The following is a 109,901-nucleotide window of genomic DNA, read 5'->3' as shown; positions in this document are numbered from 1 at the left end:
GATGCGGGCGGGTGACGCAAATAGAACAATTTTTTGATGGCTGCCATATCACTTCATATCATTTGAAGGGTGCATGATGATAAAAAGGGGATTTAGTGTATTCATATAATAAACTTGAAGCAAATAGTGATGTAAGTGAATGTAGCTAGGCTTGGGTCACCAATAAGTTGTGTTCGCATCATTTCCAGCCCCAAAATGTGAAAAATGCGCTCTGAATATAACCTGCGTAGCGTTTTTTAACGCAAAAAGTCTTTGAAAAATTGCGGATAAAAATCTTAAAAACACTCGCTGAAATACGCTACGCTGAATCTACAAAATTCTTTGAATAATATCGCTAATAAATCCAACAAATTTTTGACTTTTCAACTAGAAAAGGGTCGGATTTTTAAGAGAGAAAGTGAGTCGGTCAGAGGACGCGAACACAACTTATTTGTGACTGCGGCCCTATTGAAAAATAATTCTGACATCTTATCAAATGGGATGACAGACCTGTCAATTTGAGATGTTTAATTTTTGCTTGAAATTAGACCAATTTTTTTATAAATTAGAAATTGGGGAAACCTTTTCCAAAAATCAGGAAATCTGAAAAACTTTTCAGGGAAGATTGGGGAAATTTTTCCCAAAAATAAAATATATTAAGAATTTCATGCATTCGAAAAGCTGCGCAAGACAATGTGGAAATACGTGAGTCTCGCGCTCAATGCTTGAGAATTAGTACCTTTGATCTGACTGAAAGAACATCCTATCTAAGCTCAGAAAACCAAAATCCTGGGACCCAAAAATCCATAACGGCAGCTTCAGGAGTAGCTGAGGTTATGACTTTTTTGATAGTGTAAAAGTTAGTATAAGTCTGTCTTTGAGAAAACAATTTTCAAGTTCAAACTAAGATCACATGGGTTTCTTTTAATTTTCTGAAATTAATCACTGTAAAGTGTCAAAAATCCAAAAAACACATGTGAACTTGATTGGACTTTTCATAATGACAAATTTAAAAGGTCTCAATGATTCAGCCTTGGAGTATTTTAGGAATGTTATTTTTGTTGAAAGGTGTTTCATCTTCTAACAAAGATCAAATGTTAAAAATTTAGAGTCTTTTACTCAACCTAGTTGGGCTCTTGGGTCCTAAAAGAAGGCACTAAACTCAAAAAGGGGCTTCAATCATTCATGAGTTGCGACTAAATGGGGAGAAACTGTTACTTGTTTCTGGTAGAGACAGTTTCCTGGTTTCAGGAATAAAAATGATAAACAAACAGTCCTTACAATCTAAGATCCAGCTATATGAGAACAAGATTGCTTCAAGTTTTAGGCCTGGATAAATATCTTTCAAGGCCAAAATGAGGCCATTCAAAAAGTACGTAAAAATCAGCTAATTTGAAGGTTTGAGCCACAGAAACCTGGTTGCTTAGGAAAATGTGTATTTTTTGATAGTATATTTTGTGACGCTGTATTATTATTATTATTATTATTTTATTTTAGTTTTTTGAAACCATAAAAACAACCTATTCCTACAAAAGAAACTCAACCCACTAAACAAACACACATACATGTTTAGTATTTCTGCTTAGAAAAGAAAAAAAATCAAGCCTGTAACAAAAATCTAAAAAATGTAAAAAATATATTTTGGAGTTTTTTTGTCACTCGCATTTCCGGAAACAAGACTTTTTTATTGGCCCAGCATACACATTTTGTGGAAAGTTCAATATGTTCATATACTGCATAATGAATTATGCCGGTTCCAGGAGAAAATTTGGGTCAACCATTGTCCGATGATAATCTTTTTTAGCCCTGGGACCAGAGAAATTCAGTGCAGTGCAATGACTGACTTATTATTTTTTGGCTGAAAAATGAATCTTTATCTATAAGAATCACTATTTATAAGCATAGTCATAGATCAATATTCTTAGCTAAATTATTACTATTTTATTATTATTTTTTCTGAAAGAAGAAACATAGAATGCACCCACCTGAGCTTAGGGGGCTAAACCATTTTTGCTTGATTGGGGGCTGTATTTTTCAGAAAATACTGGGGGCTAGCCTACTAGGGGGGGGGGGCTGAGTGTTGTGTTATAAAACTGGGGCAGAGCTGATAGGTTGAAGATATTTTAAATTATGTTAAAAATCTATGCTGTTGGGAAGGTTTTATCCCTCTTGAAAAACATTTTTGCCTGCAGCGCAATAAATCTGTTGAGAATTTGCATGCAAAATTTCTTTGATATTTTGCTTTGTGAAGGTGGGGGCTATGTTTCTAAAATTTAGCTGGGGCTATTTTCCTTAGCCCCCCCCCCTGAAAAATGCTGGGGGCTGGACCCCTTTGCACACTATGAGAAAATGTCACGGTAGAGCGGGATGGTTTGAGTTTTCTGGAAACCTTCCTTATTTATTAAAGCTGTGCATTTTTCTGATAGTGGATTGTTTTTATAAAGAAAAGCGTTTAATAGTTTTTTTATTTCTTTCTCAAAAGTCTTTTTCAATAGTGTTGATAGTTTCTCCCAATATGTATGCTTTCATTATATATTTTTGTATTTTGACCAGTTATGTCTTATGTGTTTCATTGTTTCAATGTTCATTGATTAGTTTGATAACCAGGTAGGTCCATAAAAGTATCACTTGTTTTCCTAGAAACAATCATTTCTGCAGTACCTCTAGGTTAGCTTTGGATATGAAAGATACCTTCAACCCTAGAAACAAAATGCCTAGATTTGTTTTGCTTGATGTATATTACCTTTTTTCATTTTTCAGGATGACAATTTTTCAAATATAAAAAGGAAGGAATTTTAAAGGAATTGTAAAGATAATAATGGCTTTGAGGAGGCAAGTGAAAAATGTTGTTAAGAATTTCTCTGACATTGAAGTGAAGGTTAGAGAAGCAACCAGTAATGATCCATGGGGTCCATCCAGCTCAATTACAAGTGAAATTGCTGATGCCACATACAATGTGCAAGCATTCACAGAAATAATGACCTTACTATGGAAGCGAATTAATGACCATGGTAAAAATTGGAGACATGTTTATAAATCCCTTGTAGTATTAGAGTACATTGTTAAAACTGGAAGTGAAAGAGTTGCACAACAATGCAAGGAGAATATTTTTGCTATTAAAACACTGAAAGATTTTCAATTCATAGATAAAGATGGCAAAGATCAAGGAGTGAATGTGCGTGAAAAATCAAAAGCTCTTGTTGGTTTATTAAAAGATGAAGAGCGCCTAAAAGCAGAACGACAGCGTGCCTTAAAAGCTAAAGAAAGATTTTCACAGTCTCAAGGTGGTATTGGTAACACAAATTATCCCAAAAATCGAAAATATCAAGCAAGCACAAAATACCCTGAAGCTAAGGGAAGTTTAGATGACTCCAATATATCAAGTAGACCTGCTACATTGAATGCTGAGCGTGATGCTGATTCTCGTTCTACAGACGGTCGTATTGATTCTGATATTGAAAAAGTAAGACCTTCCAATGAAGTCGAGGAGGAAATGCAACTTCAAATTGCACTTGCAATGAGTCGTGAAGAAGCCGAAAAAGATAAAAAAACACAAGATATTGAAGCAAAGCTCTTCAGCAATTTAGGTGGTGCCCATCAGCCACAAGCTCCTCAACAGTCTTCTACACTTTTGAATCTGACTGACTCGTCAAGTTCAACCAACCAACCGAGTGATCCTTGGGGAATAGCACCACCACCGTCAACAAACACTGATCCTTGGGGATCAGCTCCTACAAACCCTCCACAGCCAACTGTACCCTCTGCAAATGTATCTAGTGACCCATGGGGATCTGCCGCTCCCGTAAGTCAACCAGCTGCAGATCCTTGGGGATCACAACCTCCTGCACCAGCTCCAGAGCCTGCTATTGACCCTTGGGGTTCAGCACCAGTGAGTCAACCAGAAGTTGATCCTTTTGCTCCTCAGAGTTCTACACTACCTGCCATGTCAAGTTATCCTTCACAAAGCTTGAGTGCAATTCAAGCATCAACATTACCACCAATGTCAACTTACAGTACTACACCTTTGCAGCCTGTTGGAGGAACTGACGTAGATCCTTTTGGTTCCCTGGTGACAACTACATCAGCACCTGAAGCAAACAGTAATTTATTTTTATCAAATGGAAGCCATCTGGTGGACGTTGATAATATAATGGCAACACCTAATGCAGCACCACCAGCAGCTAATCCTTTCATGACATCAGCAACCAATACCAATCCTTTCCAACAAGATAAACCAAAACCTAAATCAATAAATGAGTTGAGAAGTGATAAAAACAGTACCTTTGTACAGCCTGGTTCTGGCAACTCCTCAGTTTTATTACCACAGCCTATGCAACCATCACAAAATAACCCTTTCTTATGAGATTATTCAAGTTGTTAGATCTATAAATTGCAAGGTAATGCAATGGTTTTGAAAGATAACCTTTGGTTACGGTTGAGCAATGATATTGCTGAGTGTGGATTCAACAAAGACACTGGACAATATAGTGGTGAAAGGTCCTTGGAACCAAAATATTGATTAACAATGAAAAGAGACTGAATATTTCCCTCAATATGATTGTATGAAACTGAAAGTTTTTCGTAGTTTATTTTAATTTTTATATGTGTTATTGTTATAATTATTGTTTATTAAGAATATTCAAATTCGGGACCTTTTTCTTTCTATTTTTACTGCTAGCTGCCATGATTAGCAGTTCGAGATTCATTTCAGAATTTCAGATTTGTATAAATTTTAAATGAAACCTTCTCTAGAGCTATAAAAACTTTATATAGCTGTTCTATCTAATTCAAGGAGACAAAAAAGCACAAAAGAGTGAACTTTTTTAATCAATTTTGTCGTAAAATTTTAAAACAAATTTTTGTAATTTTTGTTTCATATTTATTATGCCTATTTTTCTGTTTGATGGGGCTATTACTGACAACCCCTTCTTTCTTGATAGCAGCAATTAATTTTTCTCTATATATTATAATACTATATCGTTTCAAGAAATAATGTATTCCATGCAAAACTATTATATTGAAATTATTTGCATAATTATTTTTCTTCTCACTTTTAGTAGGGGGAAATTTGTTCGTTTTTTTGAGGTCGCTCGATTATTTTGGTCAAAGGACTTGTTATACATTTTTGGAAAGATAAGGGGTAGGGGAATCAAAATTTCAATATTTCCAATTTTTTTTCGGACACTTTGGTGTGATTTTTGGACAAATATGACGGTCTCAGGCAAAAATCATAGGGTCAAAAATTAATGAAAATTTTAGCTTGTTGTATATTTTTGGAAAGCTCTCAAAAAATTAAGATTAGAGATATATTGCAAGTATAAGTGATTTCTGTACCTAAATCGAGATATTTAAACCCTTGAAAACCGTGTTTTTCAGCCAGAAACAGCTGTTTTGTCCAGTTTTGGCGCTTTTTGAAGCTATATCTCAAGATTAGAGATATATTGCAAGTATAGGTGATTTCTGTACCTAAATCGAGATATTAACCCTTGAAAACCGTGTTTTTCAGCCAGAAACAGCTATTTTGTCCACTTTTTGCGCTTTTTGAAGCTCAATATCTCGAGTTAGGTACTGAAATCACCTATACTTGCGATATATCTCTAATCCTAATTTTTTGAGAGCTTACCAAAAATATACAACATGTCTCCGTTTTCTCAAGCTAAAATTTTCATTAATTTTTAACCCTATGATTTTTGCCTGAGACCGTCATATTTGTCCGAAAATCACACCAAAGTGTCCGAAAAAAAATCGGAAACATTGAAATTCGAACTCCTCTATAGTTTTACTTTCCAAAAATGTATAACAAGTGCTTTGACTAAAAAAATCGAGCGGTTTTACAAATTTCCCCCTACTACTTATTGAAAACAAAAAATTACTTGGTTGTAATATTGAGCTTGATCACTGTTCTCATTTGGAGGTATAAGGATTTTAATAAGTTGGGGTATAGCTTTTGCCTGATTTTTGCAAGTTTTTCAAAAATATTGTTTTATTTTTTCATTTTTGTTGCAAGTTCATTGTTTTCTAATTTTTTTTTTCGTTTTTTTTTTTGGCAGAATTCTTGCTACACAATTTTAAACTGGTGAATCTAGGTGAATTTTGGAGAACTCTTATCTTTATCTTTATATTTTTCCTAATAAACTGGCCCTATTTTACGTAGCTGGACCTGTAAAACATAAAATTAATTTGTCCTCACCTAAACCAAAATTTTAAGGGCGTATTTTTTGGATTAGTTTCTACTACAAATTCCTTGTTCTCAAATACTCACGAAAAAAATATTTTTAATCTCTTTTAAAGAGCCTTCTTAAGAAGAGTTTTCCTCTCATCCCGTTAATTGCATAATAAAAAAGTTTCCTCAATCTGATTACATCGCTTTACTATTTAAATAGTATGTGGTCAGATTTTACATTCCTTTTGGCTATTGTTCAGTATGTTGAAGAGAGAGGATTTTTGATATTAAGACTATTATTGATTGATAGTTTCAATTTCATTGGAATTCATTTCTGAGAACTCAAGAAAAAAAGTGCAAATAAACCTAATATTTATCTAGTGTATACAAAGCTATTGTTTAGCAACCCTAGCAAAGCCTTTACACGTTTTTTTTTTTTTAAGAAACACACTTTTAAGAAACATGAGGCTCAGAATGCCTAAAAACTAAGAAACATCTAAGAAACATGCTGAGGCTGAAAATGAAAAAATGACATTTTTAATTCGTTTTTTTAAGAACCTTCCAATCAAAACATGAAAAATAGGCTGATTATGTCAAAAAGTTTAGAAACATGTAAGAAACATTTAAGGCTCAAAAGGCTGATTTCTTAAGAAACATTGAGGCTGCTTGGTAAAACTAGTTTCTTAAAAAAAAAAAAACGTGTAATAAGGGAATTTGAAAAGAAGTTCTTACTCAAGTTTATCTTGTTATCAAAGGAAGAAGTTCTTTCGTTTTTTCTTCTATTTTTTAGGCAAAAAATACAAACAGAACAAAACAACCCATCTAGAAACTACTGGAAATGGTTTAATAGCTTGATGATCCTTTAAAATTACATCTGGTATATATTGAATCTAAAAAAACATGGCTTCTGAAACTCAATCAATCAGAAAAGAAGCTATCATTGACTTTACAGCTGGTGCCATTGGTGGTACTTGCTGTGCATATGTCGGTCAACCTTTAGATACAATCAAGGTCAAAATGCAAACTTACCCAGATTTATATAGAAGTTCATGGAGATGTGCTGCTGATATTGTTAAAAAACAAGGATTCATGAGATTTTATGCTGGCGCTGTACCGGCAGCTGCCGCAAACATAGCCGAAACATCGGTGCTGTTCTTGTGTTACGGGCAATGTCGGAAAGTTGTTGCATGGTGTTCAGGGACACCACTGGAAAATATGGGAACAGTTCATAATGCGCTCTCTGGTTCTTTTGCTGCTTTCTTTGCCGCTTTTTCGCTCTGTCCACTAGAACTGATCAAATGTCGAATGCAAACATTAATGGAGAACCAAGGGACTTTCAAAAACATGTAAGTTTTTAAGAAAACTCTGATTCAGTTATTTCTGTCGATTTCTCAATTGTTACTTTTTTAGTTTTCTTTTTTTAGACAGATAGACAACCTAAATCAACTGATCTGAGTTTAGGATCCAAAAAAGGGAGGTTTCCTTTCCTAACTTAATGCTTCTGCAATGATATTTAGCCATGCTATCAAGATATATATCAAGCTATATATAAAATGGCATTAAAAAAGAGCATAAACAATTTATACTATAGATGATAAGAGACAATTCTTTCATTGTTTTTCATGGAATGATTACATTAGCAGGCAAAAAATATTATGACCTAACAAAAATCTAATCTCTTCTCATATTCGTTTTCTATTTTTTTTTCAAAGCACGCCGTTCACTATCATCAAGGACGTATTACGTACTGACGGTTTCTTTGGTTTTTACCGTGGAATTACGTCTACTGTTTTGAGAGAAGTACCTGGATACTTTTTCTTCTTTGGTGGGTATGAAGGAACAAAGTACTTACTTTCTCAAGGCAATGAAGATCAAGAGTTAGGTATGTGAATACATCATCTCTAGAAAAAGGTAGATTCTTTTCTTGGTGATAGTGTCTCTGTTTAATCAGTTCCCTCTGGTATTAATCGTTATCATACTGTCTTTTGTTCAGTCCTAAAATAGTTCCATGGGTGCAATGTACTGAAATTATTCTAGTTTTATCTTCATTTCGCTATATTGCCTGTTACAAATGAGTGTCATCTAGACCCTCTTACACAGGTGGTTGATTTCCAGAACCATTTGGTCTAGAAAAGTAATATATACTTACATTCTTATTGGACCTGCCCCGGTGGGGTGGAGGTCCTATAAATTAACCTTTGTCCGTTAGTTCGTCCGTTCGTTCGTTATTAGCTTTCCTCGTGATTGTCTCATTAGTTTTTTCTGATTTTTTGCACAAAGATGTGGAACTATAAAACCTGACGGAGCCCGATTTTCCAAAAAAAAATTTTTTGCATGAAAGTAGGGTACCATCATAGGTAAAAGATGGCTCAAGCAGATTTTTTCAAAAAAATTTTGTTGGCTCAAAAAACGCATGTTTATCTATAAGAATCACTATTAATAAGCATACATCAATGTTCTTAGTTAAATTACTCAATTTTTTTATGAGCCAAATTACTATTATTAGATAGATGTTTTTTTGCTCACAAAGTCTTGAATATGAAAGAATACTTCAAGAGCATGAAATTTTGACGTTTCTAAAACGTTTTTTTTAATAAGAAACAAACGACTAATTTTAAAAGATCGTCACTATTTGTGTTCTGAATGATTGTTTAATGGTCACGCTGACGTAGATATCAATTATATATGTGTTGAATGCATAACCAGGTAGGTCCACTTGTTATTTTACGATCCAGGTCTTGGAAAAACCATCATTGCTGGTGGAGTGGGTGGTGTTTCCATATGGGCTGCCATTTATCCATTCGATATAATCAAATCAAGAATGCAGGTATAGTTTTCTACGATTTTTTTTTAAGTTTCGAGTAATTCGATTGTCTGGTTATTTAGTAATTCACTCACTCTTTTACTCACTCTCAAACAATTACAGTGGAGTCATCGTAACTCGAATCTCTCTTTAACTCGAACAAGTTTTCTAGTTCCTTCAGTTAACAACGCCCTTAATAACCTTTCTCCATAACTCGAAATTAATCTAACTAAGAACAAATTTGTGTTCCCCGTACGTCTCAAGTTATGGAAATTAATTACGCTGTATTTTCACTTGAAATATTTGGGACGACATTGGAAACAATGAAACAATTTTGAAGACGAATCTGCCATTTGACCTACTTATCAAGTATAACAATATCTTACCTCGAAATTTCATCTTTGGGGAAAAAAGACTCGACCTGCCCTTCCCCTCGCTAGAATTAGTTTACGTCAGAATAATTGCACACACTGTTAAAATTTGCCGAAAAAGATTGTTCCCCCAGGCAGGGGTTAAAATGTTGTTCTTTTTATTAACGATAAGATGTCCTACAATTAGTTTTTCTCATTCCCAGGTTTATTCAAGCGGTGGAGGAGCCGGTATTAGTTTAATGGAGACATCTCGTCTGTTGATGAAAGAAGGTGGTGTGCGGGCATTCTACAGTGGCGTTGGACCAACGTTGTGTCGAGCGTTCCCTGCATGCGCTGCTCTGTTTGTAGGTTACGAATATTCCAAATCATTTCTTACAAAAGTGACTAGTTAGGCTTATATCACAATTTAGAAGTTTTTTTTAATTGCACGCACTTAAGATTTCTGTTAAATGCTAGGCTTAGGTAAATATTATTGGCATTATTACAGTAGGGTATCACTATGATCTATTTATTTCAAAGGATTTTTTAGAGTTTTTTAATGAGCAAAGGAAATTTGTATCTTGTTATTGTAAATAATACCAGGGTGAATACTTTTTACGTTAGCTATCTAATATATATTTGTAACAGAATATTTAAAGATAAAAATGAATGTCCTCTTTTTTGCTCTGCTTTTTTGTCATTGTTTCTTGACAGCCCTCATTCTAAGTTTTTTTGGGTTGAGGTTTTCTCGTTTATTATCGACCCAGGATTTGTACTTTAATGGGATTACTTTTCGTGGGGACTTAATTTCGCGGAAGACTCTATTGCGAGATAATATTTTCACTTGTTTCTATTGCTTTTTTACTGCCAAACTATGTGTGTTTGTTGTGAAATACGCATTATTAGCGCTTCTTTGATGGCAGTAAACATGTTAAAAGTTGTCCTTTAACATTTTTTGGAATTTAATTCAAAAAAATTCTGTGGATAAGACCTTTTCAAATTTCCATTGGGACTTATTTCGTGGGTAACAGAAAATTCCGCAAAATCCTCGAAATTTAATCCCCGTGAAAATTAATCCCCCTTAAAGTAGTAGATCTCTTCTGCACAAAATTTAATTGAAAGAAATTAGTACCGACACCTATCCGGACTGGATGTTTTAAGTAAAGTATTTTATGTTCTGAGTTAGATATAATGTGTCTTTCTTCGAAGTGACTTTTTTTATTTCGATTTCCGTCTTTATTTTTAGATTAATAAATCCAACTCTTTCTTAAGTTGGAGATTGCAACATAAAACTAATTAATCACTAATTGGATCTCGTTAACTTTTTTTGTCAAACGAAAAAAAATTGAGGAAATTGGACCGCGCTGAAAGTTGACTGATGTGATGAACTTTGTACTGTAAGACATTTGGAGTAAATAGTTAACAGTTGCTCGAAGAAACTTAAAACTTGAAGATAACAATGACAGCCACCAAGCAAGGAATTATTGACTTTATATCTGGTTCAAATGGAGGAATCGCATGTGTTATGGTTGGTCAACCTTTAGATACAGTTAAAATCAAAATGCAGACTTATTCGTCTGTTTACAAAAACAGTTTTTCATGTTTTTGGAATATAATGAAAAGTGAAGGACCACGTGGTTTATACGCTGGAACCATGCCAGCCATCGCTTCCAATATTATTGAACATTCTGCCTTGTTCTTTTTCTATGGACAATGTCAAAACTTTGTTGCTTCGCTGGTGAAAGTTGATAATATTGACCATTTATCGACTGTTCAAAAAGGTTATGCTGGCTCGCTATGTTCTTTTTTCTTGGGATTTGTTTTATGTCCACCAGAATTGTTGAAGTGTCGTTTACAAACAGCCAGAGAATTACACGGCTCCACCACAAGTATGTAAGTAGAAGGTATATCGGTTTTTTGTAATTTTCGGCAGTGCACGAGGTTCCTTAGCGGCCACCCCGGGGAGTCATATTGTCCGACCCACGGCATGTGTTTTTCGAGAACCTTCTAAATGCAATGTAAGGGTGTACTTTTGAAAGAATGCACAGCAAGGGTCTTCTTTTAGCTGGATACACTGTAAGGGTGTGTTTGGGGACTGCTGAATTGAATCTGGTGTATCTTTAGTAGTAGTGTTGACCAGCTGCCATATTGATTTGTTTTGCACATTGTGTCGACATCTCAGGCTCATTTTCAGGTGGTTTCAGCAAAACAAGATATGAAATCAAACTACACTGTAAGGGTCAGAAACAATCGATAAAATACACCGATTTTGAAAACTTTTTTTTGGTGGCACATGCCGTCTTTCAGAAATCGAGTGTATAATACACTCTTTCATTTTATAAGAAAAATGGGGCTCAAAAATGCTAAATAAGGAACAATTGAAGAACTGATTGGGCTGGATTTGCTAGTTTTTATGTAAACGAGGGTCAAATTAGTAAAATTAGGTTATTAAACCTAAAATACATCAATTTTTCGCTAGCAGTAAGAACAGGCTAAGAACAATTTTAGGCTCAAAGTGCCAAAAAATATGGGCAGCTGATCTTCATAAAGAATTACTAGCTCTTATAAAAAAAGAATAAGCTGGTCAAAAGCATTTTCGCCTGAATTTTGTGTTAACTCCTTTGAGAGATTATACATTTCAAAGAAACAATAAGACCATGGAGGTACAAAGAAAAGCAGGATAAGTATGTTATTATCATTGAGTTTAAAGCCTGAAGGGCTAGAGTTCAATCTCTAACCTTTCTCAGGCAAGAAAAAGTGAAGCCTTAAAAAATGCGCCGCATTTTTGACGACAGATTGAATCTAGCAATTCCTTTGTTTACGATTGATGTTTTTTTTCGAAATGTAGCGGTAAATTTTAGTTTCAATCTGTCATTTGTGTAAAAACCAGGCAAGCCGCTCAAGGCCGCGCAACTTTGGTAGGATTTGTTGGCTTCAAATCCTACCAAGGAGATTGACTTCTAGCCCTTCGGGCTTATACTTCATTGGTTATTATAACCAAGCTCGCCCTACGATTAAAAAAGTTACCAAGGTTTGCATGATCATAATCTCATATATCGTGCATTTTTAATAAGCTCTTTTATCCATAGGTGAAATCTTATTGGCTTATTTCAGTTTTAGAAATTAGATGAGACGAGATCCATTGTCTCTGACATCGGTGTAAAAAAATATTTGGACTAAAAAAGGCCTGTAAACTTGGCAATCCTTCATCAAATGACAAGATTTTTCAATTAATTAAATTAATTTTCTTCAATGTGAACTCAATTGCTTGATAAAATTGAAATTAAATAGATTGATTAAAAATTGATTCTGAAATATGATATGTTATATCGCAATCAAGATAGTATTCACTAGACGGTTCCCGTCGTCGCAAACGCCGATTTAGCTTGCGCATCAGAAGCCCGTAGGATGATAAAGATGGTATTGTTGATGCTCTCTAAGGGGAATTTAAATTAGTTTTCGGAGTACATCGATTAGTTGGGAGATTTCTCGTAAATACCTTTTTATACTTCAAATTGAATGTGAGAATATGACTTTAAATCTTCACAATAAAATTAGCTCAGTAAACATTAAACTAGCAATCATTAGAGTTTCTTCAGGAAGTTTGAAGGCGATTTCAATTTAATCGAAAACGGGAACTATTTGAAGCTTATTGAGTAGTAAAACGCCAAATTGAGAGTGTCAAATGTATCATCAGTAGTATTGGCGAATAAAAGAGCTAAACGATACACCATCGGTATTGAGCGAGCACTCTCGGCTGATAGAAGAAAATGGACTTGTATCATCAGTGTATAAGAATGGAAAAGATTTAAAAAATGTTGCTGTATTTACGAATTTGAGGTCGAAATGACGCGCCTTAAAAGACCATATAATAAATACTTTGATCCTCCCGAGGGTGGGGGGAGGCACTCGATTTCTAAACTACGGCATGTGCCGCTAAAAAAATAGCTTTCAAAATCGGACCCTTACAGTGCAGCCTTTGAGCAGTGAAAGGTACCCCTACAGTGCATTATAGCTATTATACCGAAATTTTTTTACCCTTACAGTGTAGGTTTGATTGCATATCTAATTTTGCTGAAGCCACCTGAAAATGAGCCTGAGATGTCAACACAGTGCGAGTCAAGACTATAAAGATACATCAGATTTTTACTGTCAGTCTTGCAATTCAGCAGTCCCCAAACACACCCTTACAGTGTATCCAGCTAAAAGAAGACCCTTGTACTCTATCAAAAGTACAACCTTACAGTGCATTTCAAGGGTCTCGAAAACCCTACCCTTAAGGGTGGCCGTGGGTCGGAGCATATGAATCCCCCCCCCTCGGGTTGATCCTTCACAACAATCATGGACATATCCGAACTTACGGGCCAACAACTTATATCCACTTCTCGCGCGGAAAACCTCCGTTTTTTACCTATACGCATTGACTATTTAAAAACTCAATTTTTACTAACTTTTTTGTAGAAAGTGTCACGCCTTCTAAAATTCGAAAATTTACGTCACATGATGTTTAGAATAACTGACGTCAGTTTTGATTTCGTTAAAAAGTCACTGTAGGGGCTTCTTCGATTGGAACGCCAAATCTTTTTTTGGAGGAGGGTTTTATCTGAACTCCGAAAAATAATTCAAATTCCCCTTAAAAATAAAGTTAGAAAGCTACATATGTACCCTTACAATATTGGTACCGGATTTATCATTTTATTGAATTTGTCTTTTAATGTGTATGTCGGATGGAAATGGTTATCTAGGTCGATGGATGTATACTAAGTGGCAGTTTTTACACTAGGCTTGGATAGTGGTAGTTTTCGAATGTTTGTTTTGAACTATTTTTATCAATGATCTTTATTATTGATTTTGTTGTATATATTTTTTCTTTGGATTAATTAGAAATTAAAATTAGAAATATCTCAGTTTTTTCCTAGAAATAAGAACAGGCTAAGAACAATTTTAGGCTCAAAGTGCCAAAAAAATCATAACAAATTTCTAGCTCTTATAAAAAAAGAGTAAGCTGGTCAAAAGCATTTTGCGCCTGAATTTTGTGTTAACTCCTTTGAGAGATTATACATTTCAAAGAAACAATAAAGCTAAGGCTACACTGATAGTTTTTTTCAGGCGGCTGCAATGCAATTGTTGCATTGCAGCCGCCTGAAAATTGTTGCTGTTTAGCCATCTTAATAAAAGGAACCAGGAAAAACGTCAAAAAAACAGAGCCCGGCGATTTTCGAGTTAGGAATTTTCGAGTTAGCTAAATTATGACGTCATAAAAGTGCAAATTATGACGTCACTCGAGTCTAACTCGATTTTTTTATTTTCAAAAAAGGATTTTCGAGTTAGGATTAACTCGAATTTTATTTTTCGAAAAAACCTTTTCGAGTTAGCTAACTCGAAATTCTTTTTCACTAAACCTTTTTTCGAGTTAGCTAACTCGGAATTTATTTTTCGTTCACAAGTTTTCGAGTTAGCTAACTTGGATTTTTTTGTATGGTAGTAGAAAAATCCAAAGAAAATCTAGGCTGCTGGCATCCACTAACGGATTCGTGCTCCTTATACTACCAGGGGTTTTGTAGAGGTCTGCGATTCAGACTAAAGAAAATCGAAAAAGAAGTAGACGGAAGGCCCGGGGGGGGGGTACTAGGGCAAGATGGGTTACGGGGATGCTCCGCTGGTCAGGTTAACCTCCACGAGTCCCAGGTAGGGTCGCAAAAACACCAAAATAGAAAAATCAGTCCCTCGTTGGGTGCCTTTTTTGGAAAATTTGGGGAAAAAGTAGAAAATTTGAGAAAATTTTGGAATTTCAGTCCCATTCAGGGTCACTTTTTTCGCAAATTTCGAGTCCCACGTAGGGTCCATTTTTCGAACCTCAGCGGAGCAACCCCGTCGGTCGACAAGGGTAGTACCCCCCCCCAAGTTTGCTTGTTTTTCTTCCTCCTTTCTTCCTGTTTAATGTGGTGGAGTGGAGATTTTATAAAAGATGACAAATTAGATTTATTGAATATAAGTGCCCTGATGGGGCCCTTGTAGTACCCACTTAGTCGAAGTGCTTGGGGGGTCAACAAACAGGGAGTGACACAAATAATTGACAAGGTAAAGTTCAGTTCTTACAACTATTTCTTCTTCTTCATGAAAGACGTCTGCACTCTCTGCCAAGCTTGCAACTAAGAGGCTTTTGCCTCGCTCAACATAAACCTATCAAGGTAGGTCACTACACCTCTCCTTTCCTTCGGGTATTTACATATGTACAGTGCCTTCGCTATTGGCGGTTCTCAGTCCAAGGCATAGATTTTATATACATTAATGACTACTTTATAACTCGTAGTCATCAAGATAACGTGGCGCTTTTCGTCGTCTTTTCAGTCCTGAATTTTTACGGTCAACGTCCTCAACGTCTTCCATCTCACTCTCTCCTTCTCGATACGGAATCGTGTCACTTTCGCTCCCCGAAGATGTGTCGTCAACGGGGCTGTCGTCGGGCAATGGTGGATTAATATCGTTATCATAGCGACGATGACGAAACGGAAAATCATCATCCGAGTCTGGGTCGACGTAATTTCGTGTTGGTGCGCGTCTGAAAAACGGATCGCGCTCATGGACTTTCTTGAACTTGTTTGCTGCACGGGTAACAAATTTGCCTTTCGATGTTTCGGCGGTGAGCATATAACCTTTCTTTTTCACCACAGTCAATGGTGATGGGTCGAAAGGAGTCTTGACGGTAGACTTCTTTTGAGGGCGAAGGACTTTGTCCCCTAGGTCGATGTCAATGGGCTTCGCGTGTCGTCGTTGGTCATGGTATTTGGCCATGGCGGCCTTGTAACTTGTATCTTTCTCGAGAACGGATCGATCTTGTTCCTTCTTTTTCATCATTGGAACAGAGGTTGCAATTTGTCGATTGAACAACATCTCCGCTGGTGACTTTCCAGTGGCTGAATGAGGAGTCGCCCGGTACGAAAGAAGATATCTGTGAACCGCTTCTTTTGGGTCCTTGTGTTCGACATAGGCGGTGTGGGCTACCTTCTGAAGCATCTTCATGAAGTTTTCTGCCAGCCCATTCGACGAAGGTTGTTCTGGTTTAATCGGCTGGTGTTTAAAACCTCGCTTCTTTGCGTAATTTGTAAAGTCGTGCGAGTTAAAAGGCGGACCATTGTCCGTCTTGACCTTCTCTGGAATGCCATGAGTTGCCAAAATTCGGTCGAAATGAGGTACCACCGTGTCGGCGGCGGTAGAATCTAGCACAGCCACTTCTGGAAATCGAGAGTATTCGTCAATGAGAAGCAGGAAATAGTAATCTTTGGCGATTGGGCCCTTGAAGTCCGAGGCAATGTGTCTCCAAGGTCCTTCTGGCAATTTCGTCGTGATGAGTGGCTGATGCTTTTGTTGAGGTGTAGCGGCTAAGCATGCATGGCAAGATTGTACAAAGTTCTCCACAAGCTTGTCCATGTTGGGAAACCAAACTTTCGATCGGAGATAACGCTTCATTTTCGATGCGCCTTGATGCCCTTCATGAGCGAGAGCTATCACGTCAGGCTGCAAACTTTCCGGAATAATGAGTCGTTCTCCTCGTAAAACGACTTGTCGTGCAACTGAAAGTTCGTCGAATACGTGTCGGAACGGCTGTAAGTCGTTTGCATTCTTCGGAATGTATCCTTTCTCAAGGATGCAAAATTTCAAGCGGGCGAGCTGGTCATCGGCGTTCGTTGCTTTTCGAACCATGTCGAAGGTCATAGCGTCGGGAATATCGTCGTCGATGATAGCATTGATGTGGAAGGTTTCCTCACTGGCTTGCATCTTCTGCTGTTCAGTGATGGGCAATGGATGTCGACTGTTGTAATCTGTCGGATTGGTGCTTCCCCTTTCATACTTTACGGTCATACGGTACTGTTGTAACTTCAATCGGTGATTCTCGATGCGAGCTGGAGCTTGTCTTCGTTGATTATTGTACAATGAGACCAGCGGCTCATGATCAGTTATTGTGTCGAATTTCATTCCGTGGAGATACATTCGGTTGGTCGTGACGCCGAAAAGGATAGCTAAGCTTTCACCCTCGATCGGAGCATAGCGTTGTTCTGTCTCTGTTAGCGATCTACTCGAGTAGTTGATTGTTTTGTAATGTCCAGTGTCGGGTTCCTTTTGAAACAATGTGGCGCCAATACCCTTCGGTCCTCGGTCAACTACAAGCTTCGTCTTTCGATCGGGTGCCCAGGGTGCTATTACTCGGTTGCTACATAAACCCTCTTTCAGTTTGTCGAATGCGTCCTGACAAGCTTGATCCCAGTGGAATGGAACTTTCTTACGCGTTAGATTTCTTAACGGTGCTGTAATGTCACTGTAAGTCTCTGGCTCTTTGTAAGTTTGTAAGTTCTTTCGATTTCTCACCGAGTGGCATTTGGTGAAATGAATGTTTCATGTCCAACTTTGTGAATACTTTGGCGCCGTTAAGCTTGTGACGCAAAGAATGAACAGTCGGTACGGGAATATGGCTTTCTTTGATGGCAATATTTGCGTGACGCATGTCTAAATTCATGCGTATCTGCCCGGATGGTTTCTTTGTAATGACAACGTTCGAGATCCAGTCGAGGTTAACACTTGGGTCTAACGGGCCTTCGATGATGTCATTGTCTCTAAGTTCTTTGAGATGGCTCGTGACTTGTTTTCTGAAAGCGAACGGTATCGGCCGCTCCTTCTGTATCATTGGTTTGATCGATCCGTCTATATCAAAGTTTATTTCTGATTTATTGAACTTGCCGATTCCCTCAAAGATAGGTTGATGCTTGTCGATGATTTCAGTCACTGAAGTTGGGACTTTCTCTGGTTCGTTGATGTGGTATACTGGCGTTTCCGGATCATTGGCGTCTCTGCGGCCTTCTGGGTGAATCTCCAAGACACCGAGCTCTAACGATGCTTCTAAACCTAAGAGCGGTTCCGTGTGGTTTCCTTCTATCACGTAAACGAGTTGCTCGGCTGTTGCTCCATTGCTAGTGGTCAGTTCGATCTTTGCCCTACCCTTCACTCGCAGCAGGTCTTTAGTACCATACGGACGGAGCTTCACTTTCGATTTATACAGTCTGGTCGTGTTGGCAAACTTGCGAAAGACTTTTTCTGGGATCAGAGTCTTTCTGCATCCGGAGTCGACTCTCATTTTCAAACACGTACCATTGGCTTCCACATCGATCATTTCAATTTCATTTTGGTCATTCACCAGAGGGATGAAGTTCACGGTCAAAATGCGACCCATCAGTTGTTCATCGTCCGAATCACTCGATTCGTCCAGGGCATTAACATCTGTTTCTGGTGCACCAGGACATACTGGCGATTTTGCAAAATGGTGCTTCTTCTTGCAATCATTGCAACGTTTCCCTTTTGCTGGACACTTTCCTTTTGAGTGGGCTTTCCGACGTTCATATCCGCAAAAGTCACAAATTTTTGGGGAACTTTCGGTTTGCTTTCCCCTACCGATCGAATCTCTCGTGATGTTCGGTTTCGGTGGGTCTGGTCTTCTTGGTCCTCTTCTACTGCCGATCCAGTTAACATTCTCCTGTTTCTCAATGTTTTGCGCTTGTGTCGATGATGATTCTAGCGCTATTCCGTATTTAACGAAATCATCGAAATTTGCACCCTCCGCGAGGGCATGTTTCCTGAGCTTATTGTTATTCGTCTGCATCGTCATGGCGTCGCGAGCGGCTTTCTTTGCAGTGTAGGTGGCGAAATTGCAGAGCTTTGCTTGATCCAAAACTTTTGTGTACCATTCGGTGAACGGCATCTGCCCTTGTGGCATCTCTTTAAAAAGTTTAAATACCGGGTAAACTTCGTTTATCTGTCCCTTTAAGGAATTTCTGATTTTGTCAATTGCGGCTGCGTATGTATCTTCTGTCGTCACCTTTCCTTCGTGCTCGAAAAACGTAATCATTTCGTCTCCACCCCAGAGTTGCAAAAGAGCTTTCTTTTTCTTATCTTCGTCAATGTCCTCCGTATCAAAAATCATGTTTGCTCTCTTGATATATTTATCGAACGAATCGAGGGCGGCACCCGCGTCTTTTGGGCGTTTGAAGGTTGGGAGGGCGGAATAGAGAGCGCCTCTGGCGGCCATATTGGATTTGACTTATCGAGACAAAATGTGGCTGGTTCGATCGGAAGCAAGCGTAACTTGGAATTTTTCTCTGGAAACTCTGGAAACTACAAGAGTCTATTTTAGGTTGTTGATCATCTGGAACTGGGTAACATAAGTCTATTCGTCGCCAATGTAGTACCCACTTAGTCGAAGTGCTTGGGGGGTCAACAAACAGGGAGTGACACAAATAATTGACAAGGTAAAGTTCAGTTCTTACAACTATTTCTTCTTCTTCATGAAAGACGTCTGCACTCTCTGCCAAGCTTGCAACTAAGAGGCTTTTGCCTCGCTCAACATAAACCTATCAAGGTAGGTCACTACAGCCCTGATGTATCATGTGTGCACCAACAAAATTTTGCTTCGTAAAACGACATTTTGATGCTTGAATTTCGACTTGCATGAGTGAATAATTTTTTACCGCACGTTCTTTGCTCACTTTGGCTCCAGATAATTGCTTTGTCAGTTCTACAGATATGTTGTAGATTATTTCAAGGTATGTTAGTTATGTATATACAATACATGAGAGTTGTAAATTGCATATTTCTAACATTACTTCTTTATGATTCTACAAATTCAAAATGGAGTGCTGGCATTTATCTTTTTCAGGTACTGAGCTCCAATTCTTTTGAAGAGATTGGAGATTTTGTTTTCTTTCCTTTTGTTCATCTTTTGCCAAGAATTCGAATTTCCAAACACTCGAATTATGAATAAAAACATTCGAATTACGAATAAAAACATTCGAATTGCGAATAAAAATATTCGAATAATGAATAATTTGCACTTTTATGACGTCATAATTTAGCTAACTCGAAAACTCATAACTCGAAGTTTCCTAACTCGAAGATTCCGGGCCTCAAAAAACATTCGAATTACAAAAAATTCGAATTACAAAACATTCGATCTACAAAAATTCGAATTACAAAACATTCGATTTTATCAAAAACATTCGATTTTCGAAGGTCCGACGTTGGAATGACGTAATAAGATTGGAATGTCAGATACATTGTCAAAAAATAACAGATTCTTCTGCGACAAAATCAGTTCAGACACTTGCAATTTGTTCTGCAATATTTTTATTGCGTTGCAGAGCAATTGCAGAAAACATTGACGTGCTACATTTTGCAATTTCTTGCGCGCTTGCAACGCAACGCTAATTGCATCGCAGCCGCCTGAAAAACTATCAGTGTAGCCTTTAGTCTAAATGGAAGACCTTTACAAAACCCCAGGTAGTATAAGAAGCACGAATCCGTTAGTGGATGCCAGCATCCTATGTAGCCTTAAGGCCGGTGTCCACTTTTGTGCGAAGCGCGCGAAAGATTTTTTCTTAACCATTTTTGCCTGAAGAAAAGATTACGTCATAAAAAAGTTTCGCGCGAACAAAAAACAAGTTGAAGGAAGTTCAACTTTTTTCAACAGCTACGTCAATTTTGACCAATGGAATTGCTTCTTTTTTTAGTCAACCAATGACGTTACAAATAACGTGAAAAGTTTCGCGCGCTTCGCGCGAAAGTGGACACCGGACGTTAGACTAGCAAGCGTCTGTCTTTCTTTGGACACAAGAACGCAGGAATAGTGCTTATAATAAAGAGTTCTTATAAAAATAGAAATTGCCGCAGGAGAGTGGATTGGAAAGACATTCAGTGAACATATAAAAAAATAGATCCCATTGAAAGTATATTCTGCAGCGAAATACAACGACGTGGTTTACTAGTCTAGTGTAGCCTTAACTTAAGACTGAGTTACATAAAATTACATGATATGTTATATCGCAATCGATACTATTCATTAGAACATTTCTTATCACGTTTTGTCAGTGTAACAAGACAATTTAATTCGGCTGTCTAACGCGAAATTGTCCAAAAAAGGTTTTAGCTGAATGAACCAAGGTATTCATTAAAAAATCGACGTCAAATTTTATTTCTTATAGAAAGGATGTTGATGGCAGAAAAGCCATCTTTAATGAACTTTATAATTTAGTTTTAATTATGTTTAATTTGTAATCCCGGGTGTATATAAGTTCTTTTGTTTAGTGTCTTTTCATTCCATTGCGTCTCATGAGGCTTCTTTGTTTTGCATTGCGTCACATTCCCTTGCGTCTAGATAATTGCCCCTCATGGGAAATTAGATTGGGTTTATATTTTGTAACTATTTTGTTTGTAAACTAGTTCGACAGAGAGAGAGAGTAAGAGAGCGGTTTTGTGTGTTGTGCTAGTAGAAGCAAAATTATTTTTATTGTCGTTTTTACAAGAACTTGAGAACTCGACTTAACATTTTTCGTTGTCTATTTTCTGTTTGGATTTCTAGTTTTCTACTTAAGTTCTTAATATTTCGACCAGTCATTAATAAAACCTTTTCACAGCCACAAAGGTAAAAATAATTGCTGAATTTTTTTTTGAGACTTTTGTTCATTTTTGATTTTGATTTTTGATTTTTTATAATCTCTCTCGTGTGTGTGTCGAACTCCTCTTGCGAGTGCTTGAGTGAATAACGGTAGGGTTTAGAACCCTCGTTGGATTTTATTTGCGCGCAACTTGTTCAGGTAACAAGAATTTTTTATCTTCAGAGAGCGAGATAATGCCCAAAAGTTGGGCCGTCCTGTTTTGAATTTTTGAACAGCGAGATTTTTGAACTTTTGAATTTTTTTTTGAAAGTATTTTTTTGTTTTACGTTTTGCTGCAAGCTTGATGCGATTTTCAATTTTGCAAGTTTGATTTTGATTTTTTGATGATGCGCTAGTGCAATAGTGCGCAGTTTGGAAAAAAGTTTTTTAACTTAGGAATTTTATGAAAATTGTTTGAACCATCCTCACCCAGAGGAAATCTGATCCGTCAGTTCTTTTCGGAGTCGTTTGTTGCTTTGATTTGTGATTCATCTATGAAAATATTTTGTCATCTCGTAATATTATATTATAACATCTTACAATTACATATATAATAATAAAGAAAATATTGGATGTTAATCACTTCAGTGCTGAAAATCCAATCTAGATTTTGACTAGCTGCTTGATAATAACGTGATTTGATAAAATATTGGATGTTAATCACTTCAGTGCTGAAAATCCAATCTAGATTTTGACTAGCTGCTTGATAATATCGTAAAATTTGATAAAATATTGGATGTTAATCACTTCAGTGCTGAAAATCCAATCTAGATTTTGACTAGCTGCTTGATAATATCGTAAATTTGATAAAATTTTTTTGAAACTCATTTTGGAGTTATGTCTGAACCATCGGAGAATGAAGCGGCTCGTCAGTCTGATTGGGATAGAAATGTGACTAAGCGGAAGACCAGAAGATCTGATAAAAATTATGATTTTGAGCTTTTTGAGAGACAGAGGTGTAGGCTTGATGCTGAAATTATGAAAAGATGTGATCATGTTAATGAAATGTTGTTGAAGTCTTTGCCATCTAGTTCTGTTAATGATGAAATCATGGGTCTAGATAAGGCTTTTGCCGAATTGCTCTTTGTATGTGAAAAGTTGAAACCACTGATTAATGAACCACGTGAATTAGATTCGTTTTTGGCCAGTGTAGATACCGATATTTTCTTGACTAAAAATTCTGCCATACGTTATGCTAAGGAATCTGAAGCTAAATCTATCACGAAATCAACAAGGTCGTCGGGGAAGAAATCTTCGTTAGGGGCAACTAGTTGTTCGTCAAAGAGGACTTCTCCAGAAGAAAAAATGCTCGAGAATGCTACTCAACTGGCTAGTCTAGAAGTTGAACTTGCCTTTGCTGAGAGGGAGGGTGTTAGTGAAAAGGATCGTTTGCTCCTTGAAAAAGAAGTTGCAAAGAAAAGGGCCATTTCTGACATTTTTGAAAATTGGACTTTTGGAAATTCCAACTTCGAGATTAAGGCTGAGTCTACAAGAAAAAGTATTCATCCTATTTCTTCTGAGCAAATTTCTAGGCCAGAGTCTGTATCTAGCCGTGGTAGTGTCAATTTTTTGCCAGCTCCACCTTCTAAACCTAGAACACGAAGTGTGAGAAGAGTTTCTAAGTTTCAAACGACCGTTGATACTGCTGATATTTCGAATGCTCTTTTTGATCTTGTTAAAATGCAAGGTGCTCCTGCGGTTAAACTTGAGGTTTTCAAGGGTGATCCATTGGAATATAGATCATTCATAACAAATTTTGAAGAACTAGTTGAAAAGAGGATCTCTGACAGTGAAGGACGTCTAGCTCGCTTAATGAATTTTACTGAGGGAGAGGCTAATGACTTAATTCAGTGTTGTCTGTACTTAAGTGATGGTTATAATCATGCTAAGTCTCTATTGAAGAAAAAATACGGTGATCCCCACCGAATTATGACTTTTTTCAAAAAGGAACTAGATCGTTGGGAAGCTATTAAACCAGGAGACTCCTCTGCCTTTGGTAAATTTTATTCATTTCTACTTAAATGTGGCTCTGTCATTGAGAATAAACTTTGGAATAGTTTTGATACGGCTGATAATCTTTGCATAATAACCAGTAAACTTCCACTGCATTGTCGTGATAAATGGAATAGAAAGGTGATAAACATTCGAACTGAGTCTGATCGTGAGCCCTGTTTTAAGGATGTGCTTTTGTTCGTGGAAAATGAAATGATAGTTGCAAGTGATCCACTTTTCTCAAGGGAAGCTTTTAAAGATCGGTTTTATGATGATTCTAGGGTTGGTCGTAGTGATTTCAAACCAAAAAGATTACACGATAGAAAGGATGGTACAAAGGTTATAAGACGTTTCTTTGTTCGGCTTGTGACGTAGACCATGATATTGAAGTTTGTCCAATCTTTAAAGGGAAAACAATGGAGGAAAAGTTTCGATTTATATTGAAGGAAAAGCTTTGTTTCGGATGTCTTGAGAAAGGTCATCTTGCTTCAAGTTGTAAAAATCGAAGAACTTGTCTGGTTTGTAATAAAAAGCATCCGACTATTACTCATGGAATGAGATTTCGTCATCATCCACGTCTACCTCCTAAAGACTCGAAGAAAGACAGCTCTGAATCTAAAGAACCTGATGTCAGACCTTGTCCTAAAAAGCCTGAAGTTTCAAATCCACCTGTTAGTTGTATTTTGAATAAGGATTCTGAAAGAAACATTAGTATGTGTGTTGTTCCAGTTATATTACGTCATGAATTGTCTAAATCTGACATTGTTACATTTGCTGTGCTTGACAATTGTTCACAAGCTTCCTTCATTTCTGAAGATATTTTATCAATGTTGTCGATACCAACTGAACGTACTGATTTGACTGTTGACACAATCACTTCCTGACAGACTGAAGCCTGCCATGTTGTATATGGACTGAAAGTGAAAGGATTACATGCTGGTGATGGAAGTTGGACATCTCTACCAAAACTTTTTAGTAAATCTTACATTCCAGTTGATCAAAGTGAGATTCCTACATCTAAGTCTATTCAAGCTTGGCCCTATTTGAAATCTATAGAGTCTGAACTTCCAAACACTGCTTCTTTGAAAATAGGAATTTTGGTTGGAGGAAATTGTCCTAAAGCTATTGAGCCTGTGAAAACAATTGCTAGCCAAGATGATGGTCCCTTTGCTTACAAGACAAAGTTAGGCTGGTGTGTCGTAGGACCAATTTGTTCTCCTAGATCTAAGTCTGTAGCATGTTGTAAAATTTCGGTGAATTCAAATGGTAGATCCAATCATCTGTTGGTTGAAGAGCCAAGAGTTAAGGATTCTGGAATTGAGACTATGCTTAAGAACCTATTTTCTATTGAAACTGTGCCTGAAACTCGCATGTCTGATTTTGAGGTATTTTCACAAGATGATCTGCATTTCCTTGAAATAGTTGAGTCTTCAGAGTTCATTGATGGTCATTATCATGTTCCACTACCATTTAGAAATAAGAATCAGTCCTTCCCTGACAATTTTCCACAAGCTTTGAAAAGAATGGATTCGTTGAAAAGAAAATTTCAATCTTCTGCTCAGTTTCACTCTGATTATGTTGGTTTCATGAAGAATATCATCGAGAAAGGTTATGCTCAACATGTAACGTCATCATATCCTGAGGGTCAGAAATGGTACATTCCACATCATGGTGTATACCACCCTACGAAGAACAAAATCAGAGTTGTTTTTGATTGTAGTTCGTCGTACAAACGTTTCTGTATGAACAAAGAGCTTATGCAAGGTCCTGATCTAGCTAACCACTTGATTGGAGTTTTGATGAGATTTCGCCAGGAACATGTTGCTTTCACAGCTGATATTGAATCTATGTTTTTCCAAATCAAAATTCCTGAAAGTCAACGTCGGTTTCATCAATTTTTGTGGTGGAGGGATGGTGACTATTCCAAGCCACCTGTCACTTATGAGATGAATGCTCATTTGCAAGGAAGTACTTCGTCACCAAGTTGTAGTAACTTTGCCTTGAAAAGAACAGCTTCTGCTGGTGAGATTAAATTTGGTTCTAAGGCTACTGATACACTTAGAAAAAATTTCTATGTAGATGATTTACTCAAGTCTACTGATTCTGTTGAGTCTGCTAAGTCGCTTATATCTGACTTGTCAAGATTGTGTGATTCTGGAGGTTTCCATTTGACAAAGTTTTCATCAAATTGTCCAGAAGCATTGGAGCCTGTTCCGGTGATTAAAAGAAAAGATGAGAAGTGTTCCTCAGTTCAACGTGTTTTAGGTGTTTTATGGTCTTTGAAAAAAGACATCTTTCAGTTTGAAGCACCTGATAAAGTCTTTGCAAAAACACGTCGTGGTATGCTTTCTGCTTTGAATTCGTTTTATGACCCATTAGGTCTTATCTCTCCGTTTATCTTGAAAGGTAGATTGATATTTCAAAGTGTTTGTCAACTTCCAATCGGTTGGGATGACCCTGTACCGAAGGAATATCTTGTTCAATGGGAGAAATGGATTGAATCTTTATCTGATTTGAAATCTTTGAAAATTGATCGTTGTTTCAAACCTAAAGAATTTCGCGAGGTTGTAGAAATTAGTCTCCATCATTTTTCAGACGCTTGTGATTATGGCTACGGTGGTTGCCATTATCTTAGATTCGTAAATTCTGATAATTCTGTTCATTGTTGTTTGATCATGGGTAAATCACGTGTTGTACCTGCAAAGAGTAATTATACTACTCCTCGTCTTGAATTAATTGCTGCTACTCTCTCGTCTCAGATTGCTAAATTCATTTCAAAAGAATTAGATTTCGAAATTGCTTACGAATTGTTTTGGTGTGATAATACTTGTACATTGGGTTACATTCGAAATTCTAGTAAAAGGTTTAAGAAGTTTGTATCGAATAGAGTGTCGCTTATCACTAAATCATCTGATTCGTCTCAGTGGAAATATGTTGATTCTGTTGATAATCCAGCAGATCATGCATCTAGAGGCTTGAAAGTTAAAGGAGATGATAAAAAGCTGTCTGAGTGGTTCAATGGTCCAAGTTTCTTATGGAAAAATCCTTTGAGAACTGAAGATTTTTCGTCTGATATTGTATCTGAAAATGATCCTGAATTAGTCAGTCCAAAAGCAACAAAGGTTTTGCTCGTAAAAAATGATTTTGTTGACATAATATGTTACTTTGAGAAACATTTGTCTTGTTTTTTGAGGATGAAAAAAGTTATGTCCTTTATTCTTCTGTTCATTGAAAAGTGTCGAAAAAAGAATCGTAAACCTTATAGAAAAACAAGATCTACACCTGAATTTAAGTTTGATAGTCTTCTGTCAGTTGACGTTTTATCCAGAGCAACAACATGGATTTTTAAACTTCTTCAAGAAAAATATTTCTAAACTTGTTTCGTTGAATGCCTTTTGTGATAGAGTTGGTTTACTTCGTGTAGGTGGTCGTTTGAAGAGGTCTGTACTTCATGATTCTATCAAATATCCTGTAATCATCCCTCAAGATTCAGAAGTTGCAAAGTCAATTGTTAGATTCTATCATGAGAAAGTTTTCCATTCTGGAAGGAATGCAACAATGAACGAGATAAGGGACAATGGTATATGGATTAGTAGTCTGTGCTCTCTTGTCAAGTCTGTAATCTGGAAATGTTTTCTATGTCGTAAGCTAAGAGGTAAATTTGGTACTCAGATTATGGCAGATCTACCTATTGAACGAACTCTTGAAGCACCTCCATTCAGTTTTTGTGGTGTTGATTTGTTTGGTCCCTTCCTTGTAAAGGAACGTCGAGCGATGGTTAAGCGTTGGGGTGTGATGTATACGTGTTTGTCGAGTCGAAGTGTTCATCTTGAGTCTGTCTTTTCTATGGATACTGATTCATTTATTCTGTGTTTGAGACGTTTTATTTGTAGAAGAGGTTCTATCAGGATGATAAGAAGTGATAATGGTACGAATTTTGTTGGTTGTCAAAGTGAGTTTGAAAGAATTGTTTCGGAGTCTTGATCATAGTAAAATCAAATCGTTTTTGAGAGATGAGTTCAATGCTGATTACATCGTTTGGGAAAGGAATCCCCCATATTCGAGCCATTTTGGTGGTGTTTGGGAGCGTCAAATTCGTAGTGCTCGTAATGTTTTGAACGGTATTCTGTTGACACATAGCCAATCGTACAATGATGAGTCTTTCAGGACATTGCTGTGTGAGGTTGAATGTATTTTGAATTCTCGACCTTTGACTGTGGAGAATATCTCCGATCCTTTGAGTTTGAAGCCAATAACTCCAATGATGCTGCTGACTGGAAAGTCCAAGATTGTGTTACCACCACCTGGTGCCTTCAGTGATTCATCAGCTGGATATTCACGAAGACAATGGAAACGTGTTCAACATGCTGTCAACGAATTTTGGACTCGTTGGCAAAAGGAATTTTTAACAAAACTTCAAGAACGAACGAAATGGACGAGCAAGAGACGAAGTTTTCAAATTGGTGATATTGTGCTGCTAAAGACGGACGGCAAGCGAAATCAATGGCCGCTCGGGCGCATAATCGTTGCCAATACGGACGAACACGGTGACTGTAGAAAGGTGACAGTTAAAACATTGTACGGTGAATTCGAACGACCTATTTCGAATATTGTGCTGTTGGAAGAATGCGATTCCCCACCGAGGAGTTTTCAAGATTGAGAATCTTGAAGGGGAGCCAGATGTTGATGGCAGAAAAGCCATCTTTAATGAACTTTATAATTTAGTTTTAATTATGTTTAATTTGTAATCCCGGGTGTATATAAGTTCTTTTGTTTAGTGTCTTTTCATTCCATTGCGTCTCATGAGGCTTCTTTGTTTTGCATTGCGTCACATTCCCTTGCGTCTAGATAATTGCCCCTCATGGGAAATTAGATTGGGTTTATATTTTGTAACTATTTTGTTTGTAAACTAGTTCGACACAGAGAGAGAGAGTAAGAGAGCGGTTTTGTGTGTTGTGCTAGTAGAAGCAAAATTATTTTTATTGTCGTTTTTACAAGAACTTGAGAACTCGACTTAACATTTTTCGTTGTCTATTTTCTGTTTGGATTTCTAGTTTTCTACTTAAGTTCTTAATATTTCGACCAGTCATTAATAAAACCTTTTCACAGCCACAAAGTAAATGAGTTTTTCAATCTCTATTGAGTTTTTTTGTATTCTTATAAAAAAGAAAACAATTCTATAACACAGTCTGTTTTATATTGCATAACATAACATATTACATAACATATTAAATGTTATGTTTTTGAATGAAGTTATGTTATGCAATATAACACGATTATAACACGAGAGTTGGTAGAGGAAAGTCGATGTTTTCTGAATCTGTAAATTATTGGAAGTTATTTGATACTATATTTCTGGTGATTCTATCGCTCGAAACGTTGTATTGGTTTTCAACCTCTTTGTAATGCAATACTTTTTGGTGGAACCGAACTTCTGATTTAAAGCTTTACTGATCATTGTATGATTACTGATATTTGGCTTGGAAGGTTTTTATCCTCTCTTCGAGTGCTCGATAATTATTTTCATAACCAAAGATGGCATCGAAACAAGGGGTTGTAGACTTTATATCTGGTTCCAATGGAGGAATTGCATGTGTTATGGTTGGTCAACCTTTAGATACAGTTAAAATCAAAATGCAGACTTATTCGTCTGTTTATAAAAACAGTTTTTCATGTTTTTGTAAAGTTTTACAAAGCGATGGAGCTCGTGGTTTATATGCTGGCTCCTTGCCAGCTATTGTGTCAGATGTTTTCGGACAAGCTGCGTTATTTTTATTCTATGGACAATGTCAAAATGTTGTTGCTTCTTTGGCGAACGTTGATAATATAGACAATTTAACGATAGCACAACGAGGTTATGCTGGCTCTCTTTGTTCTTTCTTTTATGGTGCGGTTTTTTGTCCGCCAGATTTAGTGAAATGTCGTATGCAAATTGCAAGAGAAATACATGGCTCTGCTAATAAAATGTAAGTGACGAATGAAGACTGCTAGAAAGTCTAACTGACCCAGCTATCTATTTTTCTTCTGATGTCATGTCATGGTAAAGAAATGAAATAGAAAATGGAGAATATTTCGCAATCTGATTGCCGGGGCTGAGTAAAGTTTTTTAACACTAGCCATACCGAAAAGAAAGAGCTATGGTAAAAATATTGATAGTCATGGGTTAAAATATGTCCAAGATGGAATAAAAAAACAAGGCTGTGCTCATTACATATTGAGATTATTATAGAAGTGAATAAAAAAAGCAGTTTCATACCCTGATTAAATTTTTGATAAAATACCGAATCGGGGAAATCGAGAAAACTTCAAAGGAACCTTAAGTTGAAGGGACAATCAATAATGAAACTTATCTTTATTTTTCTCTCAGAACGATGCGAAGTACCATCATGGACGTGTTTCGAAAAGAAGGTGTACTCGGTTTCTATCAAGGTCTATCGGCGCTCTTATTACGAGAAGTTCCTGCTAATTTCTTTTACTTTGCTGGATACGAAGGGGTGAAGAAGTTGTTACAAACTCCTGAAGAACAAGAAGCAGGCGCCAAGACGGCCGCTTGGAAATTGATCGTTTCAGGAGGTGTCGGTGGTATGACGTATTGGACTTCCATTTATCCAGTGGATGTCATGAAAACCAAACTACAGGTAAATACACTATTTTTGGAAGGGGGTCTTATAAACCCTTATGCTATGAGCTTTTCTCGGGATTAGCTCATTTGTTTTTTTGCAACGACAATTATGCAACTTAGTGACTCTCAAAATATAACAGAGGCCAATTTTTGAAAATAAACTTTTTGTGCGGTTTCCAGATCCGGCTATGTCCCAGAAGAAAGTGTTTTCGGGATTTCCTCATTTGTTTTTCCTGATTTCTTTTTTTTCGAGTTAAATATTTTCTGAAGATTAGGTCAAAAGTATCACTTTTTATCTCACAGGCTTTTGTATCATTTGTACCGCTCTAGAGTAATGGGAATCTTAGAGTGATACTTGCTCGGTTTTTTATGTATGCCAGAATACTCATTATAACTCTTTTTTTTGTTGCAAATCCTACAGATTTGGAACGGCGAAGGAAAGAAACCGACTCTAACTCAAATGGCACGCCAAACGTTTCAACAAGAAGGTATTTATCTCGTTTTTTGTTTTTCACGACGAATGTAAAATAATTTTAAAATCAGCATTTCAAGCAAAATAGACCTACAGTAAAACCCTTAACGTTAAAACCTGTTAAAACCTAAAAAAGAGATCGTCTAGTGAAATTCCAGTTCTCTCTAAATACGAAAGACTAAGACCTACAGTAAACTCTCGCTTATTCAAATCTCTCTGTAATGCGAACAAATAAGATTTTAGTTCGAATTAGCGAGATTCAACTATATAGTCAAAGACCGCCTTTGAATTACACATTTACTTGGATAACATTTTCATCACTTTTCAGGTATTGGTTCATTTTATCGAGGCATTGGGCCAACACTTCTTCGATCTTTCCCTGCAAACGCTGCCATCTTCTTAACTTACGAGTATACTAAAGACTTCTTATGGAAAGTGACTTAACATTCGCCGGCGTGTGCTGTGATCTTTTTGTTTAAATTCTAAAATAAATATTTATCAGGAAATGTTCCAATTTTTAATTACCTTATCGGCCAAAACTTAATCTGCCCTTAGTGACTAAATTTCGACGATGTGACTAAAATTAGGGCCGACTAATCGACTAAGTTTTGGCTAATAAGATAGCAAACGAATACGATATTTTATAAAAACACTTTTGTACAGAATTTTAAAATAATATTACGCAGATCAAAAAAATGAAATTTGATAATTTTCGACCAATTGAACTTATACCTAGGGAGGGTCCAAACTTCGCCTTTTCAAACACTTTTCAACTATTCCATTTAACTTATTATGTTAGCCAATAGGATTGTCCTTTTTATGTACTGCTACATAAAACTTTCTACCACGGTCCAGGGATATTTAAGGTCAGTGAGTCTGTTAAGATGACGAAACATGACAAAATGAATGTGGTTGGAATTTTAGTTTTGAAAAGGTTTTCCAAAACCTTTGGCCATCTTCTAATTTAGATGTATAATGATGGTGGGTGACATCTATCTTCCTACGAATGGGCTTCCAGAAAAAATTTGAATATGGAGGTAAAGGATTTTACAACATTTTTTAGAAATTTACTCCCCGGACATTGTAAATAGTCGAACGTGCGCAACGCAATGGGCCAACTTCAGTGGCTTCAAATTATTCATAGGCCCAATTGTAGACCCCCAGATATTCACCCAATGAACAAGTGTGCCAAATCCAACAGTTTTTGAAGTCTCCAGGTCTCCCTAAATCTTTAGCCTCGTTTTAGCGAAAAACTCGTCCGCAGGCCCCAAAAAACAAAATTTTTGAAAAATGAAAAAACACCCCCAGATATTCACCCAAGGAACAAGTGTGCCAAACTTCAGCCAAATCGAACAATTTTTGAAGTCTCCAGGCCAATGAAGTATAACCCAGAAGCGCTAGAAGTCAATCTCCTTGGTAGGATTTGAAGCCAACAAATTCTACCAAAGTTGCACGGCCAAGCGCGTCCCGCCTGGTTTTTACACAAATGCCAGATTGAAATTTTTCAGACAGATTTTTCGAAAAAATATCAATCGTAAACAAAGGAATTGCTAGATTCAATCTGTCGTCAAAAATGCGACGTATTTTTTAAGGCTTCGCTTTTTCTTGCCTGAGAAAGGTTAGAGATTGAACTCTAGCCCTTCGGGCTTTAAACTCAATGCTCCAGGCTGCCCCAAAGTTTTAGCCTCGTTTTGGCGACAGACAGACAGACACGCACACAGACATTCTCAGATTCTAGCTCAACTGAAGTTGAGAATTATGACCGCCCGGAAAAGCATTAGTTGACCCCCTGGTCATTCAAAATATTCAAATCGAGCAAATTAACCCCAGACAGAGCAAGTTTACCCTCCGGGCAGGACAAATTTTATAGATTTTTCACTACCCCCCGGAAAATATATCCTCCATCTCCCATGTACGGACATTTTTTGGAAGAGCCCAATACTGTATAGTAGAAAGAAACGAATCAAGTAATTTATACTTTCAAGGTAAACAAAATTGTCAACTGCCACAGGCAATGATCTTGAAAGTTTTTCCAACCGCATCTGTCGCTGCTTAAGATCTGTTTTTGAGACTTGACAGGGTGAATATCTGCTAGGATAAAATTTTAGGAAAATATCAGGCAGAGTTTTGTCCCGCCACTAGCCTGAACAGGAAGAATCCTTCCGATTTGTTAATACAATTTCACTAAAAAGTGATTCTTTCTGTTTCTTGATAATATTTTAAATTCCAAAACTATTTACAAATACGGTAAAAAAAGTACAAATCAAAACAAAAAGGAAATAATTAGATATTCTACCATGTCACAGTGTGTCACAAAAACGCGGACAAATTTCTATGTAAAGTTAACACCGTATAATTTATGCGGAATTTTATGTCTTGTATACTCTCAGAAACCTATTCAATCATCTTGGGAATTGAAAATCTATTAACTGAAAAAGGAAATTTTAATATTTTTTCAATCATTCTAAACTTAGTTATTAGTTAAGATGATGATTTTTGGAATTTTACGTTGAATAAAAATTTGTCCTCTTCTTTGGGACACACTGTATAATTAAATCTTACAATTAATTTAATCTCATATCTTATTTCCAATGTCTACAACGTGTACAGGTGGGAAAATTCACTGACAGATTGAAGGATACCCCACAAAAGTAGTAAAAGAGATGGATATGAAAAGAGATGTTGATCGAAGGGTTGAGTACTAAGCTCTATTTAAAAAAGGTCTTTTGGAAATCTACACCTCAACCTTGATCCTACTTTATTGCATGAAAATTTCTATTTATGTAAAATGAAATACACAGAAGCCAGCCATTAATTATCCGGTTCTATTATTGTTTTTATGCCAAAAAGCGGGATTTCTTATCTATTTCGGGGACAAAACCGGATTTTTTTATGCATTTTAATTTCGCGGTTGACCGAAAAATTTGTTTTTCGCGGCATTTTAATTTCGCGGTCGAGCTCTAAAATCGTTTTTCGCGGCATTTTAATTTCGCGGTTTTTCGGCCTTGACCGCGAAACCGCGAAATTTTCATGCAATAAAGTAACCCCAGTGAGCTCCTGTTTACATAAATGTTTGTGGGAATAATACAATATAATTTAACTTTGACTTAACGCCCGGGCTATTCGAGGCTTTGATCCTTTGCACAGGTGCCTTTACTGCTCTCTTATTTGAACATTCATTATGGAATCCCATGTCTATTCAAAGAAGGTAAGTCTAACTATGTAAAGAATTACTTTTATCAAGATTCGTCGTAATTTTCTCGATTGCTGTTCTATCCCCTTCAATCAAAGTGATATCATATTCTCCTAGACATTCTCATCCTTTCATCCACGCTAACCTTTCTCTGTGTTGTTCGGTTCTCCATTGCTCTCGTAAATATCATTAAAATCGTCGTTTGAAACGTTCGGTTTGTTATCAACAAGATCATGTGACTTTGTTTTTGTCGTTGGTAGCGTGCTCTCTTTGCGATTCTTCCCAAGTACCTGGAAAAAAGGTAACAATCAATTAAACCAATTTCTCTCCTCAGACAATTGATGGAATAAAGATCAAAAGCAGGTGTCCGTGAAAAAGGGTTGTGCTTTGATATGGAAAATCGTGCAACTAGCTAAGTATGCTCAGAAGTCATGAACCATGAACATGAACACGAGCAAAAATAGAGAAATGGGTCGAAAAATATGAAATCGAACTCTATATGATGCCAATAAAATGAAAAGAAACCAACATTTCGACTTCAAAATTGACAGCATGCATCAAGGAAATAATACCTTGATATAATTGGCAGGAACAAGACCTTGGTTTTCACCATCAGATGCCAGTAGCCATCCCTTAATATTTGGTTGCCGCGCTTTTGGTGCAAGTCGAACGATGGTGTTCTTCGATAAGTTCATTTCATCTCGGCTCCGAGCGACGAATGGGAATTTAACTTCGGCCACGAAATGCTCTCCTGAACCTAATGAGCAATGGGAACAAAAGTATTTGTTTGTAATTATTCGTAAGGGAAGTATCAAACTTTAAAATAAAATTGTCTCGAGCAACTGAAATGAAACTTTTCTTCAGAAAAAAATTGAAAAGAACAGATTCATTCACCGTAGCAAAATGGTAAAATGGCTGTTTAACAGCAGCAGTAAAAAAAAATGGCGTATTTGAATTTTTTTTGAAAAAGTCCCTTATTCAAGCTGGAAGTCACAAAGGTGAATGAAAACACCTATAAGAAACAATGCGAAAAAATATAGACCCCTGGCTCAAAAATCCAAATGGAAAAACGCTCAAGCAACACTTTATTGACAAAAATTGAGTAAGCAGCTCTGATTACCAAGCTGGCGCTTTGAAACAGCTCTGAAACTCTTTACTGTGATTGATTGTCACAAGGGTAAGAAAAAAGCTCATAATTCCCAGGAGCAGAACTTTTTAGGATATTAATTAACAGCTCAGTAATTTCAAGCCAGGGTAGGCCTTGCAAAACAGCTGGTTCAAAAAAAGTTCCGCGGCGGATGCTTTCAAAATACATGATTTTCCTATTCTCAGATTCATGTAAAAAAGTCACGAAAAAGCGTCGAGTAAAATTGCACACCAAAGCATATTTTTGTCAAAATGTGCAGAGTATGATGTAATCTTTGCATGTTTCAGCCAATCAGAGTTTTTTCATGACTTTTTTTTACATGAATCTGCTAATAGGAAAAACATTTAGAAATTTACGTCTGTTTTTACCTTCGAACCACTTTTCTTCTTGTTTTTGTTGATAGTTGATGGATTTCAAAAGTTTCCAAACGAACCATGGAGTTGCAATCACCAACGAGAAGAAGAGCAAAGAAGCGTAAAGTCTACTCTCCTCCGTCCCTGATCTTCCTGACATTGCATCTTCTAGAAATCAATGCAATGAGATCTTAAACCCATATCCTTTATTAAAGGTCGTATCTTGACGTACTTTCTACCATTTGCTTCCAGAGTTTCTCCTGTTAAAACCCTTTCTTTTCAACTACAAAAAACATTGTCAAAATAGTCTTATTGAAAATTCAACAAAAAAAACACATAAAATATCAGCTAAGCACACTTACGCCAAAACCTTTCATCTTGAGTGTCTGGTTGTTTCAGTCTGAGCACACAAAGTATTTTCTTGTAATAACAATTGACAAGGCGGTAGAAAGATGCAGCAGATGACAGAAGGTAATGTCTCAAATGACCAAATTGGTCTGCGACACCTAATAGACAGAAAATAATTTCTAATAACAATAAAATTCACCAAAACGACATCAGTAATACCGATGTATCGCTTAAGAAAGAGACCTTCCTTTTTTGGCCTAATGCAGCGCTGAACGTGAATGCCAGCAGTTTTACACTCAAAAAATACCGGGTGCGCCACAAAAAAGTTTCTCTCTTTGAAACTAAAGATTTTAAAAGAACCATTTCTATTTCATTGGAAAGAAGAAAGATTGACTTAAATTTTGATGGATCATTTATTAAATTCGATTCATTAAATCAAAAGTTATGCTCAATTGAATAGAAAAGTTACTTTCAAAAAGTGCTGAAAAACGTTCAAAATCGACCTAAATTTTTAGATTTCGAGAAAATTAGTTTCAAAGAGAGAAACTTTTTTGTGGGGCACCCGGTAGAATATTCATTGCTTTTACAATTTGGGTCCAAAGTTGATAAAAGTTTGATCAAAGCGTTCAAAAAGAAAAAGAAATGAAATGCATACCTGCAATAGCTCTGACAGAATTTTGCACGGCGAAGAGAGTTGATTCAAGCATCATACTAATCGAGCTAAATGCACCAATGAATGACTGTGCTGATTGAAATGCATTTTGTGAGACATTCTCCAAACCATTTGTTATACGATTGTTCTGATACATGGGTGATCCAAAGTTTTGGAACATACCTGCAAAATCAAAACGATTACAAGTACCTTAATGGAACTTATTTCGGCGGGAACTAATTTTGGCAAATTTGGCGAATTTAGACAAGATTCGCCAAAATTAGTTCCCGCTTAAATTAAATATTTTGCTCACTCGTCAAAATAAGTTCCCGCCAAAATTTAAGTTTTTGTTTTCTTGCTTGAATAACCCCTGAAATTCATCAAAATTGCTCAAAATAAGACAAAATAGAACAAACTTACGCCGTCATTCGCCAAAATTAGTTCCCACCAAAATTAAAAAATTTTATCATTCGCCAAAATAAGTTCCCGTCAAAATTAAAAGTCTTTAAGATTTTTGCTGAACGCCAAAATTAGTTCCCGCCAAAATAAGTTCCCTTAAGGTATAAGAATTTTTCGACTTAAAAGAAGTAATAAATCATAATATGGCCCTCATAATAAGTGGCACCCCCTAAACCCACAGAAATAATCTAAATCACGTACTCACGCTAAAAAAAATGGAATTACGCCATCACAAAACGCACTGGGGAGGGGGCTCTTTAATATCATATAGTCCAGTAATCTTCCATAAACTGACGATCAGCTTCTCAAGAACCACACTGAAAGAACTAATCTCAGATAAAATTCAAAAGAACAAAAAATATCGTACCTCCTGTATTGCCATGTAGATAATTCTGATATGGGTTTCCTCCACCATAGTAACTATTGTAACCTCCTCCTTTATAAGAATACCGGTAAAAATTTAGTGTCTAAACAAATTTCTTTGTGGCACTTTCAAGAGTGAAATGAAAAATCTATAGAAATTAAAAGTCTAATATATTGATCCACTTCCTCGAAATAATACCTGTCCTTTTATTTTAAGTTTTCAACTGTTATTAAAATATAGAACAAGCAAGCATCTTAATAAAAGTATATGTATGAAATTAAAACAAACAGGAATGGCACATACCGTATGGTGCAAAATTTGTATATGGTGGCTGAGTGTTTCTTTGAGGAAGAGGTGGGGGATTTTCAGGCCCTTTCTCTTCTGGATTGAAGACAGGACTAAACAAGAAAAAAAATTAATACAGATATACCTTTAAAAAAGTTGTAATAGAGACTAAACTTTGCACTAGTTAAAGTTTCAAGTCAATGGATATTTTCAAAACTGAGAAATTGAATAATTTAGGCATAAATATTTCTGAACATTTCAAGGAAAACTGTATTTTTATATTTGTGTCTGAAAAAAAATTTTTGTTTCTCTTTTATTTTTCAAGAAAATTGAGTTTCCACCTATGAACTTGATCCTAGATATATAAAGTTAGATAAAGTTTGACCAGTAAACTTTGAATGGTTGTAAAAACTTAAAATTTGATAAAATATATTTTGTTATTTTGGCCCAACAAAAGTAATTTTTCAAACGAGATTTCCTTTTTATAATACATTTTTAATTACCTTTCATAGACACTAAATATTTAGAAAATAAGAAATCATTAAAGTATCCATATTTTCGAATACAATCGATTTAAAATTCAACTAGGAAATTCAACCTTATCCACTCTGAACAAACTATTAAAAAATACCTTATTCGTGGTTGACTGGATCCTAATGGTGTTATGAATTGATGCTGATCAAAATCATTTGGAAATCCTGAACCGGGATAGTTTATTGCCATCTTTTAATTAATTTCTCTAAAGGAATAAAATAATATTTTAATTAATTTATTGCCCTATTCTACAATAGCCCTATAAATAATGGCGGTTCTTTTGGTCTGTGGTAGAATTAAGGCATGTTTTCAAAGATAATATAAGGACTTTTGAAAAGGTCCTACAGGCTTAAAATTGTTCTAAAAAGCCTAATTAGTGTGAACCTGTTCACCAGGTTTTTGGGTAATCTGAAGAACTATTGGGATTGAAGAACTCTTTATTTTGAGCATCACTGTTTATTCCAACCCCTCATTAATTAATACCAGGAGAGTATCACCAGACAAACCACTCAAGACTTGAAATAACGATTTTAAGTGGGTCGGACAAAATGTCCGATCAGGGTTACTTTAGCTTGAAAAATATCATTATTCAATCGGACATGAAGTTATTTGGGTCGGACAATGTCCGATGTCCAACCCTTATTTTGAGCCCTGCCACTGCAGCTAACTTTAACATTCTTAAGGGTCAGATGATAGAACAAAAGCTGCAAAGAGGTACAGAGAAGCTTTCCACAGATTGTTGATTTTCTAGTTAATGTAATCTAGTTTAATGGAATCAACACTACACTTTAAGTCTTTCAAAACCTGCAAAGGTTTGCATGTTAATATACTTCAGTTGGTCTAGATTGGCCCCAACAAATATTATTTTTAAGGCTGGACTTTAAAAAATGTTGGTTTGCCGACCCAAAAAAATTTATTGCCATTTTAAATAAAAAATTTCCAATGAAATCAAAACTTGTATCTTGTCTGTCTCAAGCATAAGAATCGTGAATTCCCTGCTAGAACTCTTTCCATTCAAAATTACCTAAATGTAAACAGACTGTTGATTTTCATTTTCATATTCCGTCCGGGTGACCCACGAAAAAGTTCAGACGTTTCCCGACGTCCCAAAGTGCTTGGAGTTTTGATATTTAGAAAGTAGATATCCTAACTTAAAATTTTTTTACAGCATCTAATAACATGAAAACCAGAATATGATTCTTCAATAGGAATCAAAACTATAAAGTGCACTTACAAACATCAATATATCAGATCTAACAAAATTAATAACGGCACTGTCATCATTGACAATAAAACAAAAGATTTTCTGTCAAGAGTCTTGTAAACATTTCAACAACTTCCATCGAAATGATCTGTCTCACGGTCCGAGGATTGAGCCGAGAATGCTTGCAGACCGCTCGCAGACTGCTCGCAGAACGCCTACAAACTCCCGCGCGGATGAAAAATTTAATCTGTTGATCATTTTCTCAAGTGAAGAGTACGCGAAGCGATTCTAGCTTTATGATGGCGCCTCGGATCATCAGTGGATAGTATTCAATTATCATTATCCTTTTATTTTCATTCCTGGAACTTTTGCAAAAAAAAGGTAAAATAGAAAAGTTGTATTTTTTACTGCTCTATTCACATACTGAAATTGAAAGATCTTCTATGGCGTTTTTTTGCAAACTACAAAAAAATGATTTTCATCCTGCTTTTCCGGGACTTCAGCTTAAGTGCTGGCGTGCAGCATAGGGTACAAAGTCCAAATATGTGTTTCCCGTAATTTTTGTATGAAGAGTTAGGTCTACACTGCCAGGGGGTTCTTTCCTCATAAGCTTGCATCAATACTTGTTTTCCAGCAAGAAGAAGCATAGCCAGCCAGGAAAATCCCTCAATCGTGGTAGTAGTTTTTTATTGCAATTACAGTATTTTCAAGAAACAGAATTCAAGATTCAAGGAGAAAACAGGCAATTTTTGTACACTATTGACCAAATGTTATCTTTTTAACGCACAGACAAAATATTTTTTCCATAGATAAGATTCTTTTAATAAAGATTTAAGCTTTCTTCTCGTACAATTTTTTACAACTTATGTTTGTTTATTTTTGTCGACCATCATATATGTACCGTGAGTGGTCCTAAATTCGACAGCCCTGCCTAAATCCGACCCCCCAAATAACTGCTATGAACAAAAATTCTATGTTTACAAACATTACCTCTCCAAGTTGAACAATAAACTATTGCAAGAACTCTCAAAACAACATATCTAACAAGATGACTATAATTTCAAGATGTCAATTAATGTGATCAAAAAAGTGTGAGTTGTAAAAATAACTACCTCTATTATTCTGAATCCGTTGCTGATTTCCCAAACATGGAGGCGTTCACTTTCACAACATTTTATGTAATTGCAATTTCGGTCAGTCTACAGTTCAACATATACGCGTGTTTTTATTTACGTGACCAAAGTGCCTACTACTAAAACAATTGGGGGTAAGTGGCGAAGCAACACAGCAAATTATTCGCAAAGTAAAGAAACATCTTTTGGCATTGACAATCAAATATAATATATTACATTATGTTTCCTTAATTTAAAAATCAAAAATTTATTCTTCATTTGCGAAAAATACAAATAGAAAAAAGGATTACTAATTACATACTAAAACGCCCCCGTCTTTTACTCTCGTCTGATTTTCGATCTCAATTTTTACGTTGCACAGACTTTCTCGGCCGCTTGTAATAATTATACATTGCCAAATTTGGTTCTCCACTGTCAAGTCAGGGTTGATGGTGACGTCACCTAAATATAAAAAAGAAAGGATTTTGTCAGTTTTATGCATATATTAATTTGCGAGATATTCTATTCGCTGCGCGACCGTGAGCGCACTTTTCGTAGACAAGTCGGAATACCTTCTTTTACTCTCGAGATTGATGGTAACTTTTCATCTTCGTCATTTTTAAAATGAAGTACAACCGAAAAAATGCAACTTCAGAAAGTTGTGTATTTCCAGTGAGTAACGATTCTGACAATTATAAACAAAATTAATTGATGATGAAGATTTTTTTTCCCATACGGTGTCAATCGAACGAATCGAACACTGAATCAATCGAACGCAATTGAACACAATCGAATAATTGCAATTCGATTGATGAACGCAATGGGCTCTACCAGAAAAAATTTGATATAGGGGGTGGATGACGGGAATTTTCAGATAAAAAAAGCACTCGGAAATCCAGTCAATTTTTCAAAGTGCTTCGGAAATTCTGCTCAATTTTTTATTTCAACCCTTGGAAATTCCACATAATTTGTCAAAGTTTTGAAAAAGGTATCGGAAATTCCAGATTTTTCCACCAAAAAATTGATTTTGTATCGGAAATCCAGGAGTTTCAATTGCTTTTGTATTGGAAATCCAGGAATTTCAAAAAAACATTTTGCCTCGGAATTCAGCTCTTGTCCACCCCTCTATAACAGACTTTAACTGGAAGAGCCCAATCGAATCACAATCGAATATTACCCAGGATTTGCCGTTCGATTGCTTTGATTACGCTTGATTGTATTCGATTATGTTTGATTACGTTCAATTGATTTAGATTTTATTCGCTTTCGTACGATACTTAAGCGCTTGGCCGCCCACGCTAAAAAGCTCTAACGGAGTGATCCAATTTGTTTCAATCACAATCAAACTCATCGAACACAATCGTAATCGAACCAATCTAACTCGAAAAAAGCTGGTGTTTTGAAGCGCTTCCGTGCGATCGAAATATCGCTCTTTGTGACACACTGCTATTATGCCTAGCTAGCTAAGCACTAAGGGGACCCGTCCATATTCATTTGACAACGCAAAACGTCAAATTGACGTTATCCCCTGAACACCCCCCACCCCCCACAGATAACGTCAAGCAATGTACTGATGTATACCAAAAGTTGTAGCCATTTTTCATCAAAGTTTTCCCGTTCCGTCGCAAATTCTGTGTACACTCGGTTGTACCCGTGCGTGTATGTGTTCTTTTAACTAATGACGAATATGTTTTGCGAAAGCTTATAAAGTATACCGTAACTTGGTCTAATGTCGACATCCCTCCTCTAATTTCGACACCCTTTTTATCAGCTGAAATTGATAGAAAGGTTGAAACTGTTTTTCTTTGCTTAATAGACCTTTTTTCAAAGAGGCCACCACCCTGTTGAATAATTATGTAGTCCAGCAGAAAAACAATGATAAAACCATGCATAATTATTACAATATGCATGATACAGTAATAATTATGCATGGCTCTATCATTGTTTTTGTACTACATAATTATTCAACAGGACGTCCTCTTTGAAAAAATGTCTATGGTCAGAGAGGAATTAATCTTTTTCAATCACTGATTCAAGCTTTCATATTATTCCTGTCTCTAAAAAAAGGTGTCGGAATTAGACGAGGGATGTCGATATTAGACCAACTTACGGTTAGTATGGTTGGTGGTTACAAGTATCCGCGATTTTCACAAAAAGGTACACCTTTGATTTCTTATAACGTCAAACCTAACTTTTGAAAACCCCCCACCCCCTCATAACGTCAAAGAGGAACGAAGAAGTATGATTGATAAACTTGGTGGAGTTATCAAGACAAATTTGTTGTCAAAGAGATTTAATAATAAGTGTAAATACAGGCCATATATTAACCAGTCCCATGTTTCGACCAATCGTCCCACAAGTTAGAGCATTTATCGACTTCACAACACAGTAATATGGTCATATGGCGCACGAAAGCGCTATAAAATACTATCGTTTTTATAATACTATCTTTTCTAGTGTAATACTATCTTTTCTAATATAATACTATCTTCTTCTAATAAATAATACTATCTTTTCAAATATATAATACTCGTAAAAGTCGAGTTAATAAGTTTGAGTTGAAAAACTTGAGTGCGAGTTATAAGCTGCATACCATTTTAACGTCATCTTACAATTTCCCAACTCGAAAATGTAAGTTAAAGAAAAATTGACGGGTTAAAAAGGAGGTCTGACTGCCGTGTCAAAAATGTATTTTGACGTTGCAAAACGTTTGCAGTGTTTTATATCATTAAACAAAAGAATAAAACGCGCGTAACGTCAGTTGATTGTCGGGGCGATTTTGAAAATTGGAGCCTCTAGATGGTCTAAAAACGCATCAAAATAGCTTAATAGTTGTGATATAGGAAGAAAAAATATTATTAAATTCGGTTTTTCCAGAAAACCACTTTTGAAAAAATTATTGGGGGGACATTGCCCCCCCCCCTTGCCCCCCGGTTGCTACGGCACTGCTCTCAACTTGACTTTTTCGTAACTCTACTTTTTTAACTCGACTTTTCTGAGCCCTCGAAAAGATAGCAATAAGTTAAAGAAAAGAAAGTAATAAATTTCAAAAAAAGATAGTATTAATATTATACCGGGTGACCCACGAAAAAGTTCAGACGTTTCCCGACACCTTGAGGCCGAACAAATGTCCCAAAGTGCTTGGAGTTTTGATATTTAAAAAGTAGATATCCTAACTTAAAATTTGAGCTATCACTTTTTAAATTTGACCAACTTGTTCTCTACTTATGAGCTTTTAAAGTCAAAATTCACTTTTCGGAAAGTGTAAAAAACAAGTAAAAAAGAGGTATTAAATTTATGGAAAATCAATCAATTAGAATTAATCACTTACAAATTGACTTATTTAACAAGTTTTATGACATTAATAATTAATAAAAACACCTTTAAAAGTAATTTTTGTTTACCACACGACTAGTTTTTATAAAAATTTGCGCTTTTGTAGATTTTTCAGATTTTTTTCAAAAACTGTGTATCAAAAACGTCTAAAAATACCAAATTTGATACCCCTTTCGCTACACCGGACGCAATAAGTCCGGTGTCAGTCCGGTGTTGCATACAGGGAATTTTGGACGCCGGACATTTATGAAACAAAAAATTAAGAAACACCGGACGCCACCGGACTGGTCATGTCCGGTGTTTTGATTGTCCGGCGGGAAAATATATCCTTCTCCGACACCGGACATCCGACTTCCTTAAGTCCGGTGTAGAAATTGTCAGGTGGTAAAAAAAAATTCTCATTTTACACCGGACTTTTGTGTGTCCGGTGTTCGTTAAGTCCGGTGCGTCGGCAGGGTCCTGCGCCATATGGTCATATGGTTTTCTTGCAGTTAGTCACACTAGGAAATTAAAGCCTTCAGAAAAAACAACATCAGTCATCTACAGGATACATTTCAACAACAAGGATGTGAGTTACCTGAATCAAGTTTGCAAGACAATATTAATTAAAACTTGAAAGTTGGAAACAAAATAAAACGTGCAGCAGCCAAAATCAACCAACCAAAATTTGTCATTCAATTCCCGAGACAGCGCTTTGATTTTTAAGGCCTTGTTTATACGCTAAAGTAAAAACAATTCTGCACATGTAAATGGGTCATTGTTTGAGGTCCGGCAAAATTTCCGGGAGATAGCCTATCCGGCGGTGCGCGGATTTAGGTGGGTTCCGCCTCCCCCGTAGATCTTTTTCTTGGGAAGTTGATCTTCAAATTAGTTTTCAAGGTTGGCTTGGCTCAAATTTTTTCATCCATGGCTCAAATTTTAGGCAATTTCTCAAAGTTTTTGAAAATGTTAATTTCATTAAAAAGCGCAGGGTTATTTTTTCATGAATCCCTTTAGAAGTTTTGCGGCGCATGTTTTTGCTTGAGAGTCAAGTAAACGATATAGCGCTTTCGTAGCATTAATCTTTGATACGCATTTTGATGGGACGCTAGTGTGACTAACTGTCTTGATTGACTGTGTGTTTGAAACATAACTGACTTACACCTTGACCTAGCATCCCGGGGGGGGGGCACTCGATCTGAAATCGACCATACGTTCGGCCCAAAATTTGGCTTCTAAAATCGGACCCTTACAGTGCAGTGAATTTCCATGAAAAATCATACCCTCAGCTTGGTAAAACCCGTGTGTTTTCATTATGTAAACGAAAGTACTTATACATAGTTGTGACGTCGAGAAAGTCAAAACGGTAGAGAACATCGTAAATTCCTTGTCAATTAAGTAGTATAAAAAAACGAATCAATCGTAACTGGCATAACAGCTTTCGTTTTCCCAAAGGAAAATTAAAAACGGCACATTACATTTAATGCGTGAGTGACTTTTTAAGCTATAAAAGTTGAATACCAGGCGACTATATTCGAAAAACTTAATGTCATAAATGACTTATGGAATGAATTTGGCATAAATTTGCATCGATTTTAGATGGACTATATTTGGCAGTCAGACAAATCCTTGGGCATTTGCACGGGGTGTGCATTTGCAACGGGTTGTCCCCCGGGGGGGGGGATCCTAGGGTTGCGATCTGACGAGGGGGGTGCCGCCCGACATTCGACCCTCGGACCCTTAACGCCACGAGACTAAAAAGGAGAAAACAAAGGAAAATTTTGTGAATTTTCCGACCCTTACCGGGACTTTATCCAAAAAAGGTACTCTTAAGGGTGGCACATACCGTACTTCCATTTGCCTAAGTACCCCCTGGGTTTTTCCCTACCCTGTGCAAATGAGCTAGAACGCGTCAGGCATACACCAATTTCAACTTTAAAGTGAAAACGGGGTAAAATGAAGATGAACGGGGCTTTCATTTTTTCTTTACAAGATTCATTCTTTAAATTTAATAAGGTATTGTGCCCATTGAAAGAATTTCCGACCCATTCAATCTTTTTTATATCATATAGAATACTATTCAGCGGTGCCTAACAATCCTAAATACACCCCTGCATCAAATTAATATCCGTATTCTCTTCCCAAAGATTATAGACTTACTTACTTCACTGCTAACAAAAGCGACTGATGATCCGTTGATTTCAATACTTTGAAAGTTCAAGTTCAAATAATGTTTTTACTTTCTTTTTATTCAGGAAAAACGGATCAAATGAAGCGAGACGTTTTGTCAATATCACAATCATTGCGGACTGCTTTCACTCAAGAAGTGTCCGAGACAACGTAAGTTACATTGTTATATGTATGAAACAATTATCTCATCTATATTGGGATCTAGATTGTTTTTTGTGCTTCTCATCAATTAGTGTGCGTTGTTTCTTGTCACCGTAACTTCGGCAGTTTATCTACCGACCTTTTTGAGTTTGAGCGACTGTCAATTTGTCTAAAGTTTGAAGCTTAATAAACCTACAGTACTGATCTTCTAACGGTCATATGAATGATAGTATTTTTAATTTTTCTTCTTTATTTAGTTACCGATTGTTACCATTATGAGCTGTTCAGGGAGAGCGTGCTGCTTGAGAGTCGTGAAGAAGAAAATAAGAACCACCTTTTTTATTAAATTTAACAATTCATAAAATAATATACGTTACGAAATACATAAAACATTAAAAAAGTGGCGCGAAAATCAAAAATGAGGTCACTGATTATTACAATCAAGTTATAATAGAAAATAGACTGTAACTTCGTTGGTCTTTCTTTTCTTTCTGGGCGTTCTTTTCATTCTCTCACCACCCGCACCACTGTCTAAATGCCGCCCCGGTGGAGCTTTTTGCTTATTCAGTGTGGATGAAAATTTCTATCTAATCGTATTGTCCCGATTGGGATAGAAAATCTATATTCCAGCTCGAAATTTACAATGGGGATGGTTTTGCAGGGCTCCACCGGATCTCTGACACAGGTATTCTCCGGAAGGTTTCCAGATTCTTGCGTTCGCCAATGAATGTGTATCATTATGATATTACGACAGTGGAAATGTGGAAAATACACGTGTCATCTGGATAAATGATATTGCAATTGTGTTCCCATAAAAAATGAAAATGACTAAAATGAAAAAGAAAAAAAGAAAATACACGAGAGAAGAATTGTTGTGATTCATCTAATCTAGACCACTGGAGACCTAGTAATGAGCAGGGAGTGGCAAGATCAGGGTTCTGAAACATCGTTATCTCACAATGCCCGTATTCTAAATTTCGTATGTTCCCCATCCAAAAATCGAAAGTATGACCGCGCGGACAAATTCCTTTGCCACAGCATTTTTTGAAAATTCTTTTAAAAGGGCCATTCGCGAAAGTTTATAGACAGAAAAAAACATCTGTAAAACTGGGAATAAAAATTAAAATTTATACACCCCCGTCTTTTTAAAGTAAAATGTAAGATTTATACACCCCTGTCTCGGTGAAGTTTTGAAATCCAGGTGGACTATGAAAAAGGTAAAATACACCGTTAGTATCGTTATAAGCATCTTTCAGCCTTTTCAGGACCTCGACCGAAGCATCTCCGAGCCTGTCAAAATTTTACCCGATGAAAGTTCCCATTTCTCAATGCTCTTTATTTCTACTTGGCCTTCATATCCCTATCTCATCAAATGGAAATTTAAGGTAGTTAAAAAGAAAACCGTACCGAAATTCTCACGTCCTTTTTAAGTAAAAATTACATCGAATGGAAAAACATCGAAACAAGATATTTTTGCAGCTTGAACTCAAAGGAAAATCGAACTAAACTCGCTAAGAGGTGGAAAGTTTCACCCCTTGTCCCGGTGGTAATAAGCGTCACTGAGATAATATGATGTACCGTTTGCCCACTCTTCGCCCGTATTCATAAAAACTCTTCAACAGATACGAGGGACATGTGAGACAGGGGTGTGTTTCTTTTCGTAAAATTAGCCAAAAACTATGTCATCGAATTGGCGAATAAAAGCCATAAATAAAAGTCTCACCTGTCGTTCATAATTGACATAATTCTGTAACTTTTTTGTTACATTGTTTTAATTGATTTTCAGTTCGTTTATTCCCAAGATAATTACTTCGCACTTTTAACGACTTTAAAATCAACAATCATCGTTCGTTACAATTCATTACACATCGTGTTTTAGACGATTCCAATTTCAGATAACTTGAGATCCACCGCAGATGATTGAAAAAGTCAATTCTTCGTGTGCTTCAACTTCACAAACTTCGCCAATCCTGGTGGTGATAAGATTTATATGAGAGTAATCGTCACGAAAAGCGCTAATAAAATATCGAAAAATGGAGATTCCCAAGATTGGCGAAGGTATCTTAAATCTTAGTTAAAAAAAATCTCTTTGATCTTTCTTTTTTTTCTTTTGTTAATTGCTTACGTCATTGATGACTTGCGAGATATTTCTCATGATGAAAACACACGGGTTTTACCAAGCTGACCCTTACAGTGCACTTTTTCAAAATTTCTCGCCCGTAAGGGCGAAATTATTTTTGCAATTTTCCAAGAAAATGTGGAATTTTTCCTCCAAAATTGACCAATTTTGTGATAATTTTACCAAAAAATTGGCCTTTTACCAAAATTTCCTACCCTTACAGTGCAGTTCAGTGCAGTCTTGTAATTTCCTACCCTTACAGTGCACTAACTGAACTATGAAAAACCTACCCTTAAGGGCCGAACGTCTGGTAGGTCATTTACCTTGAGTGCCCCCGGGCCTAGCATGTCTATAGGCTTAAAAGAAACTTACTAAATAGCTAAAAAAAGGAAATCTATATACAATAGGAATAAAGAAAAATAATATTACGTGACTGTCTGTTTGAGGTCAGCAGTCTGGACTGCTGTGTATACACCAGTATAGTAGGGTTCAACTGTGGGAATTTTTGTGCAAATACCAGATTTTTTGAAATAAAGCTGAACCCGACTGAGTCGGCTCCTGACTTCTGGACACTGGACCCTGCGAGACGATGTGGAGGGCCAACCCTGAGGTATGGAGAGGCCCGGAATTCCCGAGTTATTTTTTGCGAGTTAAAAAAACCGAGTTAAGAAAAAACCGAGTTATTCCGAGTTATGAAATGTAAAATGACTTCACTAAATTCCAAAAATGACGTCATAACTCGGGATAACTCGTATGGAGGGTGTAAATTTTCTAAACGCCATTCTGTTTGCTGGCCCCGCCACTGTGATTAATCCAGTTAGATCCACCGTAGCTTGATCAACCTGTACTTGAACTTAGAACCGCTTAACCGATTTAAAGTGCCCTCTCCTCAAACAACGTAGCCTGGCTCGACGTGCTCTATCGAGTTTTGTGCGTCAACTGTCTGACTGACGCCTGACTGGTCATCATACATCATAGGAAGACTGTTCACACAGTCATATCAGTGTCAAACAACCTCTCGACCTCCGTACGCCGTACTGTACCACCATCAAAATACAGTGATCAGTGATAACAAAGCTCATTAAAGGTATATTTATTATGTGGAAAGAAATGTATATGAAGTAGCTTTAAGAGGTGGGTCCAGACCATGCCATGGCATCATGGGGATAAATACGAATCAGACATAAATTAAAGGCTTCCTGGAAAATTTGAGCTGTTTATTCCTGGAAATAATTACGATCTATTTTTCCTCAAAAACAAAAAGCCCAAAATTTTGATCTTAAACTTAAACTGTCTTCCATAGACAGGACCCTGTCGACGCACCGGCGGACTGTCCGGTGTATTTTTTCGGTGGCAAAAAGTATCCTTTCGCTACACCGGACGCAATAAGTCCAGTGTCAGTCCGGTGTTGCATACAGGGAATCTTGGACGCCGGACATTTATGAAACAAAAAATTAAGAAACACCGGACGCCACCGGACTGGTCATGTCCGGTGTTTTGATTTTCCGGTGGGAAAAACTTTCCTTCTCCGACACCGGACATCCGACTTTCTTAAGTCCGGTGTAGAAATTATCCGGTGGTAAAAAAAATTCTCATTTTACACCGGACTTTCGTGTGTCCGGTGTTCGTTAAGTCCGGTGCGTCGGCAGGGTCCTCCATAGACTAGAAAATTTGATTTGTTTCCAAAATGAGTTAAATTTTTGATCTGTTTTTCAAAGGAATTTGATATCTGTTTCTCTATACTTTGTTTCCAATTGTCATATTTTTGGAAAGAGATATCTGCTCCCCATTTACCTTATTGGAAACTAATGTTCGCCGGGAACTAATCCAGTCTGGAAAGAAGAGAATATTTACGCCAGAGATTTCTTGGCGTAGCCTTTGTGTAAACCTATGAAATCCAAAGTCTGCGCCGGAGATATCGGGCGTACATGCCTTACTTTCCAGATTGGGAACTAATTTTCGCGGTCTAAAGAAAATATCCAAAAAATTGCATTTCGCGGGATTTAATTTTCGCGGTTTTGCCCTTTTTTGGACAAATTTCTTTCATTTTCCTAATCCTAGGGATTTTTCGAATTTTTCGATAAAATTGGAAAAAATTGTGTTTCGCGGGAATTAATTTTCGCGGCTTTTAACTCTCAAAATTTTTTGTGGGCTCAAATTTTCGCGATTTTGACGAAAAACTGCGAAAAACTAAAATTAATTCCCTCAAAAATTAGTTCCAATAAGGTAGCTATTATGTCATCTTCTTAGGAATATTTATTTGTTTAGGAATATTTAAATTTGTTTCCCAAAAATAAGTCGAATCAGCTGCAGCCAGGGAGGGGGAATAGATGATATTGTAACACGTAAGAGAATCGTCTTTCCTAGAAATTCTGATCTGTTTCCCAACCTGTCCCAACCAATACATCGTTTAGGAGTCTCGCTATCTCCATTGTGTTCCACCGTAAAAACGGTAGGTAAAAATGCGCACTTTAGTACTGTGTACAGGTTAGACATGGCATGGACCAGGGGTTTAGGTACCCCCTAAGAAAATAGGTACCCCCTGAATTTTAGGTACCCCCAAACAACAGACATTAGTAGGTACCCCCTGTGATTGGCACCCCCTGTGACTTGAGTATATGTCAAGAAATGAAAAAAAATGTATATTTTTGGTCAGCCTAAGCTGAGCATTCAAATAGGTAAAATTTTCCAGTTCCATCATCATAAGACGGCAAAAAAAAAATCCGATTTCCCGATCGATCTCACTTTGATTTCTAAACTTTCTTCCGATCGGGTTAACTTTTTGGGTACTTTTAGCGTGCGTTGTTCTTACAGATCATAATGTGGTGTTTCAAGATGGCGGCTCAAGCGATAAGTCAGATGTGATACTTTAAGTCAGTGTTGTACCAAAGTATTTCCAGTGTAAATCTGTTGCAAGCTTCAATTTCTGTCATTTATTTTTTTAACTCGGCAAATCAAACACATGATTTTCATCAAGGGGATTCTTTTTCTACATCTTTTGAGGGTTTAAAGCCGTTTGCTCAAGTTTTTGTTTATGTTCAATTTTCTGATACTTTTTATTGCTGCTTTTTATTAGTTTTTGCAATAGAAACATATTTTTCTTGTTTGCCTCTAGGTGGGATTGATGGTGTTTTAATGTTATTGGAATTTGATAAAGTTTACAAAAGTACAGCTACTGTCTAAATTTGATAAAGCCTGGATGCAATCGTGCTTTTTTGGACTTGTTGGTTTGGACGTGTTTGATAAGGCGAATCGCAAAAAATTGTTTGGTTCCCGTCATTTCTACTTTAAAAAGTGGGGGTCATTCGGTCGGTCGGTCGGTTGGTTGAAAATATTTTTCTTTTAAGAAGCAGCTACATCTTGTTGAAAGGGAATCCGTGTGGACTGATCCGAAGTAAGAAATTGAGAAACCGTGGATAAACTGGTTTTCGGTTTACTCTCCATTAGCATGCGGCTCGCTACTTCGTTTTGAAAACTTGTAAACACAGAGCGTGCAGAGGTCGACAGTGGAAATCCAGCAAAGCAGCGGAAAAGCTTTCCGACTCTCCCACTCTACCTGCTGACCGTAAATCAGGGTCGGTCAGATGACGGGAACCAAATGATGACATCACATCTCCTATTATTGGACTTGCAAAATTATGGCAAATGGTCTTTGAAATTTGATCAATTATATTAATATTAATGTATACAGTTCTTGTTGAAATTGATCTAACTATTTTTCACGCAGTTCCGGATGCAGATTGTGTTTTTCTAACCTTTTCTAACCTTGGCGCACGTTTTGACTGAATGATGGAATGGAATGAATAGACCTTTTTTTAAAGAGGCAGCCATGTTGAATAATTATGTACTCCAGCATAAAAACAATGATACAGCCATGCACAATTACTGTATCATGTATATTTTAAAAATTATGCATGGCTGTATCATTGTTTTTATGCTGGAGTACATAATTATTCAACATGGCTGCCTCTTTAAAAAAAGGTCTATGGCGATAACAGTTTATACATATCTCTTATCAGACTTGCAGAAAGCGGACTGCAGAAAGTTATGAAAAATAGAATTTAATGAATTATACCGTTACACAACATGCACACTCTCGTCACAACTTGCACAGTCATAACAAACAGATCCATCTGGTCTTCATTTAACATTGTTTTAAAGTTTAAAAAACACTGCCAGTGCTTGGCACAGAAGAGAGGACTCCCAGTTGAAATTAATTGCTACTCCGCTGCCCTGTTGAATTTATTTATTATGGTCGTGTGTTTATTCCGCCAAGGCGGTAAAGCGATCACCCAAATTCATAGACCAATCAAAAGGGAGTTTAAAGCAAAATGGGGGAAAAATGAGCTTCCCTGCATAGTTATGAATTTTAAGTTTTGCTTTCGATTATCATTTGCGACCAGCGAAGTCTTCAAGATGGTTGTGTGCATGTTGTGTAACTTGACGGTACTAAACTACAAAATTTATTTACGAAGACTGGATGTAAATTATGTTTTTCTGACCTTGCCAAATTTTGGCTTTGACTGAATAGTAGTCAGTTTTTACGTACCTCATTGGCCTTGCAGACAACTGACAAATGGTTTCTGTAATTTGACCAAGTCTACCAAAATACAGTTCCTGTTGAAATGTTATAAATATGAACTACGTTTTGCAAAGATTTTGATGCAAATTGTGTTTTTCTGGAGTTTGCGCTTTGTGACTTAAAGTTTGTAGCTTGTTAGTTTAAAGTGTTATTGGAGTTTTATCAAGTAAAACAAAAAGTACAGTTTCTATGTAAATTTGATGGATATCTTTATTTTGGTTCTGACGTTTTGGCAATTTTCTAATTTATTTCTAGATAACACTTTGGTCAGATATGGATATTGTCTACATCCAACAGAAAAAATGTATCTGACTGGAATGAAATTAACAAAAAGTTTTAATTGCACTATGTTTCTCTTTTATTTTATAGCAATGAACTATAGCTTAATTGTTTGATGTCGTAGAAAAAGTGCTACAATGCTAAAGAGAAGTATACTTTGATCTTCTCGTGGGGGGGGGGGGTTGGAGGAGCTCTCAGGCTTGTTTTAAATAATTTTAAATCAAGTTATCAAATGTTTCACATTTTGTACATTATTCAACATTTTTAGTCTACTCTGTTTCAGTACATCTCTTACATCTGTTAACCCACTTATTAAAGCTATCTAGCTAAGCTCTATTGGCTGACCTTCCAGCCTCGGCTGGTTTATTACAATTAAAAAGAATAATGATAGTTAGTTAAAAGCAAGATAAAATATAGTTCCCAAGCCCCCAGACCTTACTGCATAAAAGTTAGATACCCCCAGAGATCATAGGTACCCCCTGAAATTGAAAAAAAATCCAGCCCCCAGCCTTTTTCAGGAAGATTTTGGTTGTAGCCCCCCCCTGCGGGCTGGGGGGGTTCATGCCATGTTAGAGGAATGTAAACATTGTCAATTTTTTTCTTTCCTTTAAAGAGAATGATTTAGATATTTGAACATGATATCAATGATAATTTTATGGATCTCTCCTGAAATATTTCACAAAAATTCATCAAGAGGAAAAGAAGTTATGATTAAAAGGAGTTCTTTACCTACCTTTTCTTTCCTAGGTTTCCTCACGAGAACTGGAATTTTACCTACCGTTTTTTTTACGGGAAAGAGCGGTTGCTAAAAACTAAAATCAAAACAATGGAAAACTGTTTGGACGTGTGCGCAGTCAACACTACTAAACGGTGTATTCTTTGAGTAAAAGCTATCTCCTGGAAGGGGAAACAGGCACGTCAACTGCTTCTGAATATATACCAAACATCATTGATTTAAAAAAATAAGGTCTATTGCCAGACAGTGTCCATCTGTCAATTGAACAAGTTTGAAAAAAAATTGCGATCAAACCAAATGTCTAGAATGTCTAGGCGGTTGAGTTAGGGCATGTCTCATTACCAAGTGAATATCTAATGAATATATAATTGAAAATGTGTGACACACAGATGAGAATATGTGGGTGTGCAGCGGGAAAAGAGGTCAATTGCCAGTTACCGTCAACTGCTCTAACTTGGGACTATCTGACAGAACCTCCAAAGTCATTTGGTTTGAGTTAATGAACGGTGTATTAAAAAAATACACGATTTCTCTTTTTGCACCGAGTAGGCTTTTAAATTAGAAAAAAATCTGTAGTGGAACACACGTGAATATGTCTGGAACGAAGAAGACCAAATTAGTGGCAAAACAACGGAGCGTTTGAGTGACTCGCGCGGCAAGTTACACATTCGTTATTTGTTAATGCCACCGGGCAATAGGCGGTTAGACGGCGGGCGTTCTCTAATTCTCCAATCAGCGTCTGGTCATTTTGAATGAAAACAAAAAGTTGAAAAGGGCGCGCTTATCAGTGAAACTTATCGTGACATGTTATGACAGAAAGTATGATTGATAAACTTGGTGGAGTTATCAAAACAAATTTGTTGTCAAAGAGATTTAACAGTAAGTGAAAATACAGGCCAGAATATCAACAGTCCCATGTTTCAACCAATCGTCCCAAGTTAGAGTAGTTGACGGTAGTCACAATAGCGTCCTGCCAAAATTTGTATCAAAGATTATGCTGCGAAAGCACTATATCTTTTACTTGACTCGCAAGCAAAAAAAATGCGCCACAAAACTTCTAAAGGGATATTCATGAAAAAATAACCCGGCGCTTAATGAAATTAACATTTTCAAAAACTATGAGAAATTGTATAAAATTTGAGCCATAGATGAAAAAATTTGAGCCAGGCTAACCTTGAAAACTAATTTGAAGATCAACTTCCCAAGAAAAAGATCTACGGGGGAGATGGAAATCGGTCATTTTGTCTCATTTTAAGTTTTCAAGTTTTAATTATTGTCTTGAAAACTTGGACTTGATTCAGGTAAATCTCATCCTTGTTGTTGCAAATACATCCTGTAGATGATTGATGTTGTTTTTTCTGAAAGCTTGATTTCCTAGTGTGACTAAATGCCAGACAGTATCAATTGAACAATTGCGAACAAAAATCAAATGTCTGGGGTGAGTTAGAGGGTGTCTGATAGTTACCAAGTGTATAGCTAACAAATATTTGAAAATGTGTGACACACAGGGGAGAGTGAATGTGCCCGTTCAGTGAGACAAAAGGTTCGATTTGCATAATGTAGACCGATAACGATAAAGAAAAGAGGTGAGGATTGGATATCATCGAACTAAGCAAGCTTTTTGCTGACCAAACTAATTGTATATACTCCTATTGATTCAAAAATTGTGATTTTTTGACATAGTTACCAAGTGTCTGGTCAGTATAGCCCTAACTCTTCATATAAAATTTGCATGGGAATTTACGCATATTTGAACTTTGTACCCAATGCTGCACGCAAGCACTGAAGGTAGCGCAAAAGCGAGACAAAAATCAGTTTTTTAAAGTTTGCAAAAAAAACGCCACATAGAAGATCATTCAAATTCAGTATGTGAATAGAGCGGTAAAAACTTTTCTACGATAATAAAGGGATAATGATAATCTATATTACTAAACGTAGAATTCGTATTGAGCTGTGGGGGAGCCATTATGGATTTTTGAGATGGGGGTTCGAGAGTTACGTGACCGATTGTTTGGTTGGATGGGTGGGTATTTGGTTGAAAACGAAAGCGAAAGTGGTCAGGGGAAGAGTGTGAAAATTAGCGTTTTTGTGAAGAAGTCGTTGCAGTGCAAATCTTTCGCAAATTTAAAAAACCACTTTCCCGTGGAAATAATTGATGTTTTTTGTTTTTTTGGGACCCTTGGGGCACAAGGTACCCGATGACCGCAAAAATTTCAAAATTCTCGAATTGATCATTGACAACATTAGGGGTAAAGGGACCCAATGACGTCACAGATTTGGGAAAAACTTCAAAATGCGTTATCTCGAGTTTGAAAAGGAGTTGGGAGGTCGGTGACCCCTCATTGGATCGAGAATTTTATGGAGCATAAGATGGGATGGGTTATGAGGCTTGAGTGTGACTTTGAAATTTGGCTGAATTTTTAGGCGTTTTCAGTTGATGACGTCATCAAAACAGGAAAAATGCGATATCTCAAGATTGGATAGGAGTTAGGAAATGGCTAACCCCTCATTTGATCGAAAATTTTACGTGGAATTAGCTGGGAGGGGTTAGAGTGGGTATATAGAGACTTTCAAAAATAAATATATTCAAATTGTGGCTTTATGGGTCCGATGACGTCATCAACAAAAACGGAAAAAAAACAATACAATATCTTGAGTTTGAGTAGGATTTAAGCAATGGTTGACCCCTCATTGGATCGGAAATCATCAAGAGAATCTTTTGGATAAATGACAAATTGATTTCAGTGAAGTGAAAAGTTTATTGCCCTTTCGATGACGTCACTTAGGGCCAAAATGACGTCACCAAATATGAAATATGCGGTTTTCCGAGTTTTGATCAGTGAAAAGTGGTAATATTTCGTTCTTTGGGCTTACAATATACAATTTTTACCCTCCCCCACCATCCAAAGGGCTTTTGATGTGTTCAACAACACTCTACTCTGCGGGTGCGACGCCGGGTGACGGCTAGTTGAATACTATTCACTGATGATCCGCAGCACTATCCTAAAGCTATAATCGCTTCGCATACTCTTCGCTTGAGAAAATGATTGACAGATTAAAGTTTTTCACCTGTGCGAGAGCTTGTGGGCAATCCTTAATCTTTCTAAAGCAAGAAAAAAAGATTTGCGCAGCATGTAGAATGATAAATATTATTCAAAGTTTAGTGATGGGTTTTACTTTAATTAATCTATAAATGTGTGTGAAGACTACACGGTCACACGTTTTTGGATTGGAAATAAGTGGCTTCATTTCCTATCAAAAAGTTTCAAATATATCCTCTTTCACGTGGCTTTGAAGTTTATATGCAGGCTAGTTAAACAAATTGATGAAAATCAGGTTATTGCTTTAATTTAAAAGCAATTGGATTCAAACATAATTCATTATGATTTATGAGGTATAGGTAGATAGATAAGACTTGAGTAAAATGTTGAACGCTGAATTGCTTTTTCCAAAAAGTTGATTTGAAATAAGTTTCAAATAGATGATGTCGTTTTGATAAAGATTGAAACTAAAATTTAGATTTAGCTAGATTAAAAAAAATGCAATTCCAAAAATAAAGGAACCACTAGATTCAATCCCTCGTCATGATTACAGCAAGCCTAGAAGGAGGCTCGTTCTGGATGGGAAATAAGTGGCTTAACTTTTTGTTGCCATGGAAAGGTTAGATAGAGATTCTACTCTAGCCTTTTGGGCTTTAAACTCAATTCGGGGGTCAGTACTAAAAGCTAGGACATCATGATGTTTAGTGACGTGGTGACATGCCCAATAAACTTAAAATCGTTTTAGTACCATGGGGTACTAAAATATCATAAAGGTGGTTTTTTTGAGAATTTAAAATTTTTATAGTAAATTGGTACTAAAATTAGTGATTTTTATCATTTTTTGAATCTTTATCAGAATTGTTCTTGATTTTCTTTCAGAATTTTTTTAGAAATTTTCCCAAGTTCAATTATTTTTGCATTCAGTCAAATGTCTTCAAACTTTAATCAGTTTATAAAGCAGAATTGTTTAAAAGTATCAATTTTTGCAAAAGATGAATAATGTTGCAAAATCAGCATATTTGAGAAAAATGGTTCCGAGAAGACAACATCTGTCCTGAAAAAGACCAAAATTGGGTGGTCTCTGACTCTCAATATCCCTGAGAATTTTAGTACATGGGTACTAAAATACCACTTCTCTAAAATGGGGTGGTGGTATGCAAAAAATTCTCAATAACTCATATTTTATGTCTGAGATTTTAGTACCGACCCCACCCCTGGTGAAAGGTGCTATAAAATTCAAGCGTTTGCAAGGTTGATATTGTTTTCTCAAGGTATACTAAGAATTTGAAGATATTCATCGAAACTTTTCAAGGTCGATTGACACAATTTCTAGGTTTTCAAGATACCCTATAGACACTCTGCTATCCTCAATCATGACTCCGTGGTTTGTGGATAAAGATTGAAAAATATTAAAGAGGCCTTCTCAGTTGACCCTCAATTCACATGTTCATGAACAAAGTTTTGCCAATTCATGTATTCATGCGCAAAAAAATGTTTTTAAATTCAGGTGCAAATTTTGCTTTTAATTCTTTGGGCTTTGGTTAAGCTTTTGTGATCTTATTATAGGCTAACCTTGATCTTTTATGGCCTCTTTCAAGCTGTTAAGGCCAAAATAAAAAATGTCTTGTTCCCGATAATGTTGTAACCATAGCCATTGCTATTCTGCTGTTAAACGTTTTTGCTTGAATGTAATATAGCTCATAGCTCTTTTACAGTATAAATTCATGAGTAATAATTGGAGTTAAACCATTATTGATGAAAGTACACCTGTTTACTTTAAAAAATTTTCTTTATATTTTCAAAACTATTTTTATCTATTCTTAACACCATTATCTCCCTTCTCATCTTTTCGAAAAGGAAGATGTGAAATTGATAAAAACGTGGGAGAGAAGAAAATTATATATAACCCTTTTTTTACTGTATTTAGAATCATATAAAAATAAAAGGTATACTCAGAATACTCTAAAAAAAGAATAACAATTATGGCTTGAAGTTGAAGATACAAAAACTTGTTGTAGGAAAGGAGAGTAGTGTCTATATCAGGTAGTCCTGCTTGTGTCCTTGAATGGCTGACACCCAAGTCACACACGAGGTTGCTGTTGAGCTTAATAACTTTTACAATGTTGACTTGTTTCAAAGAGGGTAAGTTTTCCCATCTCTGTTTTCCATCTATTCATTCCCAAATATTGCTTGTAGCTGTAAGAATCCTAAAATCAATATCTGCTAATATTTTGCGTAGTAATGTATTGTGGAAACGTGCTTTAGGCAACTTGGCTCTTTTCAATACTGGACACTTTTAGTCATAATTCAAGAGCACTTGTGAATCAGGTAAGGTTGAAGCACACAGTAACTTCTAATATATAAAAGATGTATTATTTTGTTTTAGGTACTATCAAGTACGTTGTCATGTGTCAGTTCCACAAAAATTAACAAAATTCGTTGAATGCGAGCTCAAAGAAGAGAAAGAAGGTAAAACAGTTTTTAATGGATTTCTTCTAGTTTCATTTTTCATCTTTTTGATTTCATTTTCAAATTCAGGCTTTTCTGTTATTATGCCCACACCATTTTCACTGATTCTGAGAATTGGTAGTACTGAAATAGTAGCATGTTTAAGTTCTCTTTTCTCCAGTTTTGTTACCAATAGCAACTTGAAATCTATATTTTTTAGTGTTAGCACAGGTACCTGACTATAATAATTTTTGTAAATTTCAGGTTCCAAACAAGCACCCTGTCTCTTCAAAGCTTTTGTTGATAAACATTCTCCAATTGGTATTTCTCGTACTTTTGAAGTATATTACAAACATGAAGATGTCCTCATCAAAGATAATTTCATCTTCAAAGTTCATCTCCTCCTTGACGGAAGCAAGGTTAGTCTTCATAATGGATTTAATAATAGATTCTCCTGTTAGACATACATATTACAATGATTAACTCATTTCTCACTTTAAAGTGAGAACACTGTTATGGTATAATTGATCTCTTTGGTCTCTTTAGCTTTTATCTTTGATATAGACAGGCTGTATGTCTTTTGAGACCTGCGTTACTCACTCTTTATAAATTCAGCGCTTTACAGATTTAAATAACTACTACCTTTGTTTGATCTTGTTGTTATACATATATGGCCGGTGCGAATTCTAATAAAGTAAGATTTTTATACCATACTTTAGAAAATTTGTTAGGAGAGTTAAAAAAATTAATAAAACGACCAAATTGTTATAAAAACACGCCAATCTTCTTAATAGCTTGAATCCTTGTTACCGCAAAAGTTGGAGCTGAACATCGATTTGTATTTCACCGAATGCTCGCGAAGATAGTAAGTTCTCTTCACATGTTTTGTTGTCAAGCATAACGATTATACAGTCAATTAAATTTATTGATTCAATATGCAAAAATATTGCAGGCAGTAAAGTTCTGATCTCATTTTCGATTTCTTTTTCAGTCCCGCAACGCCAAAATCACTCGAGAAAGTAAGCTCGCAAGTATTGGACATCAATTTAACTTTCGGAAAATCGTTCCACTCCTCACGCCCTATTTTGTTTGATTATTTTCATTTGGGTGCTCTGAACGTCACCACTCATTCATGCATTACTTCCGTACGCCAACCATGGCTAGCTTCGTTGAAAGCACAACATCCTATCTGGAGTGGAAAAACCGGAAACGTTCGAAGCTTCAGTTATAATGCTTTGTTTGGAAAAAGTAACGGGCTGAATCCTAACCATGAGGTAGATATTCGCCAGAAAGGAACCGCTTCTTTTCTGCATCGGAAAATCTGCTTACAGCTATTACGCTTATATGAACAACTTTTAGCTTTTTATCACAAATGTATTTACTTTTTACCGGACTACGCACAAATGAGATTGAGCAAAGTAGACATACAGGCCAAGCTAGATGTTTTGAACAACGAGTTTGACCGCTTATCTAGAGCTGACGAACTATATTTACGAATGGGAGATGATATGTATTTATTAAGCACGGAATTGTCTTTATTGTGGATGCAATTTCTCGAACAGTTCACATTTGACGACTTTTAAGACAAAGACTAGCAGCCGAGCACCATGAAGGTCGCGTGCAACATATGCGAGAAGCATTCTTCACTGAAGATCACGCTTGGCTTTCATTGTGTACCTCGCACGAATTAAGCGCAACTCAACAGACTCGGATGGGTAATTTATTGAAGAACTCTCTATATTTCCAACTGATACCACCACTAGATCTAGCATGCGCAACCCTTGATGGAGACAACACGACAATGCCTATCATATTCGAAGATAAATATATCCCTGGAAAGTCAGAAGAAGGTTGGTAAAGCTTCTTGAAATGGTTTCGAAAAGTTTCGAATGCTTATCATTATTTCAAAATGCTTATGTCTATAGGCCATTTCATGTTCCTTACCTTCAGTGCGGGAGGTCCGAGATCAATTCTCACAGGGATACTACGTTTCGTAATATTAAATTGTCCTATAGTAGGATCCGTTCCCTAATGAGGAGGGTTCATATCGTCAATCAGGACTAATTGTGCTTCCCATTGGTTGGACACAAAAGCCTTCAAACTTCAAACGTTTTCCTGATTACTTATCATTTCGAACGTGAAATGACATAGGGTCTCGCTGGGTCTCGCATTTTCAAATTTATAAAATCTTTCTTTTATGTTTTTGCTTAGATGTTGAGAAAGAGAAGAGCTCAATGACGGTACAAGAAGCCATTGTGGGTGACGATTTTGTTGATATGACTGTCAGTGTTGAAGGTAGGGTGTTTTTTTTACTTTTGCAATGTTGCATTGTTTTCTTTCAACTTTTTGTCTGTCGATTGGTAGTGTGAAGGTTTCGATCCACAGACTTGCACCGCAATGGACTGTGTTTGAATCCCAATTACTCCGAGGCAGAGTGTTAGGGAAACATTGGTGATAGACTCTCTACCTTCACACATTTTGTCACTTTTTCCACTTTCAGAGAACATGAACAACTTGTCGGTCATCGAAACTTCATCAACATCATCTTCTTCCGATGATGAAAGTGAAAGTGAAGACATACAATCACCAGTCATTTCCGAAGAAGATTTCAACATACGAAGAAGCACCATGCTCAAAAAATATTCCAATAGTATCAGTGAAGAATGGGATATGTCTAAAGATAAGATACGCAAATCTCTACATTTATCACCTGAGACAGATCTCACTGGTCCTGATTACTGTGAAACACCCGCAGCCCCTGACGAGAAAGATAACCAACAACAACCAGAAAAGACTGTCAAAGAGGAACCAAATCCATCCAAAGATGAACCGCTAAAAAATCCGAAACTAAACAGCGTACGACGGAAAACACCCTCCAGCAGTGCAGATAACAGTCCATCTCAAAAACAAAAACTTCTCCTTGATCCTCCTAGGACTCCAACCAAATCAAAGAACAAAGAGACAGCCGTGTTCTATACTAGAATTGATGGCGCGGAAAAGAATTTGACGGCTTCTCAAGGATCAAATGATCCAGTCGTTTTGGAAGATCTTGAAGTGCCCGATGAAACGACACAAGGAGCTAGCGCTGCTCAAAATAACGGAACAGTCATCAACGGCCCTCCTTCACCCTCGGATCAACACAAACCTAAATTGTGGAGTTGTTTCCCAGCTATAAAGACAGGCTCTAAGAGAAACTCTTACAAAATGGTGACACAGTCGCCACCCTACATGCCGGTCTCCAGGGAAAATACTTCAAGGTTTGTTGATAGTTTTGATTTGTTTTGAGAAGCATCATTTCACAGGCTGTAGTCATTGTGGCCTTTTGTTTTAAAGGTTTTGGAAATGATTCATTTTATACTAACTCAGAATTAACTTATTACACATTAGTTGAATCATCTTTCATCTTTCATGAGCTTTTCAATAAGTATTTACGAGTGCATTGATTGCATGGCTCATAATCTGTTAAAGCATAGGTTCGCTAGAAATCAAATTGCACTCGAATCTCCATTTCATTTGCACCTAACACATTAAATTTCATTTCACATCCAGATTTCAGCGTGCCAGAGAAAGTTTACTCAATTCTTTTAACTTCCACGGACACAAATACGGGTATGTTTACACTTAAGGGGGTAGTCATATGAGATTTTGAAAATTGGTGAAAAATTTATCAATTTCGGGATTTAGGGCTTTTTAGGATCCTTTATCCTTCCTGAACATACCCTGAAAATTTCAAGACCGTAGCATAAATATCTGCCGATATATTGGGTTTCTTATGAGCCCTGCTATACAATTTTCTCCTTAGCAACGGGAAATCGCATCCGTTGCTAGGGCCTCATTTCCGTATGGCTGTTCTAAACATAGCATCATGACATACCAAATGAAAGCTCTTTTTACGCCCTTTTTGGGCGTCTAAGTCAATACCGCCTTTTTTCCCCGGGATTTCTTAATATGACGTAATTAAAGATGGTAACCGAAGAAGTGGTATTTTCAAAAACATTCACATTTTGGAGGCAGTCAGCTGTGTTTTTGACATGGAAACTGAGCTTATGTAGTTTTGGATTGAATTATGATATTATTGAATGTTTCATTTCATTTCTCACATCTGGGAAAGCTTTGGAAGCCTATATTTTGAGTGAAAGCAACAATTTGATTCTGCGAACTGATGTTTTCGAACAGTAAAACTTGTACATCGAAAAAAACTTTTCAAAGTGATGGACTATAGACTTTCAATAAAGTTTGAAGCAAGGAACCAAACACATTCAATGATGTATCCATTATGAGTCTTAAATCCAGTGGAAATCTAGTCTTTGATGAATCATGGCACTCATGGCGCCAGAGGCGATCCTGGAAAATTGAGTAAAACTATGCATGATTGACGTTCAACCTGAAGACACGTTTCCCTAAGATCAACACTGAAATTCAACTTTAAATGATATAAACAGATTTGAGAGAGCACAAGGATGATATATTTTGTTGGCAATATGTTTTTTGATGAGAAAATGCACTTTTATTGACTTAAAGCCATGTTTACGCGTTGTACGCAGAGTTGACGCAAAATACTTGGAGATTCCCGGAGCACGTGGAAGGCCATTTTTTTCAAAAAACTTGGACTATTTTAGTATTTCCAGTACCTTTTCAACATTAAAAGTTATGTGTCAATCCATTTTGGTCAACCACAGTAAAAATTTTGTAAAACGGTCTATGTATCGCAGAAAAAATTGAGAAAAAACCTCTATTTTCAACTTTCTGCGCCGTTTTCTCAAAACACGTTTTAGGGGTTTTCGCGCACCTTGTCAGCCTTTCTCAGGATTGAGAAAAGCTATTGACTTGAAATTTTCAGGGTAGTTTTCCATTATGGTAAGCCTCAGGATGAATGAAGCAGTTTTTTCAAAAAAATCATTTTTTGACTTTTAAACTGAAAAAGTACAAATTTTAGGTTCCAGACCCCCTGGCTTGAAATTTTGAAAAATTTTTCCACTCATTCTGGAGACTTTCATAATATTAACCTTCACCAGAAAAAAATTTTTGAATAGCTTTCTTAGCTTTTCCTAAAAAGGTGACACAATATTTTTATAGCTTTTACCCCCTGGACGATATTACCCCCGTCTTTGCTATTTTTAGAATTTTTTTTTAATTTTTCATATCCTTTATAGTTGTGCTACAATTGTGGAAAGTTTCATTGAAAAATATTTACTACTTCACAAGATATAACAAAAAGTTTAAAAAATGACATTTCAAATTTCTCATATGACTACCCCCTTAACATGTAATGGGTTCGCTATCAAAATGTTTCTCATTCTCATTCTGCATTGAAATCCACCCAACTATTTAGAGTGACATTTCTGCATGCATGAATTTTTTACTAGAAAGAAAAGAATTAGTTTCAACCTTAACTGGTACTTTTAGAATCGAATCGTTTCATTCTTCCTGACCGCTTGTAAAGAAATGGTATAGGTATCTTTTGTCCCATAATAATAGCCACATCAATTCGCATGACTTTAAAGAACAACCATTTCTTAAACCTCTTCTCCTTTAGTTTGTTTTCGGAGGTAGCGAGTGTGACACCGTACTTCAGTGAGCGGATTGTGGCTACCACCGAAAATGTTCATCTTATTGTTTGTGTTCACGGATTGGATGGTAAGCAATACAGTATTCAATCCTCTAATACATCTTCCATGTACTACCCCATATCGTTCAAAAAAGCTCTCAAACTCTTCTACTATTAGCAATTGTAGAGGACTTTTTCTCTAGGAGACAGGAAATATTAGCTCTAAATTTATTACTTCATGCACTGCCTCGTTTTCGTTCATTCTTTTTACTCTCTACGTTTATAGGCCTTTTCATAATTGAATGCCAAAGGAAAATCAAAACTTGACTTTATTGAAAAACGTTTCACTTTTATTCTTCGCGAGATATAACTATCATGGCAATTTTCTGAAAACGAGGCAGTTTTTGTTTGTGACGTAAGGTCTATTATAAACTAATTTTTATTTTTTAGGAAACAGTGGTGATCTGCGTCTTGTGAAATGTTATTTAGAAATGGCTCTTCCGAGAGCGAATTTGGATTTCTTGATGTCTGAAGTCAACCAGGTACCGTTTTCTAACAACTTGATTCTAATAGTGTCGAATCTTTATCAAATAGCAAGGTTGCTATCAAATATAATCAAATAATACGAAAAAACCAAAGTTAAGTGGATCGATTATTTTTCTAGTACTGTACTGACTCAGCTCTAGTTTAAACTGTAAAGTACTTCTTTTTCAATCTTTCTTACATTCATAACACTGAGCGTCTTATGAAGAATTGATTCACTCATTTTCTTCATCTCAGGAGGATACATTCAATGATATAGATGAAATGACTGGTCGCTTAGTTCGTGAAATATTAAGTTACATACAAGACCAACGTCTAGATGTCGCTAGAATCAGGTAACCATCAAATATCAATAATATACCTCCTCAGGCTAAGTATGACAAGAATTTAAAAAGTACCCAGACACTACTAAATTTATTGATTTGGAATTAGCAATTAAAAAAATATATATACATCTTTCTTTATAATTTCTGATTGACTAGTTGGACAAAACCTACTATTCTCCGAATTCGTCCGAAGCTCGTTTGTTTGATCCAGTTTGTCCACTTTCGCCCCATCAGTTAAAAAACTGGTTCAATCTTTTGTAGCTTTGTTGGTCACTCCCTTGGCAATATCATCATTCGGAACGCTGTAGTTCATTCTTCACTTTTTCAATATCGTAACAAATTACACACGTTTCTTTCATTGTCTGGACCTCACCTGGGTATGCAGTTCCATACAAGTAATTTGGTGAGCACAGGTATGTACGTCCTTCCTATTATCCTTACTAAAGGGGTTTGTGGAAGTGTGGCGCTTCCGCAGTTTTTTTTCGTTGACGTTGGCGGACGAAGACTTGATTTACGGCTAATTTAGCGTTCGAGGCTTTATCCAGCGTTTGTTCTTCCATTTCATTCATTTCATTGAACTTTATTTCCATTTCATTAATTTTTTGTATCTTCTCTTCCTAGCTTTTTAATAGAAAGCAAACGTGTAACCTCTAGATCTTCTGATTTTATCAATTCAAGAAAGCTGTGTAGGCCAAATTTCAAACGGTTGAGGCTTCTAACAAACGATATTTGCTCAAGAATAGTTGTATTTTTATCACCATAAAGTCGAAATTGTGATTTTTATCTTTTAGGTATGTGGTTGATACAAAAATGGAAGAAGGCTGGCTCCTTGGTCCAATTAGCGTTAAACGATTCCACTGATCCTAGAGAAACTTTCATGTACAGACTAAGCTTAACTAATGGTAAGTAAGCCCATCAAAGGAGACTGTTTTATCTTCAACAGATTGACAACAGCTTTATAACTAAGCTCTTTCCAATAATAAAAATGTGTTAGAAATGGCTTCTTATTATCTTTGTTGGATTGATAGCATACATGTAAAGTCTCCATCTGAAAGAAAGATGATTGGTGATTAAGTCGAAAGCATTTTAAAGTTCTTTCGGATGGGTGAAGCTTTCTGCCTGGCTTGACCTTGTCATCGGAACTATCTTTACAAAATGTTGTTCTATTATTCTTTAGGATTTCAATATTTCAAGAACGTGCTTCTAGTGAGCTCAGTACAAGACCACTACGTACCCTTCCACTCAGCACGTGTGGAGATGAGCAAACAGGCGGTCAAAGATAATTCAGAGGGTGGTAAGAAATTTTTGCGTTCTATACATTGTTCTTCTGTTATTAAGCTTAAACCTTTGTTTTAATGCTAAAGATTGGAAGGGAAGTTTAAAGAAGTTTAGAGGAGTTCATAAGAAGTTTAGAGGAGTTCATAAGAAGTTTGCTCTATTTATGAAATTAACACTGGAAGACTCTTTATGAAAAGGTCTATTCTTGTCCAATCCAAATTTTTTAGAGTGAAGGATTTTAGGATTCCCCGTTTTTTGGACCTACCCCGGTGGAGGTCCTATAAATTAACCTGTGTTTGTTCGTCCGTTCGTCTGTTACCAACTTTTCTCAGGATTGAATCATAGGAATCTTCTGATTTTTGGTACAAAGGTGCAAAATGGTGGTGGCCAAAATGTGACGGAGCCCGATTTTCGAAAATAATTTTTTTTGGGCAAATTTGGGCCAAAAACGGCTAAAAAACGGGTTTTTTGGACTTTGTGAAAAATTGGATCATTAATTTTTCTGATTTTTTGCATGAAAGTAGGGTACCATCATAGGTAAAAGATGGCTCAAGCAGATTTTTGCAAAAAAATTTTGTTGGCTCAAAAAAAAGCATGTTATCTATAAGAATCACTATAAAAGCATACATCAATGTTCTTAGTCAAATTACCCAATTTTTTTATGAGATAGATGTTTTTTTACCTCATGAGGGCTTACTTTTAGAGAGTATGTGTGTTTAGACATGAAATTTTGGTTGCTTAGCGTATTCTTATAGAAAAACTGGCCAAATTCGATATGTTTATAAGCACATTATCAATTACTTAGGTATTAGTTTTTCTCGAGATTGGCTCTTTCATTCTTTATGATTTTTTGCACAAAGATGCATAACTACCGGGTGACCCACGAAAAAGTTCGGACGGTTTTCGTTGGCTAGGGTCTGAAATAAAAGTAATATAAACTTAATCTTTTTTTTATAGATAGAGGATGCTCTAACTTAAACTTTGAGCTATTACTTTTTAAATTTGGTTCAGCGGTTCTTCATTTGTGAGCTTTTAAAGTCAAAATTCAATTATCGGAAAGTGCAAAAACACGTCAAAAATGAGATATCAAATTATAATTGTTTTTTTTATCTTTAACATTGTGTTTTTCGAGTGTGCTGATGTTTTAAGACCTCGTTGATTAGTGTTGTAGTTAATTAAAGTCTGTAAAATAATAAATTAACAACGAAGTAGATTTATATAAATTTATTCTAAATATTTTTATCAAAAATATTTTGCAAATAGGCAAAATTTGCATCTTTATGAAAATGTCGCGTCTTATGAAAGAACAGAGAGTGGGGTTGCCTGGAATATGCTAGAAATGTATTGGTGGTTTCTTTTTCTGAAATAACTGTTTATAACGATTTAACGACCTTGCTTGATTGATGATAATAAAACATTTGATACCTTTTTTGACGTAATTTCGCTCTTTCCGAAAAGTGAATTTGACTTTAAAAGCTCTAAAGTAGGAACGTGGGTCATTTTAAAATAATAGCTCAAACTTTAAGTTAGAATATCTACTTTCTACATATTAAAATTTCAAGCACTTTGAGACATTTGTTCGGCCTCGAGACGCCGAAAACTGTCCGAACTTTTTCGTGGGTCACCCGGTATAAACCCTCGAATGTGACGGAGCCCGATTTTCGAAAAAAAATGTTTTTGGGCAAATTTGGCCCAAAAAAACGGCTAAAAAAAGGGTTTATTGGACTTTGTGAAATGTTGGATCATTGTTTTTTTCTGGTTTTTTTGCATGAAAGTAGGTAAAAGATGGTTCAAGCAGATTTTTGTAAAACAATAATTTTCAGCTCAAAAAACGCATCTTTATTTATAAGAATAAGAATCACTATTAATAAGCATACATCAATGTTCTTAGCCAAAGTACTAAATTTTTTGATGAGATAGATGTTTTTTTTGCTCACGAAGTCTTGAATATGAAAGATTATTTCAAGAGCATGAAATTTTGGTTTCGAAACGTTTTTTTATATGAAACAAACGACTAATTTTAATAGATCGTCACTATTTGTGTTCTGAATGATTGTTTAACGGTCATGCTCACATAGATATCAATTATATTTGTTAAATGCATAACCAGGTAGGTCCATAAAAGTATCACTTGTTAGTAGCGACTTTGTTAGTGTGTGCCGTGTCTTTTGTAGTGGAGAGGGCTAGTTCTTTATTTGTCTTGATTGGTTAGCCTGAAAACCATCGCATTTCTCAAAATATAGATATGTTTGAACCCAAAAACAGTTTCAACCCTTTTTCACCGTCAAGGTGGTTATACCTCATGCCATATACTGTCTGGACTATGATCCTGACTGACAAAGAACGACGGTTAATTAGGCCTTCACTGTCTTTGATTTTGTATATCGAAACTACGGTTTATTTCATATCGTTTCAGTTACTCATCCAACCTCAAAATCGTAAATACTTAAACTCGCTGGTGTGTCCCTTTGAGAGGAAAGGGGAAAAGGTTGAAAATGATATTTTATTTACAAGAGTGAAACTCTTCTTAAACCTCAACAACTTCCGTTACTATGTTAAATGTCTGAAAGTATATTTTCTAATGATCAATAGGTCGAGTATACAAAGAGATGCTGGACAACATCATGGGTACACTTATGATACAAGAAGAAATCAACATCGTCAAATACAGCGTCTACCACCCAATGGCGTCTTCCGCCAATACTTTTATCGGTCGTGCCGCCCATATAGCTATGTTGGACTCTGAACTGTTCCTTGAAAAATTCATCCTGGTCACGGCTAATAAATATTTTGCTTAAATTATAATTGCTTGTTTTTGATGTTATGGTTTCTATTCCTTACCTAAACAATGAAGAGTGATTTTCAGCAGTTTTTTTTGACACTTTGTTATTCCGTTCACTTTTATATTTAGCAACTTGAAACTGTCTCATGCAGGAAACCTTCAAGGTTTTTTTGTTTTGTTTTACTAATTAAGAAACGACGAATCAAGTTTAAAAGTTGAAGAGCTGAAGTCTCAGAATATATATATTTTTGTTAAAATTCTTGCATCAATTTAAGTCCTCATGACTCGTGAAACTCTTGCAATATTAAATTTCTTTTAACTTTAATTTTATATACATTTTTAGACTAGTAGTGTAAAATAAAGCAATTAATTAATGGGTTCTCTTTTTATAGATTTCGTTCAGTAATATTTTTATTTTCAAATTTTCATTATGACTCCCCCTGTGAGTGAGTACTGGGCAAATTTAAAAATTCAATCATCAAAACAATTTTAAATTCAATTGATGGATTTTTAGAGATTATTGGGAATGCCCAAATAAAGATATCAAAAACTTTTCTAGCGTGTTCAGGATATTAAATGTTATTTAAATTATTATTTTTTGTTCATTTTAGTTTTACCAATTTTTTTAAAAGTAATAAAAATGGTATTTTTATGTCATATAATTAATTTTATAATTTATACAGTAAATACACAAAAAAGAACTTTATATGATTCGATTTGTTCTTGAATTTGTCCACGTACAAGTTAATTGAGACATGAGCGATAATAAAAAGGTCATGTACTCAAATAAATATGGCTATATCCCTACACTTTAAATGTAAAGGTTTTTTCGAAGACCTAAATTTTTATCCGCATAAACGGTGATTTTCAGATCGACGTGCTCCTCAGCCTCACGAATATTGAATACAAATTGAATACAATGTATAGTTTTCATAGGTTCAGGTTTGGAAAGTAAAAATATCAGGGTACTAATAATCTTGATTTTTGATAGTAGTGTAAATATGATAGTTCTACTCCAGCATGCTCAAAGTGAGTGACTCATGCTGTGAAAAACGACTCAATGTGTGAAAAATGACTCAATGTGTGAAAAACGACTCAATGTGTGAAAAACGACTCAATGTGTGAAAAACCGTTGTTACTAAAAGAGGTAACGAGTGGTAACGAGTGGTAACGAGTGGTAACGATGTGGTAACGAGTGGTAACGAGGTGGTAACGAGGTGGTAACGAGTGGTAACGATGTGGTAACGAGGTAACGAGTGGTAACCAGTTGAAAACGGTGGCCCTAAGTCTCCAAATTTGAATTTCTCGATTCTGGTGGTTTTGCAACAGATGCTGATGGCTCTTGAGGTTCTGCAGCAGGACCTGGCAGATCTGGTGAATGTGCAGTAGGAATTGGAGATTTAGGCGAATGCTATAGTGGAGTTGATGGATCTGGTGAATGTGATGGTAAACTTGGTTGTTTGGGTGAATGAAATGGTGGAATTGATGGTTCTGGTGAATGTGAATCAAAGATTGATGGTTCTGGAGGTTCTGCATTAGGAGTTGGCGATTCTGGGGAATGTGCATCAGGAGTTGGTGATTCTGGTGAATGTGCAGCAGGAGTTATTGGTTCTGGTGAATGCAATGGTGGAGTTGGTGGTTCTGGCGAATGCAATGGTGGAGTTGGTGGTTCTGGTGAATGTACACCAGGAGTTGGTGGTTCTGATGAATGTACAGCAGGAGTTGATGGTTCTGGTGAATGCAATGGTGGAGTTGGTGGTTCTGGTGAATGTGCAGCAGGAGTTGGTGGTTCTGGTGAATGCAATGGTGGAGTTGGTGGTTCTGGTGAATGCAATGGTGGAGTTGGTGGTTCTGGTGAATGTACACCAGGAGTTGGTGGTTCTGGTGAATGTACAGCAGGAGTTGGTGGTTCTGGTGAATGTAAAGCAGGAGTTGGTGCTTCTGGTGAATGTACAGCAGGAGTTGGTGCTTCTGGTGAATGTACAGCAGGAGTTGGTGCTTCTGGTGAATGCAATGGTGGAGTTGGTGGTTTTGGTGAATGTGCAGCAGGAGTTGGTGGTTCTGGTGAATGCAATGGTGGAGTTGGTGGTTCTGGTGAATGCAATGGTGGAGTTGGTGGTTCTGGTGAATGTACAGCAGGAGTTGGTGGTTCTGGTGAATGTACAGCAGGAGTTGGTGCTTCTGGTGAATGTACAGCAGGAGTTGGTGCTTCTGGTGAACGTACAGCAGGAGTTGGTGGTTCTGGTGAAGTCAATGGTGGAATTGGTGGTTCTGGTGAATGTGCAGCAGGAGTTGGTGGTTCTGGTGAATGTGATAAGGGAGTTGATTGTTCTGGTAAATGTACAGCAGGAGTTGGTGGTGCTGGTTAATTTAATGCTGGCGTTGATGGTTCTGGTGAATGTGATAGTGGCGTTAATCGTTTAGGCGAATACAATGCCGGTGTTGATGGATCTGGTGAATGCAATGGTGGAGTTGGTGGTTCTGGTGAATGTGCATCAGGAGTTGGTGATTCTGTTGAATGTGCAGCAGGAGTTGGTGGTTCTGGTGAATGCAATGGTGGAGTTGGTGGTTCTGGTGAATGCAATGGTGGAGTTGGTGGTTCTGGTGAATGTGCAGCAGGAGTTGGTGGTTCTGGTGAATGTGCAGCAGGAGTTGGTGGTTCTGGTGAATGTGCAGCAGGAGTTGGTGGTTCTGGTGAATGCAATGGTGGAGTTGGTGGTTCTGGTGAATGTACACCAGGAGTTGGTGGTTCTGGTGAATGTGCAGCAGGAGTTGGTGGTTCTGATGAATCCAATGGTGGAGTTGTTGATTTTGGTGAATATGCATCAGGAGTCGATTGTTCTGGTGAATGTACAGCAGGAGTTAGTGGTTCTGGTGAATGGGATAGTGGAGTTGATGATTCTGGTGAATATAATGCTGATGTTGATGGATCTGGTGAATGCAATGGTGGGGATGGTCATTCTCGTAAATGCAATGGTGGGGAGGATGGGGACAGTGAATGTGATGGAGTTTATGATTCTGGTGAATGTGCATTAGGAGTTAATGGATCTGGTGAATGCAATGGTGGAGTTAATGGTTCTGGAGAATGTGATGGTGAAGTTAATGGTTCTGGTAAATGTACATTATTAATTGATGACCTTGAGCTTACTCTTAGGTTCCAAATAAACGCCCCCTCGTTAATTTTCCGAAAATTGTCTGACACTGCATGACCTCTTTGTTATTTTATACACTTTTGTCCATTTGACCAAGAATCTTTCCCATCCCTCACTCTAGTGGAAATATTCCTAAAACAAAGTCCCATTTGATTGACGTCATTTGGCAAAATGGTCAAACCATTGAAAAATTGGATGCTCTTTCAATCCCAATCCCATTTGAAACATTAAACTTTTTTAGATTTTTTTAAAGCTTTCCTTGGTATTGTTTTTACTTTGATGTTTCTTCTTGTTTCAACATTTTCCTTCTGAGTCATTAGGTGTGTTCATTAAGAGTTCTTTTAGAGGATATGAGAATTTCAAATTGCAGTGACCCAATAATCTTTTGGATAAACTTTTTATTCAGTTTATTTCAAATAATTATTTCATCTCTACCGTACCCTTCATATTCCCTTTTCCTAGTTACTGAAAAATGGCTTTTGAATAAAATTTTATGTTCAGTTTACGTGGAAACATGAAAAATATGATTAACTGATAATATGAAATTCTCCGGAATTCAAGTACGATATGATATGGTTAAGGCATTGTTGTTGCTTCCCTACAAAAAATGTTCAGGAGGCTATGGCCTTTTTTTATACATATTTATTTTGTTAGATATTTTATACGATAACATATGTTTTATTTTCTGAAGTTTTCTTAACTACGTTATTTTTAGGGTGAAAAAGTTTCCTCGAATTCTAGCTTTGCAAATTTCGATTTTTATTGATAGAAATTTTCATTTCAAAATTGAATATTGCGGTAATTCTCTCAAAGATATGCTTATATTTTTATATTTTGTTTAAAAAGAAACCTGAAAGATATTTTACTTGTGTTAAAATTTTTTGTCACTGTATTCAAACATCTAATCAAAACGCTGTAGTTGGTTTAAAGAATGTTGTTGAATTGATGTTAAAAAACGCAACTTCACGCAAAGCATTGAACAGTACTTATAATCGTTATGTAATCGCCATTAGAGCTCATTTAATCTAGATAGTTTCACATTGAGCGATCATTAACTAGCAAAAAATATCAGATTAACCATAAATGTATTTTCATTTCATGAATAACATCTCAATAACAATTTATCAGAATATGAACTCCTGCTGCGAATTCACCACAACCATCAACTCCACTATCACATTCACCAGAACCATCAATTCCACCATCCCATTCACCAGAACCATCAACTCCAATATCACATTCATCAGAACCACCAACTCCACCATTGCATTCACCAGATCCATCAACACCGTCATTGTATTCGCCTAAACGATTAACTCCGCTATCACATTCACCAGAACCACCAACTCCACCATTGCATTCACCAGAACCACCAACTCCTGCTGCACATTCACCAAAACCACCAACTCCACCATTGCATTCACCAGAACCACCAACTCCTGCTGTACATTCACCAGAACCACCAACTACTGGTGTACATTAACCAGAACCACCAACTCCACCATTGCATTCACCAGAACCACCAACTCCTGCTGCACATTCACCAGAACCACCAACTCAACCATTGCATTCACCAGAACCACCAACTCCTGCTGCACATTCACCAGAACCACCAACTCCTGCTGCACATTCACCAAAACAACCAACTCCACCATTGCATTCGCCAGAACCACCAACTCCTGCTGCACATTCACCAGAATCACCAACTCCTGCTGTACATTCAACAGAACCACCAACTCCTGCTTTACATTCACCAGAACCACCAACTCCTGCTGTATATTCACCAGAAGCACCAACTCCTGCTGTACATTCACCAGAACCACCAACTCCACCATTGCATTCACCAGAACCACCAACTCCTGCTGCACATTCACCAAAACCACCAACTCAACCATTGCATTCACCAGAACCACCAACTCCTGCTGTACATTCACCAGAAGCACCAACTCCTGCTGTACATTCACCAGAAGCACCAACTCCTGCTGTACATTCACCAGAAGCACCAACTCCTGCTGTACATTCACCAGAACCACCAACTCCTGCTGTACATTCACCAGAACCACCAACTCCACCATTGCATTCACCAGAACCACCAACTCCACCATTGCATTCACCAGAACCACCAACTCCTGCTGCACATTCACCAAAACCACCAACTCCACCATTGCATTCACCAGAAGCACCAACTCCTGCTGTACATTCACCAGAAGCACCAACTCCTGCTGTACATTCACCAGAAGCACCAACTCCTGCTTTACATTCACCAGAACCACCAACTCCTGCTGTACATTCACCAGAACCACCAACTCCTGGTGTACATTCACCAGAACCACCACCACTCCACCATTACATTCACCAGAACCACCAACTCCACCATTGCATTCACCAGAACCACCAACTCCTGCTGCACATTCACCAGAACCACCAACTCCACCATTGCATTCACCAGAACCATCAACTCCTGCTGTACATTCATCAGAACCACCAACTCCTGGTGTACATTCACCAGAACCACCAACTCCACCATTGCATTCGCCAGAACCACCAACTCCACCATTGCATTCACCAGAACCAATAACTCCTGCTGCACATTCACCAGAATCACCAACTCCTGATGCACATTCCCCAGAATCGCCAACTCCTAATGCAGAACCTCCAGAACCATCAATCTTTGATTCACATTCACCAGAACCATCAATTCCACCATTTCATTCACCCAAACAACCAAGTTTACCATCACATTCACCAGATCCATCAACTCCACTATAGCATTCGCCTAAATCTCCAATTCCTACTGCACATTCACCAGATCTGCCAGGTCCTGCTGCAGAACCTCAAGAGCCATAAGCATCTGTTGCAAAACCACCAGAATCGAGAAATTCAAATTTGGAGACTTAGGGCCACCGTTTTCAACTGGTTACCACTCGTTACCTCGTTACCACATCGTTACCACTCGTTACCACCTCGTTACCACCTCGTTACCACTCGTTACCACATCGTTACCACTCGTTACCACTCGTTACCACTCGTTACCTCTTTTAGTAACAACGGTGAAAAACGACTCAATGTGTGAAAAACGACTCAATATGTGAAAAACGACTCAATGTGTGAAAAACGACTCAATGCGTGAAAAACGACTCAATGTGTGAAAAACGACTCAATGTGTGAAAAACGACTCAATGCGTGAAAAACGACTCAATGTGTGAGAAAATAATGCTGAAAATGTGTGAAATCAAATATTCCAAACAAGACAAGTGTGAAAAACGACTCAATGTGTGAAAAATAATGCTGAAATTTTGCTCCCACAAACCTAATTTAAGCTATGGGTAAATATTCTGTCCTTTTCATTAACGAGAAAAATGAGCTTCGTTCGAGTTTGTTCTAAGATCTGGAATACTTGGTTCACTACTAGAGGATTTCTTTACTCCCTTGGATTTATATTTTTTACGCTATCTCTCTGTTAAACAATGGCAACACCAAATCAAAAAAGAAGTTTATCCTGTTCAGATGCTCCAAAGAAGAAACGGTGTTTCAAGAGCAGAATTTCAAGTTGGAAGAATGACCGAACCTTAAATTTCAATGTCGAAAACTACTTTGATCAAGAAGAGGAATTCTTTATCATAACTCAAAAACTTAGTGGGCAACATACCAACTCGATCATTTTCTCTCCTGACAAAGCTGATCTTCTCATCGCTAATGTCACTGGTTATCTTTTGGAATGGAAACGAAAGAAGTTCAAAAATGAAATGCAAAACGTGTTTTTTAAGATCATGCGAGAAAAAGTCTTGCAAGTGCGGCGAGAAATGTGTGAAGGATGTTTGGAGGACTACCCAAGTCAACTTCATCACTACTGTCTCACAACGGAGACTAAGCAATTTGTAGAAGATGCATTTTCGAATCTCCTTAAAGTGGTCGATGAAGAGGAAGCCAACGAAATTTGCAACAAGACGCTACAGATGAATGGTGAAATCAAATATTCCAAACAAGAACTCTTAGTTGATGAACAATGGGTCAGAAATTTGAAACAATTAATTTTAAAATATTTAAATTGTTAAATTATTTTATTACTCATAATATACCGTTACATAAAATTAGAAAAGAAATAAATAAAGCTATAAATGAAATAATCAAATTGTTGTCTTTACATCTGTATTGATCTCTTATAGAAAAATGAATGTCATCAATATAATAAATCAGCGTGTTAATATAATCCACGTGTTCGATTTTCTTTTGTTGGGTACAGTTCTTTACACCTTTTGCTTTCTTTGATTGAATTGAGACCAGTCTCTTTTTATCTTTGTAGTGAGCGTGATGGTACATTGAGTACATCTTCGCTTTTAACTTGATAATACTCTCATTCAGCAAAGCCTTAAAATAACTCACTTTCGTCTTACTTACATTAAGGCAGCTGAGCTTGACGAAAACCTCAAATAACTTCAATAAAATACCTTGAAGACTTTCAAAAAGCGAACGTTCCCAAATTCATTCTTTACAATTAAAAATAAGACGTCATTGTTTTCTTTAATCTGAATTACTGATGCCTTGGTCATTTTTTTATTACAATACTCCATTTCATTTATATTTATACATTTCTTCTAGCTTTTGTTAGTGCTAACATCCTTGTCCTGTTACTTTTATTCTTAAACAACGTAGCTGAAACTTAAAGCATCATATATATTATCATGATGTTTCAGTAACCCTACCTTACGCTAAATGCTTGACCTCGGGTGAAATGATTGACCCAAAGAATAAAAGAAATAAAATACAAGTATAATCTAATCAGAGAGCAATATATTCAGAGCTTTAATGAAAATACAAGTGTCCATTACAGAGATCGATTCGTTTCATTCTTTCATTTCATCATTTGAAAATTGAATTATTTGTCGATGAATCAAAAACCGACGTTTTTCAATGGCAAAATCCAATGCTTCCTCAAAGTCCATATCTTCTTCGTCTCTAACTCTTTGCAAAGTTTGCATGATGGCTTTATGAGTTATATTCTTTTTCATTGCCCGGAGAAAAAGGATCTTGTATTTATAAATTTCATTAATTGATAAACCAGTCTCTTCGCATTCGTTGAACATGGTCTCCCAGATATTTATCGTCTCTTCATCACCTTGAGATTGTTCACTGTCATCAGAATCTTCATCATTGGACATTGACTCACTGTCTGGATGATCCTCATCTTCTTCATCTTCAGATTCTTCAGGGTGGGCTTTTGCAACATGGCGATTGTAGTTGCTTTTTGTGGAAAAGGTCTTTTCGCAATCGTCACATTCGTACATCGTCGCCCTTGGTTTTAAACATTATGAAGAAATGGAATCTTTTCTTGCCAATTTATAGGTCAAATGCAAGAGGAATCCGATAAAGGGTTTCTCTTTAGGATCTTGGATTCTTCTTCTTCAATTGAATACGCTCATGTCTTTTTTTTCTTTTCTTTACAATCGATTTTGGGACTAAGCTAGCTTGATCGTATTCTACATTTCCTAGTCTATTTTATTAATTATTTTGGGATTATTACCTAGTTTTTGTTTGGGATTACCTTATCCCTATTAAAGATTACCTAATCCCTCTTTGGGATTACCTAATCTATGGCAATCCTTTTTGAGATCACCTAATCCATGTTTAAGATTACCTAATCTTTAATTGGGATTATACTGAATCCATGTTAATATGTTTTGGAGATCACCTAATCCCTGTTTAAGATTACCTAATCCTTCACTTAATCTCTGTTTGGGATTACCTAATCTCTGTTTGGGTTTACCTAATTCAAGCTAATCCTTATCTCAGATCACCTAACCCCTATCATAAGATTTCCTAACCCCTCTTTGTAATTACCTGATTCAAGTAAATCTTTTAGAGATCACCCAATCCCTTTATTACTAGATTACCTAATCCCTCTTTGGGACCAACTAATCCTCATTTGAGATTATATAATCCCTTGGTTTTTTTCTTCCAATTCACATCAATAACTGAAATCGCTGGGCGGGGAACGCCTCCGGCGTTCCTTTTTAACAAAAGGAAAACCTTTGGTAAGTGGTGGTACAGGGAACGCCGGAGGCGTTCCCCGCCCAGCGATTTCAGTTATTGATGTGAATTGGAAGAAAAAATCCAAGGGATTATATAATCTCAAATGAGGATTAGTTGGTCCCAAAGAGGGATTAGGTAATCTAGTAATAAAGGGATTGGGTGATCTCTAAAAGATTTACTTGAATCAGGTAATTACAAAGAGGGGTTAGGAAATCTTATGATAGGGGTTAGGTGATCTGAGATAAGGATTAGCTTGAATTAGGTAAACCCAAACAGAGATTAGGTAATCCCAAACAGAGATTAAGTGAAGGATTAGGTAATCTTAAACAGGGATTAGGTGATCTCCAAAACATATTAACATGGATTCAGTATAATCCCAATCAAAGATTAGGTAATCTTAAACATGGATTAGGTGATCTCAAAAAGGATTGCCATAGATTAGGTAATCCCAAAGAGGGATTAGGTAATCTTTAATAGGGATAAGGTAATCCCAAACAAAAACTAGGTAATAATCCCAAAATAATTAATAAAATAGACTAGGAAATGTAGAATACGATCAAGCTAGCTTAGTCCCAAAATCGATTGTAAAGAAAAGAAAAAAAAGACATGAGCGTATTCAATTGAAGAAGAAGAATCCAAGATCCTAAAGAGAAACCCTTTATCGGATTCCTCTTGCATTTGACCTATAAATTGGCAAGAAAAGATTCCATTTCTTCATAATGTTTAAAACCAAGGGCGACGATGTACGAATGTGACGATTGCGAAAAGACCTTTTCCACAAAAAGCAACTACAATCGCCATGTTGCAAAAGCCCACCCTGAAGCATCTGAAGATGAAGAAGATGAGGATCATCCAGACAGTGAGTCAATGTCCAATGATGAAGATTCTGATGACAGTGAACAATCTCAAGGTGATGAAGAGACGATAAATATCTGGGAGACCATGTTCAACGAATGCGAAGAGACTGGTTTATCAATTAATGAAATTTATAAATACAAGATCCTTTTTCTCCGGGCAATGAAAAAGAATATAACTCATAAAGCCATCATGCAAACTTTGCAAAGAGTTAGAGACGAAGAAGATATGGACTTTGAGGAAGCATTGGATTTTGCCATTGAAAAACGTCGGTTTTTGATTCATCGACAAATAATTCAATTTTCAAATGATGAATGAAAGAATGAAACGAATCGATCTCTGTAATGGACACTTGTATTTTCATTAAAGCTCTGAATATATTGCTCTCTGATTAGATTATACTTGTATTTTATTTCTTTTATTCTTTGGGTCAATCATTTCACCCGAGGTCAAGCATTTAGCGTAAGGTAGGGTTACTGAAACATCATGATAATATATATGATGCTTTAAGTTTCAGCTACGTTGTTTAAGAATAAAAGTAACAGGACAAGGATGTTAGCACTAACAAAAGCTAGAAGAAATGTATAAATATAATGAAATGGAGTATTGTAATAAAAAAATGACCAAGGCATCAGTAATTCAGATTAAAGAAAACAATGACGTCTTATTTTTAATTGTAAAGAATGAATTTGGGAACGTTCGCTTTTTGAAAGTCTTCAAGGTATTTTATTGAAGTTATTTGAGGTTTCGTCAAGCTCAGCTGCCTTAATGTAAGTAAGACGAAAGTGAGTTATTTTTAAGGCTTTGCTGAATGAGAGTATTATCAAGTTAAAAGCGAAGATGTACTCAATGTACCATCACGCTCACTACAAAGATAAAAAGAGACTGGTCTCAATTCAATCAAAGAAAGCAAAAGGTGTAAAGAACTGTACCCAACAAAAGAAAATCGAACACGTGGATTATATTAACACGCTGATTTATTATATTGATGACATTCATTTTTCTATAAGAGATCAATACAGATGTAAAGACAACAATTTGATTATTTCATTTATAGCTTTATTTATTTATTTTCTAATTTTATGTAACGGTATATTATGAGTAATAAAATAATTTAACAATTAAATATTTTAAAATTAATTGTTTCAAATTTCTGACCCATTGTTCATCAACTAAGAGTTCTTGTTTGGAATATTTGATTTCACCATTCATCTGTAGCGTCTTGTTGCAAATTTCGTTGGCTTCCTCTTCATCGACCACTTTAAGGAGATTCGAAAATGCATCTTCTACAAATTGCTTAGTCTCCGTTGTGAGACAGTAGTGATGAAGTTGACTTGGGTAGTCCTCCAAACATCCTTCACACATTTCTCGCCGCACTTGCAAGACTTTTTCTCGCATGATCTTAAAAAACACGTTTTGCATTTCATTTTGAACTTCTTTCGTTTCCATTCCAAAAGATAACCAGTGACATTAGCGATGAGAAGATCAGCTTTGTCAGGAGAGAAAATGATCGAGTTGGTATGTTGCCCACTAAGTTTTTGAGTTATGATAAAGAATTCCTCTTCTTGATCAAAGTAGTTTTCGACATTGAAATTTAAGGTTCGGTCATTCTTCCAACTTGAAATTCTGCTCTTGAAACACCGTTTCTTCTTTGGAGCATCTGAACAGGATAAACTTCTTTTTTGATTTGGTGTTGCCATTGTTTAACAGAGAGATAGCGTAAAAAATATAAATCCAAGGGAGTAAAGAAATCCTCTAGTAGTGAACCAAGTATTCCAGATCTTAGAACAAACTCGAACGAAGCTCATTTTTCTCGTTAATGAAAAGGACAGAATATTTACCCATAGCTTAAATTAGGTTTGTGGGAGCAAAATTTCAGCATTATTTTTCACACATTGAGTCGTTTTTCACACTTGTCTTGTTTGGAATATTTGATTTCACACATTTTCAGCATTATTTTCTCACACATTGAGTCGTTTTTCACGCATTGAGTCGTTTTTCACACATTGAGTCGTTTTTCACACATTGAGTCGTTTTTCACGCATTGAGTCGTTTTTCACACATTGAGTCGTTTTTCACATATTGAGTCGTTTTTCACACATTGAGTCGTTTTTCACACATTGAGTCGTTTTTCACACATTGAGTCGTTTTTCACACATTGAGTCATTTTTCACACATTGAGTCGTTTTTCACAGCTTGAGTCACTCACTTTGAGCATGCTGGAGTAGAACTATCATATTTACACTACTTTTGATAAATAGCATTCTTTGAAAAAGTTGAAAAGTTTAAAGCTTGCTTCACGAAATAAATTTTGAGTTTGATTTCGGGGCATTGTACCTTAAGTGGATAAATTTTGGCGGGGATTCTTCACTTAGTTCGAAAGGGCGTTGCTCAAGTTTATTACCTATAGGTCTAGTTCTAGGGTTGCGAGCTGACGGGGACGGGTGCCATCTGATTTCTGATTTTTCCAAAGTTGTAAAGTTTAGGGATTTATGGGTTTTACTTTGAAAGTTCACTGGCGAACGAAAATTTACGCTGTGATCAAGTTAAAACAAGACGACTTGAAGTCGAAAATTTCGCCAAATATTTGCAAAAAGTATGCTAAAATGCTGGCTCTGAAAAAACTGTTAAGAAAATTACGAGGTGGATTAGAAAAAAAGAGTCATGAGAAATGATTCGGATACGGTCATTTTTTATGATGAATAAGCGAGGCTGAGCTATATTAAAACTGCTACAACTAATTACCGAAGGGTATATCACCGTGTTTCAAGAGTTATTGATTAGATTCTTATAAGGTAATCATTTGACAACGCTATTCAACCAAATCCTCTTTATTTTAAACGCATAATAACCACTCTCTGTTTTTCATTTACGCATGTCAAGTACTTTAATGGGATAAATTTTCGCGGGGATTAAATTTCGCGGTTGAGCTCATCCGCGAAATTTTAAGATTTCGCGGGGATTAATTTTCGCGGATGGCACTATTGGGGGGCATTATTTTCTCGATTTTGTGACTTTTACTGTCAAATCATGCATATTGGTTGTTGAAATACACATTATTTGCGCCTCTTTGATGCAAGTAACCATTCAAATAGTATTTATTTGACATATTTTGAGTTTTGTTTAGAAATATTTCGCGGATGGGCCTTTCTCAAATTTCCAATGGGACTTATTTTCGCGGATGACACCCAAATCCGCGAAATCCGCGAAAATTAATCCCCGCGAAAATTTATCCCATTAAAGTAGAACATTCCAATGAAGATGAGCAAATAATATTAATGATATTTGAATTGTTTCAAAATTGTACGTTTTATATTTATTATTTTTCTTTTTGAAAAAAAAAACGACCACAATATTTATACATGGTGAGTGTGGCCGAGGAAAGGTAGAAAAACAAATTAAATTTAGTGAGTTCATCCACCGTATCGAGTACTTTCGTTTTCTAATTTTTTTTCCGAGGACACCGCGAAAGGCTATCGTAATACTTTCGCTAAGCGAAATTAACTAGAGCGCACGCACATTATTAACGCCTACATGTCATCTCCAGTACATTTTAGATTATTCATTGAAAACAGATTACAATATAGTCATTTTTCATGTCTCGATTATTCAATTCCGAATAAAAGACATTCAGGGAAAAAAAAGAGAAACACCTGGGTAATCTAGTTAAAAAAACCGAAAGTAAATGGCAGACAAAGTAATGAGCCAAGGCAAAACGAGATTAGCGTACCACTATGAAAGAAACCGCCTCCGGCGGTCGATAATGCTGATTCTCATTAAATTTCAAATAAGTAGTTTTTGTTAAATTTTGGTTGATATTTACATCCCAAAAGCCGCCAAATTTAAGACACTAAGGGGTGGGGATAAATTTCCGACAAACGCCATATGAGGAAAATTGACAATTTTTAGTTGGGGCGTTAAAAAATATTTCCATTTTTTATGGATGTAGAAACGGGTCAAAATCAGTTCGAATTCTAAAAAATACAATTATGGAAGTATTTCTAAGTTTTCCTTTATATCATACTCACTCACAGCTCCTTGTTTCAGGGGGCGTTTATTTGAGAGGGGCGTTCTTTAAAAGATTTTCCTCAAGGGAGGGGCGTTTATTCGAAGAAATACGGTATTGATTTTCCTTGCGGCGGAAGTTATTCAATTTTACATTAAGTTTTATCCCTAAAAGAACCAGTTTAAGATTCCACTGACCATAACATATAAGGTGGTGTCCAGATCATGTGGTTTGAACCTACGAATAAATCAGTGTTAAAAACGTCAATAAAAACCAAAGTAACTCTACACAACGATTGTGAAATATCATCCGGGTGTTGAGACTATTTTAAAGAGAGTTTTCAAATCAATCGTTAAACCAGTCCACACCCTTTCGTAACTCATCAGTCATGATGATATCATCACTTCACTTTAAGTTTGTTGATGTTGCTAAGAACGTTTCCTTCAAACACTAATAAAGGAAAATCAAGAATTTTGACACGAAAGATTACCGTAGTAAAATATTTTTTTGACAATGAAGACATGGATATTTAGTATAATTTAGTATCAGCTTACGTATAATCCTTGAATATTTAAATTCTTAAAATTTTCTTCATATTACAAATTTTAACTTCGATGTTAAATATATCCTAAGTTTGTTCTGATTCTTATAAAAAGTAACAAATTTTCATTAGCTCTACAAAAACAGACTGAGTCTTGACGTCATATTGACAAAAATCACACAAATATAAAGTTCACAGGAAAATAGAACTTTAAATAAAAGCTCGCACTGTCATTTTTGGCTTTCATTCTTACATAAGTATTTGATAGTGATAGAGTCAAGAAAATTTATACACAGTCAAAATGCACTTTTCATGGGTTTTAATCGCCTGTTTTATATTTTTGGAATTGCACCAAAACGAGGTCGATGCTCATTGGTTTCGAAACATCAAGCGTAAGATCCGCATCCGGCCGAAAGTTCCCTTCGTGCGTGGTAAGTAATGCCTTGTATCATATCCATCTCCCTTGCTTTGACCTAAAAGAATAAAGGAGAATGGGAATCCATATCTTAACTTATAACCTTCTCCTCCTAGGTCGAGCTGACCGTTCCTTTCTTCTTCGATTCGGTATTCCTATTCCAACGATTAAACCATTTTTACGGCACCTCCCTTCTAGGCTACACGCATCCCTTCGTTTGTATATGAGATCTCTCTAAATTTCATTAAATCTGAATCAAAATTTTGAATGGCTCTAGGAAAATACAATCATTGGATTTCTGAACCTTCAAATTTGTGATTTCTTAAAAATTTACTTGTCTTATAGGAAGTTTATGTCGCATGCGCCATCATCGAACGATAGTGGATGAGAACAATCGTTATGTGAAATGTGTACGCAGTTGCCCAAGTACTGGATACCAAGAACTATATTCCGTTCGATGGGGACATTACTGTAAACCTGTCGGTCAGTTGCCAACAATTCACTTTTGAAAGAACACTTATGCGAGGTTTTATTTACGTTGATGAACATCATCAGTATACAGCCAAAAGCTAATAATACGCCGGGAGCGTGTCTCATACTTAAACTGATTTTATAAATTTCATCATTATTGATAATTACTGCCGTTAACACATTAAAGCTTGAATCGAGCTCAAGCCTTCCCATAGCTAAAATGACATCCCTTTTAACAGAACCACAGTTTATATGAAAAGCAGGATATCTTCAGATCTTTCTAGAAGCTTAAGCCTCCCAATGCTACCCGAAGATCTTTTAGTAAAACAATAAGGTCTAGACCGTTCGCCTAGTGAAAGTAAGCTGATTTACTATTCATTTTTCCTTACAGTGATTCCAAAGGGTTGTTCAGATCAATATTGCAACACATGCATCGCATCATATAAATGGATATTCGATGCTACCCGATATCGTTCAAAATGTGTCCGGAAATGTCCGAGTGGTTATCGAGAACGCATGCCTAGATGCGAGAGTAAGTAACTAGGAGTCTATAGTATATAGTTGTTGGATAGTTTGCGATCTAAAGACAGCATGGGTTATAAAGGTTTGAGTAAATCTTAAGAGAAAACCTTACACTTTTCTTTGAAGGGCTAAAGGTCGATAGTCACAATACTACCTCCCCTCAAATAACTACTTGAGTTTGATCTAATTCTTAGAATGCTTGGTCAATAATTGCCAACGCTGCGAAAACGATTTGTGGAGATGTAGCAAGTGTAAATGGGGTCTTGCATTACAAAGGACATACATGGGATCTACACTCTGTCTACGAAGATGTAGTCGGGGTTTTGAGAAGAAAAACGTAGATGGGGTAGTGCGATGCTCGAGACCTATTGTACCGACACCACCTCTCCCCACAACCGACATAACGACCGACATGTCGACAACAGAAGAGACATCAACAACAGATGTTCCGACACAACAACCTGATACAACAAACATAATTACAAGCTCAGAAACACCGACGACACAGACGACAACCACTACAACAGCAACGACTACTACAACAACACCACAGCCTACCACAACAACACCACAGCCTACCACAACTACAACAGGTATCTCCTTTGAAAATAATTGACATACTTGCCCTCAGCAGTTTCCGTATAGAAAAATAATAATATTTATTAGGCTTTACTCATCCCAGTATTTGATATTTTTTCTGAAATTGCAAGCTTTCACGCATTTTTGTCTCGAAATTTACGGTATTTTCAAAAGTAGGGGAATTTTTTTCGGTAATATTTTTAGAAAATTGAAAAATTGCAAATCAAATCTTTTTTTTAGCAAAACCACCACCAAAAGGTTGCGAGGATACTTTTTGCACAATGTGTTCAGAAGGTTACCGGAAACTTGTCTTACCTTTTGGTAACAGCACGTGCGTCGAGCGGTGTCCCGTTGGATTTGCAGCACAAGGAGTTGTGTGTTTAGGTAAGAATATTTTTCCGATCTCATCTGGCGTCAGCGAATCGTTGAATGTTACCTGATATTGAAAAGGAAAACATAATTATATATTACAATATCCCTTATCTAAGTACACACAATGATTTTTGACCTAGAATAACACGCATGGTTTTAGTAATGTGTCCAAAAAACATTGAAACTTTGAACGAAGAATTTCTAATTGTTTTTTTTTTTTAATCCTTTATGAAATGACAGTTTGGAGTAATTATCATAAATTATATTTCAATACAGCTTGCTCTGATGCCAGATGCGGATCATGTGAGGCTTCAATTTCGGAATGTGAACGTTGTCGACCCGGTTTCTCTTTAATGTTGGATGCGAAAAATATTTCGACTGAATGCGTTCGATACTGTCCGAAAGGCTACACCACAGAAACAATCAATGGAGCACAAGTATGTACCAAGGAAGAAGAAAGAGGTAAAAATGTTTATTTTTTATGCGGCGGATTATCAGGTAGCACGTCACAGTTCCATATGACAGTTTCATTCTATCTAGGACGATTTTTCAAAGATTCTACAGCTCAATGTCTTCATAAATTATTGATTGATACGAGACCTGATGATCCTTCAACAGAACCAGAACCTATCAGTACTAGAATCCTCGCAGATAAACATAATCAAAAGTACTCTTGAATGTAGGATGTGGGAGAAGTCCACCAAAAGAGCTAAGCTCTGGTTTAGACGGCCCACTTTTAACCCTGCCTATGTTTCAATTGTTAATTAAGAAAGTTTCTCAACTAGAAAACTAAATGCTTGCGATCAATTTCGAGTGTTAAACAATACACAGTATGGGAAGTCTTTTTATAGTCTTTTAATACGTCCCTGCCTGGCTGTCTACCGGTGGAGCTCGACAATTTTAAATGCTGATAAATTTATTTTCGAATTTCCAAATAAGTACGAAACTTCAGGGTATTCTACCCTTCCTTAGAGAAAGTTCCATCTAGTTCCAACGGGGTCTATAACATGAGGATGTTACCGTACCAAACATAATGTCATATATATCACATTTAACGAATAAATAATCTGATGAAATTTTGTTTTAGAATGTCCAGTGGCCAACTGTGATCAATGTATAGGCGATTCCCTTGTTCCTCTCAACCGTGGATGCTTGAAGTGTAAAAAGGGCTTTACATTGTTCAGAGGGTCATTAAGTGACCATTGTTACACTGTGTGTCCACCAGGACATAACGAAATCACTGAACCGAAAACCAAATCAGCAATCTGTGAAAGTAAGTTGTTATGATTTGATCTTTGTAGATAATCCAGATGTATTTCAGAGTTTACTATGAGATAAAGTTTAGAAAGACTCCAACGGGAAAACAATAGGGAGGAACGGAATACTAAAGTGTGGAAGAAGATATTGTAAAAAATCCATGATTTTGAAGGTTTTAGTTTTACAAAAGTGATCCCGTTTCATATCAGACACATGTTTCATATAAGGGCAGTTTTACTCTTTCTAACCAATCTTGCTCCACATCCGTGTCAATTCAATGTGTAAAAGCTTGTAAATTAAAATTGATGAGTAAGCAAACGATATCACTCTTATTTAAAAACAAAACCTTTAATAACAAGTTTGAGGATAATTTACAACAATCCTACGATTTTCTCACTCAATTTCTCTCTTGTAGAATGTAAAATTCCATTTTGTAAAATATGCAATCGAGCGGATATATGCGACGCATGCATTGAGCCCATGGTTTTAGACACAAGTACCAACAGATGTCGTTTCTGTAGAGAATACACAACTTACAGTTATGCCACAAGGAAATGTGTACCTGTCGGTGAGTGGAATATTCTCATCCCCTATACTAACCAGTACAGTGGAGTTCCACATACCTCTACAACTCGAATGTCTCCTTTAAACAAATTTTCTAGTCCTATACTGTAATCCCTTCACTGGACAATGCATTATAAACCCGTATGAAATAGGCGTGGTCATCTTAAATCATTTAAAGGCTCCCCGAATCTATAAGCATCATATTCATACCTTTTAGCTTTTCTTTCAGACACCAATCAACCAGAATCTAACCTGGACAACAATGAGATTGTTTTCGGTGGTCCGTTGGTTGGGTGAGCTTTCCTGGCAAAGATCACCAGAGCAAAATATAAATATCAAAATATAACTTTTTAGAGAGAGGAAACTTTTATAAAGACTGTAACAGAATTTAAGCGAGAAAAAAAAGAAACGTTTTATGTACAAACTATTATTATCAAGACCATCTCCATCGAACTATCACAATAACAGTATTCTGGAAGATTCATTGATTTTAGATGAAAAAGAAATCATTTGAATCTCCAACGATTAAAAACAAATACCAATTCCATAATATCATTGCAAAAAAGAAATATGTGGTGCGGATATTAAAGTCGTTTACGGCTGTGGAGAAAAATCGTGGTGAAAGTGATTAATCGCGTACCTAGCCCTACTAACACTACTTTTTGATTTTACTGATGGGGCCAATCGTGAACACGAATAGTATCACGAAAACCTAGAGTGCTATTAGAAACATTAGAAGCAAACTTGAACTAGGAGACTGGGACAAGTTTGGGGAGTGATGAAGTATACGACCAGCAACTCAGACTTTACTATTGGTATTTTACATTTTACATTTCCCGCTGTCTTAAAAGATGTCTCCAGGTCACTGGAGACAGGGGTGTTTTCCGCTGGTAACAAAAAAAGTGGCAAAATAGGTTAGATATTGAACATATGTTTAGTCTAAACCCCCGTCATTGTTAAGCAATTAGTAGCTTTTGACCTTTTTGCTATATTTTTTTGCCCGAAAAAAAATATAGGATAATTCTAAATTCATATTCGAAATTAGCGAAGTTAAAAGTTAGTTTCAGTAACTTAATAAAGTGAAAATTGAAAATATTTGGTTAAATACCGGGGGGGGACACCTATGCAAAACAGGGTCAGGGTCCCTTTTTTAGCCTCTGAAGATATCTGACTATAGGTCCAAAATTCACTAATTTTCAAGATGTGCATCTGACAGGGTCGACTTTTGGTAATTTAGAAAGTTAGGTAAGTTAGAAAATTTTCATCTTTTGGTCGACTTTTAATCAATTTAGCCACTTTTCAGGGTGAAAATGGGAAAATTTGTCGAATTTTCTTTCTCACGGGGTCCCAAATTTACCAAATATTCATATCTGACAGGGTCCATATTTCGCACTCCAGCTGCACTCCCCGTTGGCCGTCAAGGTCAGCGCCCCCCCCCCCGAGGGATAAGTAGAAATTTCTCATTTTTCACCATTTAAAAGCGATGATTAAAAATGTACGTGCTGTGAATTTTCTCTTTGGAAGAGATTTCAGTAACTTAATATTTCTTTTAACTTTTTTAAACCTTTAATTTGTTAATCTTTCAGAGTACATCACGTTTTCCCTGTCTAGACATGTCTGCGTTGTACATCAATTTATCTTTTCAAAAACTGCTTCTAAATAATTAATACAAATCTTATAATCTTCAGAATCATTCATTTTTTTAGCCCGTTTATAGTTTTAGGCCTTGAAACTAATTTGAGACCTTTTAATTAGAGTGAATTCTCCAGTTGTTGTTAAGAGAAATCAGAACAAGTTTTTTATACTAGGATAAAGTTATTTTTCTGATTTACCTACCAACTGAATTCCAATTAGTTTCTTTAAAGGTCTTTAACCTAAGAGTGAATTTCCATTATTTGCCATATACCATACAAAAGTTCTGTCTCAACTACAGCGTGTACCGAAAAAAACGGACAAATCCGGGGGGGGGTGGTACTAGCGTTGCGAGCGGACGGATATGTACCGCCCGACTTTCGACCCTATTACCCTTAGTGGGGCTTAATAAAAGGAGGAAAAATTGGAAGATTTTGTGAATTTTATAACTCTTATTGGAATTTTCTACCGGTTGCGCCACAAAAAAGTTTCTCTCTTTGAAACTAATTTTCTCGAAATATAAAATTTTTTTAAAAACCGTTCCTATTTCATTGGAAAGAAGAAAGATAAACTTAAATTTTAATGGGTCATTTATTAAATTCGATCCATTACATCAAAAGTTATGCTCAATTAAATAAAAAAGTTACTTTCTGAAAGTGCTCAAAAACGTTAAAAATCGACCTATCAAATTAAACAGAAGCATAATTACATGATACATCATTATCTATATCAAATATGGGTTTCGAGATAAATCCAGCCTTACATAGGCTTTATCCAATTTAAAACCAAAAATCGGAGGAAAATTTCGGTAAAAGTAAATTAAAGTGATTTTGATGAAGATTTTAAACCCTTTCGGGCTTTCAGTTTCGAAATTTATTTAAATACTTTTAATCATGTAAAGGCTATTGCGCTTGACAATTTTAATATAAAAATTTGATAGGTCGATTTTCAACGTTTTCGAGCACTTTCTGAAAGTAACTTTTTTATTCAACTAAGCATAACTTTTGATCTAATGAAACGAATTTAATAAATGACCCATCCAAATTTAAGTTTATCTTTCTTCTTTCCAATGAAATAGGAATGGTTCTTTCAAAATTTTTGGATTTCTAGAAAGTTAGTTTTAAGGAGAGAAACTTTTTTGTGGCGCACCCGGTATGTTTTGAGGAATTCACTTTATGTAAAGATTTGTCCGTCTTTTTGGGACACACTGTATCCAACAAATTATGGAATTTTCTGTTACATTTAATACACGTTTTTTATAAGAACAAACTATAAAAGAACATAAGGTTTTGATGGCCAAAATATTAAGAACAAGTTAAAAGAACATTTCAAGGCTTTGCGGACTCTAAGGGGGGGGGAGGGGCCCTCTCAAACACCCGATTTTGTTGTTTCTGGATCTGTCTCGTTTAACGAATTGGTGGCTTGACTTTACAAACTCGACACAGAATTATTTCAAATACTAATTTTAGTAAATGGAGACTAAAATGCAGCTCATGTGTAAATTTGAACAAGATTGGAACTTTTTTCGTGATGCTACACATTAAATGAAATGGTCATTTCTGGAGCTGTCGTTTAACGGTCGATGGCTTGGATTATTCAAACTCGACTCACATAATTGTTTTCAAGTCGAATTGACCTTGTTGGAGGAAAGAGGGAGAAGATGAACAAAGACAATACAACGAACAAGCTCAATACAACGAAGAAGCTCAATAAATCGCTGTGGCACCATTTTTTGATGTTGTTTGTTATGGAAGCTGAATTTAATGATATTTTGAATTTGATTGTTTACCTTCGGGCAGAAAGTTTCGAGCTTTCAACATTCAATTCATTTTTGATTGACTACATTATGTTTCGTTTATTTTTTCTTTTCCCTGTTCTAAGAAATGAAGAAAGGGAGAATTATAATTGTCGGCTTGTTTTTCATTTTGTTTTGCTCGACGCAGTAAAATTTAAAATCCTTTGGCCATCCCTTTCCTGGGGGAAATTTGAATTCTTGTTAAACAATTTTATTATTATTATTATTATTATTATTATTATTATTATATTATTATTATTATTATTATTATTATTATTATTATCATTTATTAGGTTCAATTTCATACAAAATTGTTCTTCCCCCTAAACATAAATATCAAAATAAAAAGCACTAAAGAATAAATAGTATTAATAAATATAAATATTTTTACAAATTTTCTGAATAAAATTTTATTAAAACTAGACCACTAGATAGACATGAGATGGAATTGGATAACTAAGACACAAAGGCTGAATGTAGATTGTATCAAATAGGGACTAGCAAAAGGATAGTGGATAATAGTAGTGGAAATATTTAGTAAGTAATAAAGTAAAAATAGATCTTAAATTTATAATTTTATTGTTGTGTTGCACGAGTATGTGCCCTAGATTTAAAAAACAATTTTGATTCTTTAATAAATTCTTTCAGGTCTTTGATTTCCCTGATATTTTTCGGGAGTTCGTTAAAAATTTGAGCTTGGTCCTGAAATGTCTTAGATAAGCCAAAATCAATTTTAATACCATCATCCTGCGAGCGAAGCTTCCGAGGCTGAGTTACTTTCACCAAAGAAAGATATGAAGGCCATTTTTTATCATTAAGGGCCTTGTAAACAAGTTTGGAAACATTAAAATCAATAAGCTCTTTTATTGGTAACCATTGCAGATCGACAACATCTTTCAGTGTGGCATATCGGTTTAGGACATATCCTGCAGCAATGTTCTGTATACGTTGCAGACGATTTAATAAGTAATCGGGGATCTGTCCGAATACGACTATGGAGTACGCTATTTTCGATAGCACTATAGCTTCAGCGAGTGACTTCCGAACTTTAAATGGTGTGAAACGTTGGAAATTACGAAGAGCTCGAATGGTACCATGACTGGATTTTATAATTTGGTTGATATGGTCGGACCAGGATAGACTTTTATCAAAATGAAGACCAAGAAGCTTGACGACATATTTTTGTTCAATTGATTTTTTTGAACAAGAAATAAGATACGAATAGTCACTACATAATTTGTGATATGACGCTAGACGTTTGGTTGAAAAGATGATGTATTGCAGTTTATCAGCATTGAACAAGAGATTATGATCAGCTGACCAGGTGGAAAGTGATTCGATATCAGTCTCGATTTCCCGGATGCATTGAAGTATATCACGAATTTTTGAGTGACGATAAAGCGTTGTGTCATCAGCATATTGGATACTGAGAGAGGAGATTTGGTCAGATAATTCGGTAACATATAGGTTAAATAAAACTGGACCCAAAATACTGCCTTGAGGGACACCAAAGTGAATGGGTTGAACGGGTGATCTTTTATCGTTCACTTGCACAAATTGCTGACGGTTTGTGAGATAGCTTATAATGATTTGCAATGACATGGAACTAAAGTTTAACTTTTTAAGTTTATCAATGAGGGTAAAATGGTCGATCGTATCGAATGCCTTGGAGTAGTCGATAAGAATTGATAGTGTAATTTCACTTTTATTCATAGCTTTGATTATATCATCACGTAGTTTTAAGAGTAGCGTTGTTGTGGTGTGCCCTTTCCGAAATCCAGATTGATTTGGACGGTAAAGTGAATTCCTTTCAATGAAATCGCATAATTGTGTTAAAATAACACGTTCGTAGACTTTCGATAAAACCGGTAGGATTGATATTGGTCTGTAGTCTTTTAATTTCGTTGGATGGTCAATTTTTGGGACTGGGCTGACTCGAGCAATCTTCCACTTATCTGGGAATAAATGCTTATCGATTGAATTGTTAATAATGTTAACAAGAGGAGACACAAGATACTCATTGACTGGCTTCAGGTATCGTACCGGTATATTGTCATACCCGCTTGAGCAATCATTTTTCAGTTTTTTAAGTATACTCAAGACCTCTTCATAATTCGTATGCTTGATTGTAAAAACATTCTCATCATTTTCGATGGATGGGTTACCCAGTAAATTATCATAATTTGCAGGTTTATTAGGTTTTTTTGTGAGGTTAGAAGCAAGATTACAATAGTAATTGTTCATGTCGGAGGGTTCGTGGTTTATTTTAGTGTTCTGCTTGGTTAGAATTCGGTCAATTGTTCTCCAGACTATCGATGGATTTTTCGAAGATAGAGCTTTCCGAAGAAATTCGTTTTTTAAGCTCTTTACAGTTTTTTTGTATGATTTAAGAATCTCTTTATAGCGTGCATGATGATCATTGTTAACGTTTTTGTTCGCACGTGCATCTTCGAGTAATTGACGTTCTTGAATAATTTTTGGATCTTTCATCCACGGTGCAATCGGCCTGGTTATCCGTACTCTTTTCAATGGAGCGTGTGATTCGATACAGTCATATACAAGTTTATTGAGAATCGATATCTGATCATTGGGGTCGTCGAAGCTAAATACAAGGGATAACGGAAGTTGTTGAAAGTCGGATGTGAAAGAATTGATGTCAAAATTCTTTTCGTCTCGAATGTATTTATATCTCGGTTGAAAGCGTTCTTTTTTTATGTTAACAATAACGTATGGCATATCATGATCACTTACTTCGTCAGTGTGAATTACATCAGTATGGATGATTTTGGTTGAGATATTACTACTAATGTGATCAATTAAAGTTTTCCCGTGTCTTTTTCGGAATTTTTGGAAATTCCGAAATTCGCGAAAATCGCGAAAATTTCACTTTTGCTGGGCCTTCACGCCCAACGGGCTTCTTGTATTAGCATTGCATTTTGATACAAAAATATTTGTAGAACAGTCTTTAGGTTACTGAACTGTAAAACGATGAACGGATCTGTAAATCGATGGTACTGTTGAATGCTTTACATCATGGCAAATTGTGAATATTTTATTCTTGATTTTATTCTTGATATGTTGGGTTGTTCCGTTCCCGTTTGCAGTCGTTATAGGTTACCATTTATTTAAAAACAAAAATATTTCAATGACTACATATCTAATGTTTTGGACTTTCCCTTTATTGAGCATTTGGAAAACTTTTTATTCAAAGTGGATTGGAGCTGAATCTAACAGGAATGATTTTAATGACCAGAGACTTTCAGAAATATTTGAGGAACCCTACAAAGAGCAGTTCTTTTGGTGGGAATCATGGCGACTTTTTGAACGATTAATTGTTTCCGGTGTTGCAGTATTTCTGACAAACCCAATCTATCGTATTTTATACATGGCCTCCGTCTTTGTTTCGTTGGCATATTTTCATTTTCGAATGAATCCTTAAAAACGTTCGATGTACATTTTGAAACGATTGGATTCAGTTTCATGGTTTTGTTTGTCCCTTCATTTGTTTATCAATGGAATACGAGCTGTTGTTTATATTTACGACGTTCCAAATATCGACTTTATCAACCATACATTGCAAGCTGCTAAAGTTTTAAAGAATTTATTCTCTCCATTATGGTATGAGAAATTTCGAAGGTGTTTGGTATCTGAATGAAATATGTTTATCAGTGAGCATCAAGAGACACTAACTTAATGTAAATAACAAGAGAAAAACGAAGGCTTTTGTAGTTACTGTCACCTTTTCCAAGAAAGATAGACATTAATAATAGAATACCTATTGATTTTTCGTTTCATTATTTAGGGCATAAATTTCTTTTATCTTTGATTTACATTGAAATATCATGCATAATATTATTGATAGCTTATTTTTCACGAGATGTAAGCAGAAAATTTAGGCCTCCCAATACATATTTGAGACCCTTTCTCTAGTAAATTCATTATACACACAAATTTTAAGTAATTATTCACCCAATATTATCTGGTAGCATAATGAATTATACATAAAAAGAAGTGTATTTGGATGCAGAAATGAAACTAGGAGTCACTTAAACTTTGGTCTCCTGTAAGACCAATGCCACGCTCTAGAATAAAACAAGAGCCAAAAGAGATACTATTGTTTGGTCTCCTTTAAGAATCTGGTATAAATATCTCAACTAGTCGACAAAACTTCATGAATTTTCACCAATGATGGCCAATGCAACAAAGATTATTTTTACTCCAGACTTTTTGTGTAATTCTTAAGAATCTTTTGATCCGGGGTTACACTATAAAATATTCCAAAATAAAGAGGAGGCGGAAAGTCATCCACCTTTTTTGGGGGGAACCTAATGTACTTGGGATAGCTAAAATCTCATCGCTAAGTATAGGGACTGAATGCTTCATCGTGATGTTTGCAGAGCGTAGCCAAGAGGGGCGCAAAATTTGTGTAGGAGAGCAGATTTTTATGACACTGTAATTATCTATTCATGGTATATATAGAAAATTACATGTCATAAAAATCTGCTCTCCTGCACAAATTTTGCGCCCCTCCTGTCCTGTGCAATTTTTTATATAAAACTTGCGAAATATTTTGTCTGTAGCTTGGAACTGCAACGCAATCTACATTTGAATTACTCCAGTGTCGAAGGGTCGAAAGTCATGGAGGCTACCAAAAAAACAAACATTTTTGCCTGGGACCTAAACCAAGGCTGACACTATGATAAAACATTGGCATTGTCCAAAAAAGCAAAAACTGAAAGAAATGAAAAGTAAAATCAACTCACATTTATTGAAATTGATCAAACTCATTTTCGGAGTCATCATCTTGGCTTGGTGGTGCTGAAAACATACCATCTTCAGTTTCACTGCCATCTCCACTACCCTCGTCAGCTTCCTCCAGAGTGTACTGCCTCTGACGTACTAAATCACCCCATAATATCTCTTGTTTACATCCAGGACATACACCAGAAACAGGTAGAAGATTAGGACATGTATCATCTGATTTATCAGTTGTCAGGAAGTGTTGAGCGTAGCACGTGATATGGCCAACATATTCACAACTTTTGACGATACAAGAAAGATACTTCTCTTCCTAAAAGGAAAATTCATTTAATTATCAGTTTTGAATCGTTTTTCAAATTTACAGTAAGTTTTGCTCAAGGTATATATTATCTATATTTATTTGAGGGCAACAAAATATTCAGCCCATACAAGAAGTTCACAACTTTTTTTCTTGTATAGTAATGTTTATTCAGTTTGTATAATCTATGAAGTTCTGTTCGAGATTTGGGGTAGAATTTTAATATGGCTATTATCCTCTTGTAGACAGAATGACGCCAGTCAATGCTTTTGCAAAAAAAAACTAAGCTTGTTCATTTTTTCTCACTACAAAATTCAGAAAGATATTCAATTTACCTTAGTTCCTTCTTTCTCGTTATTACAAAAATAACAAAGTTTTGATGTCTCTTTTTGCACGTTTTCATGTGTATTTTGTGAGGTCTCTTTTGCAAAACGTAGGGGTCCATAAGCAATGGGCATGTGAATAGGTGGTGGTTTATTGACAGGGAAATTCTGTTGATATTCTTGTTTCAACCATTGGATGGTGAGGGGTAAACGATTCCAAGGTCCGGTGTTCAACATTTCACTTAATGCTCTCAATTTCAAATCAAATTTCTTTTCCCCTCTCAGTTTCTTCATATGATTTAAGCGCTTTGATTTCAGAGGGTTTTGCCATGCCCATTCGAACTAAAAAAAATTTCAATTTAATACGTCAATATAAGGAATGACGTAAGCGATACTTCCCAACTATGTATGATACAATATCTCATTTTTTTAAATCAAGAATTTTTGTGGTGGTTGGTTAATTCGATTTGGCATGCTGATTAATTCTAACAAGAAAGAAAATGTATGTTTTGAATAAAAAAATGTTAAACATTGTTCACAAACAAATAAAGAGATCATTGTGAGTAACAACAAGAGAACAAAATTGAAGTCGGATTACAACATTGTTATATTGCTGGCCTAGATAACAAGTTCTATCGAAACTTTTCGCGCAAATACAGCAAAGTTATTTAAAGTCAAATCCGAAAAATATTGTCTTAAAAGAATTTAATGTTCTTACTTGTAATGCTGAAACTTGTGATCGAAAACCATGGATAATCAGTACCATTTCCCTGAAAAATAAAAAAGATGATTTTTTTCTTCTAGAGACTGTTATAGTTATTGTTATAGTTGAGTACAGTAAATAATGACCTCTGCCAAATGCGATGCCCCTTGCCTTGGAACAGTACTTTTTGACCCCGACCATAATATTGCCCTCATAAACAGATTTGGCTAAAGGTTGATTTTTAATAATAATTTAGTCAAGTAAAATCTACATGTTTCCTCGCTCTTCTGTCATATTCTGTCTTGTTGAAATATGTGAATGACAAAATTTAGTACACAAAAAAGTGCCAGACTTTAAGTATCAATTGCAAAGTATGTTTCTGAAAAAATAATTGCTAAAACATATACTGTACCAACTCAGTAAGGAAAGCTATACACACAAAATTAAATTACAAATCCATAGCATATAGTAAATACATAAAGAAAGTTGTTATCAGAAAGAGAATGTACGATTACCAGTTTCCTTTATTTTTCTTGGTTTTCCATGCACCTCCTTTTAACTCACGATTGTGTTGTCGAATACGTCTCCGTGGGTTGACTGTAAATCCAATGTAAACATCACCTTTTCGTTCAGGACCCTTACAAAGCAATATGTAGACACCATAAAATTCACCTTTTTTAACCAAATGTATATTCTTTGATTCATCCATTTTCTTTTTACTTTAGAAAAAATGATATAATATTATATAATATAATAATATAATTGAAATTAAATGTTGGGTAAGCATGGCTTGGCAGCAGGTTTTAGGTGCCCCCTAAGAATTCAGGTGACCCCTAAGATTTAGGTAACCCCTGGTTGGCAAATATTTTAGGTGACCCCTAAGCCAATGACACGTCAAATTCTTTCGAAAATCCTTTTCAAACAATCAAACAAATACAACAGTTAGTTTAGCTTATTGCTAAATAGAATAAATGCCCTAAGAAATAAGAGATCAGCTAAGTACAGAAGGTTCATGCCAGATTATCAAAGTTTTGTAAGTCAGGGTGCAAATCCCTTGCCAGACAGATTTTTTATCTAAGTAAATGCAACAGGATTAAAGAATTTTTACAGATCAGTGCCATAGGAAGCATTTTCATATTAGGGGGCTGAAGTTGAACCATGGTTTGGCCCGAGGGGGAAAATTTTGAAAATTTGAGCTCTAGATTGCTTGAAAATGCACTCAAAACATGCACTTATAAGACAATTATGACAAATTAAAAAAGAAAAACTTTGCATTTTGCAAAATAACCATTTTTGAAAAAAATTATTGGGGGGCATAGCCTCCCTTGCCCCCTCCCCCAGTTGCTACGGCACTGCAGATAATATATTAGATACCAAATTGTCAGTTTTTGAGTATTGCTTAGATTAAAATATAAGATGAGAAAGTGCCAACCTATGGTCTGGTAGGCTGCTTATAATTCAATCACCAAACATAGAATCTAGCCCCCAGGTACAAAGTTAAATCAAAACAAAAATGGTAGAGTAGAGCTGGGAGCAGAGATTTGTAATTGTTTTGAAATTTTGCTGCTTTGATTGGTCAGTCATTTGATGGCTATGCAAGTTTCCCCCCACTGATGCAAGTTACCTGACTTCATGGTACCCCCTTCAAATAACGTCAGCCGTGGCAATAAAAAACTTGATCTCAAAATATTCAGCCCTTCTCCCATTGCTCGCTGTCAGCGAAGTCAAGTTTGAAATTATTCTGTATTAGAAAAATGGTTAAAAGCAGTCAAAATGCAATTTACCTTACCTCCTGAGTTTACCTTTGTTATGCTAATATATAAAACAAACCTTTGTCATGCTGTCTAATTACAAAAACCTCCAATCAAAACTTCTCCACCATCTTGTTTCACTTTAAATGCCGCGTTTTAAAATTCCTCAGCTACAATTATATGTATATACAGAAAAGGTTTTCTCCAGGTTCTTTAATCCCAAGATTAAACTACGAGGGCGGTTCTGCTCGCTTATTTTCCTTTCAACAGGAAAAGAGATTTTAAGATTAATGTTTTTAAATGTTTATTTTTTCAATAAATTTAGGAGATACTCAACAAAAAATAAGGTGGTTTTAAACAGGGTTTGACGTCACTCGCGCGGAAAGTTACACACTCGTTACTGTGGTGTGGACATCCCTCCTCTAATTCGGACATTTTTATCAGCTGAAATTGATAGAAAAGTTGACACTGTTAGTCTTTGCTTTTAAGTGGTCAGAGAGCAATAATCATTTTTCAATCAGTGATTCAAGCTTTCATATTTTTCTTGTCTCTAAAGAAGGGTGTCGGAATTAGACAAGGGATGTTGATATTAGACCAACTTAGCTACGGTATTTGTTAATCCCATCGCCATCATCGGGCGCTAGGCTGTTTTGAATGAAAACAAAAAAGTTAAAAAGGCCAGACGTAATTAATCGAACAGTTCGATTACCGAACTAATTGAACTTTGTCGAACTTAATCGAACGACAAAAGTTTGATTAAATTCTTTAATTGAACTTTTCAAAAGTTGCTAAAATTGTGAGTATTCGATTAAGTTCGACAAAATATATTAAGTTCGACAAAGTTCAACAACGAGAAATGTTCGACAAATTCGACAAAAAACTCTGTTCGAAAAAGTTCGACAACAAAACATGATCTCCTTTGGGTACCACCGTGGACGGCCCTTGGGGGTCCCGAGGGATCCGATTGGTGTCCACTGGTCAGGGGGTGTGAGGGTACACGCCTGCACCAGCGGGGGTGCTTTAAAGTTCCTCAAAGTGTTGTCAAAGGCCGGCATAAAGTGCGATCAAATTACGCGCAAGTGGAGCGGCCTTCAGTTGCTCGGGTTTTCTCAAATTTTTGTTCGATTAAACTTGACAAAGTTCAATCAATTAGTTCGATTAAGTTTCAGCGAAGTCAAGTTTGAATATATTCTTTATTAGAAAAACAGTTAAAAGCAGTTAAAAGCAGTCAAAACGCAATTTACCTTACCTCCTGAGTTTGTCTTTGTTATGCTAAAATATAACAAACCTTTGTCATGCTGTCTAATTACAAAAACCTCAAATCACTACTTCCCCGCCATCTTGTTTCACTTTAAATGCAGTGTTTTAAAATTCCTTAGCTACATTATATGTAGGGAAAAGGTTTTCTCCAGGTTTTTTCAATCCCGGGATTAAACTACAAGGGCGGTTCCGCCCGCTTATTTTTCTTTCGGCGTTGAGCGCCCTGGGGATACTTAACAATAAAAGAGATTTTAAGATTAATGTTGAAAAGCATATTTTTTCGATAAATTTAGGCGATACTCAACAAAAAATAAGGTGGTTTTAAACAAATCTTTGACAAATTGGCGTTTCTTTCTGTTCTAATATATGCAAATCACGTCGAAAAAAGAATATATTTCCGCCTTTACTTTCACTTTCGCTTTCGTGTTACGCGATTCCAATTGGATGAATACCGCTCGCTAACAAATTCTGATTGGCTGTAACTCTTTAGCTTCGGGATTCTGATTGGATCATTTCCCGCGTCACGGTTGAATTTTGATTGGTTGAAAGTTTCTCAGCGTGAATTCTGATTGGATGAATACCTGAAAAGTAAACAATAGTATGTAAGTATTTTGCTTATCAAAACCTAAAGATTTCCAGGGGGTTTTATTTACTTTGCATGACGATAATTAAGCCTACAAAACACCGAGAAAAAAACCCAGCATAGAACAGGTGTATTTTGTGATGTAGAATATGATAGCGTGAATCTTTTCGAAATTCTATGTCAGGATTTTTTCTCAATGCCCCGTAACTATGCCCGGGGTACCCGTTGCTAAGACCTTATGTTAAAAACGAAAGCGATTACGGCAAAAAGTAGCGATTTTCGTAATACCTCAAATATTGATACTTGACTGTACTGAGTTTGATTAATGTAATCAAACTAATCGAACTATCAAGGTCTCTTTAAAAAAAGTTTGATTAAGTTCAATTTCAGTAAATCGAACTTAATCGAACTTTGTATTTTGAGAAATTTGTGAGTATTCGATTAAAGTTCGACAACCGAACTTAGTCGAACATTAATCGACCAACAAAGTTCGATTAAGTTCGACAAAGTTCGATTAAAAATACCGTTCGATTGGTTCGATTAATTACGTCTGGAAAAGGGCGCGCTATCAGTAAAAGTTATTGTGACATGTTGCATGTTATGACAGAAAGTATGATTGCTAAACTTGGTGGATTTATCAAAACAAATTTGTTGTCAAAAGATTTAACAGTACAGTAAGTGAAAATACAGGCCAGATATCAACAGTCCCATGTTTCGACCAATCGCCCCAACAAGTTAGAGCAGTTGACGGTATTGAAAAAGGTCAAGCATTTTGACTTGTATTAGTCACTAGAGAAGGGGAGTGAGATACCAATGACCCAAGGCTGTTCAATACATTACCAAGTGATATAAATGTGACGTGACTTACTCAGATGCAGAAAAACTTAACCAAATTTCTCAATGAAGTTCTGGACCAGCCCCTTTTTTCGGCTAGCTGATTTTAACTCAATCGTGTTGAAATGATCAAGCACGAAACCTTGGGTTGGGTGAGTAAAGAAATAGCTGAGACGCTGAAACTATAAACCAAGATGAATCAAGGTAAAGGTCCAAAACGCCAAATCACCAGAGAAAAATCACCAAAACCAAAACATCTCTTCAAAAACACATGCCCCATATTTTCCCGCGTGATATTGTTCACTAAATGTAATGGTTCAAAACCACCGTTATAAAAAATCCCCCGCAATCTTTTGTTCGATAATCTTTCCAAGTTGTACATTATACAGAAACTGTTTAATTAGAAGGAAGCAGTATTCTTTTTATTATTAGTATGCGGTGCCAGCGTAGTTCAATATAATTTGCTCGGGTAGAAGAAAGTCTTTTGATCACTATCATTATTACTTCCGCTGGTGTAACGTGGAGTCGATATAAATGCTAAATCCTTTGTAAAATGGTAAAATATACTTTAGTTCGGATTTTAAAATGTATTGATGATTATCTTCTCAAATTGATTTGGTTTATTAGTGTATTCATAGTAGTATAAAATAAGATAACTGTCTGTTGAGGTAAACTTATATGTTTGATTTTACTTGCTTTGTTGTTGTGCGTGAAAAGAAAAATGGAATGTCATTATTTTCCCACGATGTATCTAATGTAATTTATATTTCATTTTAGTGACAAAAATATTGACTTATAGCATCATTACAACTTGCTATATAATTTAAAAATAATGATGAAGATCAATTATTTTGAAATATCACGAATCCCTACAGTTGACGCAAAAAAAGTTTTAGCAACCATTGAAGATGATGAACGAAATCCTAACCGTAAAAGAAGGAGACTTGACAACCTGAATGTAGAAGAAAGAATACTCAGGAGGTAATTTCTTTACACTTCAGTTGGTTGTATCTTTCATTGAGAACGGTCTGCTTAACCAATCTTCCTGGATGGTAAGAAAAACTAGTGAGATAAAAATTACAATATAATATCTTTGTTTTTGGAGAAACAAGTTATTTGAAAATGGTTTATTTTTAGAGAATTTGTGTAATGCCGACATACCTGGTCTGCAAAGTAGGTAGAGTGATTTATTTAACCTTACTTTTTACCTTTACTTTATATTTCAATTTCAGGAAATTGAAAAACAGAGTTGCTGCCCAAAGTGCACGAGACCGAAAGAAAGCACACATGGACCAACTTGAAATTACACTTATGCGAGTTGAAAAAGAGGTTTGATTTTGAAGACCTTAAAAGTTATTTTTCCAGAAAACTTATTTTATTCATATTATGCATTAATCTAGGTACTGACAATTTCAAAAATTTACTTTTTAAATGGTTCTTTTTAACATTATTTTACTTACTTGTGCAATTTCAGTCTAATCATATTTTTCCTTGTTTCTAATTATTAGAACAAATTTTTGAAGAAAAGCAATGAGGAATTAAGATCACAAGTTCATCAATTAATGGAAAATAATGCACAGCTCAGATCAAAGCTTGGCTTAACCCCACCTGCTTCACCATCTCAAGATTATACCTGTGTTATTGTCCCCAAACAAAAAGAAAATATCATTACACCTTCAGTGTGTGACCATGACCACATTGTGATCAAAAAAGAAGAAATGTCACCGGAGCATGCATTGCTTTTTGGGCTTTCCCTGCTGTGGAATATCCTGATGACGACTCTTGTTTTGATGATCACGGCGTGCAAGATGAGTCCCAGGTAGGGTTTTTGGATAAAGGTTTTATACTTAAGGGGGTTAATTTTTAATTCTTCGTGTGATTTTTGAAATATGCAGTGTCACTTTAATTGACTGATGCTTTTAAGCTTTTTTGAGCACTGGTACCAGAATTGTGTTGAAAGTGAGCAATAAACCTTTTGTTTGAATTGTTTTGTTTTCTCAACTGATCATAATGTTCAATATGTGCAGCTGTCTCAATATCTCCTTTCATCAGATTGAAATTAGAGTAGAATTGAATTTCATTGAACAGCTGCCCTTACTTCTAAAATAAAAGTAAATAAAAAGTTCAAATTTAAAAAGCAAAGATTAAAGAAATTTTTTACTTGCTTTTCCCTCTTTTTATTTGCATGTGTTTGTAAATTTCCTTTAAATTTAAAAATCAACAATTGATTGAACTAGTTCTCTATAGAATTTTCTAGGGTGAAATCCCCTTTGTAAGCACCATGTTTAATCTGTTTTTCATTTTCCCCAGGCTGAATTATTTCTCGATATTGTTGGTGATAACGAACCAGTCAAGATGGAAGAATCCAAAATCAGTGAGGCCTCAAATCCCACCAGATATACAATTATCGAAAACAAGCCAATTAGCCATTGTCCAACAATTAGAGGACAAAACGATAACAACAACGAAATCAAATGTGAAGAATTCGATGTTGATGAGTTTTTGTCAAATGAGACTAATGACTTTGCTTGCCCGTCAAGCCCTGACTCTGAGCCAGTATCACCATCTGATTCAACAATCGTTGAGATCGATAGTAGTTTCCAGATGCACAACGCCACGGCTGAAAGTAGCGTGGTGGGCAAACCAGCCGATGATGGATACGGGATGATACAAGGTGGCTCTTTTATTGATGATGAGTTTTTGTTGTCCTCGTGCGCCACCAATGATGAGTTAAATGATGAATGCAATATTACTGATGTAGATGATCCTTTTTCTGAGTTATTTCCAACGTTGCTGAGTGTTTGAGTTATTGTCTGACCTCGATAGTGTTTAGTTCTTATTGCAGTTTTCTTGATCTTCCTGGGACTAAATTCTATTGATTCATTTTGTATGTATCATAGTGAATTAATTTTATCTTAGCTTTACATATTAAATTTATTTGAATTTGAAATCCATCCATTTATTTTTTATATCCGAAAAGTCTGTTATTTATGAACAGCAAGTTTTAGATTTTTATCTCTTTCCTCTTTTCTCTGACTGGCGTTTTTATTTTTAATTTATAAGTTTTTTTTACTATTTTGGAAATATTTTCCTACCTTGTGTTGCTTAAAAATCTCATGAAACAACGTCAGAATTATTATCATTTATTAGGAGTAATATTATTATTTTGTATATATTTAACTTCATTGAAACAAAAGGGCATAAATACAACAAAAAAATGTTCAAAACTGAAAAAAACCCACTCTCCATCTCTTTTGCTGTTAGTCAACAATTCATCTTGATTAATTCCATGAGGGATGTAAAGTGATTCATTGAGTAAGACCCCCTACGTACATTAGATTTAAACTTGGGATGAATAGAACTTTTAATACTCTGATGGAAAAGATTCTATAGGACAACTGGTTTAAATGATTATATGAAAAAAGTAATAAGAAATGCACATCTCCCTTTTTATAGAGTGCTAAACCAAACTCCGTGATTATGTATATTTTTTATGATGGAGCCAATGAAACATTTTGTCTTATTTCCCTTCTATCATGAAGTTATGAAAGAGCAAATGATGCGTGGTTTTAATCACAACATCAACAGATTGATGTTAATGAGTTATATCTTTCACTTCCTACATAAATTGCTCTGGTGTACTGACATCAAAACAAAGAGACCTACCTTGTTATGAGAGGCGGGATTCGATATTGCTTTTCAAACACGCTCGACAAAATTAATCTAATCATCTAAGTATTTTCACTTCAATATTTGTCTGTTTCAATAACGAAAAGTTCAATTATTTGTTCATGAAAATTGGTACATTTTCAAGTCAGCTGATAATATATCAACATTTTGTGACAAGGAAAAAAATTGTTAAATATTTTTCTTTTATGAAATTTGATGATACATGAGAAACCGAGCGTATTTTTGTATGAAAGACCTCACATGATATTTGCTAGCTACTAAAATTTGTGAAAATTCTATGAGGTCTAATAACACTCGGGTAAGTTATGGCATGTCTCAAAAACTGAAAATTACCATAATTTTTAGATCGCATTAGTCGACAGAAAATGACCAAACAAATGACTGAACATGAAGGGTACTATGATGTAGTTTCTAACCTGATGTGTAACCTAATTGTTTTTTCGCTGATTTTAGCGAAAAACCGCAAAAACTGATTATTACGTAATAATCGATGACGTCATCAAAACTAAAAATTGAATTTCTCAAGAATGGTTTATCCAATTGTCTTCAAACTTTCACCAAAGATGTATCTTACTAAAGTCGATCATTTGAAAAAAAATTTTTTTCGAAATTTTGATGACGTCAGCAGAAATTAGTGAAAAACGAAAAATCCTTTTTTCTGCAGACGTCATCAAAAATTCGGAAAAATCTTTTTTCAAATGATGGACTTTAGTAAGATACATCTTTGGTGAAAGTTTGAAGACAATTGGATAAACCATTCTTGAGAAATTTAATTTTTAGTTTTGATGACGTCATCGATTATTACGTAATAATCAGTTTTTGCGGTTTTTCGCTAAAATCAGCGAAAAAACAATTAGGTTACACATCAGGTTAGAAACTACATCATAGTACCCTTCATGTTCAGTCATTTGTTTGGTCATTTTCTGTCGACTAATGTGATCTAAAAATTATGGTAAATTTAAGACATGCCATAACTTACCCGAGCATTGTAAACTTGAAGTTTTACGGAAAGAACGGACACATTGAACATAATTTCACCATCTGCATAATTAAATCTATTGTTCTATTTTGGCGGGAAAATTTAAAACATAAATATTTTCAGTTTTGTAAATATTGTTTGACCACCTAAACGTTAGTTAGACAGGTTCCAAATTAAAGTGTTTTTGATCAAAAACATGTTTCAGAGTTGGTTAGGCTGTTTTAAACCCTGGTTGAATCCATCACTTTCTTTAGAACGATTACAGCAATTTGGAAAAATACTTTCCATCTACAAGAACGTTTCTCAGTTGATTCTTTTTCCTTTAAATTTTCGAGTTATTTAATATCAGAGCCTTTGCACAGAGTTTTTTAGGAACGGTTGCAAACGACATGTTTCATCCATCTTTATGAATTTGGGGCTGGCAGAGTAGTTTATTTCACTGAGATATGATTTAGCAAATACATTTCTAAACCACTTTGTATGCATCTATTAATGAATTCCATCTGCTGAACATTTGCTTCATTGTTTAAGTGTTGGATTGTGGTACAAATGTACAAGGAAGTAATACTGAGAATATCATAGGGGGCGTTTACAAGTGTCACTTTCTTGGTATATAAAACGTGATGAGGTATTTTTGAACGATAAAGCAGTTTCTATGCTTTCCTTCCGGGAAGTACTTGCTTGCAAACCAACGAAAAACGAAACTTCCTCCTTTAAAAAAAGTTTTGATTCTTTATAATCAAATTTTAATGTGCAATGTATCTTTCTAAAACTAAGTATGACAGCTTATGTTTTAAATAACTGATAAACTTGAGAGATTTACTGAGATTTCCATGGGAGTCGAGAGGAGAGTTATTCCGTATCCGATAAGGTACCTGAATCATACAGTGCCGTCTGTGCGACACATCAAGTTTAAAGCCCGAATTCTTGCCCAGTCGAGGTAAGGTGGTGGGTTATCGGATAAGTAATATAATAACCCTCAACGACCCCATATCGCCCCTCATGAGAAAAATACCTACTGGATTGTAGAGGTAATTAAAATAAATTGATCACATCAAAACATGCGATTTCCCTGGTTCTTTTTGACGTCAGATACAAATGATTTGAAGACGAAGTTAAAATATAACTTTCATTATTGCTCTAATAAAGGAAGTAAAAAGGATGGGCACAATTAAAGATTCATTAACAAACTCTCATTAAGAGATTGTCATGCCATCATAACTCATTTTATTGCCCATTGATGGTATTTAAGCGGATATAGAGAGATCAGAAGAAAAATTTATTATGGCGGATTTTAGAGGATTTCGTAGGAAAATTAACAGAACCTTAAGAATGAATGAAAATCAAAGGAATCTAATATTTGCATACAGTATTAACTTATGAACAAAAATCTTTGAGCAGGTGAACCTTCATAACTGAAAAATATGGTCGTGTTAATTTTAGGAAGGACTAATTCATTTACAAATTGTCGATTAGTCGCTAAAATTATTTTCAAAATCATTTTTATATTTTCAAAATCATTTATAGATGGAGTTTTTCTCACGAAGGGAATAAGTACAAGTCCCTTTGTTTTCAAAGTAAAGAAATTATTTCACACAAAGAACAAGGAAAAACAAATCACACCCTTATAGCGTGGTTCGAATGGTTAACACTCCTTGTTCAAAAGCTTTGTAGATTTAAGCCAAAGGGCCGGCGATTTGCACAATTACTTCGCCGCTGCGCAGCCTTTCGCAAGATATAGTTTTTTCTTATTCAAAATTTTTACTTTCGCGACTTCGGCGCAGCGGCAAAACCCAACGCGCAGCGCACCCTTTCGCATGACATAAACCTATTTATTCTTTAAAATGTCTACCTTCGCGGCTTCGGCGCAACGGCGAAACATATTACGCAGCGCAACCTTTCGCTTGATTACACTTTCTTTTCTGACGACATTTGATCTGACGTCACTTTCATTCTCAGAAACTCTGTATGAGCTTCATTTGCTGTTAACAAAGATTTGCGCTGCGCGATAGTTTCGCCGCTGCGCCGAATCCGCGAAGGTCATTTCAGGACACAAAATAACTCTTTATAAACGCGAAAGACTTGCGCTGCGCAATATCTTTCGCCGCAGCGCCGAAGTTGTGAAGGCCATTTCTGATGTAAAACTAATCATATAAAATGATATTTTAGCATGGATAATACTGCTTCGCGACTTCGGCGCAGCGGCGAAATATATTGTGCAGCGCAAGTTTTTGCATGATTACACTTCCTGTGACAACATTTGAACTGGATATAAAATAAATCATAACATATGCGAAAGACTTGCGCTGCGCAATATGTTTCGCCGCTGCGCCGAAGCCGCGAAGGCTGTTCCAGACATAAAATAACTCATACCATATGTGAAAGACTCGCGCTGCGCGATATGTTTCTTCGCTGCGCCGAAGCCGCGAAGGCTGTTCCGGACATAAAATAACTTATACCATATGTGAAAGACTCGCGCTGCGCAATATGTTTCGTCGCTGCGCCGAAGTCGCGAAGGCTGTTCCAGACATAAAATAACTTATACCATATGCGAAAGACTCGCGCTGTGCAATATGTTTCGTCGCTGCGCCGAAGTCGCGAAGGCTGTTCCAGACATAAAATAACTTATACCATATGCGAAGTCACGAAAGCTGTTCCAGACATAAAATAACTTATACCATATGCGAAA

At 36.0% G+C, this 109,901-nt stretch overlaps 8 protein-coding genes and 1 long non-coding RNA gene across 11 annotated transcripts; 7 read left to right on the top strand and 2 right to left on the bottom strand.

The window, feature by feature from the left end:
- Positions 1-2,743: 2,743 nt before the first annotated feature.
- Positions 2,744-5,868, top strand: LOC136818152 (epsin-2-like). The gene has a single exon (XM_067074511.1). The coding sequence runs from the start codon at positions 2,798-2,800 to the stop codon at positions 4,340-4,342; it is 1,545 nt and encodes a 514-aa protein (XP_066930612.1). The 5' UTR covers positions 2,744-2,797; the 3' UTR covers positions 4,343-5,868.
- Positions 5,869-6,793: 925 nt separating this feature from the next.
- On the top strand, positions 6,794-9,965 carry LOC136818190 (mitochondrial ornithine transporter 1-like). The gene is made up of 4 exons (XM_067074548.1): positions 6,794-7,488; positions 7,855-8,024; positions 8,878-8,969; positions 9,520-9,965. The coding sequence occupies exons 1-4, from the start codon at positions 7,043-7,045 to the stop codon at positions 9,706-9,708; spliced, it is 897 nt and encodes a 298-aa protein (XP_066930649.1). The 5' UTR covers positions 6,794-7,042; the 3' UTR covers positions 9,709-9,965.
- Positions 9,966-10,539: 574 nt separating this feature from the next.
- LOC136818244 (mitochondrial ornithine transporter 1-like) lies at positions 10,540-31,574 on the top strand. Of its 2 annotated transcripts, none has more exons than XM_067074619.1 (4): positions 10,540-11,188; positions 30,134-30,404; positions 30,810-30,876; positions 31,189-31,392. In XM_067074619.1, exons 1-4 carry the CDS (start codon positions 10,755-10,757, stop codon positions 31,302-31,304), a joined length of 888 nt encoding a protein of 295 aa, XP_066930720.1. In that variant the 5' UTR covers positions 10,540-10,754; the 3' UTR covers positions 31,305-31,392. The 2 variants fall into 2 exon arrangements, with proteins under 2 accessions (XP_066930720.1, XP_066930721.1); XM_067074620.1 differs by lacking the exon at positions 10,540-11,188 and adding an exon at positions 29,069-29,732 and having other exon boundaries at positions 31,189-31,574.
- A 2,529-nt stretch (positions 31,575-34,103) lies between these two features.
- LOC136818163 (peroxisomal membrane protein PEX13-like) lies at positions 34,104-38,402 on the bottom strand. The gene is made up of 8 exons (XM_067074522.1): positions 38,293-38,402; positions 37,680-37,774; positions 37,380-37,448; positions 36,557-36,736; positions 35,916-36,059; positions 35,569-35,721; positions 34,626-34,810; positions 34,104-34,343 (listed from the first exon to the last, which is right to left on the bottom strand). Exons 1-8 carry the CDS (start codon positions 38,382-38,384, stop codon positions 34,194-34,196), a joined length of 1,068 nt encoding a protein of 355 aa, XP_066930623.1. The 5' UTR covers positions 38,385-38,402; the 3' UTR covers positions 34,104-34,193.
- A 6,886-nt stretch (positions 38,403-45,288) lies between these two features.
- Positions 45,289-46,504, top strand: LOC136818210 (uncharacterized). The gene is made up of 3 exons (XR_010848215.1): positions 45,289-45,313; positions 46,082-46,166; positions 46,415-46,504. It is a non-coding gene; the product is annotated as an uncharacterized lncRNA (long non-coding RNA).
- A 12,341-nt stretch (positions 46,505-58,845) lies between these two features.
- Positions 58,846-70,545, top strand: LOC136818257 (protein FAM135A-like). Its single transcript, XM_067074634.1, is given in 16 exon segments — positions 58,846-59,056; positions 59,301-59,383; positions 59,627-59,781; positions 60,157-60,227; positions 60,354-60,931; positions 60,934-61,212; positions 61,574-61,657; positions 61,863-62,619; positions 62,912-62,971; positions 64,899-64,999; positions 65,361-65,452; positions 65,691-65,788; positions 66,041-66,192; positions 66,571-66,681; positions 66,957-67,073; positions 69,650-70,545. Coding segments are annotated over 16 exon segments (3,021 nt in total). The 5' UTR covers positions 58,846-58,979; the 3' UTR covers positions 69,856-70,545.
- A 14,059-nt stretch (positions 70,546-84,604) lies between these two features.
- Positions 84,605-89,407, top strand: LOC136818203 (proprotein convertase subtilisin/kexin type 5-like). 2 transcript variants are annotated; one of them, XM_067074564.1, is made up of 9 exons: positions 84,605-84,854; positions 85,184-85,321; positions 85,701-85,841; positions 86,026-86,424; positions 86,651-86,794; positions 87,059-87,244; positions 87,870-88,055; positions 88,455-88,607; positions 88,833-89,407. In XM_067074564.1, the coding sequence occupies exons 1-9, from the start codon at positions 84,725-84,727 to the stop codon at positions 88,898-88,900; spliced, it is 1,545 nt and encodes a 514-aa protein (XP_066930665.1). In that variant the 5' UTR covers positions 84,605-84,724; the 3' UTR covers positions 88,901-89,407. The 2 variants fall into 2 exon arrangements, with proteins under 2 accessions (XP_066930665.1, XP_066930664.1); XM_067074563.1 differs by having other exon boundaries at positions 84,636-84,854; positions 88,821-89,030.
- Positions 86,770-98,831, bottom strand: LOC136818204 (structure-specific endonuclease subunit SLX1-like). Its single transcript, XM_067074565.1, has 5 exons — positions 98,631-98,831; positions 98,131-98,182; positions 97,425-97,754; positions 96,794-97,101; positions 86,770-86,846 (listed from the first exon to the last, which is right to left on the bottom strand). Exons 1-4 carry the CDS (start codon positions 98,822-98,824, stop codon positions 96,796-96,798), a joined length of 882 nt encoding a protein of 293 aa, XP_066930666.1. The 5' UTR covers positions 98,825-98,831; the 3' UTR covers positions 86,770-86,846; positions 96,794-96,795.
- A 4,483-nt stretch (positions 98,832-103,314) lies between these two features.
- Positions 103,315-105,773, top strand: LOC136818151 (uncharacterized). The gene is made up of 4 exons (XM_067074510.1): positions 103,315-103,524; positions 103,776-103,872; positions 104,052-104,362; positions 104,854-105,773. Exons 1-4 carry the CDS (start codon positions 103,376-103,378, stop codon positions 105,209-105,211), a joined length of 915 nt encoding a protein of 304 aa, XP_066930611.1. The 5' UTR covers positions 103,315-103,375; the 3' UTR covers positions 105,212-105,773.
- The last annotated feature ends 4,128 nt before the right edge of the window (positions 105,774-109,901 follow it).

The sequence above is a fragment of the Clytia hemisphaerica genome, unplaced genomic scaffold (genome assembly GCF_902728285.1).
Source record: "Clytia hemisphaerica strain Z4C2 unplaced genomic scaffold, Clytia hemisphaerica genome assembly, whole genome shotgun sequence".
NCBI classification, from domain to species: domain Eukaryota; kingdom Metazoa; phylum Cnidaria; class Hydrozoa; order Leptothecata; family Clytiidae; genus Clytia; species Clytia hemisphaerica.
Note: the sequence above shows the minus strand (reverse complement) of the source record. Positions and strands in the feature narration are given on the sequence as shown.

Excerpts from the sequence above, each read along its gene's own strand:
- LOC136818151 (XM_067074510.1), top strand. The coding sequence starts at position 103,376 with ATGATGAAGATCAATTATTTTGAAATATCACGAATCCCTACAGTTGAC. Across the intron at positions 103,525-103,775 it reads GAAGAAAGAATACTCAGGAG|GAAATTGAAAAACAGAGTTG; the intron begins GTAATTTCTTTA and ends TTTCAATTTCAG. Across the intron at positions 104,363-104,853 it reads GCGTGCAAGATGAGTCCCAG|GCTGAATTATTTCTCGATAT; the intron begins GTAGGGTTTTTG and ends CATTTTCCCCAG.
- LOC136818204 (XM_067074565.1), bottom strand. The coding sequence starts at position 98,824 with ATGGATGAATCAAAGAATATACATTTGGTTAAAAAAGGTGAATTTTAT. Across the intron at positions 97,755-98,130 it reads CACAAGTTTCAGCATTACAA|TTCGAATGGGCATGGCAAAA; the intron begins GTAAGAACATTA and ends AATTTTTTTTAG. Across the intron at positions 97,102-97,424 it reads ACGAGAAAGAAGGAACTAAG|GAAGAGAAGTATCTTTCTTG; the intron begins GTAAATTGAATA and ends TTTTCCTTTTAG.
- LOC136818190 (XM_067074548.1), top strand. The coding sequence starts at position 7,043 with ATGGCTTCTGAAACTCAATCAATCAGAAAAGAAGCTATCATTGACTTT. Across the intron at positions 7,489-7,854 it reads CAAGGGACTTTCAAAAACAT|CACGCCGTTCACTATCATCA; the intron begins GTAAGTTTTTAA and ends TTTTTTTCAAAG. Across the intron at positions 8,025-8,877 it reads CAATGAAGATCAAGAGTTAG|GTCTTGGAAAAACCATCATT; the intron begins GTATGTGAATAC and ends TTTACGATCCAG.
- LOC136818163 (XM_067074522.1), bottom strand. The coding sequence starts at position 38,384 with ATGGCAATAAACTATCCCGGTTCAGGATTTCCAAATGATTTTGATCAG. Across the intron at positions 37,449-37,679 it reads TACAAATTTTGCACCATACG|GAGGAGGTTACAATAGTTAC; the intron begins GTATGTGCCATT and ends ATTCTTATAAAG. Across the intron at positions 36,060-36,556 it reads TTCTGTCAGAGCTATTGCAG|GTGTCGCAGACCAATTTGGT; the intron begins GTATGCATTTCA and ends TCTGTCTATTAG.
- LOC136818244 (XM_067074619.1), top strand. The coding sequence starts at position 10,755 with ATGACAGCCACCAAGCAAGGAATTATTGACTTTATATCTGGTTCAAAT. Across the intron at positions 11,189-30,133 it reads CACGGCTCCACCACAAGTAT|AACGATGCGAAGTACCATCA; the intron begins GTAAGTAGAAGG and ends TTTTTCTCTCAG. Across the intron at positions 30,877-31,188 it reads CCAAACGTTTCAACAAGAAG|GTATTGGTTCATTTTATCGA; the intron begins GTATTTATCTCG and ends ATCACTTTTCAG.
- LOC136818152 (XM_067074511.1), top strand. The coding sequence starts at position 2,798 with ATGGCTTTGAGGAGGCAAGTGAAAAATGTTGTTAAGAATTTCTCTGAC.
- LOC136818203 (XM_067074563.1), top strand. The coding sequence starts at position 84,725 with ATGCACTTTTCATGGGTTTTAATCGCCTGTTTTATATTTTTGGAATTG. Across the intron at positions 84,855-85,183 it reads GAAAGTTCCCTTCGTGCGTG|GAAGTTTATGTCGCATGCGC; the intron begins GTAAGTAATGCC and ends CTTGTCTTATAG. Across the intron at positions 85,322-85,700 it reads ACATTACTGTAAACCTGTCG|TGATTCCAAAGGGTTGTTCA; the intron begins GTCAGTTGCCAA and ends TTTTCCTTACAG.